The sequence below is a fragment of the Notothenia rossii genome, assembly GCF_949606895.1.
Source record: "Notothenia rossii genome assembly, chromosome: 4".
Lineage (NCBI taxonomy): Eukaryota > Metazoa > Chordata > Actinopteri > Perciformes > Nototheniidae > Notothenia > Notothenia rossii.
Window position 1 is genome coordinate 65,878,042 of NC_136902.1, and position 144,179 is coordinate 66,022,220.

The following is a 144,179-nucleotide window of genomic DNA, read 5'->3' on the forward strand; positions in this document are numbered from 1 at the left end:
ACATATGCTTTTAACAGATTAAACAACAAAAAAAACGTTTCCTATACGATTAATCAAATCCAATCTACAGTATATGCCTAGTAGTGACTAATATATTTTGTATGACTGATTAGATCAGACGGCGTGTATAGAAAATAGAGAAGCTAGTGCCATGAGTGCAATTATTTCAACTTCAAACCAGGTTTTCTCAGTATGGTACCTGTTGTGTAAGGGGAGCTTGTTCTACTATAACCACCCCAACCTGCTCTGGAGTATCACTTACATTATAGAGAAGAGCTGACATTTACACTGAACAAAAATATAAATGCAACACTTTTGTTTTTGCTCCCATTTTTCATGAGATGAACTCAAAGATCTAAAACATTTTGTATATACACAAAATAACCATTTCTCTCAAATATTGTTCACAAATCTGAAAGAATCTGTGATAGTGAGCACTTCTCCTTTGCCGAGATAATCCATCCCACCTCACAGGTGTGGCATATCAAGATGCTGATTAGACAGCATGATTATTGCACAGGTGTGCCTTAGGCTGGCCACAATAAAAGGCCACTCTGAAACGTGCAGTTTTGCTTTATTGGGGGGGTCTGAGGGGGTCCGAAAACCCTAGGGTTAAACCCTAACCCTAACCCTAACATGTCACCCATTGAGCATGTTTGGGATGCTCTGGATCGGCGTATACGACAGCGTGTTCCAGTTCCTGCCAATATCCAGCAACTTCGCACAGCCTCAGGGTCTGGGGGGGTCCGAAAACCAGTCAGTATCTGGTGTGACCACCATTTGCCTCACGCAGTGCAGCACATCTCCTTCGCATAGAGTTGATCAGGTTGTTGATTGTGGCCTGTGGAATGTTGGTCCACTCCTTTTCAATGGCTGTGCGGAGTTGCTGGATATTGGCAGGAACTGGAACACGCTGTCGTATACGCCGATCCAGAGCATCCCAAACATGCTCAATGGGTGACATGTTAGGGTTAAGGTTAGGGTTAGGGTTTAACCCTAGGGTTTTCGGACCCCCCCAGACCCCCCCAATGAAGCAAAACTGCACGTTTTAGAGTGGCCTTTTATTGTGGCCACCCTAAGGCACACATGTGCAATAATCATGCTGTCTAATCAGCATCTTGATATGCCACACCTGTGAGGTGGGATGGATTATCTCGGCAAAGGAGAAGTGCTCACTATCACAGATTTTTTCAGATTTGTGAACAATATGAGAGAAATTGTTATTTTGTGTATATAGAAAATGTTTTAGATCTTTGAGTTCATCTCATGAAAAATGGGAGCAAAAACAAAAGTGTTGCATTTATATTTTTGTTCAGTGTATAATAAGACCTTAGCATGCTGTATCCCAGAAGTGTATTCCATTAGTGCTAATGCTCCTCAACTAAATGGTAGACTACAGTATAATGTGGATCTAAGTGGGAGTGAGGGGAGCAATCCTGTGGTCTATGGGCAACAGAGTTGAATAGCACTTGTCAACACGATCCCATGGGAAGGTGTGTAAATAGATTGCAATTTTAAGGACATCTCATGTGCCAGGTGTAGAAATGTTAAGCTTTTCCTGTGTTATTTAACAATGCTACGGCCCCCTGCACTCCACTAGGGGTCTCTGTGTGTGTACTATGCCTCCTGGCTCTTTTTTGTGTTTCAGGTGATCCAAGTTTGTCATGACCCGACTCATGAGCCATAATAAAGAATGGGAAATAGATGAGATGACGTGTAACAAAAAAACAATTTATTTCAACAAAATACCCTTCTTATTCCAAACTTGTCAAACAGACATTTTAAACTTGTGGTTAACAAAAAAAACGTCTTTCTCTTCATAATACATTTCATGACTTTTAATAGCTAATATATTCGCAGGATGAAATTACACAATACAAATGAAAAGTACAAATAGACAACATAATAAATGACTTAAGATAGGAAATCACCATTAGGCTGCACTCGATGCCGATAGCCTTTACATTACATTGCATTTAGCTGACGCTTTTATCCAAAGCGACTTACAATAGGTAAATTCGACCAGGAAAATACAACCTTGAAGAAAACAGAATCATATAAGTACATCAGGTTTCATAGAGCCAAACATTTCAAGTGCTACTCAACTGGCTTTAGATAAGCCAGTCCTTTGTTAGTATATAAGTGCTTTGTTAGTAATTCTATGGCTCGAAGTGGAGTTGAAAGAGATGAGTTTTCAGTCTGCGCCGGAAGATGTGTAAGCTTTCTGCTGTCCTGATTTCAACTGGGAGCTCATTCCACCATTTTGCAGCCAGGATAGCAAACCCACGTGTTTTTGCTGATGGGAACTTGGGTCCCCCTCGCAGTGAGGGTGCAGCGAGCTGTTTGGCTGATGCAGAGCGGAGTGCATGCGCTTGGATGTACAGTTTAACCATGTCCTGGATGTAGGAAGGGCCAGATCCATTGGCAGCATGGTACGCAAGTACCAGTGTCTTGAAGTGGATTCTAGCAGTTACCGGAAGCCAGTGAAGGGAGCGGAGGAGCGGCGTGGTGTGGGAGAATTTTGGAAGGTTGAAGACCAGACGAGCCGCTGCATTCTGGATGAGCTGCAGAGGTCGGATGGCACATGCAGGCAGACCAGCCAGGAGGGAGTTGCAGTAGTCTAGGCGTGAGATGACGAGAGCCTGGACCAGAACCTGCACTTTTTTCTTGGTCAGCTGGGGACGTATCCTCCTGATGTTGTAAAGCGTGTATCTGCAGCAGCGGGTTGTAGCAGCAATGTTTGCAGTGAAGGACAGTTTGTTATCTAGGGTCACACCCAGATTCCTTGCAGTCTGAGTCGGGGAAACAACAGAGGTGCCGATGTTGATTGTTAGGTCAAGAGTGGGACAATCTTTTCCCGGAAGGAAAAGCAGTTCAGTCTTGTCAAGGTTGAGCTTGACGTGATGAGCAGACATCCACTGAGAGATGTCTGCTAGGCAAGCAGAGATGCGTGCGACGACCTGGGTCTCTGAGCGGGGAAAGGACAGAATTAGTTGGGTGTCGTCAGCGTAGCAGTGGTATGAAAAACCATGCGGCTAATGACAGATCAGAGCGAGTTTGTGTACAAGGAGAAGAGGAGGGGACCAAGAACAGAGCCCTGAGGGACCCCTGTAGTTAATTGACAAGGATCGGACTCTGACCCTCTCCAAGTTACCGTGTAGGTGCGGTCTTTGAGGTATGAGGTGAGGAGGGAAAGTGCAGTGCCTGAAACTCCAAGTTCCTGGAGAGTGCGAAGGAGGATCTGATGATTCACAGTGTCGAATGCAGCAGACAGGTCCAGAAGGATGATGACAGAGGAGAGGGATGCTGCTTTAGCAGTGTGCAGTTCCTCAGAGACACCAAGGAGAGCAGTTTCTGTGGAGTGACCTGCCTTGAAACCAGACTGGTGCGGATCAAGAAGGTTGTTCTGATGGAGATAACAGGAGAGTTGTTTAAAGACAGCGCGTTCAAGTGTTTTTGACAGGAACGGGAGGAGAGGGCCACACAGACGGATGGAAGTTGACCAAGCTAGTGATGAATTTTAAGTCCATTTTCCAAGCCCACAGGTAAATGATACTTTAATATATGACAGACCATAATGTTTCCTGCACATTCTAAATGGTCAAATTTCCACTAATGCTCACATAGGTGGTCTAATGCAGCATAAGTCAGTCTATTGTCAACATGGCTGGAAGAAATATTGAGTCTTCTGCAATTAGGTAACTGTAACTAACTGGTAATGTGCACTTCTTTTAACAGGATATTCCTTCACTGGTTAATTTTCTCAAAAAGCATAAAATATTCCGCCTTACTTTGTCTGTCGCTTAACCACCCACTCACCACACTCACATTACGCAACTCCTATACCAACAACATAGAATAATACAGATGGATTGTTAACCCTTGCCATTTTCACATGGTATCAGGCAGTGGCGGCTGGTGCATCTTTCTCCAGGGGGGGCTCTACCAAAATGTAAGCAAACTTATACACAAACTCAAAACATGCCATATTACAACGCAGGGCTATATCAAAGGCACACAGCACTTGATACAGTCTATTATTTTACTGCCTGCTTTTGTCCACCTCCTTATTATGCTTACAGATCCCTATCCAGTAGCCCTCATTGGCCAGCTGTGTCCAATGTCTGTCTTTCCTAAACATAGCATACAGTGGCGTTTTCTCCTGGAAGCCAAGGGAAGCCAGGCTCCCCCTGTTTTTCGGACTGTAGTTATCATTGTAATAAATTTAAAAAACACTTTGTTTTGTTTCAGTAATTATTCTATGCTGTGTGTTGCTGCCATCTCACCCCACTCTCATTGAGTATTTTACAAAGAGGGTAACAGCGCCACTCTAGATGTCATGGGGAAACAGTATATTGCACTAACTGTTGCGAGAGTAGGCCAGCTAAAATTGGCAACCCTTGGTGAAAAAAAATTGATGTATTGACCAATCAGATGAGGCTACTGTCACGCCCCTGCCAACTTGTAATGATTAGTCAGGGCCGTGCCAAGGGAAGGCATAGGGCGGGTGGCTTCCCTTGGCAAACCCCTGACTAATCACTCCAATCAAATCGCATCAACTTCATACTGTCATCACCGCTGATGGCAAGTAGCAACACTAGCAAGTGCAGTTATGGAGAGTGGAAAACTTGAGTATTTAGTAAAACATAATTTTACGAAACCTTCGCTTCTTTTTTACTTTTAGACTAAGGACTGAGCTAATTACAGAGACGATGTGTTTCATACACGTACTGATACTTTGATGTGAACGTAAAACTTTAAAAGTCTCCTGATTTAGTTTGTGAATGAATGCTTATTTTGTATTCATTACTAAATCTGCACTGCGCATTAAGCGGCTGGTTATGCATTTGGGTGGGGGGTTGGCTGCATCAATTAATAAGAAAATGCATAAATGAATAAGACAAGAGAGTTTTGGCCGGAGAGTGCGTGCGGACCTGTCGGTTAGATCAGTGGTTCCCTAGGGGTACGTTGGAGTACGTGAGATTTATTTTATATTAATGAAAAATACAACATTGTAATGCATTCAAACAAACTACTAATAGTAGATTAATTACTTTATTCAAAAGTTTATAGTAATTCTGGATAATAAAATGGGAAAAATAAACGGGGTGCTCTCTTTTCCTCTCCCTCTCCTGACACCCCGTCAGTCTCGTGCAGCTCGCTGAACCTGTAATAAGTGACCCAACAATAAAGAATAAATATATTTAAAACTAGTTTAGCTAGTTCCAGAGTAGATAAACTAGTTAAGTGTATTAGGTCTAACTCTTACGGTACGTCCACACAGCGGCCATGGAAAAAGCTTGCCGGCGGGCGTGTCTGAAGCTCGACCAACAACCAATCACGTGAATCTCCCGCCCCTGACACACAAGCAGCCGTTTGATTGGCTAGAGCTTGTACTGGCATATGATTTGATCGGCTGACGCTTCCACCGAAAGCTTCAGAAGATTCAAAAGTTGAACATTGCTCAACTTTTGAAGCCTGAGATGCCTGGAAATCTCCGCTTTGCTTCCCACAATGCAGTTCGGTGAAAAGTGAGGCAAAGTGACGTCACCCCATTCAAAGTGAATGGGCAGAAGCGTTAGAAGATTTTTTTAACGCTGCTGTGCGGACGTACCGTTGTGTATTTTGCTCCGCTCACCGGTCCGTCACAGCGGCGGAGCTGTGATCCGGAAGATTTGCGTGTTCTCCGTCAGCAACAGCTGATCTGATCTCTGATCTTTCTCTCGCGTCCGGTTATACTTCACTCGCGTTTCTGTCCAAATCTATCAGATCTAGCTAGTTCTAGTTAATTATATGACTGCCTGCTTATCAAAGGACCTGAACAATAGGCGTTGCTTGCAAAGTGTAGCGCAGCATTATGCATATGTTTATATGAGGGGTCAAAATCCCATGCTAATAAAATGCTCATATCTTTTTTTCTCTTCATTCCCCACGCCCCAAAATAAATATACACATTTTAGGAAAAGTAACGAAGTTTGAGCAGTGTGGGTTTTATAATAACAGTTACACATATTTCAAAATGCGAAGTGTAATAACTGCAGTTTGCCTTCCTCTTAGAATGACAAAGGTCCTCAGTGAAACCCAAGCCCATATTTCTCAACAAATTGTAAGTACAACTTATTAAAAAGATCATTTCAATGCAACTAATGTCGTCTTAGTGTTATTGCATGATGTTAAAATGGGTTTCCCATGAATTTAGTGATGGATTGTAAACATTTGAAATGTAGCATTTAAGTGTTTATCAGTTACAATGTTGTTGTTTTAATAAATCAGACACCAATGGTGCAGCACTTTACTGTACCTCTTTATATAGGCATTTTTTCCCTAACAAATAATGTTTGCGCTGATCAAGGGGTACTTGGCTGAATGTTTTTCTCAAAAGGGGGTACATTATTGAAAAAGGTTTGAGAACCACTGGGTTAGATAACAGGCGTGTGCAAGTCCTGCATCTGTATTGTGGAGGAAGTTCCACTTTAAAAACAGAAACAACCCGGTTGGCAAGAAATGAACAAATAATAGAAGTTTAAAGCAAAGTTGTGTTATTTAATAAAGTCAATAAAAGTCAAAAATCATTTAACAGAGTTAATCTATTTCAGCCGAAAGGACAGAGTCTCGCACCAAGAAGCCATCACCAGACCTCCCTCATCCAAAGAAAACACCAATACTTTATACACTACAGAAGTAGGGAAGGGGAAGGTCTTCAGCAAGCGGATTTACACTACAAGAAGTGTTGACCAGACGGTTGAAACTTACATACATGTTAATTACAAACCAATGGTAGTAGAGACAGACTTTGGTTTGTTCTAAGGAAGATGAAATTAGAGAGATGTGAATTCAATCAGTGGGAAATAAACAGATAATTAAGTTACAGTAATACTTATGATTAAATTAGACTTAATGATAAAAATAAACATGTATGATACAAATGTGTGTAAAACAGGGGCGGATCTAGACAAATATTCATGGGGTGGCAAGAGGGTGGCAGGAGAATTTGAGGGGTGGCATCCCCTGGCAGAAGTATATTCTGATTTAATCGCAGTCATATCAATCAATGTTAACTTGGAAATCCACAATATTGATATTTTAACTAAATAACATTAGGTGAGATTATTGTAGCACATCAGTAAAGCCTTAAATATAAATATATAAGGTGGCACACGTAATTTAATGAATTTTAACTGAATGAGTTGGTTTAAATCTTAGACCAGCAGGGGTACCAAATATGCAGACTGCTGCAATAAGTACATTAATTAACCGTCTCATCGATGTGTGTCTGTATGAATATGATAATATTAACAATCATATTATTCCTATCAGCTGTCAATCACTGTTATGATTCACATATTCAGTGTTATTATTAAATAAACTATATTTTTTTGGAGGAGTTAATGATGAACGTTCCTCAAGATGCTTGCTCACCCTCCTTCAAATTTGAAAGACCAGTAATTACTATCATAATTCAAAAGAATCAAAGGAACAGTTCAGCGCCCCACGACTTCATTGCAAACAGTTACAACCTTGACTTTACATAAGAAAGAACAAACATTAAAGAAATGACTAACTGCATCAATTAGGGTTAAAAAAAACTGTATTCAGCTAAAACATACATCGCTGCAGTTATTATCCAGTGGAAAGTCCTTACCTACTCGCCTAGTTAAATCAAAGTGGTTACTTTTTTTTGGCTGGGCAGTGTAGTTTTACACACCGTCTTAATTGACTTTCTCAGGACTTGAAACTGTTTTTTGGGGGCAGACCCCCACAAAGAAGAAACATATATTTACACATGTAAGGTCATCATATTACATAGTTTATTATTCTCATCCGTGAGCAGAGCATCAAGTTGGCATGCCTATAACAGCTGAATGTGGCGATTACCATCTTGATCAGCAAAAACTTATTAAGATTTAAAGCTATGGTGCGTTTTGATTCAATGCTGAGTACAGCCAAACTTGATAGGCTCTTCTTTGTCATAGTAGACCGCAAACAGTTGCGGCGCCAGAGTATTTGTGTTGGGTAATCTATGGTAGGGCTAACCCATACAGTGGTGGGGCTCAAGTCAGTATTTGCAATGTAATTACATACACGCTTCCCTTGACAGTGAAACGCCACGCATGAGGTTTAGATTATTTCCCTGTCTCAATCCAAATTGAACTGTATGAAATAAAAAGGCACATTTGTCTTGTAGTAAATAAAAAGGGTGACCTGGAGCCAATCCTGCAATTTCCCGACACGTGAAAGAGTTGAAAACCCAACCCCTGCAGGGGGGTCCGGGGGGATTGTCCCCCAGGAGATTTTTTGAAATACTAACATCAAATACACATTCTGGTGCTCTCTTAAGAAGAAAAATAAATAAATATATATTACTACACAACGTATTTAAAAAAATGAATGTCATTTTAGTTTTTTGTTACTTTGTTCTGAAAGCTGAACCTGCTGCTCCTCACAGAGAGGAGAGGGAAGAGGCTGTGTGAATTACTTTACCTTGTGGATAAGGGTGGATAGCCCCCATTGTTCTGTGTGTCAAAATGAAAGACAGCCCACACACCTATCAATCATCAAACCGTGGGGTCTTATAGTTGTACCGATGTATATCGAGATGTACTACAGCAAAAGTATTCTCCGTCGGGACTTCCTGCAACAACACCACGCTGTTATCTTGATTCTGATTGGTCAGAAGACATTATCAAAGATGTTCTATTGAGAAGACGATCACTACTTGACAAAAGTTTTCAAAACCGTTTCTAGTCTTCGGTATTTCCAGACAAGTGGCTACTGAAATCATTGCATTCACTTGTACTCGGACATTAGAGATTTTCTCTCATAAATGTCCGATGAGCCACAACTTGTCTTTCAAAACAAAGCTGCCAAATGGGGTGGCAGCTGGGGTGGCAAGGCATTTTTCTGAGGTGGCAGCTGCCACCCCGTGCCACCCCGTAGAACCGCCGCAGGTGTAAAATAATACCGGACGCTGAAATAACTCATCTGGTTAGTTATACATTGATTTTTAAAATCTTTTCCTTCTAATTTGTTATTCTTTTCTAAATAACACACTGTTATTTACTCAACAATAACACACAATTATCCTTGTTTTTATTTATTTGTTTAATTCTATAATCTTGGGCTTTTTTGCCATCCATCAGGAACTGAATTTCAAAATAAAGTCACCGGAAACAGACGTAGGCGATACACACACACTGAACTGATTACCCAAGATCCTCAGCTAAGGTTGAAGCTCTGTGATTGGATGTTTTAGACGCAATGCACGCTGGGATATGGTGTTAATGCGATATGAAATAACTATCAACAGAATTGCATTGCCAGGCAACAGCTTGGGGTGAAAACAGTATTTCCGGTCTGAACATTTGCATAGTAATCTGCAGTACTCATCAACTAAAAACACCAGATTATCCTTGTTAATTACACAACATTAATCGGTTTAAATTGGGTACAATGCTTTTGTGTTTTTCCCCTTCGATTCGGAGAAACAAATAGTTTTTTCTGAGTTTAGGATGGCCGAAGACACTACACTACCCATAATTCTCAGCTATCGTTTGGGACTACAGTCCCTTTGCTTGACAAACCCTGTGATTAATCTTCAAGCTCCTTTATTGGATGTTGGAGTGGTAGTGGGCTAAGGTTAAACCGAGCGTCAAACAGGACTTTGAAATGGAATGAAACCACGGCAGACTATCCAAAACTGGACAGTCTGGGGGGGGGGGACAGTCCCCCCCAGAACTACACATGCTGGCTATTGTGTTTCGCAACATGTTCTATGGCACGTCTCGACTGGGAATTGTAGGTTTAAAAGACATTTTCGTATTTCCCACAATTAGATGTTGCCAGTGTACATCCCTGGAGGTTTAGGGCATGGATCACCTACTACATTTGTCCAAGGGCCAAAATATATTCAATAGACACTTTCGCGGGCCAGCGATTTTTATATATAGCCTCCAACTCTCTGTTGGTACTGCACATTGCTCACGAGACGTTGTAAAAAATAAAAATAAATGAGTGGGGGGGCGAACGCACTAACCACTCCGCCAATGCCGCAGTCACCCCCGTCGTGCGGGCCCGATGAGAATGCCTGGCGGGCCGGATGTGGCCCGCGGGCCACCAGTTGATGGTCACTGGTTTAGGGGATACCAAACACATTGGTGTTATCAAATGTAAAACATGTAATTAATAAATGGGTGAAAATCGCTTGTATCCATAATGGGCAGCATTAATATATACCCACATGACTGCTCATTGTTACTTTGTAATTCTACTCCTCTACAATTGAGAGGTTAACCTAGTATTTTTACTTCACTACATTTATTTGAGTTACTTTGCAGATTCTGATTAATGATGTAAAATATAAACAATCCTTAAATCAGACTTTAGTTACACCTGAGTACAATTTAGGGAAGGTGATTGTCAAGTGCCAACAATCAGGCGAGATATTTGATAGTTGGTGCCTGAGAAGACTAAACATTTATCTGCAGATCCCTATATAGGATATGCATTAGATATTCTTTAACCTGTTAAGCCCTGAGCCTGATTTTCAGGTCTCAGGCTCGAAAATGATATTCCCAGAACAAATGACCATATCTTCACTTCTAAAAGGGGTAAATTAATAATCTTTTTTCTAAAAGCAAGGTTACACCTGTGAGTTGGATGTAGAAGTGTCAGAATCAATATAGATGTTTTTATTTTAAAGTAAATTCAGATTGAACATAGTAAAAAATTGTAAATGATAGGGTCCGTCCCAATTTTCTTTTACTTATAGTGAAAACCACCCTTGAATGATGGTAGACTAAAAGCTTTAGGAATCCAAACTATAACGTATAATAAGTATCCTGTATCAAGATTGATGCAAAACAAGTGAAATTGCAAAACCCACTTCTGGGGTCATTTGGGTGCATTTTCCATATCTCTTGCCCCCCTCGTTCGATTGTGATGATTGACATCTCGTTCTGACCGTTAGAGCCAATATAATCGTGGGGAAGTTCCTCAAATCCATCTAAACATTACCGATTGGTGAATGAGTGCTGCACAGCCAGAATGCCAAGGAATCGGAAGCTGCGATACACTCTGGTGGCTACCATTAGCAGCTAATTTGATGATATCCTATTGCAAAGACTAGAGCACTTAGTTGGCATACAGGGAACTGCTTAAGGCTGGTTTAGGTCCTATCTATCTGAACGCTCTCAGTTTGTACGTGTCAACGATGAATCTTCCACGCAAACCAAAGTTAGCCATGGAGTGCCACAGGGCTCAGTGCTCTGACCTATTTTGTTCACATTATATATGCTTCCGTTAGGCACTATTATAAGGAATCATTCTGTAAACTTTAATTGTTATGCGGATGATACTCAACTATATTTATCAATCAAGCCTGATGAAATTAATCATCTAAATAAAATTCAAGACTGCCTCAAGGACTTAAAAACGTGGATGACCTTAAATGTTTTGATGTTAAACACGACCAAAACTGAAGTTATTGTACTTGGCCCAAAGAATCTACGAAACAAATTATCTAAAGATATACCAACTATGGATGGCATTATTTTGGCCTCCAGTGAGACTGTAAGGAATCTTGGTGTTATATTTGATGAGGATTTATCCTTTAACGCCCACATAAAATTAATCTCAAGGACCGCCTACTTCCATCTACGTAATATTGCAAAAATCAGGCATATCTTGCCTCAAAACAATGCAGAGAAACTAGTCCATGCATTTGTTACTTCAAGGCTGGATTATTGTAACTCCTTATTATCAGGGTGTACCAAGAAGTCAGTCAAGTCGCTTCAGCTGATTCAAAATGCTGCAGCTCGTGTACTAACCAGAGTTAGGAAAAGGGACCACATTACTCCTGTTCTGGCTGCCTTACACTGGCTCCCTATAGAACACAGGATAGAATTTAAAATTCTTCTTCTCGCCTACAAAGCCCTTAATGGGCAGGCGCCATCTTACCTTAAATAACTCATTATACCCTACTGTCCTACTAGGGCATTGCGTTCCAAGAATGCAGGGTTGTTGGTTGTTCCTAGAGTCTCTAAAAGTACAATGGGAGCCAGAGCCTTTTCTTATCAAGCTCCACTTTTGTGGAATGAGCTTCCAGTTTGTGTTCGGGCGGCACACAGCCTATCCGTTTTTAAGAGTGCGCTTAAGACCTTCCTTTTTGATAAAGCTTATAGTTAGGGCTGATTAGATTCAGCCCCTAGTTTTGCTGATATAGGCTTAGTTTGTCGGGGGACATCTTACTTCTTCCTTCTCTCTGTCTATACCTGTGTACTCTCATGTTCCGATTAACCCAGCTTCCCCAAATTTCTTCTTTCTTTTTGGTGTCTATATACGCCGGGATCCGGAGTCATGGATGATCCTGCGGTCCTGTGTCATGGATCGTGAGTCCTGGATCTTGAGTCGTGGCTGTGGTCCTGGATCATAAGTCCTGGATGGATATCCTCGTGGATTCATCTTCCTATTATACACAGATGCATTTCCAAACATTTGGACTACCTATGTTGCAAATGTATTATCTTTTCAATTCACACACGGCATCTATTGCACGTCTGTCCGTCCTGGGAGAGGGATCCCTCCTCTGTTGCTCTCCCTGAGGTTTCTCCCATTTTTCCCTTTAAACTGTGGGTATTCTCCGGAAGTTTTTCCTTGTACAATGTGAGGGTCTAAGGATAGAGGGTGTCGTATTGTCATACTGATATTCTGTACAAACTGTGAAGTCCACTGAGACAAATGTAACATTTGTGATATTGGGCTATATAAATAAACATTGATTGATTGATCATTTAAAATCTCCGATTTTTACATAAAAATTGAATTATGGATTGTCAATACTTTTTTCAAGGTGACAGACACATTGGATTAACCTATGGATTAACCTCTCAGCAGCGTTTTTATCATTGTACTGCCATTGAACACGACTTTTGATCAGAATAACAGCTAAGGTGAGACGATCTCCCGTGTTTGCTCTGTAATACTACGTGTTGTGATGTCTATGCTTGCTTCCTGTCATGAGTTCTGATCGCTCAGTGATGATACTATACCTATATAATCTGTGGAATCTCATCTTTAATCGGATATCTTGTATGTGCAGATACGATAAGTAATAAGGGTATTTTTACCTTGAGTTCTGTGCCAAGTGCGTTTTTCGCTCAGGGGTCATTTAGACGCTTCTTATGAGACTTGTTTTTAAATATTAAGAAGACCTGAGACACAGTTTAGTGGGGAAAAAAACAGCAACCCCCTCTACCGGGGGCTCTCGGCTAAACAGGTTGGTTGAAATGTACAAATACAAATTAGTAAATCAAATATTGATTTAAGGTCCAATTTGTATGTTTCTTTGAACGTTGGTTTCTGGTAACAGGTTTCTTAGTAAGCCCGGAAATAGGTTGATGGCAGTTATGGCAAACACAGGTATTTCATTTAAGTTTTTAAGACTCAGAAAACCTGAACATGTTTACCATATCCCAAGAAAAAGTTAAGTTTAAAGAAAACACACAAACAATAAAACAGAATTGATTAACAGGATCTATGTTTTGTAATTGTCTTATCTCGTGACCCACTAATCCATCCAATGCAAATAGTTTCCTTAGAAAGTTTGAATGTAAAGGAATCTTTGTCAGATTTTAGGCTACGTAGTACTCCCAAAGCAACCAAAGGAAAAGAAGAGTGTGAAGAGTTTGTGAAAAATCTCTTACTGGAAATGACCTTTTACTAAAGTTCTTCAAAAGCAGTTACAGCTGACTGAGGAACAATAACAGTGAATCATGCGTTACATATTTGTTGTTAATATCTTATGTAGGAAAGAATGCGACAACATTATACATTTTTTGGTTTATAAAAGGCAATGAAAAATTATATTTTGGGGAGCATGAATCACATTTTTTTGCTTGAAAAGATAGTTGCCATTTGTCTACACATGTGAGCATAAATATGTTTTTAGACAAGTCATTGCAAAGCAAAAGAAAAGAAAAGGCAATGACATTAATTTTCTCTTTCTGGAAACTTTTTCCTGAAAACATCATAGTTTTGGAGATACTTAGCATTTGAATAACAGATTAAATTACTATAAGCCGGCCTTGATCATGTTTGCCAGAAGCTGTGCCTCCAGATACTAAATTAAATCAAGGAGCTAAAATAAAAGTCAAATATTAAGGAAATGGAGACTTCAGAGCTGGGATCCTGTTAGAACTGGGCAAGGTCTTTAAGAGGTTTCAGTATGGGTAGCAAATAACATAAGATAAAGAGGAAAATCTTTAGGCAATAGAGAAGTATAAAAGTTTCACTGTTTCACTATTTCAAGTGTGCTGCTCATGTGGAAACATAAACTTAAACTTAAATTCATCTCCATGTTCAGGCTTCTTTCAGTGAATAGAGAGCCTGTTTCAGCAGCCTCACAGAGAGCCTGTTTCAGCAGCCTCACTTCCAAACAAACAATGCACCTAAACACACCTGAATGTGCTCTTTAAGTGGCAATGACTCAGATATTCCTGCTGTGTAACCTGAAGACTCTGTTGAGTTTGTGGAGGGTTACTGATCAACTCCAGTAACTCAATGGTTGCTTGGCAAGGCTTGCTTAGATTTCCAGCTCTGAAAAAAATCATTTTCTTGTCTTGTGTTGTGGAAGAAATGAGTCCTCATCATAATCTACTTAAATAAAGACTTGTATGTCTTATCCAATTAAAAGCTCCTTTGTTTGCTGTATTAAACACCAAGAAAAAAACCCACCAGAGTCCCGCCCTGTGTCAGGCTGGAACTCTGTAGCGGCTAGAGACGTGAGATTGGGCCCCCACGCTACACCAAGCTGGGGTTCCCAGCTGGACCTCACCATGGCCGCGAGGATGGATGATCATCATGTCCTGGAGTCGGAATACGTGGAGAACGAAGAGGATTCCTCTGAGTTCCTACTCTCTGACTCGGATGTGCAGGAAGAGGACATCTTCACGCCATCAGCTCAAGCTGCAATGCCAGGAGCGATGGCTGCTCCCTCGGGCGATAGCACACCAGCTTCGCCCTGTCTGGGTATGGACCTGCAGGCCGTGTGTCAATGTGCCGCATCCAGGCTAGACATTCCATGGCCTGAGATGGCCAAGGAGACCTCTAGGTCCCGCTACGAGGGGAAAACTGTGCCCCAAGCAGCGAGGAGAAAGAGGCAACTCCTTCCATTCTTCCCGGAGATGCTGGATGAGGTGTCGGTCTCCTGGAGAGACCGTCCCTTCAGCAATAAGGCCCCAATCCAGGGTGCCTCCTCCCTGGACTGTGACGGTATGGAGAGGCTCGGCCTGCTCCCTATACCGCCCATGGAACCGCTGGTGGCAGCTCACCTCCAACCGAGGCTGGCTCCGACACCAAGCAGGAACCCCACGCTACCGGTGAAGGCAGACCGATTGCAGTCCGCGTTGGCTGATCGGGCCTACAAGGCCGCAGCGCTGTCCGCCAGGGCACTCAACATTTCCTCACTGCTAACTGCCTACCAGGCAGAGCTCTGCGGGGATCTGTCGAGCGAATCTGGGCCGGCCATATGGGACGAGATCGCAGCGATCACAGACATTTTCCTCCGGGTGCAGCGCTGCGCGGTCCAGGCCACGGGCAAAATAATGGGCATAATGGTGGTGCAGGAGAGAGCCAGGTGGCTCGACCTGACCAACCTCCCAGACTGGGAAAAGGAGGATGTATTGGACATGCCTATTGTTCCCGAGGGTATTTTCGGCTCCGCTCTAGTCTCAATGCAGCGGAGACACGAGTCGAAAAAAAGGGAAGACGAGGCCCTTCACCTTTGTCTCCCTCGAAGGGTCCAGCCGCTACCCGCAACGATTTCACGGCAGTCCTTCGCCCGAGATACCTCACACCCTGCCCGGTTCGAATTACCGAGGCAGCAGAGGCCACAGCCCGCCCCGAGTCCCCAGCCCAGGCAGGAGACGAGGGCGAGCTGGCCGAGCAGATCTCCGGTTATGGCAGCAGCCGTGCAGGCGCAGCCGACCCAGATCCTCAGCCACCTGAAGGGAAGAAAGAAGCGGGCAACCTGACAGCCTCCTCTTCTCCCTTCTGTGACAGAGCTGCTTTCCCCAGCTCCAGATGTGTCCCGCTTCCTCGAATGATGCCTCAACACCATCCTCAAGTGCACGAAAACACATGTCTGTCACATATTGTTGTGTTTTTTTCTGTATAAAGCATTTCCGCTGACGCATCCAGGCTCAGGCCGAGGGCGCAGCAAAAAAACAACAAAAAAAGGAAAGGAAAAAAACAATAAAAACCAATAAACGGTCCGCCTCTTGTTCCCTTTTGAGAGCAGCTACGGCCTCTCTCAAAAGGCGGACATTGGACGGGTCTGTGAAGGCACCTCCGCCACGCGCATGTGCAGTGACGACTGGGGTTGTGAAGCCACCATCGTCACGCGCAGGCGCAGTGGCGACTGGGGCTATGAAGCCACCACCGTCACGTGCAGGCGCAGTGCCAGCTGGGGTTATAATAACACCACCGTCCCGCGCATGCGCAGTGTCGGTGGGGATTGTCGAAATGGGGCACCACCGTGTTCAGACACTAGAGGGCCGCATAACACAATAAATAGAGACTCTGAGGGTAGGAGACGTGACATCTCCGCTGAATCTAAGGAGAAAATAGTGGAAGATGCTCACGATGTCCGCTTGGGTTTTCAAGACAGTAACACGGGGCTACAGTCTCCAACCCACTGTCAGCCCCCCCCCCCCTCGCTTCTTGGGCGTTCTGTATTCACAGGCCCGAGGGGAGTCAGCCCACATTCTAGAAAGAGAGATCCTCTCACTTCTAGAAAAGAAGGCTATATCTATAATACCCGCCGAGCGGAGTCAGAGCAGCTTTTATTCCAAGTATTTCCTCGTTCCCAAACGGGGAGGGAATGGAATTCGGCCAATACCAGATTTGAGAGCTCTGAAGGTGTATCTAAAAGGATACAAATTCCGAATGCTCACTCACACATCTCTGCTGAGTCTCGTACCACAAAACGACTGGTTTACATCAGTCGACCTGAAAGATACGTATTTCCATATCCCAGTATATTACCCACACAGAAAATATCTGAGGTTCGCATTTCAGGGGGTCTGTTACAAATACAGAGTACTTCCCTTCGGGCTGTCTCTCAGTCCAAGAGTGTTTGTACGATGTACAGAAGCTGCGATAGCCCCGTTGAGACAACAGGGTATTCGCCTGGCAACCTACCTAGACAACTGGCTGCTCCTCGCACAGTCGGAGCAGGAGGCTATTACGCAGACAAATGTCCTCGTAAAGCACCTGCTCAACCTGGGTTTTCATGATAAACACAGAGAAGAGCATGCTCTGCCCAGCACAGACTGTACTCTTCCTGGGTTTACGCCTAAACTTGGAGCCCTTTACAGCCCGCCTGTCAGCGGAAAGAGTGAAAGCTTTCAGAGCTTGTCCCGCTCATTTCCAGCTGCGCAAACATGTTCTCTTCAGATCATGCCTGCGGTTACTGGGGCTCATGGCGTCAGCCATTCTGGTCGTATGACTGGGACACTTACACATGAGGGAGTTTCAGCGCTGGCTAGTCGCTCTAAAACTAAACCCCGCGCGTCATGGAGCGCGGAGAGTGATGGTTACTGTGAAATGCGTAATGGCACTGCGCCACTGGCTACACCCGACTTTTCTAGTACAGGGCGTATCGATGGGGACTGTCCTTTCACGGAAGGTGGTCACCACGGACGCATGTCTGACAGGCTGGGGAGGTATTTACGAGGGTCGCCCGGTGAGGGGTCTCTGGAGCAGAGACCTCCAGTGGGCGCACATAAATTACCTGGAGCTTTTAGTGGTGTTTCTCACCCTAAAAAAGCTTTCTGCCTTTTCTCAGAGGACACCATGTCCTCGTGAGGATGGACAATACGACCACGATATCGTATATAAACCGACAAGGGGCTTTGCGCTCTCTCCAGTTACACGTGCTGGCACGCAAACTGATCTTGTGGAGCTGCAGCCGTCTCCTCTCTCTGAGAGCGGCGCACGTACCAGGGGTATTGAACCTCGGGGGAGACTTACTGTCCAGAGGTGTACCACTATATGCAGACTGGACTCTACATCCAATGATTGTGAGCCAGCTGTGGGTGCGTTACGGCCGAGCCGCTGGTGGATCTGTTCGCATCAAAAGAAAATGCTCACTGTCAGATTTTCTTTTCAATGCGCGATCGAAACGCACCGTTAGGCGTGGACGCGCTCGCGCACGATTGTCCTCCGGTCCTCCTGTACGCGTTTCCACCCCTGGCGCTGATACCCCAAACTCTGGACGTCCTGTGGACCTGGCCCGTGAGTGGTACAATCTGAATACAGTGGGTCTCCCGCAGAAGGAGATGAACACTATTCAGAGTGCGAAAGCTTCCTCCACTAGGTCTCTTTATGACTGAAAGTGGAGGGTGTTTGAGGAATGATGTCTTAGGAAGGACACAACTCTTTTTCAATGCCCTGGTGGATTGATTTTATCCTTTCCACAGGACTTAATTGAAAACACAGGGTTTCCAGCTCACTGGTGACCTTATGGGACTTGAAAGTGGTTTTAGATGGGCTCGCTCGTACCCCATTTGAACCTCTGGAAGACGCTGACATGAAGCACCTGTCGCCGCGGTTACTGGCCCTGACATCCGCCAAGCGAGTCAGTAACATTCATGCGCTATCTTTACATCCTTCATGCACTTAGTTCGCCCCAGGGAAAACTAGAGTGTTGCTGAGGCCCAACCCTGCCTTTATCCTAAGGTGGTTGGTTCAGGTACCCCAATTGACATTGAGGCATTTCCTTCGCCGCTGTGTCCCTCCGGGGAACAGCAGCAGAATTTGCTATGTCCAGTCCGTACTTTACGCACTTATATGGATAGATCAAAAGAGTTTCGTCGTAATGACGTAATGACTCGTTGTGTCCTGGGCTAACCCTCAGAAGGGCAAGCCTGTTACAAAGCAACGGCTCTCTCACTGGATTGTGGAGGCAATTGCTTTGGCTTACACGAGTCAGGATCTGCAGGCACCTTCGGGTTTGCGTGCTCATTCGACTCGTGGTCTGGCTACATCCTGGGCTTTGTTCAAGGGTGTCTCCATCCAAGACATTTGTGCAGCGACGAGCTGGTCCTCGCCGCTCACTTTTGTCCGCTTTTACAGGCTAGACGTCTCTGCTCCCAGTGTGGCCCGAGCAGTGCTGGGCACCCTGTTGAGTCAGTGCTCTACCTGTTAAGTTCTGGTTGGTTTGGTGATTTTTGAGATAAGCTCGTCTGGCAATACGGGAGCTACAATATCCCATAGTGAGACATCGAACGGAGTGTTATGAATGAGAACTATAGGTTACTTGCGTAACCCCAGTTCTCAGAGTAACATGAAGTGAGATGTCTCACCAGACGGCCCTCCTTGCTATGGTGAAGCGAGAAGAGGTGCTTATTTTGAATGACGCATGCGGCGTAGCGCAAGCTACTTATAGGGGGTGGATTCCCTGACGCTGACGTCAAGATCACCTGCCAATCAGGATTGGCGTAATGAGATTGATGCTTCTGTTTGCTCCGCGGATGAGGCGCATCCCATAGTGAGACATCTCACTTCATGTTACTCTGAGAACTGGGGTTACGCAAGTAACCTATAGTTTCCCATATAGGCGGAGCACCCCGTTTCTGACGTCAGAGCAATTTCAAATCTGTATCAGTCTGTATCAGATCCGTTGCAGCCCCGTTTTTAGAGATTTGGGTATGGAGGAAAGAGAGAGGGTTGTGTTTTCTGACACTTGGTGAGTTCCCTGACACACCGGGGACACATTCATGTATAAAAGACGTACAAAAGTGCATTTTGCATGATAGGTCCCCTTTAATTCATATCATTTTCCAGATGGTTTTCAAGAATGGGTCGATGGTTGGGTCAAGACAGTAATTTCATCCAAAAGATTGTTGTTTAGGTCCTGTCTAAAATCAAGGTCAATCTTGATTTATTTTAATCCAAGATATTATAAAATACATACTGAGTAGTTTTGTTTCTGTGTTTGGTTTGTCATCATGTCAGAGTCATGACTCTCAGTCTGTTATATACTTGTTTGTTAGGGACCACAAAAACCATCATCATTACTGCTGCTGTGCTATTCGTCATAAACGTTGTCTTTAATAACTTCCCTCTAGACCCAGACAAAGGAATACTAAATGCGACATTACCAGCAAAGGATGCTGAATTTACCCCATTGTCTCAAACATCTGCATTCGACTTTCAACATCTGCTGGCTACTATGGATGTAACGATATATCGAATATCGCGGTAAATAAATGTCTCAATACCGTCGTGAGACTGAGACTTTCTTTTTTTTTTTTATATATATATATATTTTTAAAATAATTTTCTTTTTTTTTTAAACTTTATTTAACCAGATGGTCCCATTGAGATCATCAATCTCTTTTTCAAGGGAGACCTGTCCAACATGGCAGCAAGTAGGTTACAACATGAACATAAAACAACAGATAACACAAAAGGACTTCGTATTTACAGGGCTACATGTACATACCTAGAGACATAGACAAGTACCAACAGTATATTTATATCTCACCCTGTCAATAAGCCCCACCTTCTTGGCAAAAACTGTATTGTTTTTGAAGTGGTGGAGAGACAATGCACAGTTTTACCCACTGCTGTCACCCATGGCCAAAGCATATCTCTCTGTACCAGCAACATCAGTACCAAGCAAGATAGTTGTTTCCACAGCAAGGGATATTGTAAACGCCCAAACATCCCAGCTTCTACCTGGAAATGTGGACATGCTCATATTCCTAAAAGATAACCTTGATGATGCTGAGTGAGTTAAAGTTGAGTCACTTGAAAAACTAAAGTGAAACTTGATTTATTCTATTGAAGGGTCTGATTATTATATTGTTGACACTTTAAAATAATACTATCCTATTAAAATGCTGTACAAATCAGATGTATTATTTAATAAAGAAAAAATAGTTTTTGGTATCGTTACATCCCTACTGGCTACCAATTAAACATATACAGTAGACAATAAGAGGTAAATAATTGGAGATCCAGAGTGATTATACAATATGGTTCTCACCAATATCTAATGTCAAAAAATAGCGTACATATATATATACATGATAATAATAATATATATTATTGTATATACATATATATACATGATATTATTCAGACTGACTTCCTGGTTCAACTTTGACCTAGCATACACATATGCACACAGTTTGCCTGTGTAGTGAAGGATTCTTACCAACATTTATGATTGTGTGTCCATTCTCCTTTCCTTTCAGTACAATCATCCGGCAGACACTTTTCCTGTCTAAAGCAATTTAGGTCGTTTTTTCTGCACACATCAGCACTTTGTGGTGTATTGTTCAAGGATACTTTGGCACGTACACAGGAGGGGTTGAAGAGTGAAACACTAACCCTACAACAAATACGTGGCCAACCCAATCTCAGATACTGGTGCTCAGTTTCAATGGTCTTACGATTTTAGAAGATGTGAACAATTAATTTGGTGAGTGTAATAATTTGAAATGATATGTAAACACAAGTTAACCATGAACCATTCAATATCATTTAATTAAAATGAATTATATATATGCTATATTGCGCAGATATGGGTCTGGCACATTTACTGTTCAGGAGAAGGTCTTCTCTAGAATAACAGAAGGAACATTTGATGGAGTAAGCGTTATTTAAAGTTACTGTAAATGGCATCACAACAAGCTTCCAAAGAAAGACTATAACATCCATAATAATAGCCCATTTCACAGGAGTGGAACCTGTTAGCATTTTTCTCTGATCAGCAAAGGTTTCCAGTGCTTGGGGGGAGTGGGGGTGAAATTAATGACTCACAACTGAGCTATTCATCGTAATTTCCAAGAATGTGTTATTCTTGTAACAATACTGGGATGAAGTCCTTGGCTGTGCTGCTCTCAAAATCGTATTTGTGATCCACTGTTTTCCGCAGTTGCTAAGGACACTATCTCTGCTTGACACATGAATCTGATTTCAACCGATGCTCTCATCTTCCCAAATAATCCTCCCAGAGATCTCAGAGGTAATGCTTTGGTAGATTATCCAGCACAAGCAAATGACTAAGCGATGGCCTGTTATTTCACTCTGTAGCATCATCGTTTCATTCACATTCTGTGACGGGTGTACTTGCAGAAGCTGTGAGTGATTCAACCTACTAACGTATGTGTTGAACAGAGACTCTTAAAATGACAGATTTGTGAAATTAGGAACGTGCTGGAGATATTAAAAGCATGCTTTCACTTTTTCCCTCATTGCCATTGTCTGCGTTTCATTTTGAGACAAGGTTGAAATTTATATCAGACAAATAGGACCAATATTTGGAGCACATGAGGGATTTCTTTAAGTGATGCAGTGATTTCCAACCCACCAACCAACCATCAGAAAAGGGTCTGGAGCACTTTTTTCCATTCTTTCATGGCTAAGTCTTTCCATTGCATTTCTGGAAAGTCATGGAAAAGCTGACCTGACAGCAGGGACAGTAAAAAGCCTGTGACACCTGTGACATTTTCCAGTATTCCTGGTTTCAGCCAGCACATGTGGCCAATTTGTGGAGGCCAGAACCTGCATATGAGTTTTGGGAACATGATGGGATATTTTTCATCATGATATCCTATACGCATAAGGAGTTGCCTTGATACCAAACACATAACGGAGTATAACAAAACTAGAAGTAAATGTGATGATGTTAGACTTTTTACTTGATTTCCTGAATTAAAGAGGTCCTATTTTGGGGTTGTCTCTTTCCTGTATGTTATATAGGTTTTAGTGCATGTAAATAGTCTGCAAAGGCTAAAATCCCAAAGTATCCTCCAGAGAGAGTTTCTTCCACACACTCTCCCCTGCTGACTGAAACGCCTCCATTGGACTCCTTTGTTTACTTCTTTAACATAATGACATCACTAAGTAACACTTGCACTTCTATTGGCTATCGTTCCAACACATTGTACTTGATCGGCTAAGGGGTGGGACATCTCTAAGCGGTTGACCAATCACAACAGAGCTTTCCAGCTAACCAATCAGAGCAGACTGGGCTCTGGTTTCAGACAGAGGGTGAAAAGAGGTGCTCCAGCAGTATGAGCTTTTTGAACATTGAAGTATCTAAAAATGTAATAGTAGAGGCACAAAATACAAATATTAACCGTATACAATTAGCATAATATGTCCTTTTAAAAACTTCATTTTAAAATGCACTTCAACTGATTATTTGAAAATGCAACTTCCAGCATAGGATTTATTTGATAGTTTTCTTCTTAATCCAAATTTTTTTAGCTGATTAGAATTTATAAAATATTATTTCATATTTGTATTTGTAATTTAAAATCAAACAAAAATTGTACCCAAAAACTATCCTAACATTTATCTTGCCCAACATGTGTTTCCCAGCTCACAGATAGTGAAGGTGTGTCGAAAGGGCTTTCTAAAAGTAATTACTAGCAGATTTACAGGGTCGTTAATGAGCACAATTAAAGTTTATGTTCCTAAAAGCAGTGTGGAACATGTTCAAGAGGGATGCTGTTGTGTAGTGCTGGGGAGGTATTTTAATGTAAGCTATTGTGTGTGTTTGAGCAAACAGCGCTGTGGTTTTCCTAGCTGTAAACGCAGCACCTCCCAATGATTTGTGGGAGAAAGGTGGAAGAAGCAGACAACAGTAAGAAATGCTTTAGCTGAAGCCAGGGCATATCAAGAACCAAAAATGTTAGAAAAGGATACAATTGTGAGTTTTCTGTGGAGGAATTGCCTACTCTTGCCAAGACAGCTGTCTTCTGAGTACGCTCAGTGCAAGTGTTTTACACGATATGAGTCATTTTGAAAGTTTTCCAAATAATTTACTTTCCACACTGGTCTGACATTTAAGTTGTTTGTACCTGGATTAGTAGATGTACCGTAAGTACACATGGCAAGTTACGGTCAGTCTGCCTTGGCTGTGGAACAATAAACTATCATGGTTGTGTTGCAGATAATGCACTGCTGTGTCAGTATTTGGCAGTCTGTAGTAAAAAAAGACTTGTAAGTAAGCTCAAATTGATCTATCAATCGGCCTGTCTGAGGAGAGCTCTGCTTGTTGTCCTTGCTGATAAGTGCAGGGGGAATGAGTCTGGGTCTGGATCCCTCCTCATCTCCGGAATCTGTGCAGGTTCCTCTCCAAAAGTGCTGACGTCAGGAGTGGCCTTGGATTCAAAACAGGTTTATAATAATAAAATGACGAGCAGATAGTGTGTGTTATATAGCTGATCCACTTAAAAGATCATCTTAGGTATGCCTTTTTACCGTTTGATAATGTTTACGTTTCTTCATGTAACTTTCACAGAGGGAATATATGATGAGTTAATGTATATGTCAGTTTTTTTTCCAACAGCTTTTTGGATTAGATGCATTTGCATTGTTGTAATTCACTGATGTCCACTTAGATTTGGCAGTTATGTGTCATTACTTCTGTCCTGAAAATGCATACTGCAATTGCTTTCTACTTCCATTTTCCGACTAGTCATCTTTCCTAGAATTCTTCAAAAGCTGAGGGAGCTTAGGCTAAATCAACAGTTTTTATTGAGGACAATATTCTTCTGAAAGGATTAGGTAGATGATATTCTATACTTTAGTTTTTCATTTGGTATCCAATAAAAAGAGCAACATCGACAAAGAAGCATACCAACAAGTGTCCTCTAATATTTATTATTCTTCTGTGCCATGTTGTCCAACAAAACATTAGTCTGCATGTTCCTAAATATGCCTACACACACACTGTAGTATTGTATGTCTTCTCTGGCCTCTTTTCAAATTAAGCAAAATAAGGATTCTGGTAATTTGTGTGATTTTTGTCATTTTGATTTACATCCACATTAGGAGCCAATGTGCCTTGGTCTTAATTTTGATCTCGATGTGCCTTACTCACGCATTTTTAAAGAAGTCTTGCTAGTGAAAGATTTTGAAGACTTTTGTTTATACTCAAATGTCAATTTTTTACATTATTTTGAAGCATTTCAAAAGATAAACAGAACAAATCCTAAAAAAATAAGAATTATAAATTGAAATTCATATTTGACTTCATCATTTTCTTTTTTTCAGTCAAACTCGTGGACTGGGTAGCATGGTGTTGTGACTCGACAGTTATGTTAGGTTAAGTTATGTCTTTTACTTTAGTCTTGTGTTTTGATCTTGTCACTTCCTGTTTTTATTTTGAAAGTAATCCTTCCCTCTCATTCCAGATTTGAAGTTACCTACTGTAACTCCAGCTTCTATGAGTATTGGCTTCGCCCTCTAAGGCTATCGCTATTGGGTAATCGTGCTGAGCGGGTGCGCAGGGGGATTACCCAATAGCGATTGCCTTAGAGGGCGAAGCCATATACGAAATAGAACCCACATTTCCTGTCTTCGTGTGTTTCCCGCCCTTGAGATTGCTTGGCCCTGCCCTGATAGTTTTCACCTTTGCCCATCCTCCCCACCTATAAATAGCCCTTGTGTTTCTTTGTTCTCTTGTCAGTTTGTTATGTTTCATGTTGTGAGAGCTTGGGCCTTTTGACTGCTGAAACTTTACTTTGAGAAATATACCTTTTGTCAAGTGAATTTTGTTTTGAAGTACGACTTAGTTTTTGTTATTTAACTACTTTCTATTTTTGGAAAATACGACTTAGTTTTTGTTATTAAACAACATTCTATTTTTGGACAACTGTCTCCGAGTCCTGCTTTTGGGTCCTGTGTCCTGTGTCTCAGTTCATAACACAGTGCTGTTAGGCGGTGGTGGTGGATGTTTTGGGGGGGCAGGTCTCTTCTACCTGGGGCTCCCAGAGTATCTTGCAGCGCCCCTGCTGGGTTGGGTAGCGGTTTCGGCATACATGCTGCCTGCTCAAACCAAGCCCCCTGTGTGCACCAGCCATTAAAGCAGATTTTTGGAATGTCTGTAGTGCCCAAACGGTGGTACCACAACTTCTGTAACGTCATTCTGGTCCCGAACGATTTTTTCCCATTGACTTACATTGGGAAGGAGGATCTGTAAATCAGGCAGCGTATATATTTTTTGGAAATAAATAAACTACCTAGCATGAACACTTTTATAGCTGTTATTTAAATAATTAGGGTCTAAAATTTGTAAAATGTGCTTAAAGCTGAATCCAGTTATTTTCCCTCTCCATTCATTTGAATCGGCCAAAAGCGGGAGATCGGAAGGGGCCTAAGTAAAACTAAAAAGTGCGCATGCTCTATAGACAAAACCGCAGATGATCTGGGTACTTTCTGAATCTACAGTGGCTCCAATTTCGGGCTTTATGCGTCATTGAGCAACTCTTATAGGAATGAACGGTGCACCACCTCTGACGATGTGTCCTGTTCTTTTTATACATCCATGGCTCTAACTACTGAGCTATCAGGCGACCATTGATGTTTCTGTTCTTATCCATTTTTGTGTAATCATATCTGAAAAAACAGTAACAAATATACGGTATAATTACGCTTTAGGCTAAATACACGTTGAACACATTTGTTCACACAACAGGTTAAGTATTTGAGTGTTGAAGGTTTTTGGTGGCCAAAATATCTGTTCTTTCAGGTTTCAGGAGTTAAAGTGCTAACCTTTCATAAAATGCTTACTTTTCATATATTTCGATAATACTTATATTATTTGGTCAGAATATCGCTAGCTGAGCCTTTAAGGTGGAAGAAAGTTCCCTCCCGCCTGTAAACATCGAGAAGATCTCATATAGAACAATCGGCGCATTCACACCAAGTACTTTTCCTACAAAGGTTCCTGAGAACTACGATTTAGTTGCGTTCACACCAAAAAGTCCCAGGAACTAAATTAGTTCTAGAGAACCTTTATTACCCCCTTTTCAGTCCCTGCTAGAGAGCAGGGACTTTCATGGGAGAAAAAGGTTCCTGTGTCTGATTGGCTGGGCGGAATGCACCATGCCCCGTCAAACTCCCAAAAATGTTTGTGAAGCCGCCATTTTATTATCCTCGCATTGCATTATTAGCATTAGCATTAGCCCAGCGCAGAAACGCAGAGAGGCTAACTTATGACAACATAAAATAAAACATGGGAGCGGTGGAGATGAGGAGGTGTCGGCGTTCTGGCCGTTTACTCGGAAGGCCAGTCCCTAACTCCGGGGACTTCCGGCCGGGGATTTTGGGCGGCAGTATACGCCGTGAAGTTGTTTGCGGCCTGCTAGTAAACCCAAAGCAGAAGAAGAAGAAGTGATGTTCTCGGCTTCATTTGCCTAATCCACCCCCAGGAACTAATTTCCGGTGTGAACGCGATCTGTACTTAGGTCATGAGAACTAAAGAGTTCTCAGGAACCTTTGTGGGAAAAGTACTTGGTGTGAACGCGCCTAATGTAAGTTTCAATCAAACACATTATCAAAATTTACTCTGAGGCATTTCAGACATTTTAGTGCTTACTGAAAATGTTGAAATTAAATTAGCTTCTGGTAAAACAGAATGTCAGCTCTTTCGTTTTGAGAAGCATGTTGGGAGCATTTCAATCAGTGTGCCAATGATGTCATTTCTGAGCAGCCAAGCAGCCCCACCCACACGCACACTGATGTTATTCAAGTAAACAGCTTAAAACACACACTGTACCAACCGCAGCCCTGGACTACAGAAGCACCTGTGGAGCACTTGCAGGTCCATACAGGTGAGTAAACCAAACACACATATCTGGGCCCTGAGGGATGACACTGTACATACAAGAGGGATTCAAGCAAACGTTACATTTTGTTTGCTTTTAATCCTCGGTGTCAGCTCATGCGTAGAGAAAATCTGATTGACAGGCCCACCTTTCTGTGCTTCTGCACGACAAATGAGTTGAAGCTGTCAGGCCGGCTTCTTTCTGCCAGAACGTTATGAAATACAGTCATTATGGGAATATTTGTTTTCATTCATGAGGTCAGTAAGAAAAGCAAACAGGCGGTGAGCAGTGTATTGAATGAATAAGGCGGGGGTTAATGATGCCTGCTTCAGTGAAAAGAGAAATACTTAGTGCATTGAGACTGAACCAACATTTGAGCTTCTTCAATCAAGAGAGCAGACAGCCAATGTCTGCCCTACTGTGCACACTCCTCACATTACATAAGTCACAGCCTGAAGACACATCTGGAAATCAACTCCTCCAACATCAGGCCTCAGAGTGCCCAGGCTTCACAAATGGACAACACGTTGTACATCACTTTGGTTTGGACTTATTCTTTTTCAATCTTGCAGCCGGCCTCACTTCATATGTCATTTCTCTACGCATTTGATTTCTCTGCCGGCCAGATGCTCTGCATTGCCTCAAATTATCAAAACCTCATCTACAGAAGCAGAGCTGCTGGCAAAAGACTATTACCTTTAATATTGCAGGATTCAACATTTAATATTACACAGAGTGAAATTGAAACTCAAGAGCACAATATATGACTCAACACGTGTCTTAATCAAAACAATAACCAAAGACTGAGGTGGTTTGCGTCATAGTGTAGTGCAGGGTTGCAAACTTTGGGTACCTGGCTGGAGTGAGATTTTGATGGGTTTAATTACATGTATGCGCACTAAATGACTGCTATCGTGTCCGTAGCGGAACCTTAGCATATATATATACACAGTGGGGCACAAAAGTATTTAGTCAGCCACCAATTGTGAAAGTTCTCCCACTTAAAAAGATAAGAGAGGCCTGTAATTTTCAACCTAGGTACACTCAGGGGCGCCGTAAGGGGGTGAAAGGTTAGGACGATTCTAAGGGCCCATGACTAGCAGGGGGCCCCAAAATGTTTAGAACATTAAGAAAAAAAATGTAAGTACCCTTTCATAAATAATTAACATTAATATAACGTTATATTGCTTAGTAGGCTACTCACTAAACTTACGATTCATTTAACTTATTTTCTTCCAAAAGTTAATTATCCAAAGCCTCTGTACACCCCCCTCTATTTACATGTAATGGTTTGGTCCTAAGACTCCTGCCTCCAAACGCAGCACTTTTCTAGCAGAGTGAAAGCATGTGACTAAGCTGACATTAAGTAGGCTACTGTTAATATCTTCACAGAAAATTGAGAGGTTTTTCATTTCACTGCTCTTTTAGCTGACATTAAATGCAGGTACATGTTTATCAGCTATTCATACTAAATCAGTTGTCCCTCTCCCTGGTGCCAGGACCAACATATCCATCTTCAGGCTCAGCAGCACTGTCCCCCTATAAGCAGTGGCGGAGCTGGGGGGTGGCTGGGAGTGGCCATGGCCACCCCCAGCTGAATCCTGGCCACCCTATTGGCCACCCCAAACAGCCTCACCAAGGGGTCCAAACAATTTTAGAACATTAAGAAAAAAATGTTTAAGTAACCTTTCATCATTCATCAATAATTAACATTAATATAACGTTATATTGATAATGTACTCACTAAACTTACAATTCATTTAACTTATTTTCTTCTAAAAGTTAATTATCCAAAGCCTCTGTACACCCCCCTCTATTTACATGTAATGGTTTGGTCCCGCCTCCGCCTCCTAACGGCACTTTCTAGCAGAGAGTGAGAGCATGTGAGCAGGGATGCTAATACTTACGTGTGTGCCATTGCGACAGACAAGACTAGTCTATTCTGAGAGATGGATGTATCCTACTGTATTGGCTGATTGTGCGTTAATCTGTTGGTAATGCCTTGGGGTTCCAGTGTAGGGATGTAACGATACCAAAAACTCACGGTACGATAATATCGCGATAACAAGTCCAGGGTACGGTATTTATCGCGATATTGAATAATAAAGGGAAGAAGAAAAAAATCTGAATTTTTTTTTTCAATAAAACATTTTTTTACTCGGAAAATGTTTTTTTTATTACATAATAAATCAGATTTTTACAGCATTTTTGTAGGTTAGCAGTATTTTAAAGTGTCAAAAACAAAGTGACAGTAACAGACTGGAACAAGAAAACCAGTGTTTTTGTACCTACTAGTACTACCAAACAAAGTAAGCATTTTCTTTATGCCACTGCATCTCACAAATAAACAAGGACATTTAATAATCAGACCCTGCAATAAAATAAATCAAGTTTTACTTTAGTTTTTCAAGTAACTCAACTCAAACTCACTAGTCACTCACTCAGCATCATCAGACAGGTTTTTAGGAATATGAGAATGTCCACATTTCCAGGTATTTATAAGCTGGGATGTTTGGGCATTTACAATATCCCCTGCTCTGGAAAAAACTCTCTCGCTTGGTACTGATGTTGCTGGGACAGCAGTGGTCGCGTTAACCGAATATTTTATTTAACAATGACGGAAAAATCTGAAAGCAGTCTGTCATTTTGACAGATTAGAACAAACTCGGAACAGCACCAACGTTTCCCCCGCAGCGAGGCTTTGGTGTTATGCCGTGTTATGCATGCCCTCCAAAAGGAAATGATATAGTTTCCAAACCGTACTTTGCCGTACAGATCAATACATGTCTGGGAGGTCTTGCTTTACGCTGTGCGCGTCCCGCGAGGTGCATGCACACATGGCATAACACCGCCCCCCCCCCCCCCCCCCCCGTTGACAGTTCACGAGCATGCTCTATCGTGAACTTTTCAGACCCGACGGGTAATAAGGGATTATGACGGATATTTTATGATCCTGTCTGTCGAAATGACGGACAGCGAAAAAGTCTAACGCCAGGCTTATTGACAGGGCGAGATATAAATATATGGTTGATACTTGTCAATGTCTCTAGGTGTTTAAATGTAGCCCTGTAAATACGATGTCCTTTTGTGTTATCTGTTGTTTTATTTTCATGTTGTAACCTACTTGCTGCCATGTTAGACAGGTATCTCTTGAAAAAGAGCTCGATGATCTCAATGGGACCACCTGGTTGAATAAAGGTTTAAAAAAAAGAAAAGTGTTTACAAAAATAATATATATATTTTTAATTTTTTTTTTTTGAAAATCGCGGTAGATTTCTTCAGTCTCACGACGGTATTGGGAAGTTTATTTATCGCGATACTGCGATATTCGGTATATCGTTACATCCCTATTCCAGTGGGAGGGATCACTGCGCTCTTCCTCACTCGATTCAGACGAGCGAAGGCGGGAGCTGCGTGATTGTATGTCTTCACTCACTATTTCCCTTTTTAAGGTAATTACAGTATACAAAGCACTATACATCTATCAACCCATGTTATATATGTCATCTGTATTACATCACCGTGGTTCGTTGTGAGAGGAAAGTGTGTATTTTGCACTTTGTTGTATTGTTTGAAGGTTCTTGCTAACTCTGGCTAACTTTGTGGTCATTGAAGCTAGCTGCTGTATACCTTGTGGTACCGCTGAATCTGACCGTTTGTCATGTTATTAGCAGCTAAGCTAGGCACTGTTGCATTCACATGTCCATACATATGTTTTTTACCACTGTTAAAGAGCTAAAGATAAAGGAGAATTTAGTCATAATTATTGGTCCTGAAATTTGAGTGTATTCATTGTAAATGTACAAGCTTCATTTTAAAGATGGCTTGATTCAGACGAGTGAAGGCGGGAGCTGTGTGATTGTATGTCTTCACTTCTCTCACTCACTATTTCCCTTTTTAAGGGTACAACACCATGTCTCAATGACTCACAAAGTCAGGCTTTCAAAAAGAAAAGAAAGGAGAGAAAGAAAAGAGAGAGGGACTAAAGGAAGACAGTATGTCACCCAGTATTTCAAGAGAAAAGGTGAGTGTGGTCCATGAGTGGTGGAAATTAGTCTGTTAGCTAAGCGTAGTCCATTGTAAATAATATTTTTTATGTTTCTTTTTTTACGAAGCTGACATTAAGTAATGTTAATATCTATATAGAAAATGCAGAGGTTTTTAATTTCACTTTGAAGGAGGTGAGCAGCATTTGTTGAATTACATGCCACTTAACATATCTGAAGGGAGACTTGAATACAATATATATATATATATCAAAACAAAAAGCTAACATCTCATTTCAATTATACATTTCAAACAGAGTATTTTATTTATATTTATTTGGATTGATGCATTCGTGTTGAGAATGTTCCATTCAAAAATGTTATTATTAAAAAGGCATTTACACCAGAAAAGATGACTATTGAGATATATTGTCAGGAATTTTAGTCTTATATGTATGCTCCAGAGGGCAGGACCTATAAACACATGTACTACCCAATAGCATTGTGAGGCTGAACAAAAGGACCTTTTGACTATGTAAATGTAGTCTTTTTAAAAAAAAAAATGTACTGACTTTTTTGGATAGCTTAAAGTAATGTTGTAAGATTACAACCGGGGGCCTTACAGGGTTAAGGGCTATAGTTTATTGTTATTTACTTTAATATGTTTATTCTTAACCAATAATTGAATTTAAAAACTCTTATTTAAATGATGTGTGTGTGTCTCTGTATTCCTGATGATACACTGAGAGAATGAGCTCATAGGGCTGCTGATCACCATAAGCTAAACAGTCTGTATATTGCACTACATTTGTATAATGTAAGCTTCGTTGATACTTTGCCTGCGGGAATCTGAAAAAAATTGTTAGATATACTGAATATGATTTGATCTATTCCACCACTAGCTTAATCCCGAATAATGTAGAGGTGTGTTGTAGGTGCCTTAAATAATCCCTTGTTTGTATTTTTATGTTCATATAATAGTGATTGCAATACCACCCCAAAATTATCACTGGTTCCATCCTGGCCACCCCACTGAAAATATCCTGGCTCCGCCACTGCCTATAAGGCTGAACCTGAACCAGCTTTTCTCCCAACTGAAGGAGGTGAGCAGCATTGTGTTGAATGACATGCCACTTAACATATCTGAAGGGAGACTGGAATACAACACATATATATATCAAAACAAAAAGCTAACATCTAATTTAAATTATACATTTCAAACACAGTATTTTCCCACATAGCCACTGATCTATATAAGACAAAAAACTGCTTTTAGTCTATTTAGGATGTTTGAAGCGTTGAGTGATCAGTCTGTATTAGGTAAATAAAATGTTAATCACCAACATTTTGGTTATGATATTAATACTAATATTAAAGAATATATTATCATATGTGTCATGTACACTCTACAGAGCCAGGGCCCTCTTCAGTTTTGTCAGGAAGGTGTGTGGAAGTGGAGGAAGAGGTGAAGGACAGTGACAGTGCCAGTGGCAGTACCAGTGTAGATGAGGAGGATAAAGGCTCCAGTGAAGACAAGAGAAGGTGTACAGAAAGGGACAGACAAAGTGAGGAAAAGGACAGACAAAGTGAGGAAGCTGTACAAAAAAGACTGAGAAAAGGCAATAGGCTCTGATTTGGCACCACCATAAGGCCTTTTCATTTCCATTTCCGTTGTATTCCACTTTAATACCTGCATATTTTGTAGTTGGTATGTATATTTAATTTTAAAATCTGCTGCTTATGTTATTTTTTGTGTTATAGCATTTTATAAATGATTTTGTTGGTGGTAATGTTCACTTTATTTTAATTTAAGAGGTCATGTATATTTAAGTTATATTTATTTGGATTTATGCATTCATGTTGAGAATGTTCCATTCATAAATGTTATTGTTAGGCATGTTCACCATAAAAGATGACTATTGATATTTATTGTCAGGAATGTTAGTGTTATATCAAATAGTGAATTCTACTGCAGCAGAATGTTGCACGTCTGCACAGTGTTATATTTTCACAGCTCAGTGTCAGTAAATATTGTGCGGTTAGTATTGGACTACAAGATAGATGCAAGCCTGTACAGGTGGAGTTATTTAAAGCATACATGAGTGGGTTGGTTTCTGGAGGTGTGGTTAGCAATTGTGCTTGGTTGGCGTGGCCTGGGCCTGGTGATGGGGGGGCCCAATTTGATATCTTTTCACGGGGCCCAAAATCCCTGGCGGCACCCCTGGGTACACTTCAACTATGAGAGACAGAATGGGGGGAAAAAATCCAGGAAATCACATTGTAGGATTTTTATGAATTAATTGGTAAGTTCTTCTGTAAAATAAGTATTTGGTCACCTACAAACAAACAAGATTTCTGGCTCTCACAGACCTGTAACTTCTTTTTTAAGAGACTACTCTGTCCTCCACTTCTTAACTGTATTAATGGCACCTGTTTGAACTCGTTATCAGTATAAAAGACACCTGTCCACAACCTCAAACAGTCACACTCCAAACTCCACTATGGCCAAGACCAAAGAGCTGTCAAAGGACACCAGAAACAAAATTGTAGACCTGCACCAGGCTGGGAAGAATGAATCTGCAATAGGTAAGCAGCTTGGTGTGAAGAAATCAACTGTGGGAGCAATTATTAGAAAATGGAAGACATACAAGACCACTGATAATCTCCCTCGATCTGGGGCTCCACGCAAGATCTCACCCGTGGGGTCAAAATGATCACAAGAACGGTGAGCAAAAATCCCAGAACCACACGGGGGACCTAGTCAATGACCTGCAGAGAGCTAGGACCAAAGTAACAAAGGCTACCATCAGTAACACACTACGCCGCCAGGGACTCAAATCCTGCAGTGCCGGGCGCGTCCCCCTGCTTAAGCAAGTACATGTCCAGGCCCGTCTGAAGTTTGCTAGAGAGCATTTAGATTATCCAGAAGAGGATTGGGAGAATGTCATATGGTCAGATGAAACCAAAATTGAAATTTTTGGTAAAAACTCAACTAGACGTGTTTGGAGGAGAAAGAATACTGAGTTGCATCCAAAGAACACCATACCTACTGTGAAACATGGGGGTGGAAACATCATGTTTTGAGGCTGTTTTTCTGCAAAGGGACCAGGACGACTGATCCGTGTAAAGGAAAGAATGAATGGGGCCATGTATCGTGATATTTTGAGTGACAACCTCCTTCCATCAGCAAGGGCATTGAAGATGAAACGTGGCTGGGTCTTTCAGCATGACAATGATCCCAAACACACCTTCCGGGCAACGAAGGAGTGGCTTCGTAAGAAGCATTTCAAGGTCCTGGAGTGGCCTAGCCAGTCTCCAGATCTCAACCCCATAGAAAATCTTTGGAGGGAGTTGAAAGTCCGTGTTGCCCAGCGACAGCCCCAAAACATCACTGCTCTAGAGGAGATCTGCATGGAGGAATGGGCCAAAATACCAGCAACAGTGTGTGAAAACCTTGTGAAGACTTACAGAAAACGTTTGACCTCTGTCATTGCCAACAAAGGGTATATAACAAAGTATTGAGATGAACTTTTGTTATTGACCAAATACTTATTTTCCACCATAATTTGCAAATAAATTCTTAAAAAATCAGACAATGTGATTTTTTGGATTTTATTTTCTCATTTTGTCTCTCATAGTTGAGGTATACCTAGGATGAAAATTACAGGCCTCTCTCATCTTTTTAAGTGGGAGAACTTGCACAATTGGTGGCTGACTAAATACTTTTTTTGCCCCACTGTATATATATATATATATATAGGATATATATACAATATATACAAATACACAATATTGGACATAGACTATAAAGGGCACAAAGTTTAATTCACTAATGAAAGTCAAACACATGTTTGTTTCCACTGTTTTATTGTGACTCTATTTTGGCCTGGATGAACAATAAGCAGCAGACTTTGACTTGTTTATCATTTCTACTGGTGGTTCGTATTTGAAGCAGCATGGTTCAATCTGACTTTCTTTGATGCACATAATGGATGACAGCGTCCCATCAAGTGCAAGTCTGTTCAACACTCTGTTTTGTTGAGTCCAATTACTGAGAAGACTCGTTCTTCATCAACATTAGAGTGAGGTAGGCATAGGACAAGCTGGGCCACCGACCCAAGTCTGGGGAACTGCTCTTTACCAGTTACTCGGCTCTTCTGCGTAGTCAAGTGTGCCCACACCATGTCCATACAATGGAATTGTTCTTCCTCTCCACCACTCCCCAGGGCACTTTTCCAGACCATGTCAGGGATATCTGTTTCCTCCAGCATTTGGTACTCCAGGAACTCATCCGAAATCCTGTCCTGTTCCCTTGGATCCTCAAAAGGAAGAAGGTGTTTGTATCTGGGCAATGACAATTGCAGTAACATTTTGCCATTAGATTATTGAATTGTGTAAATAAAACATACATAAAACAATAACCAATTCTCTATCCAGATAGAAATAAATAATCATTTACAATAACAGAATCTCCCAATGTAATATCTAAGCAAGCTGTATTTTTTCACCCATCTCAACTGCTTGTAAAGCCTGTCAAAATCACCATTTATCTTTAATTAACTTCTCACGTTGTTTAAATACAGTAATGGTTAAGTGAAAATAAGGGTTCAGTAATTTACCTTTGGACAAAGTAGATCACATCATCCACATGGGAGTTTTGTCTCTGCCTGAAGTCCACAAACTCAGCATGTGGCAGCCGGGGGTCATTGAGAGGTAGCTTCTTCAGTGCATATTCTGTAGACCTTTTTTGATGCACACTTGCCCCTTTTACACCAACGCGTTTTCAGCTCCAGCTCGGTGCTGGAGCCTGAAAAGTACCTTTTTTTCCTGTTCACACCGCAGCGGCGCCGCCTCTTAGCTCCGGAATCCGGTTCACTTCCAGCTCCAAAACATTTTCGGTCTAGAGGCAAGAGCTTCGGAGCTAAGAGGCGGCGTCGCTTACGTCGAGGCGTGCAGGAAACCAAACCCACCTCCCCTGAACATGGGTCGACTGAAGAGTCTCGTCATGCCTGCCTACAAGCAGTAGTTCTGAGCAAAGTGACTCGAAGGCAACCACACACTGTAACATTTTTGGCTGTTAAATTACAGTAAATTATTGGCTAATAGTTGCATGGATTTCACACTAATTTAATGTAAATATTCCACAGTAATTCACTGTAAATATTTCACAATAATTTACTGTAGATATTTTACAGTAAATTAGAATAAAAGTACAACCAAATACTTTGACTTTACAGTTGATATGCCCATGGAATTACTGTGCTATAGCAGTACAGACCTCTGGTATTATGGTACCTTGCTGTACATAAATGACAGTAATTACCTGTATTTTCACACTTTTAATGTAAAAGTAATGCAACACAGTAGCCAGTAATTTAATGTAAATATAAAAATGTAAATAATACGATAATATATTGTACATTTGACTAGTTAACTGGGATTTTACCATAACTACACAATTCAATCAGCTCAATCAACAAAGAAAATGCCCATTTTAACTTTGTATTAATCCATTGAAGTGCAAAGTGCATTTCACTGTAGCCTCATCCCAATACCCCTCCTCGACTCCTCTCTTCCCCTCCTCCGGGACTTGACCCGGAAATCGATCAAGACACGCCATTTTGAAGGACGTCCCGAAGGCCCCGTCTCAGGTCGGTTAAATGAAATCCTTGCTTCCCTCACTTGCGTCGTTTCCCTGTGTTTAGTCCCTCCCTCCAGGGAAGCATGGAGGGACGCAAGGAAACCACGAGAAGCAGGGAAATGAGTTTTCAGAGCAATGGGACGTCCTTTCCTCCGGAGCGTCAAGTGAAGCGACGTCCGTTTGTGATGACGCCGCACAGCTGTTAGTCTGACAGCAGCTCTGTCCCCGTTATTTTCACAAACACCCCTGCCACACATTTACTGACACAAACATTTGTATCATCTGTTGTAGACCCCAATAAATAAAATCAAATAAGAACTCATTCTCAAAAAAGATAAACGCCATTCTTAAAATGTATAAACGAACAATAGTTTGATTAATATTGATTAGAGTGCACAACAGAAATAAAATAATTGAGAGAAGAAAAATATATATATTATCTATCAAAACCCAGTTAGATTAACATTCATTGGATTGCACACTTTGTTTGTTTGTGTGGATATGTAGCACATTAACATTTTAATAGCACTTAATGACTCACTTAATGGAAATGACAGTAAATGAAAATATAAAACGAAAAAAGTGATCTTGAAAATGTTTCCAATAAATGAATAAAATGATTTTTGACCACTTTGTTGTTCAGATATATCACATAGTTGTAACTAAATGATACATGAATTGAAACAAAACACAGTTTAAACTGAGTAGTGACTCTCGTGAGTTTCATTTATTTTCTTCACTCCGCTGGGGTACTGCTCTCATGTCAAGAACAAGAAGCATGAGATCAGTGCATGCACTGCATTGTCCAATCAGTGAGCGATACACAGTAAGAGGGCGGGGGGAGTATCTGAGGATTTCATCGGAGGATGGACTGGTTGTTCCTCCATTATCGCTCCTCCATTATCGCTCCTCGCTCCTCAATCCTCTGTCCTCCGGCAGAAATAAGAGCCATGGGACGGTACTCAAGATGGCGCAGACAAATCCGCTTCCGGTGAGACCGAGGACCGAGGAGCGAGGAAATGAAAATACTCGACCTGAGACAGGGCCAATAGCTGAAATGCACACGGAGGAGTCGAGGAGGGGTGAGGGAGGAGGGGTGAGGGAGGAGTGGTGCGGGAGGAGACGAAAGGGAGGATACACGCGAGCAGACTATGCGGAAGTGTTTTCACTACTCGCGTATAAAAGCCCCGCCCCCACCTTCACAGCTGGTCGATTTCAACAGAGGAAAAACTACAACTGGAAGATGAATGGAAAAGCGTCACATAAATGTATAAGTGCTCACAGCTCCGGTGGAATTATTATGTGCAATTCATATCTAAAAGGCTTTCACATTACTATAATTATATTTTTATTTAAATGTAGGCTATTTACACCAAAACGGAAAACAAAAGCAGGACCAACCATCATACATTAGCCTCATCCCAATACCCCTTCTCGACTCCTCCTTTCCCTCACTTGCGTCCCTTCCTTGCATCTTAGCTCCGCCTCCGTAAGATACGAGCGAGAGACACGAGGAGGTGACGCGAGGACAGAGGAGTCCTCAGGTATTAATTGGGATGTCCTCGTTCACTCAAACGTCATTCTTAGACGACGTCTGTTAATGATGACATGCAAAAAGCTGAACCGGCCCATTTCTGGTTAAATATTTATTTAAATGAATGAATCTTTCTCTTGTTAGTCAAGGAATTCAATGTATGATGGTAGGTCCTGCTTTTGTGTTATACGCGAGCAGTGAAAACACTTCCGCATAGTGTGCTCGTGTGTATCCTCCCTTTCGTCTCCTCCCGCACCCCTCCTCCCTCACCCCTCCTCGACTCCTCCGTGTGCATTTCAGCTATTGAGACGTCCTTCAAAATGGCGTGTCTTGATCGATTTCCGGGTCAAGTCCCGTAGGAGGGGAAGAGAGGAGTCGAGGAGGGGTATTGGGATGAGGCTCCTGAATTCCTTGACTAACAAGAGAATGATTCATTCATTTAAATAAATATTTAACAACAAATGGGCCGGTTCTATAGGGTTATTCAGTTAAGCCCGATGAGAGGGGATACAGCTGTGCACATGTCATCATTAACAGACGTCGTATATCAAACATACCGGTAAACCAGCATCGTTTTCTGTGAAAGGATACAACTCTTTCCACAAAGAAATTAAATCTTATGTGTTCCTCCGGTACTTTTCTTTGATTTATCCATAGTTCGCTCATCGAGCCGGGGGTCAGGTTATTCACCCGCAGGAAAAGGCGCTCGCGCGGGGCTGTAACAGGATGTGACGCATATTTTAGTTGACCTAATTAAAACCGTTTTGTTTTTTATTTATGTGTCACAGTATCACCTCAAAATACAAGATATGAAACATTTTCAACCATGCAACAAAATATAAATAGTCCTACAAATACTTTTATTTTATTTTCTTCCCATTTTTGTCTAAACTCAAGGGAGCCAGAGCAGAGGGCTTAAAGGGCTGCATGCGGCCCGTGGGCCGCGGGTTGCCGACCCCTGCCCTAGTAGGACAGGAGGGTATAATGAGTTATTTAAGGTAAGATGGCGCCTGCCCATTAAGGGCTTTGTAGGCGAGAAGAAGAATTTTAAATTCTATCCTCTGTTCTATAGGGAGCCAGTGTAAGGCAGCCAGAACAGGAGTAATGTGGTCCCTTTTCCTAACTCTGGTTAGTACACGAGCTGCAGCATTTCGAATCAGCTGAAGCGACTTGACTGACTTCTTGGTACACCCTGATAATAAGGAGTTACAATAATCCAGCCTTGAAGTAACAAATGCATGGACTAGTTTCTCTGCATCGTTTTGAGGCAAGATATGCCTGATTTTTGCAATGTTACGTAGATGGAAGTAGGCGATCCTTGAAATTTACAGAATGATTCCTTATGCCTAACGGAAGCGTATATAATGTGAACATAATAGGTCCGAGCACTGAGCCCTGTGGCACTCCATGGCTAAATTTGGTTTGCGTGGAAGATTCATCGTTGACACGTACAAACTGAGAGCGTTCAGATAGATAGGACCTAAACCAAACTAAAGCAGTTCCCTGTATGCCAACTAAGTGCTCTAGTCTTTGCAATAGGATATCATGGTCGATAGTATCAAATGCAGCACTGAGATCGAGCAAGACAAGAATAGAGACAAGTCCCTTGTCTGAGGCTATTATAATGTCATTTGTGACTTTAACCAGAGCCGTCTCTGTGCTATGATGTGTTGTTCTAAAGCCAGACTGAAAATCTTCAAATAAATCATAGTTTTTTAAGTAATCACACAGCTGTTTTGCGACTGCTTTCTCAAGAATCTTTGAGAGGAACGGAAGATTAGAAATAGGTCTATAGTTGGCTAAAACCTCTGGATCGAGGTTGGGCTTTTTAAGAAGCGGTTTTATCACTGCTACTTTGAATGGTTGTGGAACATAGCCTGATAATAAAGACATATTCATAATATTTAATAAAGAAGTGCTAATTAATGGAAAAACTTATTTTAACAGCTTAGTTGGAATCGGGTCCAAGATACACGTTGATGGTTTAGAAGAGAGAATCATTGAATTTAATTGTTCAAGGTTTATGGCTGAAAACCATTCTAGTTTACTATCTAGTGTAATATTAGAACTTACGTTTCCGGGAGCTGTTGATAATACTATACTGGTCAAAGGCAAGAGGTCATTAATTTTGTTTCTAAGAGTGACAATTTTATCGTTAAAAAAGCACATAAAATCATTACTACTGAGTGCTATGGGAATAGAAGGCTCAATCGAGCTGTGGCTCTCTGTCAGCCTGGCTACAGTGCTGAAAAGAAATCTTGCATTATTTTTATTCTCATCTATTAATGAAGAGTAGTAGGCTGCTCTCGCTATATGCAGTGCTTTCTAATATTCATTTAGAGTAATATGCCAAATTAAACGAGATTCTTCAAGTTTAGTGGAACGCGATATCCTTTCAAGTTGTCTCGACTTTTGGTTTATTTTGCGGGCTTCAGCATTATGCCATGGAGCTAATCTATGTTGTTTTATTTTCTTCTTTTTCAAAGGAGCAACAGAGTCTAATTTTATTCGCAGCGCACCTGTAGCACTATCAACAACATGATCAATTTGGGGTGGTGTACATTTTGTATAAGTTTCCTCCCTTACATGCAGACATGCTATTGAGTTAAGTATTGGTGGAATCTCTTCCTTAAATTTGGCTGTAGCACTAACAGATAGGTTTCTGCTGCAGGAGCTTTTGACTAATGTTTTGTAGTTTAGTAACAGTACTTCAAAAGTTACTAAGAAATGGTCGGATGAAGCAGGATTATGCGGTTCGACTAATAGTTGCTCAATTTCAATACCATAAGTCAGAACAAGGTCGAGAGTGTGATTATAGCAGTGGGTTGGTTTATTTACACTCTGACAGAAACCAACAGAATCTAATATAGAGTTAAATGCAACATTAAGGCTATTTTTATAATCGTTAACATGAATATTAAAGTCACCTACGATAATTACTTTATCTGTTTTAAGTACCAAAGCTGATAAAAACTCAGAGAATTCTGATAAGAATTCTGAATAAGGACCTGGTGCACGGTACACTGTAACAAATAAGATTGGTTGCAAAGTTTTCCAGGTCGGATGCGTAAGACTAAAAACGAGGCTTTCAAAGAAGGTATAATTTAATTTTTGTTTAGTATTGATAAGTAAACTTGAGTCAAAGATTGCTGCAACTCGACCTCCTCGGCCCGTGCCTCGGGCAATATGAGTATTGATATGGCTGGGTGGAGTGGCCTCATTTATGCTGACATATTCTTCATGCCTCAACCAAGTTTCAGTGAGACAGCATATATCAATATTATAATCTGATATTAAATAATTTACCAATATTGCTTTAGATGATAGAGATCTTATGTTTGAGAGACCACATTTAATCTTCCTGTTTTGTTGCACTGTAGTAGTTGTTACATTTACTTTTATTAGGTTATTATGTATGACACCTAGTGCTGTGTACCTGGACTCACATTCAGGTTCAGGTCCGGACTCAAGTCCAGAGGTTCAGGTTCAGGTCCGGACTTATAAGTCCGGACTTGTGTCAAGTTGTGTGAGTAACTAAAGTGAACTTATTTTTAGCTAATTATCAATTGAAAATAAACTCATAATCAACTCAAATTCAAACTTGTCAGGTTTATTGTGCCCCCTTCCAACTTGTGTCTACACCATGTCTTTTCTAGAACTCTACATGTGTTACTAACTACACAACACAACTACATACATAGTGATGTACATACAAGACTCAATATGCAAGAGTACAAGTCTATGTGTTCTTGTTCAAGAACAACAGCATATTGACATTGTCTGGGTGAAGTGTTGCTCTTTCGGCAGACACTATATCACCATACATACAAAGGAGTTAGCTTAGCTACACTACCATATTATGGCAACCAGCATCCCACGCTGTCAGTGTCCACTATGTCTAAGCCAGCTTCCCTTGACGTCACACAGATCTCGCGAGCAGTTGCGATATTTTGCGAGACTTCGTGAGTTCTTTAATGGCCGCCATATCAGAAGCCAAAACAATGTTTTTCGTCTTTTCTCAGCGCAAATTTCTCGATCTATGGAAGGTTTTAGATCAGGGGTCTCAGACTCAATTTACCTGGGGGCCGCTGGACGTAGAGTCTGGGCAAGTCTGGGCAAGTCTGGGCCGCTTCAAATATTCCGCAAAAAAATTATTAAAAAATACAACATTAACAACATTTCATTCAACATCTTCTTAACATGAACTGTTCTTCACAACATAACTATGTACAGTTGCTCTTTCTTACCTACTCCTTGCTGGTAGAGACCTGGCAGCGCTTCCTCTCACACAGCTGAGCCACATTTGGTTTGAGGGAGGAAGCAGTTGAAACCCTCAGTATGGCTTGAAGATGTGCATCAGTAAGTCTGGACCTGTACTTTGACTTATTGAAGTTCATGGTGGAGAAGAGCTGTTCACACATATATGTGCTCCCAAAAAGGCACATGGTCCGCTTGAACATCCTGGAAATCTCAGGGAAGGAGGGGGGCAATTCTCTCATGAACTGTCCAAGCTTGTCTGCTTTCCCATTCACTTCCCTGAACTTGGCTTTGAGCTCAGAATTGCACTGCAGGTTGATGAGCTCCATTTGAAGCACACCAGGGGCATTTTCCACATCAAAGGAGAAGGGGTCTGCAAACATTTGGAAAGGGGCTCTGTGTGTCTTGAAGTCTGCAAACCGCTGATCGAATTCCTCCTGTAGCTTCACAATGGCATCAATATACTTCTCACCACTGAATGCTGTGCCCCTGTCCATGAGAGCCTTGCATGCTGGGAAATGGCAGAGGTTTTTCTGAGGGAGCTGGGCTTTCCATAACATCAGTTTTGTAGAGAATGCTCTGACATTGTCATATGCTGCACTAACAAGCTGGCCCTGGCCCTGCAACTTCTTATTCAGAGCATTCAGCTCCTGCGTGATGTCAACAAGAAAAGCTAAGTCCATGAGCCATTCGGGATCACTCAGCTCGGGAACAGCCATCCCACCCTTCTCCAGCATGAATACTTTAAGTTCTGTTCTCAACTCAAAAAACCTCTTCAGGACGTTTCCCCTGCTGAGCCAACGTACCTCTGTGAAGTAGAGCACATCCTCATATTCTGACTCAATTTCCTCCAAAAAAGCACGGAACTGGCGGTGCTTTAAGCCCCTGGATCTGATATGGTTGATTAATTTCACAACGACAGACATCACATTGTCAAACTTCAAGCATTTGCTGCAAAGGGCCTGCTGATGGATAATGCAGTGCAGAGCAATAGCCTCCTCCACACCCTCCTCCTCCAGTTTTCTTTGAACAAGTGCCACCAGCCCGTTTTTTCTCCCTGTCATTGATGGCGCTCCGTCCGTCGTAATTCCAACAAACCTCTTCCATGGCAGACCGATATCCGCAATGGCATCACGCAGTTGCTGAAATATCTCCTGAGCGGTGGTCTGGCCATGCATTGGTTTCACTGTAAGCAACTCCTCTGTCACTTCAAAATTGTCATCAACACCACGGACATACATTGCGAGCTGAGCGGTGTCAGTGATGTCTGTGCTCTCATCAAGAGCCACAGAGTATGCACGGAAAAGTTTGGCTTTGTCGCACAGCTGTTCATATATGTCACTTGATAAGTCAGAAATGCGCTCTGCCACTGTGTTAGCTGACAGGCTGATGTTGTTGAACTGACCCTTCTTTTCCGGACAGACTATACTTGCAGCGTGCAACATGCATTTTTTTACAAACTCGCCTTCCGTAAACGGCTTTCCCGCTCTAGCAATCATCTCACTCACCACATAGCTAGCTTCGACTGCTAAATCACCCTCATTGCTTCCTTTCTTGAAGAGATTTTGTTGCTTCCATAGAATTTTTTGTAGCTCTGTGACTTTTTTCTCTCTCTCATCTCCCAGGTATTTTGCATACTCTGCATGTTTAGTTGACTGGTGACGTTTGACGTTATACTCCTTGTATACAACGATTTTCTCTGTGCATATAAGGCACGTTGCGTTTCCCCTGTACTCAAAAAAAAAATATTCAGTCTCCCACTTCTCCTGAAATGCTCTGTGGTCATCATCGATTTTTCTTTTCCCTGAAAGTTTTGATGAAGACATGGCGATATATTTTGCTTCCACTCTGTGTCACTTGTGGATCACTCTGTCTGGATTGATTCCGCTGCGCGCATTTGATTGACGTGTGGCGGAGTTCCCTCGGAGGGGGGAGGGGCGAAGGAACTCCGCGCAGCAGTTCCCTTCCAGCAGCAGCAGCAGCAGCGGGAAAAATAAAATTGAAATATAAAGCGCAAACGTAAACGCGCGGGCCAGATTAACACTATTACATGATATCAACAAAGGGGCCATGAGAAACTGGCCCGCGGGCCTGGAGTCTGAGACACCTGTTTTAGATGGTTTAGAACAAAAAGGAGAATATACGTAAGTACCGGTTCCCGACGTTCCGGTTTTAACCGGACTTGAACCGAAACTTTTTACAAGTCCAGTACCGGTTCGGCGTACCGGTACGCAGCACTAATGACATCTCTATTAGGTTTTACCTTAAATTGTCCTTGGGCAGACACACACACCGTTAATATTGGGTATTTTATTGGGTTCGGGATTCCTATGGATGACTGCCTAGGAGAGAGCGCAGGGAAGCGTATAAGACTGCGACTCTGCCTCCTGGTCTCAACTCCAGTTTGTCATGGATTAGGTCCACAAAGCCCTGAAATGTTTGCCGAAATGAGATTTGCACCTTCCAAAGTAGGATGAATGCCGTCTCTCTTAATCAGACCAGGTTTCCCCCAGAAGGCTGTCCAATTATTTACAGACTGATCCAGATTTGAACACTGTCCTGACGTCAGGACGGTGGCGCTACAGCTATTGGTCAATTCTCCACCTACCAGGGGAATGAGATGTTGGGCCACGGCCAGCCATTGCTGCTCGAAAGCGCTGGAGACACTGTAGTACATATGACAGGCCTGTAAGTGGCGCTGTAGTCTGCCAAAAAAGCAGCGAAGAAGACTTCCCTTGCATGGTTGCCATGGTTGCCCTTCTGTTTATTCTCCGCTGTGGCTCTTTTCCCCCCTCCCCGAGGCAAGCGTTTGCGCCTCCAGCTTTAAAACAAATGAATGACGACTCTATATAATCATATGTAAGGGATAATTTGCAGAGACACGGTCATTATGGGGAAAAGAACACCGACAGGCTGATCAGGAGCCCGACGCGAAGCGGAGGGATCTAGATCGGCATGAAGGTGTTATTCGCTGCACATTATCCCGCTTATTACATGCCCACATTCTCAACAAAGTAACGACATGACTCCCAATATTAATTGAAATGCTTTTATGGATTTAGAAAATTATTTTATTGATTTAAAAAATAGTTGTATGTGTTGATTTAAATTGACATGCATCCGCTAAGAAAAATAGTCCGTTGTTACTGTTTGAACTAACGTAGCAACGGCAGGAACTGCATCAATAGTGTTTTTGAGGAGCTTTTTGATTACAGATTTGAAAACATCGTTACTTGCTTTAAAAGTAGCACAATTCATTATGTCAAACCTTGGAAAGTATCTAGATATCCCTGCCCAAAGTAACTGCCAACTCCCCTCTCCTGCAGGGGGGCGTGGTCAGTTGCAGCTCACAGAATATTTAGTAAATGTGTGGTATTAAATCATTTGCTTACATAAAGATAAATGGTATGTGCCAGCCAATGAAGATCTGAGTCCTCCTATAAAAAGTAGTCAGTGTTGTTGAGAATGGTGTTGTATACTGTGTGGATGGTGGAGGGCAGCCATGTGATCACAGTGGATGCAAATATAAATCAGTTTATGGAAAAACCCCAACCTGCCTGCTTCTCCTATTTTTCCTCCATGGCCGCTCGGGCATTCTAACAGTCAGGAAGTGAATTTCAAAATAAAGTAACAGGAAACAGACGTAGGCCTATAAGGGACATTTTGAGCATCATTGCGATACACACCCACTGAACTGATTAACCAAGATCCTCAGCTATGGTTTAAGCTCGGTGATGGAATGTTTTAGCCGCAATGCACTTTGGGATATGGTATTAATGCGATTTCCGAATTTCTTTTGGAGTTTAGGATGGCCGAAGACACTACACTACCCATAATCCTCAGCTATCGTTTGGGACTACAGTCCCTTTTGATGTTGGAGTGGCAGTGCGCCAAGTTTACGCCGAGCCTCAAACAGCACTTTGAAATGGAACAAAACCACAGCAAACTATCCAAAACTGGACTTGAACGCGCCCCCCCTAGAACTACACATGCTGACTATTGTGTTTCGCAACATTTTCTATGGGACATCTCTAATGGGAACGTTTTAGTTTTTCCCACAATTAGAAGTTGCCTGTATTAAACACATTGGCGTTGTCAAATTTGAGACATATCATTAATAAATGGGTGAACATTGCTTGTGTCCATAATGGGAAACATTAATATATACCCACATGACAGCTCATTGTTACTTTGTAATTCTACTCCACTACAATTCAGAGGTTAACATGGTATTTTTACTCCACTACATTTATTTTAGTTACTTTGCAGATTCTGATTAATGATGTGAAATATAAACGACCCTTAAATCAGACTTTAGTTACACCTGAGTAAAATTCAGGGAAGGTGATTGTCAAGTGCCAACAATCAGGCGAGATATTTGATAGTTGGTGCTTGAGAAGACTAAACATTTATCTGTAGATCCCTATAAAGCATATTACTCGTTATTCTCTGCTAATAGTTAATTAAAGACAGTATATAATTGCTATTTTGCACATCCCTTTCAAGATTTCAAGATTTTCAAAGGTTTCATATATATATATATATATACTCAACAGTGCATTACAAGACATCTATCAATATGTGTGTATACCTCCACCATTAAACTGTCATATTCTGCACATCTCTTATACTATCTACATAAAAGCATAATTAATATGTATAATATCAGTTAAAAAAAGTGCTTCAACATAGTTAACATTGCAGGAAAGCAATATATTAGACGTTAAGTAATTTGTCAGGCTTTATATTTATCTGTAGATACCTCCAAAGCTTTTTTCTTATTTAAAAGAAGACCGTAACCTAAAGTATTCTTTAATGTTTAAATAAAGGTTAATTAGTTTTTCTGTTTTACACATTCTCCTATTAATATATGTGTACATCCGCCACTAAACTGTTGTACTGTAGAGATCACTTACAGTATCTTCTTGATTTTTTATATTCTATATTTCTATAATTGACCTTCTACTGTCCCCCTATTTTGTATGTAGGCCTACTTTTAATATTTTTTTCATCAAATATAACATAAAAAAGTATTCAATTACGTGCTTTAACCACTAGGCGGTGCACACAAGGTACAAACAGCATACAATGCCATAATAACTTTTTATTATTAGTTTAGGTCGGACATGTATAACATCTGAAGATGTGTAGTTGTATTCATGTTTTCACATAATTGTACAGGATATTGCAATATTATTTCACATGTTTTACTTCTACACATTAATATCTGATTAAAACATCGCAGACAGAAAGGTAGATCCGTCATTTAATGGTAAGCTATTGAAATTCTGAATCTATAGATGTGTCTCCCATCACCCAAAATCGCTGACTATTCTTTCTATCTATCCTGACTAGTCTCTAATCATAACAAAAATATAATAAAATAAATGTATTGCAATGCTCAAAACAGCAGCATCCAACAGTCTCTAATCCTTGGATATTACATGTCACTGCATGCATGCACGGAGCAACTGTAGCACGGAGATCATCATATCATTCTGTCTTGTATTACTTAACAAAAAAAAAACTAAAACCAGCTCGTTTGCGGGCGCGAGCCGGCTCTCGTCGTTCGCGACCCACACATCACTAGGAGCTTCAACCATAGCTGAGGATCTTGAGGAATCAGTTCAGTAGGTGTGTATCTGTGTCCGGTTATTTTATTTTGAGTTTCAGTTCCTGACGCATGGCAAAAAAGCCAGGGATTATAGAATTAAACAAATAAATAAAAACAAGGATAATTGTGTGTTATTGTTGGGTAAATAACAGTGTGTTATTTAGAAAATAATAACAAATTAGAAGGAAAAAAATATTTAAAAAATACAGATTTCAGTATTCTGAGGCCCCATTTATTTTCCTCACGGACAGCAAAAAAAGTCAATAAACAATCATTGTGGCTTGATATTGAGTAAGAACATGTTTTTATGAACCACACAGCTTCCGGTCTTCCAAGACCCAACCGGACAAAAAGACGTGGTGCAGGCACGAAACATACTACCAATAGAAATACATTGCTTCTAAAATCGTTCTGTGTGACACGAAAAAAAGGGGAAAATCGTGTTGGTAAACACGAATCAATAGATTAAATGTCGTGACTATAACACGAAATGCCGTGAGACTGGGTTGGGTGTAGTGTGGGTTCATTGGAGTCGTTTTCTTCACAACCATTACTGCTATCTTAAGTCCTGGTAAGCATTCCTCCACGGCTCAGGATATTTTTGAATGGAGAAAAAATATCTACAGGTATCCCTGCTAAACAAATGAAACTGCTGACTGGTAAGAACTCAGAATAAATCAGTTTCACGTAAAAAATCTGTGTTTCACCAGCGGAACTAATGCTAATGCTAACGCTAATGCTAAAGCTAATCCTAACGCATGCTTGTTTTTTCTCTGATCCGGATTAATGTGTAAAGGAGCTACGTGAGCATTACAGGTGATCAAATTAAATGGATGTAGGGACACAACTCAACAACTTGGGTTTTTTGTGCTAAACAAATTATAACATACCTTTGAACACCTTCACATGCTGTAGAGCAGGGGTGTCCAAACTACGGCCCGGGGGCCAAATGCGGCCCGCGGACCATTTTGAATCGGCCCTCAGCAAATTCAAAAAGTATAATGAAATACGGCCCACAAAGGAAACTTCTTAAATATATATGTTCAAATATATTACACAGTATTCATGTGTTAAGAAGCCCAATTTTCAAATAAATGCAGTCAATTAAAGTTGGAAACATGTTCTAACAACTCTAAGTTGATAAGAAAAAAGCCAAATAACTTATTTCCATAACACGCTTGAAATAAACTTTTCATATTTCCTCTTATGATAACCAATCTGAGGCTTCTGTTTTAAGGAATGAGCTGCTAACAAAATAAATGAAACCCCATGGAGAGCTGTGCGCGTTTTTTTCTTACAGCATTTCGAAGTATCAATAATAAATTACCTACATTGGATTGACTTTTCCAACTTATAACGTATGAGGCAATAAATCGCACTTCGCCTGAGTGGCCCAGCCCTTCGTATATTTGTCTGTATGTGGCCCTCGGTGAAAAAGGTTTGGACACCCCTGCTGTAGAGGTTACAATTGTTTATTGATACTGGTGTTGATAAAAAACATTTAGGAAATTATGAATAAGAGGTTGTAGGCCAATTATAACACCAATAAATCCATGAAAACTTGAAGTGGTACACTGCATTTCTCCTGTAACATCCGGAATTTGAGGGAAAAACATAGTATGCAATATTCAAACAAGCGCATAGAAGTATAGCAGTTAAAGTTAGTTAAGTGTAACTTAAAGTGTGGGCTATTTTTATAGCTTAGTATTGCATGCACCATAAACATGTTTATACATGCCATTTTAGGCTATCCTACATGTTATTGTAGGAAAAAACTTTAAAGATCCCTGTTCTACTTAGAAATCAAAATACCAGTATGAAAATGAGAATAATGTTACCTTAAACCCACAATAGAACCTCTTGTGGCCTGGATTGCTAAATTGCTTCTTCTACAGGGTCATTTGAAAGAAGATTGAACATTATTTCCAGGGGATCTGGTCAGATTTAAGCAAAAAAACAACTTCTCTGCTACTACAGTCTGACAAAAAAAAACTCATGATCAGCTCATTAGTAGGCTACTGTAAGGCTCCTTCAGTGCTGCTTCAATTGGTTTCCAATGTCTGAGTGGAAATTTACCCTGGTTAACAGATCAGGGTTGGCTTTGTTTTCAAGGTCCACTAAAACTTTGGACACTGGGTGGCCCGGCGGATTAATGCACCCATTATTCATGCTACCACAGCACTGTGTGTGTCAGAAACTCAAAGGCCTTTGCCAAGGGTGTGCAATTCAATTCAAGGGTATGAAGCTGGGTGAAAGAGGCACATATTCACACATCCAGTGAAAGGCAATATTTATGGTGTGTGAGCACAAAGCTTACTCCCCTCCCGCCCCTGTCCTCTTACACACACACACACACACACACACACACACACACACACACACACACACACACACACACACACACACACACACACACACACACACACACACACACACACACACACACACACACACACACACACACACACACACACACACACACACACACACACACACACACACACACACACACACACACACACACACACACACCCCCCCTCTCGCCCTTTAACACATTCCTACAGTTCTTATATTAATTCTGCGAGTGTCTTTCTGCTAAACCTGCACCGTCTGCTGACGTCTATCCGCGCCACATGACGACCTCTGGGGCCGGCAGCAAATTGCCCTGTCTGTGAACTGACGGAAGCTTCTGTCTCTGAGGTGGGACCGGCTGGTACTTTACAGACTGATCCAGACTCAGAGTCATGTGGTGAATGTAAATGTTTGCTTCTGCCCTTAATCCCTAAATTAGGCCAAATTGGCTGTATGAGAATCTGATGATCTTGCGTTTGCACAGGCATTTTCACAAGATGAGCAAAGTATTTTGACGTATATGCAAGAACTGTAGAGGGTGGAGATAATAACATGAAGACAAGGGATCAGTTAATTATTTCTTTTTCAGAACAGATTATATCATTGTTCATCTACTCAAAATTGTACAGTACTTAAATGAGTACATCTACTAGCTATTTTCCTATGTCCTTCTGAATACACCTATTAACCCTCTGTCTAAAATGCTTTATATAAGCACCTGTCTCTAAGCCCCCCTCCCAAAAAGTGCCTGTCATGCTCTGATTGTCTTGGAAGGAAAATTCTAACATTATTTCTCAAGCCGTTAGTGAAAATGCTCAGATGGGGTCGATATATTCTAATGAGCCCGAATGTGAATTTGCAAGGTGAGCCAAATGTAATTAGCTTTGTTGAATCCCATGTTTTCTGCTCTAGCTTTCCCAGATTGTCTACATTGTGAGCTGTTAGGCATTCAGATACCCACATGTATGTGCACAAGCATTAAAAGGACCCTATTATGCTTTAAGGAGTTTTCCCTTTCTTGTAGATTGTTAAATAGGTTTCTGTGCATGTAAATGGTCTGCAAAGGCTAAAATCCCATAGTTCCCTCCTGCAGAGGGAGTTTCTCTGACACACACTCCCCCTACCTGAAACGCCTCCATTGGAGTCCTTAGAGGGGAGAAAAACACCTAAACCATAACAGTACTCCCCCCCTAACGGACACCTCCTGGTGGCCTTTCTGGCTTGCCAGGGAATTCCCTATAGAAATCTTCCAGGAGGGTGTGGTCCAGGATAAGGGCCTTTGAGATCCAGGACCGTTCTTCAGGACCATATCCCTCCCAGTCCACAAGGTATTGGAAACCCCGACCACGCCGGCGAATGTCCAGCAGCCGTCGTACTGTAAATGCAGGGTGATCATCAATGATCCGGGGAGGTGTGGGGGGGGGGTCAGCTGGAGGAGAGAGTGGACTAGAGACAACGGGCTTGAGCAGAGACACGTGGAATGAGGGATGTACCTTGAGAGCAGGAGGAAAACTAAGGTGGATAACACTGGGATTTATGACACGTTCGATTGTATATGGACCAATATACCTTGGGGCCAACTTGCGCGGCTCAGTCTGGAGCGGCAGGTCGCGAGCAGATAACCAGACCCTTTGGCCGACCTGGTAGTCTGGAGTGTGGGTTCGGTGGCAATTTGCCAGCCTCTGGTTACGGGCAGCAGTCCAGGTGAGGGCTGCTCGGGATTCCCGCCAGACTCGGTGGGCACGACGGAGATGGGCCTGGACTGAGGGAACGGTCACTTTCGTCTCCTGGCTGGGGAACAATGGGGGCTGGCAGCCGTTAGAGACCATGAAATGGGACATACCCGTGGCGGAACTGACCAGGGAGTTATGGGCGTATTCCACCCATGCCAAGTGCGAAGACCAGGAGGCGGGGAGACGGGCAGCAACACAACGTAGGGCTGCCTCCAGGTTCTGGTTGGCCCGCTCTGCCTGGCCGTTAGTCTGTGGATGGTCAACATAACTAACACTGCACTCTCCTGGCTGAAATCCTACCTCACCGACAGACATCAGTTTATCAACATCAACAACTGCACCTCCTCTGTCCCAAGGCGTCCCCCAGGGTTCGGTTTTTGGCCCCCTCCTCTTCATCCTTTACATGCTCCGCCTTGGCAAAATAATTTTTTGCCACAACCTTCAATTTCACTGCTACGCCGATGACATCCAACTTTATATCTAAACAAAAACCATCACCCCCACAACACACTCCACTCTCACCAACTGTCTCTCAGAAATAAAAGCATGGATGCAAACAAACTATCTCCAACTGAACAGTGCCAAATCAGACATCATCATCGGCCCCCCATCCCGTATCAAAGACCTCCAGAATTTCAACTTCACCATTGACAGCCACACTCTATCTCCCACATCCGCAACCTCGGAGTCATTTTCGACAGTCAGCTCAAATTTAACCACCACATAAATCACATCACCAGGACCGCCTTTTTCCACCTCAAAAACATTGCCCGTCTCCGCCCATCACTCTCCTCCTCTGCTGCTGAAACCCTGATTAATGCATTCATCACTTCACGACTCGACTACTGCAATAGCATCCTCTATGGCAGGGGTGGGGAACCTTTTTCCTCTCAAGGGCCATTTCTATTTTTTCAACATCCTCCGAGGGCCGTACAAATGATTGACCTCTGCTTAAAAATACTAAAATCACAGGCCATTCATTTGGCCTTTCTTTCATGCCGTGCAAAAAAAATGCAACCTCTTAATCCAGATATCTTACCATGACTCGCGCATGCATGCCCGTGCACGGTTGTGGCATTAGCACCAAAACAGAAAGTATATTGGACACAAGATTTGTGTGCAAATGTATTTAGTTTCCTATCCATGTGGACATGATTTAAGTGGGGAGGGGGGGGGGGGGGGGGGAACTAACCTCCTCCAGGGGGGTCCGGGGTGCATGCGGGAAGATTGTTTTTTAAATGTTGAAGTTAAAAGCATCAATCTGTTGCACTTTGAGAGCAACATTAGGAGATCTATGGATACATCTCTCAACACCCATATGAAACAGAACTGTAAGCAGGTTTATTTTTCTTTATGGATATTTTACAAATCACTCCCCTTTCAAACTGTATTCTTGTTTATTAATAACAATTTTTTTATTTACTGTCATATAGTATTTCATACCCGTTTACTTTATTCTCTTGTTTTTTTTATAACTATAATGATCATATAAAGATGTGCCTTTAACTCACTGGTTGTAGAAAAAGCTTCTTATATTCGTTGGCAAAGCTAGCTAACCAGATGCTAATAACAACAAAGTTATTGACTGTATGATCCGTATGACAGATGAACAGATCGCCACTGGGCTTACAACTAAAGACACAGCCACGCAAAAACTGCGGCATGCGTACGGCTCCTTATGGGTACTGCAATTTTTCCGTCAGAACTGCACCCCTGTCAGACGAGACATATACCACGTGATGGCACGTAAGGCTCGTGTTGTGTTCAAGGACCCTGACCAGGAAAAATTGGCACTCGCTTGTTTAATTTTTTTGTGTTCTAGATTTCTTTAATTTTTTTCTTTTTTGCGTGTATTTATAAATGACCTTGAGGGCCGTACCAAATGGTCTCGCGGGCCGTATACGGCCCGGGGGCCGGAGGTTCCCCACCCCTGCTCTATGGCATACCATCCAACCTCCTCAATAAACTCCAACATATCCAGAACTCTGCTGCCCGCCTCCTCACCCACACCCGCTCCCGAGACCACATCACTCCCATCCTCCAGAACCTCCACTGGCTCCCCGTCCGTCAAAGAACCCACTTCAAACTCCTCCTCATTACTCACAAAGCCCTCAACAATCAGCCCCCCCCCTACCTCACAGACCTGCTGCACCACCACACCCCTTCATTTCACTGTAATGTGACAACATGTGTCATTGATTGAGAAGTGGGACTTAAGCTGATGACTGTTCTCTAGCGGAGTGGCTTAATATGTCTAGATAACACTTAATGGAAAAGTAGGGTTGAGAGGGTAACTTTAAAAATGTACACATACAAAAAAGTAATCCCAACATAATCTGAGTATTAAAAAATAAAAGTAATGCAACCTGATTACTTTTTGTTACTTTTGGATTAATTAAATATCAAATACAATGCAAATAAATACAAGGAAATAGAAATATCAATACTTTGTAAAACAGGAGAACAATGTAAACATAAAGAAGAAGGGACAAAGCTCCCCCCTCCTTAAAAGCCTCCATTGGACTCCTTTGTTTAATCTGTTACATAGTGACATCACTGTAATAATAATAATAATAATACATTTTATTTTCAATCCCAAAGTGCTAGCAGTCCCACTATGTAACACTCCTATTGGTAAGCGCTCTGACACATTCTAAATGATAGGCTTAGGGGCGGGAGATGGTTGACCAACCACAACAGATACGGCCAGCGGACCAATCAGAGCAGACTGGGCTCTGGTTTCAGACATAGGGTGAAAATAGGTGCTGCAGCACAGGCAGTATGAGAAAAACAAAGAGCTTGTTGAACATTAAAGCATGTAAACATGTCACAGTAGAGGCACAAAATACAAATAATATGAATCTGAAAATGAGCGTAATATATGCTCTTAAATGTTTCCGCCTTGAGTGAATGTGAACATACTAACATGCACTTCGATTGAGTTTTACTGTGTGAGAGAGATTTGTGTGTTGTCCACCTTGAGCCAAAAAGATGTGAATATCTGTGCAGGCAGGCCTTGAATAAACATTTATCCTACCCCACTCAGCAAAACACATCTTCCAGACTGTCTGAACAATTTAAAGTATTTCTCTCGAGTGTGACGAAGCACTATAATTTCCAAGAAAGAGCAAGTGGCCAGGACTCAGAGACATACCAAAACTTTACAAGCTGGAATTTTGTTTTATGAGAATAATCCCTATATGTGCATGTTATGCACAGGAACCCACAAAGAATCCTCTCCAATACAGCTTCCTCCTGCGACCAAGACTCAGTACTCCATCCTCTGGAAAATTCCACTCTGCAGTCCAAGACTGTCCTGTGATAAGAAACATGTTATTCCTCATGGTGACAGAGAAAATAACAATTTGGGATTTTTTTTTAACGGGCTGAAAATCCAAAATGAGTTATAAAGTTTACAACCTTCTGCTATAAAACCTAATTGCCCAGCTTTAAATTGCAATTATTTCTAATCTGGCCAAAGACATTCTTTTAAACTGGTTGATTGCAAAATAGAAAAATAATATTCTCAGAGTAAGCCTTTTGGAGACAGAAGGCAGTACTGCTGTTCCTCAACATCACCTCATTGTGAAGTAACTGATAGAAGGACCACAGTGGCCAATCTGTGCCAACATTTATGGGCGAAGCCTGCAAGCTATAGTTCAGGCAGTCAACTCGAGCACCAATGATACATTAACACATGACGCACCTCGTCCCTCTTACAACCAACCAAACACATTCTCCTAAACATGCCGCTCTATTTAAGCTGCAAGATCTGCCTTCCTCTGCCTCGCTAATGCTGCTGCTGCCACTGCTGAGTTCATCATTCAATCATCACTCAATGTTCTATTTAAATCTGTGGAGTGATGAGGCCCAAGCCTATAGACGCCAAACTCAAACTATATGCTGCTTCTAATAAACACAAAGAAACACGTGAGTTGTCTAACTGAAATATAGTTTATGGTGCAAACGCGCTACAACAGCCCAAAACACTTCCATTAGGAGAAACAGAAATTTGCCAAAAAAACATGCATATTAAGAAACACTAACTTGACAAAACATCGGCAATGTTATTGGTTTATTTTAACAATGTGATGGCATGATTACTTCCCATATTATTGCAGTTCTGCTGTAAGCTAGCCAGCTATCATGGCTTACCTTGTCGTTTGAAATATACTGACAAAAAACGTACAATTATGAAACAGACTCAGTGAGAGTGACAGTTGGTAAACAAGGGCTCTGGTCCCAGCTGTGTGCATCACTTTTTAGTGTCCCCATTTTGTTTATGCAGCGCTTTTAGTAAATGTGTTCATGTTTAGTCAAGTCAGTGATTGCTTTCTTAATGCTGCACACATGTTGTTAGGTGGTAAAGATTGTTGTTACATAACAGATAAGGATGACATTGTTAGAGCGTCTCTTTCTAACAATGGACTAAAGAATGTTAGAATTGGAATTTTACTTCCACTGTTAATTTCTATAATTGTTGCGGATGTATTTTCTTAGATCTTACGAAATCATCATGTGTGGACCACCATTAGAAATGAACATGATTATTGTTGGTATTCTTGGTAGCAGAAGCAGACGGAACCTCATTACAGTGACAGCAGCAGTAGTCGTATCAGTAGACAGTGACTGGCTCATATCCAGTTTCCAATTAAAAAGCTTGGCCTGATATATCAGCCTGACCTGAGCACAGTGTGTTCTTTGTTGACAGTGGAGCCTAACAGCAGCAGAGGAGATGTGTGATCAGACCCAGCCTGTGATAAATCATGACTCAGTAGTGTAGCATGATAAGCGAAAGCTGTCCGAACATGTCCCGATGACATAAAGATGAGGGGAGCTGTATTTGTGCTCCTCCTATCTGTCTGCATGACTCTCTCAATTGACTGTCTGTTTACTGTCTATACCCATGGATTCCATGTGTCTGACCATTTTATTATTGATTTGATCTTTCTGCCCTGTGTTTGCTTGTATTTGCAGTCTGTCCCTTCACCTGACTGTCACTGCTGAGTGATGAATTGTCTCTTACTGTCCTCTAGTGGTTTAACTGTAGAGTTTCAGCTGTTGTGACCAAAGGCTTCCACTAGAGGTCAGTGTAAAAACATTTGATACACAAGTTTTTTTTTTTATCTTGACTTAAAAACGTTTAAGGCACAATTGTACAGATACCTTCAGAGTGCTGATACAATACACAATAATAATAATATAATATAATAAGAAATAAGATGATAAGCTTTCTATGGGCTCAGAACAGTCTCATAATACACACATAAGGATTCACGCTTGTATTTCATGATCCGCAAAAGGATTCACACTTGTATTTCCGGACCCACACTTGTGTTTTTCAATGCAAACACAAATGTGTTCCGTGAGGGGATTCCTGCAAGATGGCGGAGTGAGAAGCAGCAACTTTGCAGGTAGGGCTGCAACAAACGACTAATTTGATAATCGATTAATGTATCGATTAATAAAACGATTAATCGACTATTCGGACTATTACTGTATGCCTTGCACAATTTCTCAAATGCTCTTATTTAGCCATCAACTTTTAGATTTAGCTTGAGGTTGTTTTAGGCATGTGGAAACTAACAATGAAGACAATAAAGATGAATACTTGATTCAAAAATACATATATTATTAAATTAACTAAACACATTTTGAACAAAATTAACATTGCTTTTGATTTAAATAAAATAAATAATGTTTCACATCTAAATAAACAACAGTGTTTTAACAAATCGTATTAAATAATGTGATAACAGAACTGTAAACAGAATAGCTGAAACTTTAACAAAATAAATAACTCAGTTACCTCTAATCATTAACCCATGTTTGTATCATTGAGTTAACTCCGTGTGTTGCTGCTAGCATACATAACACCTGACGTGGAAACGTTACTCGTGGTTGGGGCTACAGAGCTACTAGAAAGACAGTCGAACCCGGTGCATTCCTCCGTCTTAATGTGGTGCACTTTTGCTAAATGTTTAGACAAATTGCTCGTGTTACCGCCCTTACATGCTAAACTCTTATTGCACTTTTGGCAACGAGCATTGTCCACATCGAGACGGGTAAATATCGAAAGCCTAAAGTGCCACTATTCGCCCGTTTAAAACGTGCGTTTTACGCGCATTCTTGACGCGTAAAAAACGAGCGTTTTTTAATATGATGAGCCCCACCTTCTGTTTTGCATAGCCAGTACATTTAAAGTGTGTGCAACCAATCAGTGAAGAGTTAAGCCAGACTAAAGCAATCTGTTGATGAAAAGTTCCTGTAACCTACCCCATTGTGAGATTTAGATAGATAGATAGAATAAAGAATAATCCCAATAATTAAATCTAAATTAAACATGTACAGTAAATAATATAAAGTATAAACATATCTACAGTCACAATTTCATTATTGTTATTCATACTTTGTTATGTAGTTTATTAATGTTCCCGTGCTTTCAGTTTCCATCCAGTAATATAATCACAATGCTATTTTGAGGGTGTGTTCAAAACAATCTATGTAATGCAACTTGCTGTACGTACTGCTACACCTACTATTGGGGAATCTGATGAATGTTGTAATGTTTGTGCCGGAGCAGCTTCATCCAAAACAGTACTCCGGTTAGAGATGACACCTGACGGGAAATATAGTCAATTGGTAAACACTGTGAATGAGTGGGAAAAATGTGTAATAAATGCTTTTTAGACAATAAGAAATATAAAGTTAACTCAACTAAAGTTGCTCAGTATTTTTGTATTGTCAATACTATTACTGCATAACTAATATCTCACACCTCAAGGTTTAAAGAAAAGGCACCTTAAAATAAAGATTGGTCTTCCAATACATTAGCTGGTTGATTTTGTGTTTTCAATTGTTTATCTAAAATCAAGTAGCTATAACTGGTACTTATCGTTCGAAGATACAGTCTGGTTATAATGCTGTTTGAAGGAGGCACACAGGTAAGAGCACTAACTAGCTAATGTATCTTAGCTTGAATTAAATGTATTTAACGTATAATAAAGTGACTGCAAATATATGTATCACAAACTTTATAAAAACTTATATTTCAGTCCACAAATACACAGAATAAAGAATACATTCAGGTCAATGTAGAAAAATAAGAAATACTTTAGTCCCCTCTGTCTTCCTCTCATCAGTAGAGGAAAAGTGTGTGTACAAGATAGATATTAATTTTACTCCACAATTTCCTACCGTATTATTAAATAAGTCTGCACAGCTGAGGGGACACCTGTAACTCAATTCATGTGATTTATTCATTTAAAACTGTATTTTCAGAGTTAATCAAATGACAGCCACATTGTTACCTAAAGTGTCTCAAACACATTTAAGGAGTGCAATGCAACTGAAAGGTACACTAATAAAAGTAACAGTCAATTTCTTCAGATCAATCTGTATATTTTAACTTTAAAAACAAGTTGTTCACACAACCAGCTTTGGCCTCTGAGGCAGCCATTACCTGATCTTAGACATGTTAATAAGTACCACAGTTATTAGTTGCAGTAATATGTGCCGCTTCCAAACATCAAACTCTTAGAAAAAAGACTTGTCCTTATTATCTACTGCACACTTTTTTTAAAGCAACACTGACAACTTGCGCCTGTGAGACATGTAATCTCTGAAAATGATGAGACATGCATAACTTCTACAGTGAAAATCGGTCATACTGTAAGTGCAACTTCTGAACACAACACTTTTTCGCAAATGTTTTACAATGCATAATTATTATAAAACCTTGGTTTTAGAAACCTTACCATGTAACAATGGTAACTGTGAGTGAGTGCAACAAAGTGTCTACGCTGGGATGAACAGCTGGGTTCTCAGTCTATTCACTTTTGGGCTCATCTTTTTTCCCCTCAAGTTCCATCAGGACTTTTTCCACAACTTCAAAAGTGGATTGCAGTTATTTCGTATATCTGAAGTTCAGTGCGTATATGAGCCCGAAGAGCATGGCAAAAGCTGTTTCAACCGAGGGCAAGCCGCTAAGGACCTCTGTTCCTTTGATGAGAACCTTGACGTCTTTGGGTCGATGAAACTGATCCTCTTTCCCAATGACAAAGATTGCCATTGTTGCCTGCTCCAGTTCTCCAGCCTCAGCGTCCTGCATATCATGCAAACTAAAGGGAAATGGATGAGGACCACATAGTGTAGTTCAACAGGCATGAGGCGCAAAGGTTTCCCCAAGTTTGCAGCTACCTTTTAAAAATACAAGATTATAGTGGATAAATGAAAAGGAAAGTTCTCAGTTCAGTCGGCCCAAGAGGAAAGCTCAGGAGCTCATCACAAATGACTAGCTTTCTAACCAAGCAGTTATTTGCGTGCAGTACAAATATGTTATTTTTCTTTTATGAACAAACTTCTTGTGAGTGAGTGGGAGGTCTTACCTGGAATTCTTTGATGAGATGGTCAACAGGTTCACCCAGGTAGATCATTCGAGATTTGAGGATGCATTCTCTTCTGATGGCGATGTCCAGTCTGAGTAAGAACAGTTTTATTTATTTATTTATATATATATATATATTAGGGCCGGGACTTTAACGCGTTAATTAAGATTAATTAATTACACAAAAATTAACGCATTTTAATCGCACTTATTTTTGCACCGCGGAACGTTTCTCACTGGATGAGTTTCAGGGGTACCGATTATACTGGAGCACCAACTAACGTTAATGACTTCAAACAACAAACCACAGTGAACAATAGTCAAACATGAACGAACAAGCTGATGAGACCGCTTTGGTTGGCCCCGTGGATGGGACATTTTGTTTTAAAAAACGGACGGATGGAAGCATCGATAAGAGCACGGTTGTTTGCAAATTATGCAAAAAGGAATTTGCATATCACCGCAGCACATCAAGCCTCAAGTATCACCTCAATGCAAAACCTATAGCAGCTAGCGTGGAAGCTCGCGTGGACGTTAGCCCGACTCGGAGTACAAGGACCCACACCCAATTCGCGTTGATCAAACAGTGGCCTATGCAACAGAGAGATTTTATTTTTCATCAGGATATTGGAAGAATAGGAGGGATTGAGGTCAATCACTGGCACTTTTTTATTTTATTTTAAATGGTACAGTACACTTTATGTTGAACAATTTATTATGTTGTTGGTGCAACTTGCACTTTATGTTGAACTGTTTATTGTTTTGGCCAAGGTTATTGAGAGAGTTGGACTGAAATGTATTAGATTTTTTAAATCAACTGTTGGTAAATCAACAAAGTCTGTTATGGCCTCTGAAGCAACAGAGAGATGTTTTCTAATAGTCAGGGTTTCCAATGTTCTGAATGTACTTGAAAGTATTGTGTTATACTTAAAAAACAAAGTGTTATAGTTTACAGAAGGTCTACCTACCTATAGGCTACCTGAATCTCTGAAATGTAGTATATTCCTAAATATGCTATTGCTACACTTTATGGCAAAAATTGCACTTTTCTGTTGGTCTTGGTTAAGTACCACCTTGAAAAAAATAAACAATGTTTTGTTGCTTAAGCTTATGTATTCAGTCATTATTCAATGGTATACTAAAATCCATGTGAAAAAAATTGCTTCTCACTGTTCTCAGGTCAAATATATATATGTGATTAAAAATGCGATTAATGAATTACAAAGCCTGTAATTAATTAGATTAATTTTTTTTAATCGAGTCCCGGCCCTAATATATATATATATATATATATATATATATATTATAAATCAAATGCAAAAAAAAGGACGATTCAGCCACTGATCCCACAGATAAAGTCTTTCATAGATACCTCATCCAAAACCTGCAAGATCCCGGTGGTCTTGTTTCACAACTCCTCCCCTGCTCCTGATGACCTGCAGCAGTTTGGTGGAGTGTTTGTCCAACTGCGCCAAGAACTTTGTCTCCAATGGAGTTGTTGTTATGAACTCAGCATTTACCTAGAAAATATAAGCAGCATAGGAAACAAAAAACACTGAAAATTTATAATACACATATTTTTTATAAAGAGCCAATGGTTTGATTAAAAGTACTCCAAGTCAGCTTGTATGAATGTAACATTTAAATTAATCCACATATTTATTGAAAACCACCACCAAATAAAGACACTAAGAGTAATAGATGTAAAGCTTATATTGTGATATTGATATTGTAAAAATAAAACAACATATTTGCCTTGGCTGTCTATAGTTGTTAGTTAGTTGGGTCCTCATTTCTTCTCCACTACAGGCTTACATCAAAATAATCACCTCTTCCATGTGAAAAAGTGCAGGCCACCGTTCCAAGAGGCCTTCAATGCTTGACCTCTGATGCACTATTTCTTGTCTTCGGTATCCAAACGCCTTCGCCATCTTTTATTTTATTTTATTGATTGCCGGTTGTTTCTTTTCTGTTGCTCTGCCAAAAGGGAAATTGTCTCTTGCTCCATGCTTTGTGGAGTCTCACCAATCGGCAAGGATGGAAAATGGTTGGCCTCAGCTCGCCTGGCTCTCTTTAAATTCTTCGCAGGGTAGGACTCTTCTTGAGACTTGGTTTTCAACGAGTTCACAGCAAGCTCTGCAGATGATTTGAGCTTGGTGTCAAGTCTAGATTGGTTCTTTGTGTACTCTGCATTTCCTCTCTGTAATTGACATTCTGTCTCATAGGAGAAGACCGGGATTGGAAACACTATAGGCCACCGCTGTGTTCTTAATGATTCAGAGGAAGAGCCGCTAAGTAGTACTGTGTCATCTGTATTCACAGATCCAGAGGAGGAGTCTTCACTGTACAGTCCACTTGTAGGGGTACTATTTAATCGTATCTCAACTGGGTACAAGACCACAGTTGTAGAATCCGGGTCTAATTTGACAACTTTGATCACTGTTAAATCTTTAATCGCATGTGTAGATGTAAGATTAACAAATGTGTTCCCAAAATCAGTGTCTTTGTACTGTAGCCTTATGTAACCTTCTAATCCACATGAATTCTTGACCTCCTCAATGAGCTCTTCCATTGAGTTGGGAAACCCATTTCGAAGCTCCAGTCTGACGCTGTTGTGGTCGTTCAAGATGATCAGCAATCGAACAGGTGGTCCAATATCAGCCATGGCGCTCCAAGAGAAAGAGAGATGTGAAGAGGGAATTAATTAAATGCAGGTGTACACTCAATACATTCTTTCTTTTCAAATTGCATTGTGTTGTACTTTACAAAGTATTACATACAAAGTTCATATATATATATATATATATATATATATATATATATATATATATATATATATATATATATATATATATATATATACAGTGTTTCCCCTAGGTTTACTGCCTTGGCAGGGTGCTGGCCCCAACGGGGGGGTACCCACATTTTTTTTGGGAAACATCTATTAATGTAATTTACGCACATGAAGCCGTCGTAATATCGTATTATTTTTATTAACACAACATCAGTACAAACTCTTTGCAACATCCTGGCACACTGTGTTTATCCACACAGTGAGCACTTATTTTTGCTACAGTGGATCTTCCTGGGTTTTCTGAAGAAGGTTTCCAGTGCCTCCTGGTATGGGAAGTCCGACACCTCTGGCCCATTTATTGAGATCCGCATGCAGGCTGCAAGATGGTCCCCCTGCAGCCTGTTGCGGATGTTTGTCTTGACCTGCAAATAAATTCAATGTTAAGCTTTAAAAGTGATAAAAAATACTGATAACTTAAAACGACAAATGCCATTGTGAGAGGTATTTCTTACCCTATTCAGGGTGGAGAAGTCCCTTTCGCAATTTACACTGCTGACAGGGACAGTGAGGGCAATGGCAGCCAGCTGACTAATGGTTGGGTACAGGACCCCAAACTCCTCATATTTTGAGGACAGGTCTGACAATATGTCCAGCTGTGTCTTGTTCTGAAAAGGTTCATCTGATTAACACACTGCATTGCTCATGATAATGTCATGTGAGAATGTTACATTTTAAAGTTACCTTGAGAGGACCAGAGACGACTTGTTCCTTGAAAGAAGCCCATTCCTCAAGGACTGTGTCGAAATCGACATCGGAAAAAAACTTCCCCACCAGTGTCCTCAGGTGTGTGTGTGTAATGTCATTGGGGAGTGTAGTTGATTGTGGACCCAGTATTCCAAAAGCAGCCAAGACTCCAACCTCACTGAACCGCCTCTCAAGATGGGCAATCAGGCCATCAAAATACGGATCCATCACCTCATCAAACAGTGGGGGAAAAATGTCAGTAAACTCTTCAGTCTAAATTTAAGTTACATCAATGATGTCAGCCAAAAGCTACATAATCATACCTGTGATTGAAATCTTTGCCAATACTGCTGTCTGCCCCCTGTATTATCCTGGCCTCTTCTTCCTCTCTCCTGTTCGGCAGAGATGCTGAATGCACCCAGTCCCAAAGGGTCATCAAGACTTTGATGTAGTCTGGCCAAGTGTGAACCCGGTTGATGACCCCCAGAATCTTTTATGCCCTTTATCAATGCCAGTGTGACAGGGACCTAGGAAATTAACCAAATTGACTCAGATGAAAAGATAAATTGGGGTAACCTATGTTTTGCAAAATCAAAATGAATTTAAAATATAGCAGATGATTTGGGTTAGTAAAAACACCTGCTCTTTGATTGCCAGGAACATGACGTCCTCCCTTTGAAAAAGCTTAGAGAGACGTGCCAGGTGCGGAAGCACATCGGCTTGCAGGTGAAGGGCGGCAATGAAGCAATAGGTGGCAAGGAATGAGTAGAGTCCCTTAGCAGTAGGACATTTACGGATCTCCACTTCCTCTGCCAAGGCTCCCAGTACAGCAGAGATATTCTTACTGAGGTTTTTTACAGCCTCATGTTGAGAGAGCCACCGTGTGTCCTTTACTTGCTAATAATGACAGATAAAACAGTTGTTAGTATAAATATTAAAATCTCAATTTATTTGAGGTTTAAAATATTTACCTTCACTTTCAGCTCACACACACCGAGAACCTCTGCAGCTGCCTTCAGAGAAGCAGAGCGGTTTGCACTATTCCTGAAGTACAGGTGGAGCTGTTCTAAATGGTCTCTGAATGTTGCCATGTAAGGCACATCTTCTGATGCGTCCTTACAGGCTAAAGCCAGCCTATGTGCAGCACAATGGACACTGAGGAGCCATGGCCATTCGTTGGACAGCTGTTTTGCAACCCCATTGTGTTTTCCTATTGAATACATTTGTTAATGAATTTAACAAGAAAGAAATATTCAAAATCCAGTTTAATTGAATACAAAAAACCTGTTTGACCTACCTGTCATAACTGCAGCGCCGTCAGTTCCTAGTCCAAAGATTAGATGTACAGGGATGCCCTTCATCTGAATAATGTTTTTTAAAGCCAACACTATAGAATCTGCTTTACCGTCAGTCAGGCAGATCAGATCAGATCCAGGAATTGGCTCCAGAGCTTCCCCTCTTGGTCCAAGTATCTATGTCCATATGACAACATTTCATATATACATTTAAATTATCCCCTCAAACTATGTATTGAAATGTTATTAGTCGATGAAATGTTACACTTTGATTACGCTTACCTGACATGGATGTCCATTTGTCTGCACACAGAAACATCTGTGGTCTCATCTATTTCCAGTCCAATCACTTTTGACTGAGCAATGGCCCTTAATATGGGCTGCTCAACCACTGTTGCAAGAATTTCTAGCATCTCAGATTATTCGATGAGATCTGTAGTTGGTTTTTTGGCCAATCTGAAAAATAGTTGGAAAATGTTACATTTCAAGATGCTGGACATTTAAATGCATATTAATTATTAAACTAATGTACTATTATGCCATAAAAACATACAAATAATTGTCAATATAACGATCTGTTAAAACTAACAAAAAAATACAAAACATATTTTTAACTTAATAAAAAATAAGCATACATGAAGCTTGTCGAAATAGGTGCAGCCCAAAAGATTAGCCAGTTCCAGCAAGGCTGGATAGTTTGTGTGGTGGGCTATTTCATGCTTGATGAGCCAATGTAAGCACTTGAATGCCCCCACCACAGCCTCGTGCTCCAGGATAACTGTTGGCTCAAATGACGCAAGGACGGTGTTGCCTGAAATGAAATGTATCATCATTATCAAGAAGCACAATTCTGTCTGTCTGTTATTGAGACAATTATAATCTAAATAGCATATATATATATAATTTGTACCTGATGTCAAACCCGACTGGCGCTGACAGGCTATTTTGTGATGCTCAGATGCCATATGAACATCAAGTTTGTCCTTTCTGTAGGACTGGCAGGGTGACTCTATAAAGACCCGGGTCTGGCTCCCTCTCACAACCCCCTGTTTGTGTTGCCTACATATCCGGCAGAACATTCCTAAAACCAAAACAGAAATTTGTTATAATTCCGATTCATTCTTTATGTACTCTGCGTTTCATTTATTGGTATATTTGTTTACCTAATTCTGTCTTGTAGAGCCAGGAGGAGTATTTACTCTTTGACAGCCAAGTTTGGTCGAATCCTGTCATCCTGTGACCGGACTTGTGCTGCTTGTCACGATATTTGAAAATTATACTTAAGTACAGTAACAAAGTATTCTTACATTAAAAAGTAAAAAAGTACAGTGTTTTATTCAAACTGTTTTCCCTTCTTATCATGTAGCCTACACTTCTTCCTTTCATTGATACATTTAAATCACCTGACTACAGCATATAACATACCTGCTGCAACCCTGTGCTGCTGCTGCTTCTCTCTGCCTCATCCTCTATTGCTGGAGGCAGCTCCACCTCATCTGATCTCTGATATGAAAGCAATCGTGTTGTGATCATATTGAGCTATTGGTGTGAGTCTAACATTAAACAAGCAGTCTGCTTGTCATACATTGCTGACGATACATTTTAAGAGGAAATTTGTTGAGTCACTGCCGCTAAATTCCGGTAGCATCAAGCTAGCAAATCCTGCATTAGCCTCACATCAACAGGTGTAGACAGAACATCCAATTATCCGGAGCTAATTTACTGAATAAACCAACTCATATCTCCTGTCTTTTTTTTCACCCAACTCATTAAACTATTCTTCTGCTGGCGTTTCATTGTTGTTTTCTGTCAAATTCAATACTGTAGTTCAAAACCGCGGTACCTGCTCACCATCTGTGAGCTATTTTTAGAATGCGCACCCTACGTTCGTTGTTGCGTTCCTGTGTGTGTGGGGGGGGGGGGGGGGGAGCGGAGCGGAGCCCCGCCCTTCAGAAACAGCGGAGGGAGAATGTGAATACGCAAAGCAGTGGACACTGAAACATGCACATACATTGGATAAATAACATAGGCGTTTAGTTTATTTAATAAAAGAGCACATGTTCAATGTGAAAAGTGACCGTAGATAGATTACTTCAGTTGCAATTTGGTGCTTTTTTTATTTTATTTTTTTCTAAATAAAAAAAAAAAAAAACACCTTGAATTTCAGGCAGGGCGCGGGGCTCCGTTGGCAGGGCGCAGCGCCCGGCCAAGACAATGGTAGGGAAACACTGATATATATATCTATATATAGATATATATAGATATATATATAAGGGCTGTCAAACGATTACAATTTTTAATCAGATTAATCACAGCTTAAAAATTAATTAATCATGATTAATCACCATTCGAACTATGTCCAAAATATGACATTTCTTTATGTATATTGTTGTGGGAATGGAAGGATAAATGAAAGAAGGCGGGTATATCCATTTAACATACAGTATGTATGTTTATTATAACATTGTTCTGTGTGTCAAAATGAAAGACAGCCCACACACCTATCAATCATCAAACCGTGGGGTCTTATTTCATTACGTGTTGATTTCTATCAACACGTAATGTTGTCGATGTATATAGAGATGTACTACAGCAAAAGTATTCTCCGTCGGGACTTCCTGCAACAACACCACGCCGTTATCTTGATTCTGATTGGCCAGAAGACATTATCAAAGATTTTCTATTGAGAAGACGATCACTACGTGACAAAAGTTTTCAAAACCGTTTCTGGTTTTCGGTATTTCCAGACAAGTGGCTACTGAAATCAATCTTACTAACTGTTGTCTGTACAATTTACTCGGCGGACTTTATTTTGCTTACTCTAACATCATTTTTCATGGTGTGGCTAAGCCATTTCTTGTTATGGCTGTAGCCTACCCCAGCGCTGCCACTGGTGGGATGTATGGGGCGGGCCATTCTGCACATGCGTTAAATATTTTAACGCAGTTAATTCATCAAATTAATTACCGCCGTTAACGCGATAATTTTGACAGCATTAATATATATATATATATATATATACTCATTCTGACCTTATACATGAATGTATCTTTTAAGAGTTAATAGCCGCATTCTCCCAACTGTATAGTCAGCCAATAGGTATGGATCAGTCAGTTCATTTGAGTCAAGAAGTTCCACCTTCTTTGTAGGACACAGTTTCAGTTCATAGGCTTTGTAATGTTCCCTATACCATGCACTCAGCTTTCTGACGATGAAAAGCAGCTTATTCTTGATAACAATCATCTGGATTTTTTCCGTGAATTCCACGGTTTCCTATTGCAGCTTGAATGGGATTTGAAGTGCAAAGTTCAGTGGCCAACTCTTTCACAACTGATTCATCAACTTGGCAATTGCGATCTTGTAAGAAGTGGATTATAGTCTTTTGGGTAACTGGCACAGAGGTAGTACCAATTAAATATTGCAGCTCTTCTAGAAGCTCATTCACAGCTGCACTTGATACAAGAAAATCATTTTCTAATTTAAGTAGGACTGAGGCAAGTTTTAATTCAAAATCTGTTGAAACTGTTGATTCTTCATCAGGAAGTTCTTCAGATGGCAAATCATCATTCAACTGATCAGTAGTACCCGTTTCAAATTATTCTAAAACATCATACCCATCAAAAATTCCAGGCTTTAAACCATTAAGTGTATGTGGGGTATGCTTCCTCCATTTGTGAGTATTGAAAGCTCCGTAATGATTTGTTTTGTATGAGCAACCAGAAAACATACAATTTACAAATTCATACCCTCATGATATATATATATATATTTTTTTTTTTAAAACTTACCACAAGCAATGCCCATTCACAGGATCATCCACATGGGTAGAACAGTTGGAATAGATGGCTGCTTCCCTGAAGTTTAAAAGAGAAAACCTTTCATTAGTATTTAATTAGCCATCAAAGTGTCTAAGCTACAAGAAGATCATTGACATATTCAAAATATATCAAACATTAAACTTAAATTCGTTACTCAAAGCCTATACTTTATTTTAGGACAGTGGTCAACATTTTGGTGATGTAAAAATATAAAGACACAATGTTGTAAACTAAAGTTACATTTACAATATCTTTATCAATTGAACTCGAAAATTAAAATATAAGTCGCTCGTCAATATGAAAGAAGCCCACTTACTCGGTCCTTAAATTGACGTTTAACACCATAATTTCTACTCTGGTAATAAATACAAATTCATAGTCTTATCTATTTATTTACAATAGAAAACACGCAGCCCGCCTGTTCATACTGTTTACAGGCCACCAAGCCTCAGTTAAGAAAAGGTAAAGTTGATACTTAATGTTTGTCTGAGTATATCTACCTTTGAATCTGGCCATGACTCATGCTGGTAGGCCGCTAACGCTAACGCTAGAATGCCTTATTCAGACATTGACTTTAGCCTTTAGTCGAATTGGAGTCATGGGTGGGTAGTGTTTTTACAGTCCACTAGCTCAGTTAAGAACATTTAACGTTACAGTTAATGTTGTGTTGAGAAATATATGCTCTGCTGAGTGTTCTTCACTGGATAATGCGTGGTCTGAATAAAGCATGCTAAACGTTAGCGCATGCTAAACATTAGCGCAAGCTTTTACGGCCTACTCAGTCAGAGTCACGGCCAGACACACGTAGGCTAACGTTTCCCATAAATAACGTTACATTTTCTTAACTGAGCTACCGGACTGTAGTAACGTTAGCCACCCATAACTCCAAGCGGGCTAAAGGCTAAGCTAATGTCTGGATAAAGCATGCTAGCGTTAGCTTATAAGGGCTATCAACAGCCGGTAAGAGTCACAGCCAGAGTCAACGGAAGATATACTCAGACAAGCGCTAACGTTTCGGTATGTGAAATTAAATTATATTATATATATATATATATATATATATATATATATATATATATATATTAACATTAGTTTATCCTTACCAGTATCACATGTGCTCGTTTTCCAAATGTCAAAGGCTGGATAGAAGCGGATGAAGTCTGCTGGTTACGACGGTTACCTCTGTCACTAACCGATCTGCCCCCCTGCCCGATCTGTACTGCGCATGTGCGAGATGGACAACTACATACGGCAACCCAAATGGGACACTTGACACAATGGCCTTTGGCCAAGCAGAAAAAGAACACCCGACAATATTAATCTGAACGAGAGAGGTTAGTTAGTTAGTTAGTTAGTTAGTTAGTTAGTTAGTTAGTTAGTTAGTTAGTTAGATTAGTTATTGTTATTACAACGTGACTTCATATTACAACGTGACTTCTCTATTATTTAACAACTCTTTTTATTGGGGTCTTTTATTTTGGGTTAAGTAGATTGTCAGAATAAGTGAGAAATGGATTTAACTTCTGTTAGACAGCTATCATGCTGAATCAGTTGTCCCTCCCCCTGGTGCCAGGACAAACAGATCCATCTCTAGGCTCAGCAGCCCTGTCCCCCCATAAGTGTTATATTTTCACAGCTCAGTGTCAGTAAATATTGTGCAGTTAGTTTTGGACTACAAGATAGATGCAAGCCTGTACAGGCAGAGGCGTCAATTGGGTATGGCAAGGTATGGCAGCTGCCACACCTTGGCTCCAGGGGAAAATGTAAATGTTCGTTTTTAAAAAATAAATTTATGGAATTACTCTGTGTCAATTTGTATTGATTATTCTATTATTTAATACATATAAATTAAATACAAATGAAAATCAGAACAACACAATCGATTTCTCTAGTCTAGATATTATCTTTCCCAATACTTATCGTAACGTATCCCCCCTCCCTATCTTGAAATGTGGTATCTCCTGACGAGAAGCCGCCGGAGGTCAGAGCGGGTCATGTTATCGCGGTTTTTTTTATTTTTCGGCTAAGCTAATTAACTAAAATGAAAAGAAAGCAAAGAACTTTAGAATCTTTTTTTATCAAAAAAAAGGCAGGTGAAGGTGATGGCTCCAATGTTGCCCCAGCAGCAGAGGGAGAAGGACCAGGTAGTGAAGGTGGGATTCAAGCTGTTAACTGTTAGCCACCCAGCACCTGCGCCGGGGATGCAGATGCTAACAGGGAGACGGAGACTACATGCATGGAGGCTGAGAACTCGTCCACACCGACTTCTCGAATTGAATCCGAGTCTGAGTCCCCACCAATTTCTCAGATTGAAAGAGCTGGATCAGACGTGGACAGCGATAAGGAAGGTCAAGGCCCGGGTGCAGCAGCAGTAGCAGCCTCTGGGTCAACTGGAGCAGAGAAGAAGGATATTAGTGGATGTAAAACAGACGGACTCAGGCGTCCTCGTTTGACCCACTTCCCAACTAGAAATGGAAGACGCTTTAATGTCAGTGTGTATCAGGAATATGACTGGGTTGAATATTCTGCGCAAGAAGATGCAGTTTATTGCTTTGCATGCCGTCATTTTGGAGGAGCCTCAACTTTAACAGGTGACAGGCATGGACTGCGTGTGTTCATAGACACTGGATACACATGTTGGAAGAACATGAAAAAAAATCTCCGGGATCATCAAGGGAGCAGTAGACACAATTGTGCTGCATTAGCGTGGTCTAACTTTAAGGCTGTGATCAGCGGACATAAGGAATCCATCGCAAGTCGGATTGACGCAAACAGGACAGATGAGGTGCAGGAGAACCGGGCTCACGTCAAATCCTTGTTCAAAATCACGTCATTTCTGGGAAGACAGGCCCTCCCTCTCCGTGGCCACAACGAGAGAGATGAGGATGAAAATAAAGGAAATTTCCTTGAACTTTTGGACGTTATTGCAACAGATGACAGGAACGTGAAAAGCAAACAGGAACGCAGGTATGCGCACTATTCTTCCCCAGAAGCCCAGAATGATATGGTGAGAGTTATTGGGGGAAATATCAGAAGTATAATCATAAATGAAGTAGGAGAAGCACGGTACTTTTCAGTGTTAGTGGATGAAACGAAAGACCTGTCTAAGAAGGAGCAGCTGGCCATTTTGATCCGTTATGTACATGACGGGATTATAAAGGAAAGAGCCATTGGAACCTATCACATGAAGGACCTGACAGCTGAATCCCTGGCCCAGAAAATAATAAAGGAATTATCGAGTTTAGATATTCAGCTGTGTGTTGCACAATGCTACGATGGTGCAAGTGTTATGCGGGGTAATGTGCGTAATGTGCGTAATGTGGTAATGTACTGAATTGATTGATTGACGTGCGTAGTTAAGTGTTTGTGTCCATAGTTACTTGCGCTAGCGGGATGTGAGTGAGGCTGCATTTGAAAAAGTTCAAATTTTCCTAACCACACAGAAAAGCTACATAGCAGACTTGTCACTTTTGTTATGATTATTTGCTGGGCATGTATATTGATTGATACTGTAGTTAAGTCATGTGACTAGTAACCTTGCCATACCTTAGCTTTGGCTGAATTGACGCCACTGTGTACAGGTAGTTATTTAAAGCATAAATGAGTCGATTGGGTTCTGGAGGTGTGGTTAAAGCAATTGTGCTTGGTTGGCGTGGCCTGGGCCTGGTGATGGGGCCCAATGTGATATATTTTCATGGGGCCCAAAATCCCTGGTGTGTATGGCCAGAGGGCAGGACCTATAAACACATGTACTAACCATTAGCATATTTCCATCCCCTGAAGACAAGGAATGTGTCATAGTAGAAATTTGCAGCCCAATGAAAGAAGGAAGCATAAAGCTTGTATATTTATATAACCCGTGTAAAAATCTTCACATTGAAACTTTACAGACAATAGCAGGGACAAGTCATAGAAGGGAAGTGTGGTGTGGTGATTTTAATGCTCACAACAGCCTACAGGGGAAGCATTCAAACAGACAGTAATGGGGATGTTGGATGATGGACAAAAAACAAGAATAGACTTGAATAGGGGGACACAATCATGTTTGGACCTCACACTTGTGACGGATAGTTTAGTTAAATCGTGTGAATGTAATGTAAAAGTGACTGTACCATAGGAAGTGATCATTACCCAGTTTTCACTATCATCAACACAAACGTATGTAGACAGGAAGGGAGTGTATTTACCAGGTGATGCTTTGGTAAAGCAGACAGAAATGTAGACTTTGCTGTAAGGAATCAGCACAATTGTAAAATAAAATAAAAAATAAAATATTACAGTAATAATGTACTTGCATTGTGTGGGTGTAAGGGTGTAACTTTGGTTTGAGAAGTGGGGGGGACACAAAACAGGGGGTCCTCTGCAATGAAACATTTTCTCAATTTAATTCCATTTCCTGCCTTTCTACAAATATATTAGGGATTATAGTGTTAACAAATCCAAGAAAAATGTGTAGTGTGTATATAATGAGTGTGCACACTTATCTAGTATCCTATCCATGTATACCTGTTTTATTTGTGATGACCTCACATCCTCTAGGCTACTAGTATATATTTCAATCATCAAAAATCCATTAGAATATGCTCACAAGCAATAACACATATTTGATCAACTCCTCTCTCCTATCTTTATCTTACCTAGTCTGCCTTCTTTCTTTTTATTTATGCATATTTTACTAATCACTCCCCTTTCAAACTGTGTTTTTTATTTTTGTACTGACCTATTGCACACAGTGGAATGATTTATTAACTCATTTTATATACAACTAATATTACATAGATGGAAATATTTGTTTACAAAGATGACCAAACCGTTTGAGACCCACTGAGATAACGTAGACTAAAGATTACAATCTAATAGTCCTTTACCTCCCTGAGCTGACCTTATCTCTCTCAGTCCCACAGGAGAGAGCTCTCCCTCTCCTTATTGTTGAAACAGCTTCTAATCTCCGTTAGCTCCGAGCTAGCACCAAATACTAACAACGTCTCTCTTTCTATCTCTCACACGCTCCTCCTCCTCCTCCTCCTCCTCCTCCTCCAGAGAGAGAGAGAATTTTATTTTTAGTTGTGCATTGTTATTTGTGCTTGAGAAACATTCCACTTGAACTTTATTTTAATAAACTTAGTAGTAATTATTGTCCTATATATTTTTTCAGATTTCACAGCTGCCTGGGCCTAGCAGCAACAAGAACCTCCATTTGTCCCTGCCCCCAGGTCAAGATCTACCGTGGCTCAAGGGCCTTCACCAGAGCCATCACTACCAAGGACCAGATGACCATCATCACTACAGTGGCCTCCATCTCCATCTGCCACAATATTAAGATACACCTCGGTACAAAGGCCTCCATCACAGCCATCACGATCAACCCAGCCAGCAAAGAAGTCTTGCCTAGCAGACGTACCTCCCACACGGCCACCAGCATCAACCTGGGACAATCACACCTACCTCCCTCCGACACAGCCACCAGCAGCCCATGCACCATCACCTACACAGCAGCCAGACCCCCTGTCCTGTAAGACAGACAAAGACCATGACACTGCTCCCCCTGTCTTTACATTTATAATGAATAGTTGGTTGAAAAAGTTCTGATATTGTAAATATTGAGATTTTACAGTTTCTTATGTTAACATAAATTGTTTGTTGAAAAAAAAAGTTCTAATGCTTAATTTGTATTTGTACACATCACATGAACCTTGGTATGGAATATGAAGTCATGAATCAGTCCTGATGTAACTTTTCTGTGGTGAAAGCAGAGGGATGGAACTATTTTACACATGAATAACATTTCATTTCACCTATATAGGCCTATAGTGTAATTCATATAATTATTTCACTACTTTTGTAAACCAAATCTAAAACGCCCCAAAAAATAGACGAGATGAGTAAATGTGTTTTCACAAGAGTTTTTAGGTTTTCCAAAAATCGGATTTCTCATTTTCAGCTAAGTGTCTCATAAGACAGTGCTCTAAGGTGAGTGACTTGCATCTCTAGCAAGACCAGAGAGTGTCCTGAATATTTCGATAACTAACATAATGGTGCCATGTTATAAGAAGTACATTTAAAAGGTGATTTAAGGAGACGTCTACATATCGAGAAAATATCCTTATACTCCAGAGGGTTAAGGAAAAGCGTAAGGCAATTGTATTTTTTATATATATATATATATTTTATATTGTTTGATTTATTGATTATATTCAAAGGAAAATTAATACTTGGTCCCCTGAATCTGGAATAATATACAATTTACAGCAAAGCCTAAACATTTCAGGAACTTTTCATCTACAGATTGCTTTGGTCTGGCTTTACTCTTCACTGATTGGTTACAGACACTTTAAACTTAGTGGCTATGGAAATCAGAAGGAGGGGCTCATTATCATATTAAAAAACTCCCGTTTTACGCGCGTATATTCGCGCGTATATTCGCGCGTTTTACGCGCGTAATACGGGCGTTTTTCGCGCGAATATACGCGCGTTTCTAGACGCGTAAAACGGGCGAATGGTCGCACTTTAGGCTTTCCATAGCTAAAGTTTAAGCACACGTCGGAGCGCGTTCTCTCCACCATCTCAGCAGCAGTGTGTTGCTGCATGTAGCAGCTGCGTGTGTGTAAACTGCCCCGCCCCCTCGCACACAGACGGGGTAGAGAGATCTCGTCTGATCGAAAATACATCATAGACGCATTTGTTTGTCTTTTTGCATATTAGAAACGAGTTGGCGACACTAAGACTGCGATATAATGTTTTTGTAGCAATAATACATAACATATATTTGTTAAATGTCTCAGGTACCGATAAAAAGACCAATAACGTTGGAGCTTAAAGAGCCTGTGACACGAGTTTCCCCCATCATCCAAACCCATCAATTTGAGTAAATATTGTCCCCTTGAAAACCGTTACTGAACTGATTTTGGATATTTGTACTTTGATAACCATTAATCTGCCCTTCAATGTTGACAATTTTCTAGATCTTCTCGGGGATTCTTCAAGTCCCGCCAAATTATGTGTGACGTCATTGCGGGCACAGCGCTCCTGCTGCACCGTTCAGGATCCCAGCATCTGCATGTAAACGCACGATGGGGCACACAGCAGCAAGCTCAGACAGCGATGACAGTTTAATTTTGAACCTGTCTGAGAGCTCATATGAAGCTGAAGGATCGGTTTGTGTTGTATCTGTTAGAAGTTTAGGAATTAGGTGCGTCAATATGGGCGATCATACGGTGATGTAGCCAATGGTGGACTGGGACTAAAAATCAGCCCGGGACTCTCGACCGGCCCACTTCGGTACCACTAGTAAATTGTCAACGGGAGGAGTGGGGGATGTGCTAGTGACTTATCCGACCGGCCCACTTCGGTACCGGCCCATCGGGATTCGTCCCGATGGCCAGTCCGCCACTGCACCCAGCCCAGCCCACGTAAACTGTCAACGTGGGGAGCCTCGCTGCGGGGAAACGGTGGACCTAGTGTCCCGATCGGAGTGGGAATAATAATAATAATAATAATAATAATAATCCGTGCATTTTATCCATTAATTTACCCAACATTGTGGTAAAAAAAAAACACACGTTTAATCCATGTTGGTGTACTACTACAACCAGTGGTGTAGTGGGGATGTTTTTACTGGGTGGACGGGAGACACTATGGACGCGCTCGTGAACTGTCAACGGGGGGGGGGCTTGGGGACCTCTGTGTCGCCTGTCAGTGCAACTTACATGATGCCGTTTAGACAATATAATAATAAAGGGCGGTGCCGGCTGTCAGCGAACCGATCCGGCCTTTCTGCGCGACTATCACTCAAATGCGGGACATAGTCTCAATGTGTGGGACGCGGGACAAATAATAAAAATGCTGTGTGTGCAGTCCCGCACAGTGCGGGACACCTGGTCACCCTACACACACAGTTCTGCCCCTCACACACACACGCTTCAAATCAAGTTGCATAAATGCTTGAGCTACGTTTTTATTATAATTACTGTGAAATCTGCCTATTAAGTTTTCGTCATTATTACAACAAACACACACTTGCAACTGATAACACTGGCAATGATTTTAGATGTATTAGACTATTAAAAAAAGAAATCATGCTTCAAATAAGTGGGGGTACGGCGTACCCCCGCGTCCAACGCCCACTACACCACTGACTGCAACTACAAAAAGCTAAGGTTTGTTTTCTCATCAGGAAATGCAGACCGGCTCAAACAAAAGATTTTTAAATCATCCTCCTCACGATCATTTAATGTATCATATGTTCGCCGAATTGACATGAAAGCACTAATAAATGTAGTTTCATCCACTTGAGTTTACAACTTGTTGGAGATTTGGAGGATGTTTAAAACCAACCTCGTCTCCGCGTGTCGTTTGATAAGCTGGGTAAATTCGTAAAAAGGAAGGGATTAAGAAACACCAGAATACAAGTGAAACAATAATCCTGCTTTAATGATACAAGGTAACAATACAAATACAAAGAAATCACGAAGCACTCTGCAGAGTACTCCGGGCTCAGGTTCTACCACGTGTGAGACAGGTCTCAGGAACGGCCGGTCAAAAACAAGAGCGCGAACCAAAGGAAAACACAGGCTTTCATACTAAAACACAGGAGGAGGTGTGTACGTGCTTTCCCCCAGAGGTCATCTTATTGGCAGAGACCAACACATGGCCTGTCGCACCCAATCAGTGCGACACAGCAGCTTGTAGCCAGCACACACACATCCCGTTTATGGCCCTTTGTCCCTGAGTCCATCTTCCCCCCTTCAGGTTACCACACACAAGTTAAAAGTATGTTTTAATATATAGTTTTTACAGTTGGCTAAATATGTACGTAATACATGTTAATTACTTTCATATCAATATTAACGAGGAACACATTACCTATGCTCTTAAGCAGTATTAGAGATGCTTTTCAAATAGTCAAACTTCACACAGGCCTAATATAGAGAACACACTCATTAGTCCTACCGCCTTTCCATTTGTTTGAGCCATCGTTCACATCTTTACTTCAAATAAAAGGTTTCACATTGTATATTTCCAGCTTCCTTTACACATACTGTTATTATTAATACAAAGTAACCAACCACACATATCTATTGAAAACAAGTCGATTTCCCTGATAATTGACATGCTGAAACTCTTCGGAATGTGTCCCCTCCCCCAGCTCTCTCGTCCCTGTCATAAAAGCTGCTTCCATTTCATATAGAATAAGAAAACATGTTTAAGCTAATTTCTCCACAATGTTTGTAGCCATTTAGTACCCGCACATGAAAGAATAAGAACAGAGGTATAGTTGACCAGTAATCATGTAGCACATATATTTACTGCAATGAAAACACACACACATTTGCTCCAAGCATGTGTAACGCACACCCTTCTTTTACGAGGGAAACATTCCAGCGTCTTGGCACTATCCCCAAATAAGGGTGTCCCCTGCTCACATCTCTCTCTAAACACAAGGACTTCACCTCAATATATTGGGGGAGGGAAAAGATACTTTGTCCCTTCTAATTTAACACACATGAATATATACAAGGTGACATTAAAAGGAATACACCAGATTGAACTTTCCTGCCATACCACGTTACTTTAATACTTCAAATAATTCAAATAATCCTTCAAACTACAAAAATAATCGATTTGTTTTTATATCACATCCGACGGGAGGAAATTCAGCAGCTCTCACTACCGATTTTTTATCCTAATTTAATCATCATCTTCACCACGATCATTTATGTTTATGTTCGCCGAATTGACATGAAAGCACTGAGAAATATGAATATACTGTAGTCAACTTCATTAAAACGTTATTAACGTGCCTAAACTCAGTAATTCACCATTTCTACGCATGGCAACACACTTTGTCCGTGTTTGGCTCTCTCACCGCACAGTGAAGCGTTCCCGTATTGACGTCACTTCCGGCTTCCCCCAAAACCTCAAAATGAGTCGAAGGAATTTTCCCGCGATGTTTGAAATTATTGATATTTATCGGAACGGTATCGCTTTTTCTTTTTTAAACTGACGGTTTGAGATTACTAGTAGCCCACTATTTCATTGCACAACAGTTGTTGGGTTCGTGTCACAGGCTCTTTAACGGCGCGTAAAACATACGTGAGGACGTCACCAACGAATCGACAACTGAATTAGTTGGCAACTAATTTGGTAATCGATTTTAATCGATTAAGTTGATTAGTTGTTGCACCCCTAGTTGCAGGCTCGTAGAAAAAGTTTAGATTTGAGTCCTTGACTGCAAAACCGACAGGCAATAGCTTATTCATGATACACTTTAAGTTATTACAGAAGCTTAAATAGTCACATTTTTACTTTAATTCTCCAGTTACCAACACTTTTGACATAAAGTGCCTGCTAGCATGACCGACCACGATTACAACTTAAAAGTTCTCTGTGAGGCGTGTGACGACTCAGATATTGAGGACATGGAAGCGGACAACTCTAAGGGACACAAAATAAATTGGGATCACACACCAACTAAAGAACCGAGTCCAAAGAAATCAAAGGTTCATGGCGAAACACAAATGGCAGAGGATAGCAGCAGCACCATTCTCCAGGCAATATAAGTCTTATCCGGAAAAATGGATGAACAGACAGAGCTGTTAAAAAACGCATTGAAGCAAACACTGAAGCAGCTATAGAAAATAAGAAAGACATTTCTGCTCTTCAGAAAAAGTTTGATGATCTTCTGAAAGATAACACTTTACTAAGTAATTCTGGCGAGGAGCAAGCCCGCTACAAACGGAGGTGGAATCTGAGGATGAATGGTCTGCCTGAAAAAGAAGGAGAAAACACAAGAGAAGCTGTGATCGGGATACTCACAAGAGTTGTTCCGCTGTCTGTTGAAAAGCTGCGTGACTCAGTAGACACTGTCCATCGGCTGGGTGTGAAGGGTAATGCAGCTACTTCCAACAACACACCGCGGTCAATCATCATTCAGTTCGGGATGAGGACTGTTCGTGACGAGATCTGGAAAAAGTCCAAAGATGCGAGAGTCTGCAGCGAGAAAAATGCGCATTCCTTTGCGCATTTTCTTAAGGATTCTATCTTTGCTCTTTCAATGTTATCGTTCATATCCTTAAATGCTAGGGGGCTAAAAAACAATGTGAAACGTAAGGCAATTTTTATTTTTTGTAAGGAACAAAAGGCAAATTGTGTTTTTCTGTAAGAAACTCATTCTGCAGGGGCAGACACTAAGTTCTGGAAAGTACAATGGACAACCTTTTTTTCAGCCATGGAACATCACATTCGGCTGGAGTGATGATTTTATTTAACAGGTTACCTGGAAATATAATTGACCACAGGAGTGATACAAACGGTCATTGGCTAATGGTTGTGACTGATGTTAATGGGACTAATTACATACTGGTGTGTGTTTATGGATATAACAGAAAGATTAAAAACAATAATTTTCTTTCAATCTTGTGCCAAAAATTAGAGTAATGGAAAGTACTTTATATGACTGATAAGATTATAATCGGAGGGGATTTTAATGTAGTTCCTGATGAGTGGTTAGATCGTCTTCCTTTAAGGGGACATTGTCATACAGTAATTGTAATGATTCTATTATTTACTTGGCCTCTAAACTTAATTTAACTGATGCTCTCCCTCTCCTTGTTTTGGAAACAGCTTTTAATATCCGTTAAGCTAACCCGATGCTAACAACAACAATGCAAATAGTGAGTTTGGTAGAAATATACTGTAGGCCTATAGGCTAATAGTAAAGTTATTCAGCCATATTTATTGAAGATTTTACATTATAAATATTCCCCAAAAGTATTCAAAAGCATATTCTTCCAAACTCCTTGCTGTAGTGTGATACTATTGATGTGTGTAGTGAGTTTGGTAATAATAAGCTGTATAAAAGTGATTGAATATGTATTCTCTTTTTTCGGAGTTGCACTTTGCAGACGGTCCCTGAGCACTCGTTTCTTCTCCGGCTGCGGATATAGACCAATGTAATGTGTCCAGCTCGGAGGACGGCGTGTATTTGCTTTTTTTGGATCAAAATGTGATTGTAGTTCGTTGTCAGCCTTACCACGGTACTTAGGAGACGTCATTTGTGTCTGAATAACGCTTTGCTCATGAGTTATTGATCCGTGAAATCAGAATCTCCCAATATCGTTCCAACTTTACTGAACTAAGCCAGAAGACCGTCTCATTTCGTAGACCCCTCGGTTTGCTGTTCCTTCACTTTATTTTTATATACATTTATTTTTGGACGAAAACTTAGCGTGAGGAAAGGCAAGTGTGGCGTGAGTGCGTGAGATATGGGTTAATTGCGTGACTCTCACGCTCAATGCGTGAGTGTTGGCAGCCCTGTGCTTTATTTATGTCTGTATGAAGTTGTTGTGAGTGTGGAGGGAGCAGCTACAGGTTAGCTTAGCCTAATCGATCAGTGCACTACGAAGCCAGTGCTAGACAGTGAACTGTCAACGGGGGGAGCCCCGCCGGTCATTATAGGCCGATATTCACTCTTAATAGTTTGATCAGTGCTCCCTATAAAGGCCGACCAGGAGAGCTGGATCTGATCGATATGGACATAGACGCGAGTGAAGTATAACCGGACGCGAGAGAGAGATCAGTTCAGCTGCTGAGTCTGAAGGACACTCATACCCATTCATTTACTATGGCGGTCAATTCTGACCGAAAACATCATGGGTGTTTCACTGTTGAATAAATCACTAAAAAGTCACTCGGTCACTTTTGACCCGAAATGCAAGAGAAGGGGTAATTACTTAAGTATGATTTAGAACGGGTGCAAAGTTTCACGATCTGTAGCATGTTAATAGCTTATTAGAAGACATATCTTCATATCTTTAATGTGATGAAAAATCATTGTAGTACATTAAGGCACATTAAGAATAATGAATACAATGGTAAAAGGTACATTTACTCAAGTACTGTACCATCTTTTGGCCTACTTTTGTTGAGTATTTCCATTTAACTTTATACTACTCCACATGAGAAATATATTACTTTTTGATCCACTTCATTTAGTGACACCTTTAGTGGCGTTTCAGATACAGATTTGAGCAAATGGATCATATAAAAAGCTTTAACACATTATTGAAGATTTAATCTGTGGTTTCCATAACTTCTGGCATCTTATCTACAAGAAGAACCATTTGGTCTCTTTTCATTTCATATGTTCAAATGAATAAATTCCTCACCTGAAATCAAAGATTAGATCAGTGGTACAGTAACATGTAGTGAAGTACATTTACTCAACTATTGTACCCAAGACAATTTGGAGAGAATTGTACTTTGTACTTTACTTGAGTATTTTCATTATATGCTACTTTATACTTTTACTCCACTACATTTTAGAAGCCAATAGTGTACTTTCATGCTTCCCTGCATTTATCTGATAGCTTTAGTAACTTTAAAGATACAGATGATTAACTATTACAATATATAAATCAACTAATAAATACAAACAATTCTAAGTTAAAATAGTACTCAACAGCACCACCTTTACCAGCTGGGATAAACACATTCAATAAATAGCCCAAAACTAATACTGTATATATGATTCTGAAATGGGTCATTGCACACAACACAATCTTTTATTTTTAGTACTTCAAGTACATTTTGAAGCCAATACTTTTGTACTTTTTATTACTAGGAGAGCTTCAATAAAGCACCTTTTCTTGAGTGTCTTTACATTATAGCTACTTTTACTTAAGTGTAACATCAGAGTACTTCTTTCACCACTAGATCAGATTAAAGGTTAAGGGGGACCAGCTATTTTTTCTCAGCAACATAGTGGTCCGATAATGTTGGTGAAATTGGTGGCACAGCAATGCCCGTACTGCATTTTCATTTGCTGCAAAAATATTAGTGACATACTGTGTATTTAAAAAAAACTTGGGAGCAGTCTTCCACCAGGGAGCGCTGCAGATCTGCTTTGGAGCAGTCATCCTGCCTTACTGTCATTTACCCTGTGGATGTGCTGATTTTTATCTGCTGAAGATAAGCAATGATATCAGTAGGTACACTTTCAACAGCTGCCAGCAGTCTCAGTGCATTCCCTTTAGGAAATGCAATTTTTTTATTTACATTCATAATATTCTTTTTATTTGTATAGTTTTAAAACCGCTACAAAATAACACATCTACATTTGCAATACATCAAACGCATGTTTTCAGTACTCTCATGCTCAGAATCAGATACTGGGGTATCAACAAATATTAGAGAGAAACACTGTTGATACACAGATCTAAAAGTAAAATTGAAATATTTGAAGAAATCTGTTTACGGCTTTTCTGTGATATACTTCATGTTATAGACTCTTCTCCAAATCACACCGTTTATTCACACAATCGTACATCACAGCTGTTATTCCTACCCTCTCTTTAACAAACAGAAGCTAACTTACTCTTTACACACACAAAAAAAACTCGTAAAAAAATGGTCAAAGTACTGGCAGCAGCGGATGCCAAACAAAAACCCTTAAATTAAAGTAAAATACTTTAACTGAAATAAAGTGAATAAGCCATTAATTTACGGGAATTGTCCTTAAAGATTTTACAGGAAAACACTGTAATTTTACAGATGTATCTGCTCTTTTTACAGTCAATAACCTTTAATAAAAGTACAGCACTAAAATTTCCCGTAAAAAAACGGTCAAATGACTGGCAGCAGCGGCTGCCAAACAAAAACCATAAAATTAAAGTAAAAATACTTTAACTGAAATAAAGTGCAAAAGCAATTAGTATACAGAAATTATCCTTAAAGATTTTAGAGGAAACTTTCCTCTCTTTTCAAAATCCATTGTCTTAAAATGTTACATTAAAATACCTTAAATAAAGTTCTGATGAGAAAAACAGTTTTTTACATTTTTTTTATTAGATTTGTATGATCAAACACTAAAATAAATACAGAACCTAAAGTTCTACAGCTAGAATACTGTTATTTTACAGCTTTTTTCGAACATTTTCCAATCAAACAGGTTCAACAAAATGACATCACAAAATTTTCTGTAGAAAACAATTACTCTGAAAACTTAAAATATAAAAATATTTTTAGAATTATAGTATAACTAATGAATACAGCATTTCATATTTAAACATCATACTTATAAACAGTAGAAACAAAAAGTAAGTTGAATTACTTTGTACTTTGAAACATTCTCAACAGAAAATAACAGAAATTACAAAATGGCGACATATGTTCACATTGTCAATTTGAAGGAGCAGTGTGCATGATTTAGTACGTCTAACAATGGGGATGTAGGTTCCAACCAATGGATAACTTGTTCACTCACCCTCCTATCCCAAGTTTGTAGGATAATGTATATTGGCTGCAAAAAACTTGAGGCCCAATCATGTTTCCTCTGTCCATTCTGCGCTACTATAGATGTGGCAGTGCAACCTAGAGCACAAAAAGATCAGAATCAGAAACGGGTTTATTGTTCACAGAGGTTTTGGTCCTGATGGAGCGCAGCCTCCTGCCAGAGGGGAGGGGGGTGAACAGTTTGTGTACAGGGTGGGAGGGGTCGGCCACTATCTTCCCTGCCCGCCTCAGGATCCTGGAGGCATGCAGGTCGTGGAGGGATGGCAGATTGCAGCCGATCACCTTCTCTGCAGAGCGGATGACACGCTGAAGCCTGCCCTTTATCCTTGGCTGTGGCTGCAGCGTACCAGATGGTGATGGAGGAGGTGAAGATGGACTCCATGATGGAGGTGTAGAAGTTCACCATTATCGTCTTTGGCATGTTGAATGTCTTCAGCTGCCTCAGAAAGAACATCCTCTGCTGTGCTTTTTTTATGAGGGAGCCGATGTTCTGCTCCCATTTGAGGTCCTGGGCGATGATGGTGCCCAGGAAGTAGAAAGACTCCACAGCAGTGACTGGGGAGTCACACAGAGTGATGGGGGTGGGTGGGGCTGCGTTCTTCATAAAGTCCACAACCATCTCCACTGTCTTGAGAGCGTTGAGCTCCAGGTGGTTTTCCGCACACCAGGTCACCGGATGGTCCATCTCCCACCTGTAGGCAGACTCGACCCCACCAGAGATGAGTACGATGAGGGTGGTGTCGTCTGAACTTCAGGAGCTTGACAGACTGGTGACTGGAGGTGCAGCTGTTGGTGTACAGGGAGAAGAGCAGAGGAGAAAGAACGCAGCCTTGATGGGAACCGGTGCTGATGGTCCGGGGGTCAGAGACGTGTTTCCCCAGCCTCACGTGCTGCTTCCTGTCAGACAGGAAGTCTGTGATCCACCTGCAGGTGGAGTCGGGCACATGCAGCTGGAAGAGCTTGTCCTGCAGCAGAGCCGGGATAATGGTGTTGAAGGCAGAGCTGAAGTCCACAAACAGGATCCTGGCGTAGGTTCCTGCTGTGTCCAGGTGCTGGAGGAGGAAGTGAAGTGATAACTATTAGTAAACCATAATGATGGATGTTATTATTTGTATGACATGAAACGAGGGGTTACTTATGGTAACCCTTGTTATATAAGCACAGGTGGAGCCCTCTACTGGACTCTATGGGTACTACCCCTTGATCATATCAGGCAAGCATTCCTCCACTGAGACTTCTATAACCGCAGCCGGCCCTGGGACAGGCTTACCTGAATGTGCGCGCATCCCACCGTATAAAAGGAGGCCTCGCCTCCTGACTGTCACCCTACACTTCTCTTCAGCAAGCACCATAGGACAGACAGGGCCCCCGAGTAGAGGGCTCCGCCTGTGCTCATATAACAAGGGTTACCATACGTAACCCCTCGAAATATCTCTCACAGGCCCCCGATGTATACACGCGCTGTCGTCCAACAACAACACTGTGCCATCTCACTGTCTCTGACCGGCTTTCTGGTTAGCAACCGCTGCGCTTCACTCACCTCTCCCTCGGTCGTAACCGTGGAGAAGTCGGGGCTGCGGCTGACAGAGCACACTCTGACGCGCTTACCTCGCGAAAGTGTGCTCGTATGGGCTCACTATGCACCACCTCTCCCGAGTCCCTAAGGAGCACGGGGAGAGCGCAAGTGCCCCATGTCCCACACTCAGACACGCTTACCTTGTGAAGAACGTGTATGGACTATGATGTGGAGGACTCCCCCCTCCCAGCTGGACATTTTTGGTTCTAAAAACATTCTGAGAATGTTAACATTCACTGTTCTAGGAATGTTTACAGCGGCAAGTTATCTTTTGGTTCCCAGAATGTTCTTCTGAAAGGTAGGATAACTTTCTCTAAAAACATTCTTAAAATGCTTGGTAATAACCTTTTTTAAATGTTTTTGATAACATTGTTAGAACATTATGCCCTACTATTCTTAAAACGTTTTTAGCAGCAAGTTAGATTTTTTTATTTTGCCAGAATGTTATTATTTTAGAGTAGGATAACATGCTTTATCGTTCCGATTTATCAAAAGTCTTTTTTTTTTTTTTTTTTATGCGACCAGCAGCTAGTACAAGTCACTGTCTGTGTCACATGTACTGGAGGGGACCCAGAATCAAACTCAGAATCAGCCGGTGAAAGTAACATTTGTTTAGTAAAAAAGGGGAGCTGGGAGTGGAGGTTGGTTATGGCGGCAGTGGGAAACAGTTGTTCCAGGGTGGAGAGGCCTGACTCGTCTTGGGAGTGTGGAAGGCCTTGGATTCCTCCTGGGAGAGACATACAAACGAGTGTGAGGCAAAAGCAGGCAAAGTTGTCAAAGAATATGCTGGTAAAAAGCTAGAGTGGCACGCAACAAACCGTTCACGGCAACAATACGACAGGGAATGAGTGCAGGCTGCTGGTTTTCATAGTGTGGCTGATGAGCAGGTTGCAGTTGTGGTTGATTGGAGATTGCTCCCAGCCATGTAGAGCAGACCAGCAGGCAGAGGGGGGGGGGGGGGGGAGAGAGAGAGACACCCTGGCCCTTTCTCATTTCACTAATTCCCCTCCTCGACTCCCCTCCTCGATTCCTATCCTCGAGACTTAGTCCCGCCCACAGGAGATGCGAGCGGAGGAGCCGAGGAGGGGAACCGAGGAGAGAGGAGGGGAAGCAGCAGGCGGTTAGAGAAATGAGAACTCCTCTCCTCTAAGCGGTCATTTTAAAGAGACGTCCATCAATGATGACAGGAGGCAAAGCAGCCCTCTGTCTGATGGACAGATGTGTTCATGATGACTTATATATTTACTTTGATTAATTCACAGTGCGGTATAATGAGACAATAATAGGCTACAGATGCGGGGACACACACACACACACACACACACACACACACACAAACACGTGTATATATTTATATAAATATACACTATTTCAGAATCAAACAGAGCACTTTCATAATAACGTAACACTATCAGAGACTGGATATATCCCCCCCACCCCTCTCCCCTCTCCCCTCTCTGGTCGCTACAATGAGGAAAATAAATTACGGGCCAAACGTTTTATATACAAGTATGAAAAGTAAGCAGAGGATACCAAACCAACTGAGACCTGTCTGTCCGCTGCATCTACGCACACACTGTACCACACACACCTACACCACACACTCGCACCTACAGCTCCTAAAGCATATATAATCAGGCTACAGCAGCCGTTGTGTATTTTATTATGTGAAGCACTAAATGGTCTTAGAAAAATATCGACTCTTTGTTTGTTGATATCTACTAAACTACAGCAAATACAGAGAGTAGGCCTGTTATACTGAGGGATATATATTTTACACAATGCTCTGCTTTCTGCACGGACCTCACAGCTGTTCTCACTGTAAACATTGCGTCGCGATGAAAGCAGTTCTATATCGTATAAGGCTTCGCCCTCTAAGGCTATCGCTATTGGGTAATCCAACTGCACGTGTGCAGCACTGACAAACTTAATCCACGCCCACCTATGACGTGGGCCCCACCTACGGACTCACTTCCGTATAAATAGGAAGTAGTCCCTACAATCTGCTCCCACTTTTCTTCAGCACTCCGTTGCAGAAGCACTGTCAGGCACACGCTCTTTTCAGAGCTGTTTACTAGAAAGCAAACATTCCTAGTGGTTCCCTTGGCCCCATCCTCCCTCTCCTCCGGACGGGGGAAACAGAGCGGCGGCCCGGTGTCAACCCGACATATGAGTTACGACCGGAGCTCACAGTGTGAGTCCTGCCAGGGATTGGAGCACGCAAACGCCCCAGGTGTCGTGCACTCATTGTGTCCGTCTCCCTCTGGCCCACAGACAGTGGAGAGCGGACGCTCTCGCTGCTGCGGCCGAGGATGATTGGCTGGTCCAGGAGTCTTACTCTGTGGACCAAGACCTTTATTTATTGGATCCGAGTGCCGGGCAGCAGTCAGGCGACTCCTTCCCCTCCATTCACGAATCACCATGGGGTGCTCTGTCTCCCTCTCCTCCGGACGGGGGAGACGGGGCGGGGGCCGAACCTAGGCTCGGCTACCGGGCTGACGCCGGGTCCCGGGTCACCGGTTCCCTCTATCCGCCATCACGGCTCTGCCGTCGATAGGCGGTATTCCCCAGGAACTGCCTGGTGAGATCTCCCCGTTCCCCCGGTTCAGGAGAGCTCTCCTCCGGATGACATAAAAAAAGCGCTGCATAAGCGGCTGCCTCACAGCCTGTCGGTTGTGAGGCAGCAGGGCTCGCGGCTTAAAGAGCATCTTGCAGGGGTTTTTTTTCTCTACATTTATGCTTAAACTTGCTTGAAAATTACAATTAAAAAAGTGAATGTAGGATTTTATATGTTTTACGAGACATAAGGGCAGGAAATTCAGAGGTAAAGGAGCAATTTTGAGCTCTGCTCTTAAAAACGGCTTTTTTTAAAGGTCATACGTCAAACGCGTCATATTACATAACAAAGGGGAAACATCTCCGCTCTCTGACCGCGGGTATAGTTAGTACTTGCGTTGAGTTGAGCGGTTGTGTTTTAGTGAGCTGGTATTTTTCGGTAGTTTTACATTGTATTTCACGGTGTAATCATGGTGCAGTATTGTGTTTGTACAGGTTGAACAAATACCAGCCTGTCAGGACATCGAGTCCACAGTAAAAAGGACCGGAGCTAGCGTTCGTTCCTGGGTGCGTTGTGCATCCACCTCCCTGCAGCACATATTCTCCACAGCTTTATCAGGAAACCGTATTACTTCTCTCTCCCCCCCTTCGCTGCTCTCTCTCTCTCCCCTCCGGTACACGGCACCGTAAGACATAGTGTGGCGTTGCATTAGGTAGCGCTGTGGTGGCTGTACTGCTCCAGCCGTCTCCTTTGTGTTTGTTTGTTTCCCCCTGTTGTAAATTCCCCTTGTTTTCTTTGGTCTGCGTTGTATCGTTTGTGTTTTTGGGTCAGGCACATTTGGGGACAGCTAAGTAGCGCAGCTACGGGTCCTCGAGCTGTTTACCCATGTGCGTTTGATGACAGGACATTATTGCGGTCGCATCGTCACCTACATAATTACCGTCAAAGAAAGAATGCGTTCGTGAAGAATGTGAGCATATATGCAGATCTTTAGTGTTGGTAATGTTATGAGATTGTATGCATAGTGTCCTGCTGAGTCAGTGTGTTAATTAGTCTATTGATGTCCCGGTTTTATCTGTTATGCTGTTCAGAAATGGAGCTAATGCTACCGCTAGCTAGTTAGCTAAGTTAAGCTATTCAGTGATAGTGTGTGGATGAGATGCTAACTTAGCCTTGATTAGCCATGTGTGTGTTTGCAACGTGGCTAATGTGTTTTAGCCTCAATTAGAATTGCTGTTGCTTATTATTAATAACCAGAGTCTAGTTAGTTATTGTAATGTGAACATTATTTCTATTTCTGTGTATTTTGCAGAAACCATTCAAATCATTCTACATTCATTCATCATTCAATACTGCTACAGCTGTTGTAAGAAGCATTCAAGCTGAAATAAAGTCCAAAGACTGTATTTCCTGTCTCTGAGTCTACTCTCTAACCGGAGTGCTATTTTTGGATGAAGCGGCTCCGGCACAAACATCACACAACATAAGATTCCCCAATATTGGTCCTTCGAGCCAGGATAGCTTCACCCACGACAGCGCCATGGATGCACAGGAAACAGCTACAGCTACGATTGGAGCTCATGGAGGAAGACAGCGACAGCTTCCAACACACCTGCAAGGCTATAAGGTCAGCTTACCACAGTCTCTCTTGCCTAATCCTACCCCCCTCCAATATGACAGTGCGCGTTAGCTGCGGTCACTTAGCCTGCGAAACCGGGTTAGCAGCTGAGAGTGACCAGCTACACACTGCAATTGGAAGCCCTCCCTCTTACTCCTTGCCAGGAGCAGCAAATAAGGCAAATGTGTGGGACATGGCACCTTATGCTAGCAGCATGCCTGACCTGCAGAATATGTGTGTGAGGCCTCGACTGCCATCTCCCTCAGAGCACAGCTGCTACAGTCACCAATCGTCAGAATACAGCCTCAGTGAGAGCGGATCTGGCCCCCTCTCGTCACATCCACCTCCAACCCACTCTCACTGGTTGGACTCACAAGCAGATAACCGCACCTTACAGCAGCAGCCGTTATCCATCCAGCTGGTACAAGCCACCAAGCATCAGGATAAGCTGCCACCGACAACACGGCTGTGCACGACTACAGCGACATTCCAGTCTCAAGCCCTCCCAGCCTTCATGCCGAGTCAGAATCAGGAGAGAAGCATATTGACTCAATCTCTACCACCAACAGTCACATCTGCACGGTTGTTGGGAGCTGTTCCTAAGCCAACAGCACTTCTGGCTAGAAGCACGGTCATGTCCTCACTTATCGTCCAAGGGATGCGGGCAGCCGGTCATGTTGGCCAACAACTGCTGACAACTACAGGGTACCAGCCTGCTCACCAGCCATACCAGCCTGTACCTCCTCCTGTGGCAACCATGTATTGCAGCATGCAGGCGGCAACACAAATCCCATATCAGTTTATGACGACGACATCCGCAGCAAACCAATATGTTCCGGCTGCACCTGTCCAACCACCATATCAACCACAGTACGCACCAGCGCTGTACCCGGCTCACCAGCTACCAGCTACACAACAGCCAGTGGCCCAACATCCAGTTGTTATGCCTCAGCAATCTTCCTACGTGCCACACAACTGGTCTGTAGCGCCCTCACCTTATACACAGTCTGATGTCCCCCAGCAGACAGCATATCAGTCTCTGCCTGTCTTTCCGGCACAGTATGCGTACCAACAGCCGCAGTACCCGCCGCAGTACCAGCAGCCGCAGTACCCGCCGTAGTACCAGCAACCGCAGTACCCGCCGCAGCACCAGCAGTACCAGCAGCCGCAGTACCAGCAACCGCAGTACCCGCCGCAGCACCAGCAGTACCAGCAGCCGCAGTACCAGCAGCCGCAGTACCAGCAGCCGCAGTACCCGCCGCAGCACCAGCAACCGCAGTACCAGCAGCCGCAGTACCAGCAGCCGCAGTACCAGCAGCCGCAGTACCGGCCGCCGCAGTACCAGCAGGGCCATCTAAAACCGGCGTACCAACTGCAGCCTGGCCCATCGGCTCAGCCAGCCTATCAACTAGTGCCTTCCACCCCTGGTCCATTAATGCAGCAGCCTGTACCAGCCCTGCCAGTCCAGTATTCCGTTCAACCACAGCAGTTACTGTACAGGTCAAGACAGCCAGTCCCAGTACCTAAACTGCCTAAATTGGTGCGTGACAGCGAGAGAGAATTTACTGACCTAAAGATGGCGCTGGACCACTTACTCAGTGACTACATTGAACTGTCTGAGCATTACAAGTACCGTGTTCTCATGGAACAACTAGTTCTGGATGAGGCCCAGTTAGTAGCCCAGTCCTGCAGGCACTACGCCCAGCCTTACACGGCCGCCATGCAGGCCTTACAGCGGCAATATGGACAGCCACACCAGCTCGTACAAAGCGAGATCGCAACTATACTGAACTCTCCGGACCTCAAAGCTGGAGATACAAAAGCATTCCAGAGCTTCGCGCTAAGCGTTGACCTATTAGTAGGTATGCTGACGTCGCTGGAGGGACCCAACGGGATGGAAGTGATGTCGACAGGCCATGTCGATCGGCTCCTTAGCAAGCTCCCTAACCATTCAAGGGACGGCTTTGTGGAGCATCTACAGGTTCAAGGTCGCCTTAACACAAATAGCCTAAACCCGTACAACCTCCGCGACCTCTCCAACTGGCTAAGGGGGAAGGCCGAAGCTCAACGACTGTCCGAAAGGATGGCACAGCGCCATCGGAGTGAAGGTATACATCCCCTTAAAAGAGACAATCAATTTCCTGCACCAAGGCCTCACAACCATCAGGCCTCAGTTTACCATGGCTCTGACAAGTCTGAAGCTGAAAACCGTCATCCTTCAGAGACGACTCGGCCAGAGGCTAAGCAGCAGAAATTCAAGAGGATGTGTCTCTTCTGTAAGAGTGATGAGCATTACCTGTCACAGTGTTCAAAAATCATCCAGTGCTCTCAGGAGAAGGTTGAAAAATGGATAGTAGACGGCAAACGTTGTCGTAACGGCGGTCGCACCAACCACCGGCAAGAAGCTTGTAACTTAAAGAAAGCCTGCAGTGAGTGCCAGGAAATACACCTCAGAGTTCTCCATTGTGTTGCTAAGCCAAGTCCACGTGTCTACCTCATCACGTCAAAGAATCGTGCTGTGCTCTCCATCTCCAAGCAAGGAGGGAAGGTCTACCTCAAGGTGGTGCCAGTCATCATCAGCCATGGGCACAAGTCCCTTGACACCTACGCGATCCTGGACGATGGAGCTGAATGAATAATGATACTGCCAGCTGCAGTTCAACACCTGGGACTCAAAGGGGAAGCTGAGTCTCTCTTTCTGCAGACCATCCGCCAAGATGTGGCCAGCCTCACTGGTGAGTCTGTTGACTTCCATGTCGCCTCTCTGACACAGCCTCATAAGCAGCATCTCATTACGAGTGCCTTTACAGCGGGTCAGATAGCCTTATCAGAGCAGTCCTACCCTGTGACCGCAATTCAGAAGCGTTATCGCCACCTGAAGGGGCTTCCGCTGAAGAACTTTAGTAAGGTTCAGCCGTTACTGCTAATTGGCTCGGATTGCACCCACCTGATCACAGCCACGGAGCCAGTCAGGGTCGGCCCCAAAGGTGGACCCACAGCCATAAATACAGCACTCGGCTGGGCACTTCAGGGTCCAGATGGGCTAACATCTCAGTCGACTTCATGCTACTTCGCATCTGTCAAGCCAGCAGCAGATGACCTCACCCGTGGCAAGACAGTAGCTGAGCTGGCGGCACCAAATCGGTGGATTTAAGGTCCAATATTCCTACGTGGCCTGTCTGACCAATGGCCGTCGCTTCCTGCCCCCAAAGAGCCCGGAGATACTGATGAGCACAAACCAGCTACCTTCTGCGGCCTAACGCGAACCAGTTCAGTACCTCCAACACCAGATGTCACACAGTTTGACACATGGACAGACTTGGTCGAGGCTACCAAGCAGTTACTTCACGGGGCGGCAACTTACCTTTCCTTGCCTCAGTCTGACCTGCGTGCCGCTGAAAGCCTCCTGTTGCAGCGCAGCCAAGCAGAATGCTTCCAAGAGGAGATTGAGTGTCTTAGGGCTGGAAAACCAGTCAAACCTGGCAGTAAGCTCAGTATGCTTTCACAGGAGATTGATCCTGCAATGGGTCTGATCCGCGTCGGGGGAAGATTTCGCCACATGGAGACTTCCTGTGATATGGAAATTCACCCCATTGTTCTCGATCCCAGCCATGCAGTCACAAAACTCCTCATTAAGGACATGGACGAGCGCTTGCTCCATCCAGGGCCCGACAGGGTCTTTGCTGAGACTAGGCGCCAGTCCTGGGTCCTGCATGGAAGACAGGCCGTCAAGCATCATCAGAGGACTTGCACTGGATGCAGGAAGTGGAAAGGGAAGCCAGTGATACCGATTATGGCCGACTTGCCTTCTGCCCGTCTGCGGCTCCTCAAGCCTCCATTCTTCTCTACTGGGGTCAACTGTTTTGGGCCGTATACCGTCAAGGTAGGGCGGCGCGGTGAAAAACGGTGGGGAGTCATCTTTAAATGTCTCACCACTCGCTGTGTCCACCTAGATCTGCTTAATAGCATCGATGCAGATGCTTTCCTCTTGGCCTTGAGGCGATTCATCGCTCGGCGCGGCACCCCCTTCGAGATTCTCTCAGATCAGGGGACAAACTTCCGGGGAGCAGCTAGGGAGCTTGAGGAGGCGTTTGCTGGAATGATGCCCCAACTGCAAGAAACGGATCAAGTTTCGCTTTAACCCTCCAGCATCTCCCCACTTTGGTGGTGCGTGGGAGCGCGAGATACAATCAGTCAAGAAGGCTCTACAAGTGGTGATCGGCACTCAGTCTCTCCAGGTAGAAGTCCTCCTCACCTTGTTATTTGAGGTGGAAGGTATCTTAAATGCCAAACCCTTAGGCTATGTGTCATCAGACCTCGCAGATCCAGATCCTGTGACACCAAGCATGTTGCTGATGGGGCGGCGGGATGCCTCCCTTCAACAAGTATCATACGCTACAGACACCCTCAGCAAGAGGCGGTAGCATCATTGTCAAATGATGGTTGACCACTTCTGGGTGCAGTTCATCAGAAGCTACTTGCCATCCCTTCAAGTCCACCAGAAGTGGCGGCAGCATACTGATGGTCTTTTTCAAGGTACTGTCATGATGATAGTTGATCCTCAGCTTCCACGTGCCCACTGGTCAGTGGGGAAGGTCGTCAAGCTGAAGGCCAGTGCTGATCCGGTCGACTGAGGTTCAAGTCGGGGACAAGACGTACCTGCGACCCGTGGCACGCCTTGTGCAGCTACCCGCTCTATCGGACGACGATGCTGATCCAGGGACTTCCGCAGCACCTTAGGGAATGTATTCTATTTTACATAATAGCTATGCTATTCCGGGGGCGGCTGTTGTAAATTCCCCTTGTTTTCTTTGGTCTGCGTTGTATCGTTTGTGTTTTTTGGTCAGGCACATTTGGGGACAGCTAAGTAGCGCAGCTACGGGTCCTCGAGCTGTTTACCCATGTGCTTTTGATGACAGGACATTATTGCGGTCGCATCGTCACCTACATAATTACCGTCAAAGAGAGAATGCGTTCGTGAAGAATGTGAGCATATATGCAGATCTTTGGTGTTGGTAATGTTATGAGATTGTATGCATAGTGTCCTGCTGAGTCAGTGTGTTAATTAGTCTATTGATGTCCCGTTTTTATCTGTTATGCTGTTCAGAAATGGAGCTAATGCTACCGCTAGCTAGTTAGCTAAGTTAAGCTATTCAGTGATAGTGTGTGGATGAGATGCTAACTTAGCCTTGATTAGCCATGTGTGTGTTTGCAACGTGTTTAATGTGTTTTAGCCTCAATTAGAATTGCTGTTGCTTATTATTAATAACCAGAGTCTAGTTAGTTATTGTAATGTGAACATTATTTCTATTTCTGTGTATTTTGCAGAAACCATTCAAATCATTCTACATTCATTCATCATTCAATACTGCTACAGCTGTTTTAAGAAGCATTCAAGCTGAAATAAAGTCCAAAGACTGTATTTCCTGTCTCCGCGTCTACTCTCTAACTGGAGTGCTGTTTTTGGATGAAGCGGCTCTGGCACAAACATCACACAACATAAGATTCCCCAATACCCCCTGTCTGTGTTGTTTGTGTGTGCGTGGTGGCTGTCACTCATGGCTCCCGGCTCAACCTCCACTCACCTGCTGCAATCAGCTGTGCACCCTCCCCGACTCTACACACCTGCTTTCCATCAAGCCATTTACAACGGCATATCAACGGAGGCTCCACAACCTTTCTCCGCCAGATCGTCAAGTATCAGCCGTATCTTGCGTCTCTCCTCCGGTATACAGCACCGTAGTGTGGAGTTGCATGAGGTAACGCGAGATTCGGCTGATACTTGCACATTAGTTTCTGTTATGGATCAGTATCAACAGTCCTGCCAGTAACTTTACTATATTATCAATGCTACATTAGTTATAGCCTGATATATGATAGCTAACTTCACAATGTTGTGATGTGACGTTAGCTAACATTCTGTAGCTAACGCCGGTCACTCACCAAGATAGCTGCCCAATTCTCCACTGGTTCTCCTCACACCACAGCTCAATTTCTCTCCGATGGCCGTTATTTCTTCTAATCCTTGGCTGCTCCTGGTCTCTTGGACGCCTAGCAGGCTCATAATTATAAAGTTGTGGTCCGTCATACTGTATGCATTCGATTATTCATATTCAACTTCTTCTGTGTCTTCTTTGTCGAAACTAGCATTGGGATCCATGTTTATTAATACGTTACACCGTCCGCTATCCCCCTTGTTTCCCCCATGTTACGTCACACGCGGGAGGTCACGTGCCGAGGCTTTTTTATGCGGAAGTGAACATTTCCTACAAAAACGACGCCAGATGTCACTACTGTATATTTCTGTATATATTTTTTGAAAATCTAGTGTATTCATCATTTTCCTACACATTTATTCACAGGTGTCTTTAACCTGGAAGTTGCTCTTTAAACCGGCTGTCTTTAAAACATGTCGGTTAATTAGACAGCCCGGGTTTGTTTCCTATGTCACAGATGTGCCTCCTACACACACCTCCGCTCATTCCTCAAGCAGGTTTGAGCGTGAACCTCAATGTCCGGTTTACGAGTCTTCTCCGAAACGGCGACATGATGAGAGCCGCTGTGCAATACAGCGTGTGGAGGTGCATAAGCCAGCTGTTTGTTACCTGTCGGTTAACAGACAGCGGAGCTCGCCGTTTGAGCCGGCTGTAACCTGTAACGGTTAGCGCGGCAGCAGGGCTCGCGGCACAAACCAGCTGTAATTAACCAGTCGGTTATTAGACAGCAGGGCTTGGCGTTTAAACCTGAGGCTCCTAACCTGTCGGTTATAGGCAGCACGGTTTTTCCTCTGTCCCAGATGTGCCTACTACACACGGTCGTAATGAGCCCAGGGCTGTTATTACGCACTGTGTGCAGGGCTCGAGCTTAAGGACGTCCCGTCGTCCCGGGGCCGAAGAAAATAGTGTCAGGGAGGATAAAAAATTATTTTGGGACGAATTTGGGACGAGAGTTAAAATAAAAATACCCTGCTAACTCTACTACAAACGGCGATGAAAATGAAATCGACTGCACGTTGTGTGTAGCACACAATTATTAAACCTCCTTGTCAACATAAACACACAAAACATTTAGCAACCTGCGAAACACACACACACACACTCACACACACACACACACACACACAGACAGACACACACACACATATACGTAAGCTGTGCTCATGTGCTGTCAGCCAGCCGCACAGCTGGCTGTGCCCGCGAATTCCTGGCCCGCAAATTCGCGGGTCTATCTACAGTAGGCTATGTACTGAGTGTGTGTATTTCGCGGGTTGAGTGATGTAAAATGACAATGGTATCCCGTGGAGGAATTCTGAAATGTTTTACCGTTACATCACAAAAACGCACAGCAGAACCAGACCCTGGAGCGCCGGTGTTAGAATATGACATAGATATATGTATATTGTATATGACTTATATTATTACTGTGCACCACATTGTCTATGTAAGTAGCTGCGACTACTAACTGTGTTCATTGGTTAGCTGCTGGACCACATGATTGATGATGTCACTACCTAGGGTATAAGACCGTTGGAAGTCACGCCCCTTCTCTGTCTGTCCTCAAGCCTCTTGAGATGTGTGCCTAAAATAAATAACGCCGTGATGAATGGCTAAACTTGAACGACTGAGATTATTCACCTTTCTGCTGCAGGAGACAAAAGGTTTAAGTCTAAATCTGCTAACAGGTTATGGGCCCAGATAACGACGAATGATTCTCAAGTTCAGGAGTACGCGCTAAGAGTGCTAGTTAGCAGCCGCGTGTTAAAGCTAAGTTTAGCAGGGAAGCTAAAGCTAAGCTAACAGGGCGCTAAGCTGAGCTACCGGGAGCGACAACACAGAAAGACATGGCAAACTCCCACAGAAGTAAATGGCCCTCGTTCAACGGGAACGCAGAGGAATACGAGCTCTGGGAGGAAAGGATGCTGTGCTGTATGCATGGAGTAGGATTGAAAGAAACGATCCTACGGGAGACCGGACCGCGGAGGAGCGGATCGCGGACGAGAAGCTGAACGAGGACGCATATTGTGCGTTGACTCCACTTCTCGATAATACTAGTCTTGGACTTATATTCAGAGACACTAAGGACCAAGGCCGAGAAAGTCTCAAAGTTTTGAGAGAACACTTTATCGGTAGAGGCAGACCACGGATTGTAACTCTGTACACGACGTTAACCGCGCTGAAGAAGACGGTCAACGAGACGATGACGAAGTATATTATCCGAGCGGAACAGATCATCACGGCACTCAGGAACGCTGGCGAAGCACCGAGTGAAGGATTGATGATGGCGATGGTAATGCGTGGTTTACCAGAGAAATACAAGCCGTTCACATTACTTGTGAAACACGGAGATACGGAGCTGACGTTGGGACAGTTCAAGGCGAAGCTAAGGAACTTTGAGGCCGCAGAAGACACAGATTCAGCCTCGGACGTGATGGACGAACGAGTGCTGAAGGCCCAGGCGACGCCGGGGAAAAAGCTTGCCAAACGTTTCCCCCGAGCCGAGGAAGGTGAGCGCAACGGGCTGGTGTGTTGGCGATGCGGAGAGACGGGCCACCGGAAAGACGAATGCACCAAGAGAGCGTGGTGCAGTCATTGCAAGAGCAATGGGCACACGGACAACGCGTGCACAAAGAAGAATCGTCAACAAGATGGCGCCCGGAGGGCACACGCACAAGATGGCGGCGGACATCGGACCGGTGGTGGACATGCTGCGGGACGAGACGACTGCACCTTCAAGGTGCAAACAGGAGGTGCCAGCCTACTGGGACAGCAGATGCGGACCCACCAGAAGGGATTGCTTGTCGACACGGGAGCGTCGTCGCACATAATCAACGACGAGAGAAAGTTCCGGCGTTTCGACACCAACTTCAAGCCGGAGACCCACTCCATGGAGTTAGCTGACGGGAGGCGTACTTTCGGAGTGGCACGAGCCAGAGGAGAAGCACAGGTGTGTTTGGTTGACAGCGAGGGACGACGGCGTAATGTGACCTTAAAGAACGCATTATACATCCCATCGTACCCCCAGGAACTTTTCTCCGTGAAGTCTGCAACCACCAACGGTGCTAAGGTATTCTTTAAAGAGGGTAATGATGTACTAGTATCACCTAATGGTTTGAGGTTTAATATTTATGTCCATAAGAGGATGTACTATTTACCAACCGAGTGTGATGATGATATGTGTCATGTCAGCCATGATATTCAAACATGGCATGAGATCATGGGGCACTGCAATTACGAAGACGTTTTAAAGTTGCAGGAGGTTACCGAAGGCATGCATATCAAGGGTACTAAGTGTAAACCTGCTAAAGAATGTACAGTATGTATTGAGGGGAAGTTTACACAAACAAGGAACAGGGATCCGACAGACGAGGTTAAATCACCACTTGAGCTGGTGAATACGGATCTAGTTGGTCCAATGAACAATGTGTCCATTGATGGCTTTAAGTATTTACAGTCATTCACTGATGTGTACACAGGGGCAGTGTTCGTTTACTTCCTGAAAGCAAAGAGCGATACACCTCAAGCCACTGAGAATTATCTGGCTGATGTGACTCCCTATGGGACGGTAAAATGCATCAGGTCGGATAATGGAACTGAGTTCACCAGTAAGCAGTTCAAAACGCTACTGAGGAAGAACAAGATAAGGCACGAGACGTCTTGTCCCTATTCACCTCACCAGAACGGTACTGCTGAAAGGGAAGGGCGCACTCTCTTTGAGATGGCCAGGTGTATGCTCATTGACAGTGAGCTACCTAAGAGTCTCTGGCATTATGCTATCCAAGAAGCAGCGCTTACGAGGAACCGGTGTTTTAATAAGCACACGGGCACTACACCATACTCAGCACTGTCCGGGAAAAAGTGCAATTTGGCTAGCATGCAAAAGTTTGGTGCAGTGTGCTATGCGTACCAGCAGGACAGGGGGAAGCTAGATTCTAGGTGTGAAAAGGGGCGTTTTGTCGGGCATGACAAGGGCAGTCCCGCCTACCTAATCTACTACCCCGACAGGGAGAGAGTGCAGAAACACAGGTTGGTGAAGTTTGTCACTAAGACAACTTGTGAGAGCGAGACTCAGACACAGCTGTTAGAGCTGGACCTGGAGAGAGACTCTGAGGGAGAGGTAGAGACCACACAGCCTGGTGTTGTACTGACTGACGGTCCACAGTCTGCACGAGAGGATGATGGCGAGGAGCACTCTAGGGTGACGCCACATGCCTCAGACAGTGTGAGATATCCCAGGAGGGAGCGTAAAGCCCCGGGGTACCTTAAAGACTATGCTCAGGGAGAGACTGAGGAGGACGACAGTAAACTCATCAGTGTAGACTATTGCTACAAAGCAATTTGTGGTGTACCTCTGACTTTTAAAGAGGCCATGACATCCACTGAATCTGGAAAATGGGGTAAAGCGATGGACGAGGAAATCAAGTCCCTTGAGGACAACCATACGTTTACCCTGACTGAATTGCCAGAAGGCAGGAAAGCAGTGGGAGGTAGATGGGTCTACTCAATTAAAGGGGACATTGACGGAAACGACAAACACAAGGCTAGGTTTGTAGCAAAAGGCTATAGTCAGCGGGCAGGAATAGATTATGGTGAAACGTTTTCACCAACAGCTAACCTGACTAGCATACGGGTGCTAATGCAGAAGGCAGCCCAAGAGGATTTGATCTTGCATCAAATGGATGTAAAAACCGCTTATCTCCATGCTCCCATCGATCGGGATATTTACATGGAACAACCTGAGGGGTATGTAAAAGAGGGAGAAAAGCTTGTCTGTAAGCTGGAGAAGTCGATTTATGGCTTAAAGCAATCTGGGCGTAACTGGAACGAGATGTTGCACAAATGCTTAACGGATGACTATTTCACCCAGAACCAGGCAGACCATTGCATTTATGCAAAAGAATCTAAAGAAGCAAAAGTAATTATTACTATCTGGGTTGATGACCTTATCATCGCAGCAAGCAACATCGAGTGTCTAGAGAAAGTAAAAAGCATGCTTTCTAACAAATTCAAGATGAAGGATTTGGGGAGGGTAAAGCACTTTTTGGGGATGGATTTCAACCAGTCGAATGACTGCGTTACAGTATCGCAAAGTAAATATGTTTCAAAGATACTGGAACGTTTTGATATGAGCGAGTGTAGGGTGAGAGAGACACCTTGTGATCAAAAGTTGGACTACACCGAAGACGCGCCCAAGATGGCAGATGTGACGATGTACAGAGAGGCTGTCGGCAGCCTTATCTACCTGACGACCTGTACACGTCCAGACTTGTGTTTTGTGGTAGGAAAACTATCACAGAGTTTTGCGGAACCTTCAGATGAACATTGGGTTACCGTGAAACATGTGTTGCGTTATCTCAGGGGGACCTCAGATAAACAGCTCTGTTTCAAAAAGAGCAGCGAGCAACTGGGTCTAGTGGCATATAGTGACGCTGACTGGGCTGCAGATACAGGCGACAGACGCAGTACGACAGGGTATTGTGTGGGCTTGACCAAAGACAGTTCACTTGTCTCTTGGAGAAGCAAGAAACAACCCACAGTAGCATTGTCGACATGCGAGGCTGAGTACATGGCGCTTGCTTTAACAATACAAGAGTGTATCTACTTGGAGCAGCTGCTGGCAGGTATGGATACCTATGTGTACAGGAAGACAGTCATCAATGAGGACAATCAGGGGACGATGGCATTAGTCAGGAATCCGGTGTGTAGGCAAAGGTGTAAACACGTGGACATCAAGTACCACTTCATCAGGTCTACCATAAGGGAAGAAAAGATGTCTTTGATTTATTGCCCTACGGACGACATGGTAGCAGATGTCATGACTAAACCTGTGTCCAAAATAAAACTGAAAAAGTTTGCAGTTGCTATGTTTGGTGCATAAAAAAAAAAAAAAATGTGTTGAAGAAATCCACATTGGAGTGTACCATGTATTCCATTTGTTTTGTTATAAATATGAACAGATGTACAGAAGCACATAAGTAATAAGTGGGAGTGTTAGAATATGACATAGATATATGTATATTGTATATGACTTATATTATTACTGTGCACCACATTGTCTATGTAAGTAGCTGCGACTACTAACTGTGTTCATTGGTTAGCTGCTGTACCACATGATTGATGATGTCACTACCTAGGGTATAAGACCGTTGGAAGTCACGCCCCTTCTCTGTCTGTCCTCAAGCCTCTTGAGATGTGTGCCTAAAATAAATAACGCCGTGATGAATGGCTAAACTTGAACGACTGAGATTATTCACCTTTCTGCTGCAGGAGACAAAAGGTTTAAGTCTAAATCTGCTAACAGCCGGCCTCTTTATTTACTTACTCCACTTCATCCCCTATGGGTAATAAGGCTGAGATGAGAACCCTCCATCGTATTTAGTCCTTAGCAATATGCTGCGCCTCTCCCCATGTATGGATGGGTACCGAGCCCCGGTATTAAACGGGCTCCGCCCGGCCCGGAATTATTAAAGACAGTGGTAACGTTAATCTCCGACGTTATCTGACTTTTTATCGGTACTGGAGACATTTAAAAAATATATGTCATATGTAGTATTGCTACATAAACATTATATCGCAGTTTTAGTTTATCCAACTCCGTTTCTAATATGCAATAAGACTACAACATGCGTCTATGATGTATTTTCGAGCTTTCCAATCCAGACGAGATCTCTCTCTCCCGTCTGTGTGCGAGGGGGCGAGGCAGTTTGTAAAGGTCTCCTGACTGTGTTACAGACTGTCCTCCTGGTTAGTGGTTACTCTGGGTTCTGTCTTCAGGACAGAGTGTTGGATTTGTTTTGATAATTGGATGGGACTTGATTTGATTCAATATTAGTAATTTTCTCGTTTGTGTGTTTGTTTAAATATATTTGGCCTTTGTCATGTGATTGACTGATTTACTCAAATAAAAAGGTTGATGAATTATCATCTAATGATTTGTATGATGTTTTATTTATGTTAAAGGTCACTTTGAATGATTTTAACTAATGATAAGTAGTAGAAAAACTCATATTTTAAATTCGGGACGGTCCACATTAATTTCGGGACGGCTTAGATTGTATTTCGGGACGGTTCCGGGAGGATGGTGAAAAAAGTTAGTCGAGAGCCCTGCTGTGTGAATAGCACTGCACACACCTCCGCTCATTCCTCAGCAGGTTTGAGCGTGAACGCGCCTCAATGTCCAGTTTACGAGCCTTCTCCTAAACAGACACAGGATGAGAGCCGGTGTGAGATGCAGCGTGTGGAGGCCCCCTCGCAGTCTTTTCGGACCGGGCCCCTCTTGTGTTGCTTCACGGGCAACGGCGGCGAGAGTTCTGACATGGCTCTTCACCATGACAACCACAGCACATCCAGAGCATGACGCGCACTCTTAGAGTATTACTCAGAGTGGCGACGCGTGTGTTCGATGGACAGATGGATAATAATAAGCAGTAAGGCTCACCGGTTAAGCCGGCTGCCCATAACCTGTCGATTATAGGAAGCGTGGCTCGCTGCATAAACCGGCTGTCTTTAAAACCTATTGTTTTTTAGGCAGCTCGGACAGCTCTCCTCCGGCGCGTCACACCCCGTGGGGCGGTGACAGCCCTCTCCGTGATGCAGCTGTTAGGCATGATACAGCTGGTCACGTGGTGATCCCCCCCGGGTCTCCTTCACAGTGAGGAGACTTCCAGAGGTGGTTTATTCGCCTGTGAATCGACCCCGTGCGTCAGAGGAGACGCATGGTGTACATTCCTCCTTCCGTGGGTTTGGATTTAACCTACTGGAAAAATCTCCACGTCAGTGGGGGTGCCCCTGAGCAGAGTGACGTCACACACCGCAGTGTTCACAGACGCATCTCTCGCAGGCTGAGGAACGTGCATGTTGCAGGCAGTGGGGGGACAGTGGCCGGGTCACATGTCTCTCCATATAAACATGCTGGAATTAGGCCTACTCTCCGTATGGAAAGTAATCCAGCACTTCGCCCCGTTGCTGTACAATCAACATTCGATTCGAACAGTCAACAAAGCAGCGGCGGCCTACATAAATCGCCAGGGAGGTGTACGATCAGCGCAGTTGCTGATCACACATCTTACACAGCCAAATGGAAAATGTTCCCTTTTGGTGCAGGGAAAAGCTTGGACCCCGTTACGGGCCCCCTGCCTCGTGCTGCCGTTCCTCCAGCTGTTGCTGGACAGGAATTGGCTTATAGCACGGTCAAAACACATGCTGCTGCCATTTCATCTTGCCACGTAGGTTTTGGTGTCAGCACAGTGTTTAGTCACCCTCTGACAAAACGTTTTCTATGGGGAGCACAGAGACTCAGACCTGTGTCACGTACTTTGGCGCCTCAATGGGTTTTGGCTTTAGTGTTACGCGCACTGAGTAAAGCTCCATTTGAACCTTTAGATCAGGTTCCCCTGAAGTTTGTGTCAGCCAAAGTAGCTCTGCTCTTGGCTCTGACATCAGTAAAAAGGGTGAGTGATTTGTCTGCTCTCTCTGTGGCTCCGTCATGTCTCCAGATGCAAGGAGATGGCAGCTCAGCTGTTTTGCCCCCTAAACCGGCTTTTATGCCAAAGGTGATCACAAGCTCTTTTAGATCAAGAGTGATAACTTTGGATGGCTTATTTCCTGCTCCTCACACATCAGAGGAAGAAGCCACATCTCATCTCCTGATCTCCTGGAGGGCGCGCTGTCATGCTATATTGCACGCACGGCTGCTTTATGCAGCTCCCACTTTGTGCATTACAGAGAGCGCTCAATAGGGCAGCCTCTGTCGGTACAACGCCTGTCACACTGGCTGTGTGAGGCTGTGTCACAGGCGTATGTCTCCTCTGAGGTGGATCCCCCGGAGAACATCAAAGCGCACAGCACCATAGGATTTTCCTCCTCTACGACGTTGCACGGAGGAATGACAGTGGAATACATTTGCACTGCTACATCTTGGTCTTCCCCCTGTTCTGGTATTCGTTTTTATTTGAGGGATGTCTCCCATTCCTCTCTGACACACTCAGTACTGAGTGTCCTCTCAGAGTGAGTAATGTCGGGGACTCAACTGCGTGCCCTCTCTCCTGCCTGTCGGCACTTAGAGAGCTGCCCTTTTCCTCCTCTTTGATCGTTTTAACAAGTGGGACTTTGGTCTCTACTTTTTATAACGACAGGTAGCCTATTTAGCCAACCTTCTTTCCCTTATGGAGAATATTCATTTTTTAATGCTATATTCCCTGGGAAGGTGATGCTCCAATACGCATGGCGAAATGGACATGGGTTATTAATTAAGTAGGTGTGTTTGTGTGCTTCTGGTAACAGACGGACCAGTGGGGCGTAGACTACATCCTGCTTCGCCCTTAACATAGCCTCAGAGGGCGAAGCCTTATACCAGTGATTCTTAACCATAGGGCCGCGGCCCACACTTGGGCCGCCAGCGCCCCCCAGAGGGCCACAAAAAACTTTCAGTTTTGCACCTGTGGGCCGCAAGGGCCGCGAGACTGCGTGCAGCTTTCGAACACGTGGTGGCGTTTTTTTTTTTGTCAATGTATCTTTATTACCACTCAGTTGTTAACAAGCGCCAATACACATAGATGAAGCGGCAAAAATGGAGAAGTTTTTAAAAAGAAAAAATGAAGACGAATGTCCTGCCAACCCCCCCACCCAAAAGACAAAGTTTTTACGGAAATACAATCTCGACTTCATTAAATACGGTTTCGTAAATGGAGGAACAGAGGCAGTGCCAAAAGCCCAGTGTGTGGAGTGTGGGCTAATGCTGTCCAACGAAGCCCTCAAGCCCTCAAAACTACAGCGGCATCTAGAGACCAAGCACCCGAATCTCGTGGGAAAGCCGGTGGAATATTTTAAGAGGAAGGAAAGTGGGCTGCAGATGCAGAAAAGGTCTGTCGTGTCACTGACAAGCAACTCTAAATGTGCATTGAAAGCGAGCTACCTCGTAGCCAGACGTGTGGCACAGAGTAAGAAAGCATTCACCATAGCGGAGGAGTTGGTTCTGCCTGCCGCTGTTGATATGTGCCGTGAGATGGTCGGAGAGGCCGCTGCAAAAAAGCTGCTGACCATCCCACTCTCAAACGACACTGTGAGTCACCGTATCGCGGACATGGCATCAGACATACAGCATCAACTTATAGAAAGAATAAAAAGCAGCCCTTTTTTTTCTTTGCAATTAGACGAGTCCACGGATGTCACGAATGCTGCACTGCTGCTTGTTTTTGTTCGCTATCGCTGGGACAGTAGTTTGCACGAAGACATACTGTTTTGTGGAGAGCTACCAACACGAACTACGGCTCAGGAATGTTTCCGCTGCATGGATAACTACTTCACTGAGAACGGCCTGGACTGGCAGAACTGTGTCGGGGTGTGCAGTGACGGTGCAGCATCAATGACTGGCAGGCATCATGGTGTCATTAGACAGATCCTTGATTGTGCACCAGAAGCTAAATGGACACACTGTTTTCTCCACCGTGAAAGCCTTGCAGCAAAAAAGATGTCACCAGACCTCCACCAGGTGATGGATGTAAGTGTGAAAACCATAAACTTTATTAAAAACAATGCTGTGAACTCCAGATGTTTTGCTAAGCTTTGTGAGGACATAGAAGCAGATCATGTCCAACTGCTATATCACAGTGAAGTGAGATGGCTTTCCAGAGGACTGGTCCTCAATCGTTTGTTTGAACTGAGGAATGAGGTCTTCTCTTTTCTCAGTGAGAAAAAATCTAATCTTGTAGATTACTATGCTGACACAATGTTCACAGCAAAACTTGCCTACCTCTGTGACATTTTTTCACTACTGAACCAACTGAACACCTCACTTCAAGGAAGAAACAGCAACATATTTTGTGTTGCAGACAAAGTTGAAGCTTTCAAGAGGAAACTTGCTTTGTGGACCAAGAGGGCCCAGGAAAATAGGATGGACATGTTTCCACTTTTGTCTGACATTTTGGAAAACTCCCCTCAGGTGAAGATCAGCGACTCAGTCTCCCAGCACCTCTCACAACTGGCAGAGAAATTTGGTGACTACTTTCCTGAGGATCCCAGAGAGGGAAACATGTGGATTTTGGACCCATTTTCAGTGGATCCCACTGCAAATGATGTTGCTTTGCCCTCACACCTGGAATCCCAGCTTCTAGACGTTTCCACTGACAGCACTTTAAAGCTGCAGTGGGGCAAACTGGACCTGGGCTCATTCTGGGTTGCTGTCTCAAAGGAGTACCCATGTCTTGCACTGAGGGCTGTGAAACTCCTTCTCCCATTCACAACTACGTACCTGTGTGAATCAGGATTCTCCATTGTGGCCACAACTAAGACCAAAGCCCGAAACAGACTCAGAGCAACACTGGAGTCTACTCTGAGAGTGAGCCTTTCTCCCATTCCACCCAGACTGGATCTGATTATGTCTCAGAAGCAGGCCCAAGTGTCTCATTAAGAGGTCAAGATAAAAAGGGAGTTGTATTATTGTTGTTATTGTTGTTCATTGTTGTTATTATTTGTGTCATTGTTCATTTGTCACAGATATAAAGATTATTCTGGTTCTGCCATGCAAAAATGGAGACTGCTGAAGCAATTTTCAAATAGCTTTGCAGATTATAAGGCTATAGTTTCATTTGCACTTTATTTCAATTTCATTTAGTTTATTTATTTAATTTAAAAATAGATTTATATTATTTGAATGCATTTATTTTATCACCCCCTTTTATTGATTGATTGATTATTTATATATATATATATATATATTTTTTTTTTTTATTAATTTAAAGTAAAATCCTAATATTGGTCTTTTTTATTATTATTTAAAAGCCTGACTTGATCCTTGACATTTTTTCTTGTCACAGCTTGATTTGGTCCAGGAATTATCAGCCTGTTCGGTGTCTTGATACAGTATGTGTAGGTTTACATACACATGTTTAATAAAAGTATTAAGGTGATGATCCCATTTTATCATGTCATTTTATTTGATAAGGTTTTTGCTTGTTAAACAGTTAGTGGATTTGGTTTATTATTGAATACAAATCAAACCGAGAATGAGGTCAATTAAACCTATACAGTGTTAATATTTAATGGGCCCCGGGCCACTTTGTACTATAAAGATTGGGCCTCAAGGTCAAAAAGGTTAAGAACCCCTGCCTTATACGATATAGAACTGGGGTTACGTACTGTAACCCAGTTTCTATGAGTATAGGCGGGACATATGGGCGGGACGTATAGGTGGGTTCGGCCAGCCTGTCCCCGCGAGTGCCGGCACCGAGCCGGGTTCTCCGGGACGAACCGCAGAGGCAGAGGGGGCAACGGGAGCCACGGGGGCTCTGTACAGTCACCTCTCTCTCCGCCTTACCACCGCTGGGCGCTCTCTCCCCTGAGAAGGCGCCTGAGGACGAGCCAGCGGCAGCATGCGGCTGCGGAGGCGCTGCGCTGGTAGTTCTGGGAGGGAAAAAATTTGTTGACCGTTGGTGCTCATCCTAATTTTTGGCCTTGATGTAACAATATTCATAATTAAGTAAATGTAACCCCCTTTTCACCCCGGTTACACGTTTCATTTGCCCTGTACGATGGGCGCTGTAAGTGATGAAAATGGGGGATGTTGGCTTATCTGGCGCCCGCAGCTCACAGCCAAAGTGCGAGGGAGAGAGAGAGGGTCAGGGTGCACCGGTACCGGCGCTGTTGTTATTATAATCTGGTGCTAGCAGCGCTAACGGATATAAGAAGAAGATGTGTCTACAATAATGTGGAGGGAGAGTCCTCTCCAGTCAGACTGAGAGGCTGATAACTACAGCTCAGTGAGGTAAGGACTCTGACTGTTTAAATAGTTAACTTTAGTCTAAGTTCAAACGGTTTGGTCACAATTTATGTAAACACCAGTGGCGAGCCGCCAGGGCCCTCTAGTAAGGGCCTAAGACAGAGGTGCCCAGTACGTCGACCGCGGTCGACCGGTCGACCGCGGGGGCAATGCTGGTAGATCGCGAGTCATTCATAAATTAAAAAAAATCCAGCTCCGTTAAAATAGACAAAACAGGTTTTGATCCCTCCTCCTTTGGCCTCCCTGCCACTTAATTCAGGAGTTGACTTGATTGACAGAAAAAGCGACCTATTGCTTTCCAGTCTGTTAACACAGAATGCAAAGCGATACAAAATCAGTCAAGTGCCGGGAGAGACAAACAACAAAATGAGTGCGGGAACGAGCAAAAAGCTAAAGACATACCACTTCCACACAGAATGGGAGGGAGAATCTTTGTTTGTGATGTCACATTCAAAGGTTATTTGCCTTATTTGTAAAGCAAGCGTCGCTCTGCCAAAGAAAGGTAACGTGGAGAGGCATTATCGGAGTGTTCACAAGGCATATGACAGCGACTTCCCTCCGAGTAGCGAGTTGAGAAAGAGAAAGGTCATGTATTATTGCTACACAAACATTATCTCTTAGTCTTAGTGTCGCCAACTCGTTTCTAACATGCAAAAAGACAAACAAATGCGTCTATGGTCGGTGTATTTTCGACCTTTCCAATCCAGAAGAGATCTCTCTCTCCCCCGTCTGTTTGCAAGGGGGCGGGGCAGTTTACACACACGCAGCTGCTACATGCAGCAACACACGGAGGAGATGGTGGAGAGAAGCGCTCCAAGGTGTGGTTACATGTTACCCGTCTTGAGGTGGACAATGCTCGTCACCAAAAGAGTTTAGCATGTAAGGGCGGTAACACGAGCAATTTGTCTAAACATTTAGCAAAAGTGCACCACATTCAGACGGAGGAATGCACCGGGTTCGACTGTCTTTCGAGTAGCTCTGTAGCCCCATCCACGAGTAACGTTTCCACGTCAGGTGTTATGTATGCTAGCAGCAACACACGGAGTTAACTACATTATACAAACATGGGTTAATGATTAGAGGTAACTGAGTTATTTATTTTGTTAAAGTTTCAGCTATTCTGTTTCCAGTTCTGTCATCACATTATTTAATAAGATTTGTTAAAACATTGTTGTTTCTTTTGATGTGAAATATTATTTATTTAATTCAAATAAAAAGCAATGTTAATTTTGTTCACAATTTGTTAAGTTAATTTAATAATATATGTATTTTTGAATCAAGTATTCATCTTTATTGTCTTCATTGTTAGTTTCCACATGCCTAAAACAACCTCAAACTAAATCTAAAAGTTGATGGCTAAATAAGAGCGTTTGAGAAATTGTGCAAGGCACACAGTAGTAGTCCGAATAGTCGATTAATCGTTTCATTAATTTATAGATTAATCGATAATCAAATTAGTCGTTTGTTGCAGCCCTATTGTAGTTATCCCATGTAAAAATAAAACGTGTTATTCAGCAACCCTTGCAATTTGGGTTTTTATTTTTGGTTGGTAGACCTCGGTTAGCTGGTCATTTCAAAAGTAGCTCACCAGCCAAAAAAGTGTGGGCACCCCTGGCCTAAGATATTCTTTTTTTAAAGAAAATGTTTAATATATTTTTTGGTTATATTTTTCATTAGTTTTACCAAAATAACTTGATTTAATTGTATTTAAAATAACATTTATAAATAATAAATAAATAAAAATAAATAAACTTGTCGATGCTTTTATCTTCAGTAGACTCGACTACTGTAATGGTGTCTTCACAGGTCTCACGCTGCTGCTCGAGTCCTCTCTGACACTAAGAAAGTGGATCACATCACTCCTGTTCTGAAGTCTTTACACTGGCTTGCTGTGTGTCAAAGAATAGATTTCAAAATACTGCTGCTGTTTATAAAGCACTGAATGGTTTAGGCCCAAAATACATTTCTGACCTCCTGCTAAATTATGAACCATCCAGATCTCTCAGGTCTTCAGGGACTGGTCAGCTTTCTGTCCCCAGAGTCAGAACTAAACATGGTAAAGCAGCGTTCAGTTATTATGCTCCAAATATCTCGAACAAACTACCAGAAACCTGCAGGTCCGCTGCAACTCTTACTACTTTTAAATCCAGGCTGAAGACTTTTATTTTTGTCGCTGCTTTTAATTGAACTATTCATATCTTAGACTGCACTGTAACTTTTATCCATGTATTTTTTCTTTTAATGTTTCTTTTATTAGCTTTTCTTTTTAATGAGTGATTTTAAATGCCAGTTTCTTAATGTCTTTCATTTTTTGTAAAGCACTTTGAATTGCCTTGTGTTGAAAAGTGCTTTATAAGTAAACTTGCCTTGCCTAATAAAGATTTCATGTGACACATAAAATGGATTTGTTGATGGGAATTAATGAGAATAAACTAACTCTAGGTTAACGGTACTCTTCCTATCACTACTCACCGACACTATAAACCTTGTCGCTCATGCTAGCCCTGACAACACCGGTAAGCACACCTTCATCTAGGCTGCACTGTTACGTGTCCTGACTTGTAGTGGTTCTCTCCTATCTACACTCTTCTTGTCATCTTTGTAAAACGATATCAGACTGGTAATTGACACAGCCATGACTTCTAGTTAAATTCAGTGTGGCTAAAATGAAAAGCTTTGTTAAAATATGCAAGCGCGCGAAAGTCAAAGTCAGCTTTATTGTCAAAAATTCTACATGTGTTATACATCCAGAAATATCGAAATATCGTTTCCCACAGTGTGACATGTATACATAAAACAAAACAAAAAGGGCCTAGATAAACGTGGTATACATTAAACAAAACAAAAAGGGCCTAGATAACCGGGATATACAGTTTAAAATGTTAATATATTTAAAGTGTTCAAAGTGCAGTTTCAGTGCAAGACAGTTGAAACGATCTTAAGTTGGCGTGACGTTGAAGTCGTGCGACCCTGCTGCTGTACTTGCTTGTAGTTCGTCTATGGCATAACGTTAGCATTTTGCTTCTGGCGACTAGATTTATGATTCAAAAATTATAAAAGTAGGGTTGACATGTGGAGATTATCCGGCTGAACAAAACGTGATCCCTCTCTTAAATGTCTGTCAACCACAGACCTTATTTCGAGCTATTTTCCAAATTCCTATGGAGAAATTGCATTGGTTTTTGACGAAGGAACCGGAAGAAGTTTACTTCCGGGTTTTATAACGCGTCACTGTGGTTCTCTATTATCGCGGACTTTATGACAAGTTCCGCCCGCTGTGAAACTTTTCTTGTTTCCATAGCAACAACAACCTCCTGTCAACAGCGTTAGCTCGCCTTCAAAATAAAAGCATGCCAAATTACACTTAAGACATACAACTGCAACGAAAGTAACAAACACAATGCAATATCCTTTTAAATTTCAAAGAACACAAATAGGGTTATTTACATGTGTTGTTTTGTGTGGTAAAGGGTCGCTTTCATTGATGCGTTTTGCACCCCGGGCCGTTGTTTTGATATTCCGCTGAAGTATACGCTGTGACGTAATAACTCGAGGGAAGGGGTGGGGGTCAGAGGGCCTAGGTATAAAAGTCACGGCTCGCCAATGGTAGACACATATTTCCAAGGCACTCCTTTATAATTATTGGGATCAACAGGTTTGAAATCATTTCAATGTACATACTATAGGACAGTAACCAAACATATCCTTTAAAACTGGAGAGATAAAAAAAAAAGCATAAATAAATAAATGTTAAGGTAAAATAAGATATGAATGAACAACACAAATAAAATAAGTTACACTCATTCGTTATTGGCTATGGTAGGTTATTGGTTATGTTCACATACACTTATGTGATTACATCCACTTGTCTAAGATGACAACAGAGACTTTGGACCCAAAACCAGCTGTTGACTTGTGGAAGCAAGCAGCTAATCGCAGACTCAACCAGAGAGAAAGTAGTAGGCCTACATCATCAGCTACCATGTCTGGCAGAGAGGAAGACAGTGAGGAGAACAGTCAGGAGGATAGTGATGACAGCTTGTAGGATTACTGGTCGTGCTAATGTTGTCTTGTGTTCACCTCTGCATGTGTGTTCTGTGTTCACCTCTTAATGTGTATTCAGTGCCGTGTGTCTGGCAAATAAAGTCAAGACCCCCTCAAAATGTACGGTTTATTTCATTTTAAGGACAAAACATCTCCAGGTGCTCCTTTGAGAACCAGGGCAAAAAAGTTATGTGCACCCCTGATGATAAGCATTCCATTCAGCCTTAAGAGAATATCTTTACTACCCCTTTATCTTTTTCTTCCACGCTTAAGAAACTCTTAAGCCTCTCAAAAGTCCTCCTAACACTTTTCCCATCGGGAGCTTTCTTATTGGCTAAGATGCTTTTTGAATAACTTCTTTGTCACGATCAAGTCTCAACTGTAGGGGGTATTCTTAGAAAACGTCATAGTTCTTTCCAATAATTTCCGTCACTAGGAGCAACTTCTTTGTGCTACTGTAGGAAGCTTTATGAAAGTGTTTGAACCCAACTGGTATTATTTACAGTATGTAAATGTAAACTCAATGATGTTTTTTATTTCACAAAGTAAAACCTACTATGCTAGTGTAGCACACTATTTTTTGCATTTCAACTGGCAATATATATTTTCAACATAGGGTACTGCCAAACACAGTCTGATATTGTGCATGTGCAATAAAGTGTAAACAGGAGATAAATCACTTACTGTGCGGAGGAGGAATTTCCCAGCAGGAAATTTCAAGAAGAGTAAATGTAACTTTTTTTACCAGTTCAAATGGGAGCGTTTTGATTGTAGAATCATTGTTGTGTTGCATTAAGTGGAGTTTATTTGACATGTAGAGGGATAGTGTAAGAACTGGACAGTCAGAGGTATGCAGTGTGCATTACAGTTGGATCTTTTCCTGCCTCGTTTGTCCGTTGCAGAGGAGTGCTGTGCATTCCTCTTATCTCTGAGTCATTAACTGATAACAACTCCACACAGCAGGCAGCACACATAACAAAAGTACAATACTGCTATTGACACGGAAGCATAGCACGGAAGGCAGGTCTCAAAAATGATCTGCGGCCTGACTGAGAGGCTAACACTGCTGCTGAGTCTATTCCTGTGAAAAACCTGTGTATTTCCCTACTGTAAAATGTAGTTCCAATTAATTTACTTCATAAAAAGCCCGGAATGTCTCTTATTTAAAAAAAAACTGAAATGTTGTGTTGTGACCACAGTAAAACAAATCCTAAACGTTTGGGTGGGGGGTGGAGCAGGAGTTGTTGGCAGTGGTGTCGGAGAGGAGAATGTTGAGGAAACTTCTCAACATTCTGGACAACGAGTCTCACCCCCTGCATGCCACACTGGTTTCCTACCGGAGCACTTTCAGCCACAGACTGAGTACACCGAAGACCACCGAAGACCACCACGGAGAGCCACAGGAGGTCTTTCCTCCCAGTGGCCATCAAGCTCTATAACTCTTCTTCCTTCAGTAAAGGGAACTGAGAACTTCCACACCAACACTATGTGCAATATAAATACCATTACCATCAATAAAAAACACTCACTGCTATATAACATGTGCAATATTAGTATTATTATTAACAATGTTCGATAAATAACGTGAAATTATGTAACTATCACTACGGTTTTTGCACTACTAAATACTAAATACTGTTAATATTTATATTAATTATGTGACCGTCTATGTTTCCTGTGTTTTGAATTGCTCTTTTTACTGCACTGTTAGTATACAGTTTTATTATTATTGTGCTGCTGTGTTTATTGTATTTTTGTCTCTGGCACAACAATTTCCTTCGGGAGGAATAAAGTCCTATCTTATCTTATCTTAAGCCAGAAAAAGGTGCATCACTGTTTTTCATCCAATGTCAGGCCAGTTCACACACAGTCACTCAGCTTTGGGGCAATTTGAAATCAGTATCTTCTACAAGCACAAATTAACATGTATATTGGTGCTAGGTAATATTGATTCACGACAACCAGATGCATGTAAATGGGGCTTAGTTGTTGTCTGCGACTGAGCCTACTCAAATCACACCAAAAGCTTTGTCAAACTCTGGCGCAATAGTAGCAAGATTACTTGCGCAAGTAGCAAGATGGACTTCCCAACTGAAAGGGGTTTCATGTTCTGTGGGAAACAATCTTCTGGATAGCTTCTTAGGAATTAAGACACAATCTATTGGTGATCTCCATTGGGTGCATGGATTGCTGGCCCCTGCTCTTGAATGCTAACAAAGAGTGAAGGCAATGATTCTGAGGTCAGCCAAGTGTTTCCTCACAGTGATGCAGGTCTATCAGAGGAATCGACATGTCTTCAGGAGCCCTGATTAGTGAACTCATGCTCCTTTGATACCACACAAACTTTGGCAAGATTCAAACTAACCATCATGATGTTGGTTGAGTCAATCTAGGTAGTAGTAGTCTGATGTGTAGAACAAACTATTTGTAGAGGAAATGGGCAAGCTGAGCTCATGTCATTGCTGTACATAGTTCTAGCCTGGAATCAACAGTTGACCACGGAAAGACAAACGCTTTGTGGCTGATCAATGTGCTTCCACAAAGGTAGGACATACATCCGTCAGAAAATGTGATGCTGCTGATGTTAGAGGTCACGCTGTCAAGGCTTGCAGAAGATCAGCAGGGAGGTTTGAATAATCCCTATTGATATGCTTGATCTTCTGCACAATCATAGAGCTTCTTCGTAATCCCTTTGCAGAAGATCATACTGGTTGAGGAGGACGATATATTAAATGTTGTTAGGATGTGTTGCTATTCAGTTTAGAGCTTGTAGCACAGTATGTCTGTCGGACAGTGCAACTTTAGACCTAGATCCGGCTCCTGTTGGTTGGTTTAATTGGTGTAAACTTGTTGATGCCAGGGGATGATTCACGACTGAGGGCCAATTGGGCCTATTGCTGAATCTGCTGCAGAATCAGAATCAGAAATCCAGTGTTATAACAGCAAAGTACACATCTTCTTTATGAGATGTTGGGCAGACAATGCTCTGTGGACTGCAGTACTTCCTCATTATGTGCTAGGTGATCCAACACATGCTTTTCGACAACAAAGGTTGCAAATCATAGGCCAAATGGTAAGAATTGCCATTCGTAGATGTTGTATAAATTGCAGTGACGTCATTTCCCCCATCAACTGCCACTCAAAACCATCCAATGGTCATCCTGAACTTGGTTTAGAGAGGTACACTGGTTTGGGAAAAAACACCAGATCATTTTTGTCAATATGATCTCACATTTCAATTCTGAAGGAGGCTATGAACCATGCAAAAATAATGCATAGTTTCCTTTCTTTGTCAACATTTTTTTATTAAACTGAGTAAATAGCCCCTTTCTGACCGCTTTACTAGTCTTCCAACCGAAAAAGCGTTTTTTCATTACATACCACCATTTCCAATGAATTTACCCATTTACTGCCCTAAAAAAAGAATACAGCAATTTGTTTTTAATTTCACATATTTGAATCTTCACATATTTGCATTGTGATTTAACTGTGTCACAATGCATCGTAACTAGACATTCTAGATGCAAGAGTTTAAAAAAAAAAATTACACTAAATGCCTCTAGTACTTCCTGTACAGTAAAGCTTCAACTGACCAAATAGAGGGTCTATATTCATGATCATTTGTACAGTTGCTGAAGTTCTACAAAAGTGCTTTACTCTTTTATCTTCAGGAGAAAAAAAAATGTCTTTAATTGCTCTGCCTCTTGAAGATACACATAACTTATATAAGCTGGGTTTTATTAATGTTAGCTCATTGTTATGTACCACTGAATGTGCCGGCTACCACTAAACTATGTTTTTATAGTTCAATCATACAATTATTTTAGCCTTATATTTCCTATATGCTCTTATTGTATTGTACGCGATCACAGATAATCATATCTTACTGATTGCTGAACTCTCATCTCATGCCAAAATACTGTGTTTATAGTGAGCTGCTGTATACACTGTTTCTGAATTTGGTGGATAAGTTATGATTCAGATCATAAAAACAACATGTGAAAGGCTATTTATTAAGAATATGTTAAGCATGTATCGCCATCATAATAAATGTGCAATTAGTGTTTGGATCTGCCTTTTAATGTATCACAACTAACTGATTGCAAATCCAAGTAGGCATTAATTATGTTATTTTAATATGTTGATAATTTGTTATGAATGTTTATGTGAAACAAATCTTTTTCATATCTGCATCACAAAAACAATTTGACTAAACACTAGACTCCAAATCAGAGGAAAAAAAGGTCAGATTGAAGCCTTGTTATAAACCAGTAGTGTTGGAAGAAGTACTCTTTTATAGTTACGAGGTCCTCTTATGCTCATTTTCTGGGTCATATGTATATTGTGTGCCTCTACTTTGACATGTTTCTATGCTTTAATGTTAAAACAAGCTCTTTATTGTTCTCATACTGCCTGTGCTGCAGCACCTCTTTTCACCCTCTGTCTGAAACCAGAGCCCAGTCTGCTCTGATTGGTTAGCTGGCCAGCTCTGTTGTGATTGGTAAATGCTCAGAGATGTCCCACCCCATAGCCTATAACAGAGTACTAGCAAATAGAGGTGTGAGTGTTACATAGTGATGTCATTATTTTACGGAAGTAAAAAAAGGAGTCCAATGGAGGCGTTTCAGGCAGGTGGGGAGTGAGTTGGAGAGAAACTCTCCCTGGAGGGAGCACAGGGATTTTAGACTTTGTAGACCATTTACATGCACATAAACCTAATGCACATCAGGGAAGGTTAACCCCCAAAAAACATTATAGGGCCCCTTTAACTAAAAAGTAGTAATATTTGATTTTAATTTAAAGTACTGGCATCAAAAGTACTTATTAAGCGTAAAAAACATTTCAGAATAAAATATATTAAAATACTGCATTATGATTATTGACAGAATAATGTTTCTATCACAGCTGGTAAAAGTAAAGATCATTTTACTTACTTTGTTTATTGCTGCTCCTTAGAATCATATGTCAATGTTTATACATTAGTTGGTGTATGTTTTGTATTAGCTAATCGTCTGAATTTGTAAAGTAACTAAAGCTGTCAGATAAATGTAAAAAGTTAAAATATTGGCTTCTGAAGTGTAGTGTAGCAGAAAGAAAAAGCAGCATAAAATGAAAATAATAAGTACTTTACAAAGTTGTTCCTAACTAGAATACCTGAGTAAAATTACTTCTCTACATTATGTTAAGCAGAACCTGCCTTGAGCGATTCACCCCTCTTCTACAAACAAAAGGTTGAGGTGATTTATTTGTTTTCAGTTTACATTTTATACAAATTTCAGCATATCAATTTGAGCCAAAGATTGCACATTAATGTCCTTTTATGCAAAAAGAAAAGATTAAAAAGTTACTTATTTGTGGCAGGAGGCAGTGTGCTATCAACTGTCTGACCTGAGATGCAAACCTACAAAAAAAAAAAATGCTTTGGTACATTTTAAGCTTCTTTGTAAAGGTTTATATTTATTCCAGAGATGCCAACTCTCAAACTGAAACAAAAACAGAATCCGTCTCACAGCAGCATCAACAAAATCACAATGTGGAAACAATATATCCTTTAGAATTTGGATGATGAGTAAGGGCTCAGGGAGGAGTGACACGCAGCTTCCCCGTCTCTTCCATTCCCCTGATGCTTCCAACCCCTAATCTTGACTGCAGATGCAAATAGTCTAAAAAACGTCCCTACCAAACATTTGCATTTAAACAAATAGATAAAGGTCATTTTGAAAAGCTGCCTCCTCATGACTGCAGTGTGAGGTGGCATGTTCCATGTGTCCCTGCCCTCCTGACAGCGTAGTTAAAGCTCCACCGCGGCACGCCACTCAGTATGGTGCTGCTGCACACTGGGATTCATCTACTGTAGGCAAATACAGAACAGAGGCACCTGTGTGTGTGTGTGACAGTGTGTTTGTGTGTGAGCTCAACAGCATCATGGATACAGGTAAGATACTCATTGATATACAGGCTGACAGCTGATGTTATTATTTTTGTGATAAATGTTTATGTCTTTGGTAAAAATATGTTTTCCTTTTAAACAGTATTACTTTTTTAAATTTTAAAGTAAAAAAAAAAATTATCCTATTTAAATGTGATAATGTTATTTGTGATTGGGCTCATGTTTGATTATGTTCGCTTATTAAATTAAAGTTGGTAAATAAGTCAATTCAGAAGCAGTTATATATTAATTTTGTATAAACAATACCGTAAGATATTAATTTCTCCATATAACTCACTTATATCACCGTCAGATATTTGAAAGATGCTTTTAAAATCAAGCACGTGTAGAATTTAATGTGCTAATTGATTTGATATCATAATTAAGATTCACATAATAAGATATATTTGCATATCGAATAACAGATATACAGATATGCTGTATTTTGACTTAATCCCAATGAAATGTTATATTTTCTGGAATGTCATTGAGCAATGTGGGGTCTTATCTAAAATATCCATTCAAAAAGCAGGGATCTTTTACATAACGTTTTTTGCATGCAATAACCGTTTGCATAATAAAGTTTGCATTTTCATTGAGTTAAAGCTTGTGCTCTCCAGGAAATCACTCCTGCTAACATTAAATATTTAAAGAACAATGTTTCTATGAAACATGCAGAAAAATATTCTGATGAAATATCTTTATTTGTTTTAAAACGTCTAACCCCCTCCAGTCTTCCTTCACTGTGAAGCATCAGCCAGTGTTTGTAGTAAATTGCCTCTTTTTGGTAGACCATTTGCATTGACCAAACCAAAGGCAATTTCCATGACATTTACAATCCAATCCCAAAGAGTCATTCGCCTACATGAATAAAACTGTGAAACATTCAAATGAACACACATTTGTGGGGATGGATGAAAATGTGTATAAATCTGTTACCACCTCCAGGTCAAACTGTCTCTGGATTTGTTTCAAAAGTGGATTTTCGTACTAATTGTATGCTTTTTGTCTAGAATACTCAAAGAGAGTGTACCAAGGCGTTCGAGTCAAGCACACAGTCAAGGACCTGCTGGCAGAGAAGCGATCCCGACAAACACCCGGGCCCAGATACAACGTAAGCACAATCTCCTAAAGCGCTCAGCCTTTGTCCCGTCTGTCTCTCCCCACTTCATTTTTCTCCCAAACCAAACAGCCACAGTTGACATTCTGTGTGTAGCACAATTAAGTGGTCGCCTTTTAAAAAATCTATTCTCCTTGTTTACATTTTGGCTTGCATTTGTGGACTAACGATCCATGGTGGATCCATTGACCACCTGTACCTCCTCCCTCTGTCTCGGCTCCCCTCGAGCGCATGCAAAGCCATTCTGTAAATAGCTGAGCACTAGACACAAAGCCCAGAGTGCCATCCTGACCTCACAAAAGAACGCTGACACAATGCTCGCACTGGCGATGGCCACAAACTCCCGAAAACTTCCCGAGCTGGAGGTGGGGGCAGGGTGGGAAGCTTGAGGTGGACAGGTAGCATAGAGAAAGGGCAGTGAAGGATTCTGCCCATGCAAAGCTTGATCCATGCACACCTGCCAGCTGACATTGTCCTCTGCCGTGTACAGGCCGCAGACAAGCCTCCTATTGTTGCCTCAGAAACACACGCCGATAGACACAGCCAGCGAAATCAGGCTGGGCTTTAGACCTCTGCATGCACGAGCAAGATGGTCTTTTCACCACCTGTCAAAAGGCTTTACAGGACAGTATGCAATGTTTTTTTTCTGTTTAGCATCGGCTTGTCCACTCTATATATGCAGCCTGCTAACAACTCACGCATTGAAGGGATTGGAAGAAAGACACAGAAGAAGATACCATTAGATGCAACAAAGGGCTCCAAAAATCACCCTCCTCCAATGTAACCCTTTGCATGAAAGGCCCAGAGTTTTCTAACATAAATGCATTTGGCATAGATGGCACAACCAGGTGGCTTACTGCCAACTTTAAGCTAGCAGGTCAGCAAGCCTTATTACCATAGTTGTTGATTTTCAGAATCAATAATATCAAGCAACCCAGTCTCACGGCATTTCGTGTTAGAGTCACGACATTTAATCTATTGATTCGTGTTCACCAACACGATTTCCCCCCTTTTTCTCGTGTCACACAGAACGATTTTAAAAGCAATGTATTTCCATTGGTAGTATGTTTCGTGCCACGTCTTTTTGTCTAGTCGGGTCTTGGAAGACCGGAAGCTGTATGGTTCATAAAAACATATTTTTACTCAATATCAAGCCACGATTATTGTTTTTATTTTAAATCGCATAACGTTTGACTTTTTTTTGCCGTCTGTGAGGAAACAAAATGGGGCTCAGAGCCTCAGAATACTGAAATCTGTATTTTTCAAATCTTTTTTTCCTTCTAATTTGTTATTTTTTTCTAAATAACACACTTTTATTTACTTTATTTATTTGTTTAATTCTATAATCTCGGGCTTTTTTTGGCGTCCGTCAGGAACTGAATTTCAAAATAAAAATAACCGGAAACAGATACACACCCACTGAACTGATTACCCAAGATCCTCAGCTATGGTTGAAGCTCGGGAATTGGATTGTTTAGCCGCAATGCACGTTGGGATATGGTGTTTGCGATATGAAATCCGAAAAACATTTTGAAAAAAAAAATAATAACACTTTAGTCCGAGTGTACTTGCTTTTCTCTCTGGAAGTCATCACATAACGGCATTGTAATACACGGTTCGGCTGCATTAAATATTACACATCTGCCGTAGTTATTTATTTATAGAGCCCTGATTAGAAAACTCCTAGACAAAATGGAAGAAATGCCGCCAAAACTGAATATGTGACGTCGATCATAAATATATCAGCAATTAAACAACATCTTCAATTTCTCTTCACACAATACGTCTCCTTGGAGTATCAACATTAATTTGGCTGACTTTTATATTTGATCCAATTGGTAGATAGGTAGCGGTGCACAGCTGATAGAAAAGGACTTGTAGTTTTTAAAGATATTACTGATTTTACTGTAATACTGAATTGAGAGAAGGGGTTTTGGGTGATGGGAGACACATCTATGGAATCAGAATTTCAATAGCTTACCATTAAATGATGGATATACCTTTCTGTCTGTGATGTTTTACAAATCAGATATTAATGTGTAGAAGTAAAACATGTGAAATAATATAGCAATATCCTGTAAAGTTATGTGAAAACATGAATAAAACTACACATCTTCAGATGTTATACATACATAAGTGTCCTACACTAATAGTACAAAGTTATTATGGCATTGTAGGCTGTGTGTACCTTGTGTGCACCGCCCAGTGGTTAAAGCAAGTTATTGAATTATTTTTTCAATATGTTATATTTGATAAAATATTCGAGTCCAGTTTTGGATAGTCTGCCCTGGTTTCTTTCCATTTCAAAGTGCTGTTTGACGCTCGGCATAACCTTGGCGCACTGCCACTCCAACATCCAATCCCAGAGCTTGAAGATTAATCACGGGGTTTGTAAAGAAAAGGGACTGTAGTCCCAAACGATAGCTGAGGATTATGGGTAGTGTCGTGTCTTCGGCCATCCTAAACTCCGAAATGTTTTTCGGATTTCATATCGCATTAACACCATATCCCAACGCGCATTGCGGCTAAAACATCCAACCACCAAGCTTAAACCATAGCTGAGGATCTTGGGTAATCAGTTCAGTGGGTGTGTATCGCAATGATGCTCGAAATGTCCCTTATAGGCCTACGTCTGTTTCCGGTTATTTCATTTTGAAATTCAGTTCCTGACTGACGCCAAAAAAGCCCGAGATTATATAATCTAAAAAATAAATAAAAACAAGGATAATTGTGTGTTATTGTTGAGTAAATAACAGTGTGTTTTAGAAAAGAATAACAAATTAGGAGGACATTTTACTTTTTTAAATAAAGATTTCAGTATTCTGAGGCTCTGAGCCCCATTTATTTTTCTCACGGATGGCAAAAAAAAATCAGACATTATACCATTTTAATTAAAAACAATAATCGTGGCTTGATATTGAGTAAAAACATGTTTTTATGAACCCTACAGCTTCCGGTCTTCCAAGACCTGACCGGTCAAAAATATGTGCTGCAGGCACGAAGCATACTACCAATGGAAATACATTGCTTTTAAAATCGTTCTGTGTGACAGGGAAAAAAGGCGAAAATCGTGTTGGTGAGCACGAATCAATAGATTAAATGTCGTGACTATAACACAAAATGCCGTGAGACTGGGTTGTATCAAGTCACCCTTTATATTGTATTTGGAGTTGAGACCTTTTAACATATATCTAAATGACCATCACCAATGTTTAATGTATGAGTCATGACACAGTAAGAAGCTGAAGAGGGACATTGGTTTTCAGGGTTTTCAAACTCATCATCAAGAAACAATGTTTCTTCTTTTTCCTGAACACATTAGCTGTAGTTCAATTGACTCAATTCTATTTTTTGTATTGTTTCAGAGTGCAAATCAATATTACACCACTGTCGTTAATAGGTCATTCCTAGCATTTGGTGCCATTTCAGCTAGGGTATTCAAAAATAAAAAACATAATTTTCCATGTTTTTTTTTTATTTAATCTGAATGATGGCTTGTTAAAGTATAAGAAAAATATTTTTGGTCAAGCTCAGGATATTATGCTTACATTTGTTTTTCTTTACCATCCCCAGTTACTGTGTGTGCACCCTGTTACTGTGAAAAATAGTAATAGGGTGGACGGTAACAGGGTGGACATTTTATGCTAAACTTGGCTATTGCTACATGTGTGATGATAATCAAGCTAGCACTTGGTGACAACAGAACCATATATTTGATAGATATATTCACCATATTTTCTAAATGTAAAACAAATGATCAGTTCCACTAAAAATGAGCATAACAGGGTGGACATTTTATGCTTTACCGCAACAGTTAAGTTCTTTAAAACATTATAAAAACGTTGAAGGAAGAACGCATTCACTCTGCTTCTTGAAGATTATTTCCCACTCAAAATGTATCCTTCTTCTTCTTGAGTCATACAAATAGTAGAATAGTAAAGGGGCGTGTCCAGAGGGATTCAAATCAGAGTAACAGGGGGGACATTCAAACAGGGGACACACACTTTATTTTCAATACAAATGAATTAATAACAACAATTTCAATTTGGTGAGGAATATTAGCAAAAGGGTCATACAACACTCACAAAAATGTAGAATTTGTTTGTATTTCTTTGAATTTCTTTTTGTATATCTGCTACAGAAGTTGAGCAAACATGATTAGGGACACAGCAATTTGGCCTACTTGTGCTAAAATCAGAGTAATTATTTAGAATGTTTAATATCCTGGCTAAATAACATTGTTGTTTTATGGTAGAGGGTATAAACATTTAAAACCAAGCTTTTAAAAAAAAAGCATTAGACCTTTTAAATACAAAATATATGATATACATTATATCATATATTTTGTGGTGGGGACCTAAATGGCACTGAATGCTAGGAATGACCCGAATAACATTACATTTGTTTTGATTATATAACATTATGAACAATGACAAACTAGCAAGTCGAAATCTTTGCTAGCATAGCCAAACATCCAACAAGGGCAACAACACAAGAAGTAGCAAGCTAAATATTATAACTAATCTGGATCCAAAGTTATCAACTTTGTTATCAACAGTTAGGCTTAGCAGTTAGCCTAATGTTGGCAAGATGTAGCCCTAAGCTGAATTCACTTGATATGTAATTTCTATCTTTGCTCACTTGCTTTGCTCCATGAGAATACGACATCAATGTTAGCGCATAGCCACTTTACATGTTATCATGTGAATGCAGCTTTAAGCCTTCTGTCCACCAGCATACGTTCTCTTAATCACAGAGATTTGAGGAACAAGAAAACCTTTTCTTCATAAATGATGGAAACAAGTTTCACTATACAGTGCATTTACGCCGTATGTACTTCTCCATACTGTACAACCTGCTGACCAAAGGACAGATGTTGAGAGGGCAGACTGGGATTGGTAGATGCCCTGTTCTCCCTATAACAAGTTGTAACAAATCAACTTTGGTTGTAACACAGTGACATTTGCATTCAAACCATTTATTAGTTGTTGGGGTCTAGTTTCTTTGCCTAAGAGCACCTTAGCCAAGAAGTCCCATGAGCTATCACCGACCACTGTAGCTACAAGTAATACGATCAGTATCATCTCAGTATTACATGTTATTTATTGAAACATAAAAGCTGACATAGATGTTTGAGTGGTACAGACAGGAACAGCTTAAATGTTTGCAACAGCATATGGTAATTATTGAAATGGTCAAAGCTGATGTTATTTCTTTTTATTTAGTAGTAAATGTAATATTCTACAGCACTTCTGACCTAAAAAAACGAAAAAGCTTTATTCATACAACAAGTTGCATTCATTTATTTGAATCATTTGTAGAGCTCTGTTCAATAAGAAGATTAACCTTTATGTATAGCCCTGGGGGAAATTTTGTTTCCACTCAATTGTATATACAGACTGTGTCGTCCTACGTGCACGTATGACTTGTATGACTGTCAGCTAAACACCTTCCACCATCAAGGACTAGAGACCGTAGATGTCGTTTAATCGCTTTTAATCATGAAGAAAGGGAGAAACTAGGAAATAAACACAATACAAGAAGTACATAAATATGCGGAAGAATATTTACACACATTATACATTGAATCAACACCAAAGAACATACACACACGTGGCTGTAGCACAAAATGATGGCTGTAGCTAACGGTAGTTCTACAGAGGAGTTTACAACACACATTAACTATCATCTCAAAACTAGTCTCTATAAACATATTAATTGGAAATGATTGAACACTACGTATCAATTGTACATACCAATAGTGCGACCAAAGGCACGGAACGTCAAGGATTAGAGCAGATTGTGGTCACCAAAAAAACATGTGACTGTCCTGTTCACTTGCAGCTTCCTTTTGCACTAGGTCACATGGTACATATTTTACACATTATGACTACCGCCAGACAAATCCAACAAATGAACAACAATGTCCTGATGAGGACAGAACGCTCCCTGCCTGGTATCTATAGATAACACCTATTAACTGAGCTTCTAAATATCCATGTTCGAATACAGACTAAGTCTGTAATAGGTCTGAGGAAAAGCTTAACACCATCTTCTCTGGTGATCTTGACCTCTACGATGCAAACCTTTTTCATCTTTGCTCGGCAATGCCTTGGTGACCAATGCCAATGGCATTGCCTCTTTGCTTGAGAGTCTTTCACAAGAAAAACAGTTCCAACATCAATGTTTAGCTTGCTCCTGTGCCACTTACTCCTTGTCTGCGAAGTTGAGAGGTGCTGCTTCCTCCATTTGCTCCAAAAGGCATCTGCAAGGAATTGAACCTGAGACCAGTGACGCTTGTACAGGACTTTGGAGCTGAGAAGGTCACTTTCTTCTGTGTGAGTAGGGTAACAGGGGTCAACACCAATGGATCTGGATGATCAGTGGATATCGTTCATGATGGCCGCTACTTCTGCCAAAAGAGTTGTGATGGCCTCATGTCTCTCCACAAGGACGCTGTCAATGTTTAAAGGAACCTGGAGCTCCTTGCAAGCTCTGTGGAAATTGGTGCCTCTATCCGAGCGGATATGCTTCGCTGGACCACGTATGGAAATGAACCATCTGAGGGGAGAGAGACGTTTAAGGTTATGTGATCGGTTGTCTGGACGATGTCGCCTCTGCCTCTTGAAGGGTGAAGGGGCAACCTAGTTGTTGGTATCATCCTTTCGGAACCCTTGTTCCATGGTCTTTATGAAGACCTTGTCTTCAATCGAGGGAGCTATTTTGTCATCTTCCTTAGTTCTTTGGAACACTGTACACCCAAGATGGTCTTCTCCTTTTTCACAGGTGGTGTCATCACTGAAGTAGCTCTTTGTGGGGTCAGTCAACATAAAGCCGCTTTATCTTTCTTTGATGAGGAGGTGATTCGGACAAGGTTGAAAGAGAGATGGACGACCGTTCTCTAGCGTGCTTGTGAAGAGAGTGTTCACCATGGATGGCTTATGAACATTTCCCAAACAGACGTCTCCCACGATGACCCATCCTATGTCGAGCCTCTGAGCATAGGGTGCATCGTGAGGACCATTGATCTGTTGCCGCACCTTGTGTACTCTTATTATGCCCCTTCCAAGGAGAAGCAGTATTGGGGCTTGGTTGTCCATCTTAGGAATCTGAAGAGCTACAGATTTCAGGTATGCGTGGTGGAGCGCAGCTTCTGGAGTGGGGATTTCTGATCTGTTGTTAGGAATCTGGTTACACTCAATTAGCGTAGGGAGAGATAGACAAACCTGCCCATCGAGAGGTTCGATTTGGAAATAATTAGCTCTTCTTCCAGCTGTCTCTACCACTCCTGCGCATGTCTTCAGTGAGTAAGGTGACTTGGGGCCTTGTATCTTGAAAAGATCAAAGAACTCTGGGCGAGAAAGTGATCTGTTACTTTGATCGTCGAGGATGGCATAAAGCTTTACTTCTTTCTCTGGGTAACTTGAGTGGCTCTAACAAGACATATCTTTGAACACGACCTGCCGCTCAGGTCTCCACCGCAGACGCTTGTACACAGGGCTGCAATATCAGCAGGTGTACTTCCATCCTCCCCGCCATACCCTATGGCAGGGTCAATGGCCTTTGCCTTCCAGGTTGGGGGTCCTGGATGTAGAGCTGTATGTGATGTTGAGGCGCAACATCTGTAACAGATCCGATATTCCTTAAGAAAGGCCTTACGATCTTCAAGGGATTTCTCTCTAAACCCGCAACATTTTTGTAGAGGATGAGGCTTCCTATGGATAGGACACTGTCTGCCAGGCTCCTCAGTCATCTTTTGAGTCATCTCTGCATCGGAGGGGGAAGACACGTCGGTATTATGGACTGAAATAGTTGTTCTATTATTGCTTTGCTTGAAGGCAGGCGTTTCTGAGTAATACAGGGTATTGTTGAACATGGTAAGATCAAAACTGGGGACATTTCTTGTCATTGCTTGTTTGCAGACAAAGTCCACAAAGAAGGGAAATGGTGGAAATGGTACACCGTTTTGACGTTTGTATCGGGTGCCCTCACTTATCCATCTCTCTTGTAGGTTGTATGGTAATTTTTGTGCAATGGGGTTGACGCCACGTGAGGTATCTATAAAGGCGAGGCCCAATAGATCTCCCTCAGCCTTGGCAGAAAGAACCTCCATCAACAGATCGCCCAGCTCTCTCAACTTCTGAAATTCCTTGTTCGTCAACTTGGTGAACCCATAAAGTCTCTCGAAGAGTGAGCTCTCAATAGCTTCTGGTGATCCGTAACAGTGTTCCAGTCTCTCCCACACCATTGCTAACCCTCTTTCAGATTGGTTCACATTCACTGCTCTGATACGCCTTGCATGACCAGCAGACTCATTTCCTAGCCATTTGACTAGCAGGTCCATCTCTTCGCTAACCAATAACTCTAGGCCTCTGACTGTGTTAAAAAACAAAGCTCGCCAGGCTCTAAAGCTTTCTGGATGATCGTCAAACTGTAACAATCCTGTGCTGACAAGTTTGCGGCGAGCAAATCATCTCAAAAAGTCTGTCATGCTCTGACTCTCCTTTGCGTTACCAGCTAATGGAGTGCTGTGGTGTTGAGCTGGTGGACGGTTACGATCATTGAGTCCTCCTGTCCTCATCCATCCATGATTCTGTCCAACTTCAACTGAATATCTTCGTTCTGATCTATGTTCCAACTTGACTGACTGTTGAATGGGAGCATTAGTCAGTAGAGGAGAGTTATTGGCATTATCTTGGTTATACAGTGCAGAGAAAATCCTATCCTGCTGTGGCAGAGCGCTTCCATATCCATTAATGGTTTCCATTTCTGGCATTGACCGAAGGCTATTGTGTGATTTGGGATGTTGAAGTACGTATTTGGATGTATGCTCTTCGGCGTCTTCGGGTTTGAGTGGGGGCTCTAATTTGAAGCTATGTTTATCCCCATCACTGTCTGCTGCTGCCTCGAGGAATTCTGCCTCAGCAATAGCAGCGGCTGCTTCTCTTTCCATGTTCAGGACATACAGAGATGCATCTACACGTGCTCTTTCTATTTTCATTTGCATTTCTTGTTTAGCAAAATAAACTTGTGCTCTTGCTGCTTCTGCTTTTGCACGTGCAATAGCTGCTGCTTTGTTTGTGGAAGCACTGCTTTTCACGGAGCTTGATGCGACAGACCTGACTTTGAACGAGTTGCTTGTTTTTCTTCCATTGTGAAGCCGAGGATGAGGTGTTTTCGTTAGCGCTGTTGTTGTAGTCTTCTCTCTTAGCTGTAATGTAGCAGCAGTAACTTGTATCTACTCAAACCTGTTGTCCGGCCCGCTAGAAAGCTATTGTTTCACTGTGTCGTCCTACGTGCACGTATCTCTTGTGCACTTTGACTGTCAGCTAAACACCTTCCACCATCAAGGACTAGAGACTGTAGATATCATTTAATCGCTTTTAATCGTGAAGAAAGGGTGAAACTAGGAAATAAACACAATACAAGAAGTACATAAATATGCGGAAGAATATTTACACACTTTATACATTGAATCAACACCAAAGAACATACACACACGTGGCTGTAGCACAAAATGATGGCTGTAGCTAACGGTAGTTCTACAGAGGAGTTTACAACACACATGAACTCTCATCTGAAAATTAGTCTCTATAAACATATTCATTGGAAATGAAAGAACACTAAGTTTATATCAATTGTACATACCAATAATGCGACCAAATGCACGGAACGTCAAGGATTAGGGCAGATTGTGGTCGCCAAAAAAACATGTGGCTGTCCTGTTCACATGCAGCTTCCTTATGCACTAGGTCACATGGTACATATTTTACACATTATGACTACCACCAGCAGGGGGAGACAAATCCAACAAATGAACAACAATGTCCTGATGAGGACAGAACACAGACACACAGTACACGTCAGGGTTTCCGTTAGCCGGTAATTACCAGTTTTTAGCTGGTAAAATGTAATAAAAACCGGTAAATTAAAAACCCGCCGATGTCCCATGTTCCGATCGATTGGCCGCCGATCATTATCGGCCGATATTCACTCTTAATAGTTTGATCTGTGCTCTCTATAAAGGCCGATCAGGAGAGCTGGATCTGATTGATATGGACATAAACGCGAGTGAAGTGTAACTGGACGCGAGAGAGAGATCAGATCAGCTGCTCCATAATCACCTGAAGCCCCCCCCCAACTGTTTTTCTGCATGAGAAACTGACGGGCTGTCAGGAGAGAGAGGAAAAGAGAGGATCTGTTTCTCCCGTGTTATTATTCAAAGTTAATGTAAACTTTTGAATAATGTACTTCATCCACTACAAGTAGTTTCTTTGAATGTAATAATTATGTTGTTTGTTGTTTGTGGAATCATTTATTAAAAAATGAATCTGAATGTTTCGATCTGTTACGATTATAAACTGAAGCAATATACAAATGACTCCCATTCACTGAGTTTTAAACATCAGCATATCCGGTCATAGTCCGGTAATTACCTGCTAACGGAAACTCTGCTACACAATTCATATTAGTATTATTGAAACATGACCGGTAAGTTTCAAATTTGTCCGGTAAAATGAATTCTGTCCAGACATTTGACCGGCGAGAAAAGATCCTAGCAGAAACCCTGGTACACGTATATGCAGTAGGTGCACAGGCACATGCATTTTTTGTTATACAGACACAGTACAAATACACACAGGCACATGCAGGAGAGGTCCGGAACGGAGAGACAGCCAGTCGGTCCGACACCAGGCAGTAGTTGGGGGGTCGTGAACCGACGACCCTTCAATTCCAAGGCCAAGTCCCTACAGACTGAGCGACTGCTGCCCCAAAATATGACTGTACTTCTAGAGTATTTTTTAAAGACAAAACCTGGTGATATTTCTGGTGTTTTTCTTAAAAACTCATTTTAAATTCACAATTCTGAAGTCAAGCCAATTAATAACCAAACAAGAAAGGATAGAAGGCAGAAGTTTAAAGTCAATAGATAAAAAGAGACATAAAAAAGAAAACTAGATAATATATTACAATATACGGGCATACATACAGTATGGCATGGATTTCTCACAATCAAATTAGTTCATAGCTTCACTTTTGCAATGTCTCTTCAATGTTACATTTTTTAATAAATTGAGACAAACTAAGTAGGTTTCCTGACTTTTTCAAGAGCCAAACTCGCATTCTCCCAACTGATTACATTTAGGAGCTATTAAAAATGATACATGCAGACCTTACAAAGAGACACAAACTGACTAAAGCCATCCTTGTGTTAGCTTATGCTGCCTTTTTATCTCTGGGAATAAAGGGCCATTGAGAGTGAAGAGCAAACTGTGACCGCAGCAGAGCAGCCTCCTCATGTAGGAACACGGAGAGCCACAGTGACAACATAAAGATCTTACATAATTTCACCTCAGCTGCCCCTCTTTGCTGAGCACTGTTTGCATTCATATTGAGGTGATGTGCCCAAACACGCTGCCATTACATAAATGACCTGCACTGTGAGAAATGTAAGTCAGTGAAATTGTATAAAGCTAAAGGAGAGACTTTGTGTATTACCGTTTATAAGAAAAGATTCCAGATAAACTCCAGATAAAACAGTGGTGCAAGTTGTTGTCAGAAAAATAGAACTGACAAAGAAAAATGATAAACTGTGTATTCTTACTAAGAATGTGCGTGCATGTTCTTTTATTATTGCACGGAATAGGTGCAACTTTATTTTAACTACCAGTATCAGTATATCGTGCAGCAGATGGGAGTATACGTCTGTGAAAGGAGTTTTGCATAGGAAGGAAGACCTTTCCTGCAAAATAATGTTTAAGTACAACATCATTACCGTGTCCTTCTCCTGCACACACACACACACACACACACACACACACACACACACACACACACACACACACACACACACACACACACACACACACACACACACACACACACCACACACGCACGCACGCACGCACGCACGCACACACACACACACACACACACACACACACACACACACAAAGTGCCTGTCTCTGGACACTGGAGCCAGCTGATTTCCATACGCAGCCTTCAGAGATGCACTGAGCCATACCTGGGCCAGATGAGGAAGTCTTGGCACTGGCAAATCACATTCAAATTCAACCCTCAAAATTTGCTTGCCTCCCAGCCAACGCGGCTTAATATCAACTCTTTCATGTTAGCAATATGCAAAGAAGAACCTGTCGAACTCTGTTGTTGTGTCCCTGCACTCTGCATCAATATCTGTCTGCTTTAGAATATAAAATGAAGAAGCTTTTATAATTTTAACATTAATCAGATATTTTTTGCTGAAATAAATATTATATTATTGGTAACATAAAACATTCCTCAAATGTGTTTGAGTATGAAGCAGCACAGGTTAATAACTGGTTGGAGCACTGACCAAAAACAGACCACAAGTAGTTTTTATTGTTATGTATGAACACACATGTTCCTGTGGGTCCCCATTCAAAATAAGTATTGTCGTACATTTTTATTATCAGAAAAATCATGCTTATTCTAAGTGACCAAAAACGTGAAACAAACGGAGAATAATAAAGGATTTTTTATGTAAGTATTAACAGACTTTCACAATGTTGCGATTGAATTGGTCTATCCTTTATTTATGAATGGGGACCGTATGATTCATGATTATATTATCTAAGATGGTTTTTCTCTAAAAAGGAAATCCACTAAAAACCTATGCAGTTTATAAAAATGTTATCTTCCCGAAATGTAAAGTACAGTGGGTCAAATGTGCTTTTTTGTGCAACTTTTGATATGATTATCCCAAAGGTTGTATACATTTTTATTTTTTCAGGCTAATTGATCAGTACCTAATAGTCTAGGGTGAAAGGGAAGTAACCAAATGTAAAACAACCCAGGGAAAAAAGAAAGAGGAAACTGATTTACCAAAATGAAAAGATACTCTTTAATGACTCAAAGTTAATGAAGGACTTGGACCACCTGAGGGAGAGGGAGAAAGAGACACGCACAAACAAAACACGTAACAATAATCATGACAAATGTAATATTGTGGCATACCTAGCAGGAACCGTCTTCCAATTCCCTTTTGTCGAATCCTTGTTCTGCACATTCTGCTGTGCACAGATTGCTCGTGCAACAGGATGCTTTGTAATGAGGACATTTGATATTCTTGAAACAAAAAGCCCTTTGGCTTTTGGCTCTACCTGCTCCTCTTTTTTGCATGTATAAATATTTTCTTTCAGCTGTTTTCATTTGATCTTAAACGTGATACAAGAGTGAACAAATCAGATGTCAGGCTGAACTTAAAATATTTATATTTGATGAAAATGTACTAAAACTAAATTAATTTCTGCTGCAGATTTTCCTTTCACCCTGACTCTATAATAATGTAACTTGTATCTTATGACCCTTGGGAGTGGACCGACTCCTAGGTTAGGAACGATAACATAGAAAAGAGTTTAAACCATGTCTATTTAACTACGTGGTTAGGACAGGATATACTTTATTGATCCCAATTTGGGAAATGTTTGTGTTGCAGCAGCATAAAAAGAGATGGCATTGTACAATACAAATTAAAAGACTAGAAATAAACAAGAAAGTACAAAAAATATACATGTTGGATTCACAAATGAACAATAACAAGATATAAAGCAAGTTACATGTGTTGTTTGAAACAAGGGAGAGACACACTGGACTACCATTACTCTGAGCAGCATTGGGATTGGTTGCAAATTTCTTTAAGAATTCATTTCAACATGTTACTTGTATTTATAGCTTGGTGCCATATCAGTAAACGTATCACTTTAGTTTTATTTTAATCTTTATTATAGCAGTAGGATGGACGGATGAACTTTGGAAGTAAATAGTGGATTTTCATATAAACATAATGTTTAATTAGCATGCGTCAGCCACATATACATGCTGTGTTAACAGGAAGCATGTGACTAAGCAGTCATTGTGATTCATTTACATTTATGAGGGAGACACTTCAGGTAATTCAGGTGGATAACATGCTATGAAGGACTCATCACGTTTATACGCCTAATTTCATGTCTTATGTCTGTGTCACAGGCAGGATCACCCTCTCCGCCGTCTTTCGTCCAGATGCCAGGTGAGACTGCAAATGAATACAACTTTAAAGATCTTCACCACTCACACTTTACTGCATTCCAGACACAGCTGTCAACAGGCTTTAATAAACACTGTCATTAAAACCTGAAAGGATCATTTGTACTTTGATTGAGTTCTTAGTTGTCTGACTATTTCAAGAGTTTGAAGGTAAACACTGTGGTCACAGCCAAGCCCGCCTTAACCTGCCATCAGGCCCTGGGGCTGTTTTGTAGGCCCCCTATTTAAACAACAAATCCAAGTCATTTATAGCCTTGGCAGGCTGTGTGATCACACACACACACACACACACACACACACACACACACACACACACACACACACACACACACACACACACACACCACTAATTGCGCACCATGAACAGCAATGGCCTCAATGCCAGGTATCAGTAGATGAGAATGATCATTACCTCCGGTGGATTACAGTAACACAAACCTAGTTATGTAAAACGATGCACAACACATTTAAACTGGCAGGCTACTGGGAATCAAAGAATAGTGCAGCATTGAATTACCTCTTTAGCAGTGCTTCCGAAAAAGCCTTTATGATGTTCTTAAAATCCATCTCACGAAGAATGTCATGCTCAATTGACATCAGTGTTAGGTTTCCTTTTCTGAGCACCACTCTCAAACTTTGTCTTCTCCGAAATTGTCTACTAAACAACCTTCATCTGTCACTCAATCACTCGCAATTTGAATAATTCACATGTGAAACATATTCTCATTCTGATTGGCTGTGCCCACTGACTGTTACGGAGTCATCATTTTTGAGAACAATCTCTGGAATCCATCGATCTGATTGATTAACTTATTTGATTAGCGGAGCAAATGATCAAAATAGTATGGAGGGAAGATATTTTTGTTTGGATTACTGGTCTGGGGGAAGCTTGCGTGTGTGTGTGTGTGTGTGTGTGTGTGTGTGTGTGTGTGTGTGTGTGTGTGTGTGTGTGTGTGTGTGTGTGTGTGTGTGTGTGTGTGTGTGTGTGTGTGTGTGTGTGTGTGTGTGTGTGTGTGTATACGTGTGTGTGTTTGTGTATTTTTGCGTTTGTGTGTATTGTGTTTGTTTCCCGGGGAAAACACTCACGAGAAACACCGGCTGTTGTTTTGCTTGCTGTGACGTTAAAGAGCCTGTGACACGAACCCAACAACTGTTGTGCAATGAAATAGTGGGCTACTAGTAATCTCGAACCGTCAGTTTAAAAAAGAAAAAGCGATACCGTTCCGATAAATATCAATAATTTCGAACATCGCGGGAAAATTCCTTCGACTCATTTTGAGGTTTTGGGGGAAGCCGGAAGTGACGTCAATGCGGGAACGCTTCACTGTGCGGCGAGAGAGCCAAACACGGACAAAGTGTGTTGTCATGCGTAGAAATTGTGAATTACTGAGTTTAGGCACGTTAATAACGTTTAAATGAAGTTGACTACAGTAGGCTATATTCATATTTGTCAGTGCTTTCATGTCAATTCGGCGAACATAAACATAAATGATCGTGGTGAAGATGATGATTAAATTAGGATTAAAAATCGGTAGTGAGAGCTGCTGAATTTCCTCCCGTGGGATGTGATATAAAAACAAATCGATTATTTTTGTAAACTCAAGTGGATGAAACTACATTTATTAGTGCTTTCATGTCAATTCGGCGAACATATGATACATTAAATGATCGTGAGGATGATGATTTAAAAATCTTTTGTTTGAGCCGGTCTGCATTTCCTGATGAGAAAACAAACCTTAGCTTTTTGTAGTTGCAGTCAGTGGTGTAGTGGGCGTTGGACGCGGGGATACGCCGTACCCCCACTTATTTGAAACATGATTTCTTTTTGTAATAGTCTAAAATCATTGCCAGTGTTATCAGTTGCAAGAGTGTGTTTGTTGTAATAATGACGAAAACATAATAGGCAGATTTCACAGTAATTATAATAAAAACGTAGCTCAAGCATTTATGCAACTTGATTTGAAGCGTGTGTGTGTGTGAGGGGCAGAACTGTGTGTGTAGGGTGACCAGGTGTCCCGCACTGTGCGGGACTGCACACACAGCATTTTTATTATTTGTCCCGCGTCTCACACATTGAGACTATGTCCCGCATTTGAGTGATAGTCGGGCAGAAAGGCCGGATCGGTTCGCTGACAGCCGGCACCGCCCTTTATTATTATATTGTCTAAACGGCATCATGTAGGCCTAAATTGCGCTGACAGGCGACACAGAGGTCCCCAAGCCCCAAGATAACAGATACTAATAATTATAATAATAATATTAACACCATTTTAATTACATTACAATTAAAATAAAGGCATAATACATATACATAAATAAATATGTATTGATGAATTGTAGTGCACTTGCAATTCGTCTATAACTGTTTTTGTTTTAGTGTTGGTTCGGTGTTTGACGTTATCCTGCGTTGGGATGCCTCTGGTGTAAAAGCTATTTTTCTTGACCATTCTGTTCTCCACAGGGTCTCACATGCTGCCCAGTTATTACGGCATGAGGCGCTCCTTCATCTCGGACTCAGACTTCTGCCCGTCCACTAAGCAGTTCTCCCCTGATGTGTACTCCCCCTCGCTGGGGGGTAAGCCCCTGGGCTGCGAGCCCTCCTCCATGAGCAGCTACTCCTCCTTCATCGACAGCTACTACCCGGAGACCTTCGGGGATTACCGCAGCGCCGCCGCCTTCTCAAGCTCCGGAGGCTCTTTCCTTCCCTCCTCCGCCCTCTCATCCCTGCTGCCGCCCTTCACTGGAGAGTCCTCACACTTATTTCTGGTAGGACAGGGTCTCTCTCTGTGTGTGTGTGTGTGTGTGTGTGTGTGTGTGTGTGTGTGTGTGTGTGTGTGTGTGTGTGTGTGTGTGTGTATGTGTGTGTGTGTGTGTGTGTGTGTGTGTGTGTGTGTGTGTGTGTGTGTGTGTGTGTGTGTGTGTGTGCGTGTGTGTGTGTGTGTGTGTGTGTAAATGTCCAACCTTGCAATGTTAAAGAGGCCTGATTATGCTTTTGGGGTCCTCCCTTTCCTGTAGTGTGTTATACAGGTTTGTGTGCATGTAAATGGTCTGCAAAGGCTAAAATCCCAATGTTCCCTCCAGAGGGAGTTTCTCTCTCTCTCTTGTGTGTTGTTTATGTTTTTGTTTTAGAAATGTCTGCCTTTCTTTTCAGAGTGTGTTTTCAGTGTGCTTGATGACCTAAAAAAAAAAATTGTAATTCACCCTGTAGTGTCACTTCTGGTTAAAGAAAACAAGACTTTAAGGGCTAAAAGGCTAATGAGGTGTGTATTAGCAATGTATATAACAGTTTAGCTTAAGTGGCTGCCTGTTTTAAATCACATTCTAATTGGAGCATATTTGCCATGAGGTAGGCCTATATATCATATTTTGAGTTTGTTGAGTTGCTGCACTGTTTTAGCCCGAGACCCTGAGACCAACAAATCAGTAACTCAGAAATATCTCTAAATACTTTTACATTTCCGATTCATTGAGAATATAGAAACAGTGTTGAAAGGAGATTTTTTACGAATGCCTTTAATGATTTAGTTACAAAAATCAAAGAGGTGACATCACATTGAATACATCCAATTAATTTGCACAGCTTAACCATCGCTTTTACATCCTGGATGTCTTTTTCATTCTGGGAAACAGGACAACAGTGTATAAAGTTAAAGGAAAATATGAATGAGTCAAAGAACATATATTCCAATATCATGAACAGACAGTGTTCACTTCCTGTAGTCAGCAGAGGAAATGATTGAGTGATCTCTTTACTTCCTGCCTCAGAGGGACTCATGGGAGCAGTCTGTTCCTGAGCCGGTCTCCCAGGTGGAGGCTCTGTGTCCGGACAGCCTGGCCTCCGTCAGCGTGCCACCCTCCATGCCCAGCCCGGACCCCCCGGGGAGCCCGTCCCAGTACCGCTCCCCCAGCCGAGGCTCCTCCATGGGCCAAGTCTCCAGCAGCCAGCCCTACACCCTGCACTCCCTGGAGGAAGCCCACTACCACCCACTGAGCACCAGCAGCACCTACACGGTCCCCAACAGCTCCTTCCCCTGCCCCTCTTACATGGGCGTCCCCATCAGCGACCTAGTGTCAAAAATGGTGACAGACGAGGCCTCCAGCCTCCCGCCCAACGGAGAGGCGCACTCCTCCTGGGCCAAAGAGGACGGAGTGAGCTCCTGGTCGCCATACGAGATCAGGAGGGCCTACTGACCGCAGGAGGGTCTCCATCTCTAACAAGATGGAGGTCTCACAGACTATTGAACACTGAACAAGCACTTGACAGAACAGAGAAGACTCAAACATCTGTAAAAGTGTGATTTGAAGACAATTTCCGCCATGTACAAAGAGAGGATTCAAGTTTTGTTAGTGAAGTAGCATAGTTTGACCAAAGTGAAATGTATACTTATTTGTAAAAAACTAAATCCAAAGCATGTGTGTCCTTTTTGCTTGATTTGTAACACACCTATAAGCCTTAAAATAAAAATTAAATAAACAATGTATATGAAGTTAACCAATTTGTGCCAAAAAAAGAGCAATAATTAGACCCTCCAGAAAAACGCGATTCTGCGATCGCAGAATTTACCGCATAATCAGCAAAATGGCGCAGATTTCTAAAAGGCCGCATATTTATCAAAAGGCCGCATAATCCCCGCATTTTTCCACACAAAGTAGAGAAAAAAAAAAGTTAACTCGTCTTGACATGACGTCATCAGCTCGCGCATCACAGAATGTAAACAACACTGTATAGAGTCAACGTGTGGAGCTCACACGATAGAGAAAACACCACGATGAAAATATCTAATCCATCTCATTTACCGACGAACATTTCTACTAAAGACCGGGCAAAAAGTGGGGGGAAACTATTCTGCACCCCGTGCAACTGTGTGTTGGAGCATAAGAGAAAATCGACGGTGACGACCCACTGTGATTCATTCAAACATTCGAAAATGCATTCTGCTGCTGCGGACAAGAAAGCCAAACAACTCACGTTCACGAGGCATCAACCTCCAAAACCCTTTCGAGGGCTACAAGAAACGAGGTGAGTAGCCTACAAGATTGAAGCTGCAGATAACGAACGAGTAAATGAAAACAGAATGAGGCGGAGAAGTGTGTGTGTGTGTGTGTGTGTGTGTGTGTGTGTGTGTGTGTGTGTGTGTGTGTGTGTGTGTGTGTGTGCGTGTGTGTGTGCGTGAGATTAAAATAGCCCAATTGCTTTTACAATAAATAAACATTGAATGTGTTTAATTGAATAGTAAAGGGGTTTAACGTTAGTGGCAGGTTGTGTGTGAGAGAGAATAAATAAGACAGCCCAATATTTAAAAAAAAATCGATAATTTTTTCCCGCATATTTAGCATATTTCGCAACTTTCCGCATATTTCGAAACTTCCCGCAGTTTCACCGCATAAAATCACATAAAACCCCGCATGTTTAATCGCATAATCAAGGATTTTAGCCCGCATAATCAAGGAATTTAGCCCGCATAATCAAGGATTTTGCCCGCGTTTTTCTGGAGGGTCTAAATAAGAATGATAAGAAGAGAAAATAGTGGCTAGTGGTGGTCTAATGGATAGTGAGGTGGGCTGAAGATTGGAAGGTTGTGAGTTCAAATCCCGCCAGGAACACCAGTACTAGTGTGCCCTTGAGCAAGGCACCTAATCCGTAGTTACTCCAGGGAAAATGTTCCTGTAATCGGTAATTGTAAGTCGCTTTGGATAAAAGCGTCAGCTAAATGAAATGTAAAAAATGCCACACATATTTTTCTGATCAAGTGAAAAATGTAATTTGTATCAAGGAATGAAGAAAAGCGCTAACATTGTGTTTGTTAAATCTTTTCATATACATTTGTTTACACTGAACATGTGTGTATATCTTTGATTTTTAACTTATGGGTTTTCAGATACCAAAAACATGACTTACTTTATTGCAGTTTCTAAGATATGGACATTTTCTTTGCACATTTTAGTCTTTGGGCACATCAGACTTCTGTCCCTAAAATATAATGAAGGTTGTAACGTCCAGCTTCTGGTCATCTCAGATGTGCAATAGCATTCAAAATCACCATACAAACACACTATAACTATTCTGAAGTTGTAATTACATGTGAGGAAATGTGTTGGTGTTTCATTTTGTTTTGGTTGACACCTATGATTGAAAAAGGACAGAGTATCCTGCCATAAAATATCATTGATGTTGAAAAGATAACAGAAATTAAAACACCTTTAATGCTAACATTCTTTCACACATTGTATTACAATGTACAACACAAATCTTTAATGTAAAAACGATTTGTTCTTCTAAAGATTGTTTGATGAATACAGTCAGCACTGTTTGATGTATAAAATATACTTTTCACTTATGTGAGCTCCATATTTTTTACCCCATTGTGTTGGAAATCATTTTAGATTTGAATATCTCATTTACTTTACAGTTAATCAGGAATACAATAAGATTTATAATGGTGTGATATCCGCTCCGATGACAAGTGATTATCGATGATTAAATATGTTATTAACTGTCTACTATACACCAGTTATGAATGATTCTTGAGAGCAGTAATCAAAAAAAATAATAAACACATTCAAATATCATTATATATGCCTACACCAACACTTGTGTGTGTTATAAACCATTTAAAAAGTGTGTGTGAGTAGTTTTAATAAATGTTAAATATGGGAGATAATATTAAATATTATCGAATAAACATAGCACTTATTTTTCATCAAGCTTTTCAACCAAGCAGTGGTGGAAGGAGCACTCTGAATGTTTTATTAGGTAAAGTAAGACTCTGTTACAAGTAGTACAAGGAAAAGTCTGGCATTCAAAATCTTACGTGAGTAAAACTACAAGTACAAGTATCAATATACTTCTATCAACAAAACTGAAAGTACTCATTATACAAATGGGCCATTTCCAGAAAGAAAAAAACGTTTTATATCCCAGGATTATAATTAGTGTTACATTAATGTGTACATCATTTTTGGGAGGAGGGCTAACTTTAATCACTTTTTGTACAATCCTTGTAATTCATTTGTTTAATTCTTTTTTGCAATAATAATATGAACCTGCAGAAACCAATCCTTGTGTATATATATATATATATATATATATATTAGAGATTGTATTTCATCAGAGATGATAAAAGGGTGTTAACGTGAAAAAAACTTGAATATTGGTCAATTAATTTTCAGTCGTTTAACCCTCCTGTTGTCTTCGGGTCAAATCTCACCGACTTACTACTTTCATCGATCATAACTTTTTTGTTTTACATTCGATTGCATTAAAGCTTTATGATATCCTTCACAAAAGACATTTGAACATGGAAAATTGCTGATCACCACTTTCATTGAATTTTGTATGATTTAGTCAACTTTGTAACACCCATGGTGTTCCTGGTCAAAAATTACCGTTTGGAGTCTATTTGTATATAACATTACAAGACTGATTCTTATTATTAAATTATATGCTTATTGTCCTCATGAGATTGCTATGACTATAGAATAAATAGACACAATCACTAATCCCAGGTTCTGATGGGTTAGATACCAACGAGGGGAATAGTCAGAAGAAAGTTTTAGCTTGCAATAGAAAGTAGCAGAAACCAGATGCAGGCACTGTAGAAACAATTGAGTTATTGAGGCTAGCCTTGGCTGCCTGGGTTAGCTCCGCGCCCATGCATAGCTAGGAATCAGTATAACCAAAATTACACTTTTCTGTAGAAGCTTCATCAAAACAAATTGCGTATGATGGTGACAGAGTAGTGAGGGACTTCCACAGGCCGGCCGAATGCTGATTGGAGGATCGTGTTGCCAAGAGATTCTATCTGAGTCTGCGCACCAACCAAAGAGAACCAAGTCTTTACCGTATCTCTTCAGCTAGTCTTGACCAATCAAAAAATTTACGGGCAACGCCCTGTGTAATAAAATGTATTGTTGCACGAGGTTCGAGGCTCTTGACGGATTTGGTGGTTACAGATTACAGCTTTGCTGCCTGTGATTCCCAAAGACGTGATGAGTCCTTGGCCAAGTAATATATATATTTTGCTCTCTTTACAATACATAGTTCAACTTAGAAGTTGTCTGTCTTTTCTGGAATTCTGAACCCAACAACCGCCATAAAGAAAAGGAATTAGTAACCATCCGGACCAGATCAGATCACACACACACACACACACACACACACACACACACACACACACACACACACACACACACACACACACACACACACACACACACACACACACACACACACACACACACACACACACACACACACACACACACACACTCGTTCGGATCAGTCATTAGCCCGCATGGTTTTTCATACCACTGCTACGCTGACGACACCCAACTAATTCTGTCCTTTCCCCGCTCAGAGACCCAGGTCGTCGCACGCATCTCTGTTTGCCTAGCAGACATCTCTCGGTGGATGTCTGCTCATCACCTCAAGCTCAACCTTGACAAGACTGAACTGCTTTTCCTTCCGGGAAAAGAATGTCCCACTCTTGACCTAACAATCAACATCGGCACCTCTGTTGTTTCCCCGACTCAGACTGCAAGGAATCTGGGTGTGATCCTAGATAACAAACTGTCCTTCACTGCAAACATCGCTGCTACAACCCGCTGCTGCAGATACACGCTTTACAACATCAGGAGAATACGTCCCCAGCTGACCCAGAAATCAGCGCAGGTTCTGGTCCAGGCTCTCTTTATCTCACGCCTAGACTACTGCAACTCCCTCCTGGCTGGTCTACCTGCATGTGCCATCCGACCTCTGCAGATCATCCAGAATGCAGCGGCTCGTCTGGTCTTCAACCTTCCAAAATTCTCCCACACCACGCCGCTCCTCCGCTCCCTTCACTGGCTTCCGGTAACTGCTAGAATCCACTTCAAGACACTGGTACTTGCGTACCATGCTGCGAATGGATCTGGCCCTTCCTACATCCAGGACATGGTTAAACCGTACACCCCAGCACATGCACTCCGCTCTGCAGCAGCCAAACAGCTCGCTGCACCCGCACTGCGAGGGGGACCCAAGTTCCCATCAGCAAAAACTCGTGGGTTTGCTATCCTGGCTCCAAAATGGTGGAATTAGCTCCCCATTGACATCAGGACAGCAGAAAGCTTACACATCTTCCGGCGCAGACTGAAAACTCATCTCTTTAGACTCCACTTCGAGCGATTGAATTACTAACAAAGCACTTATATACTAATAAAGGGCTGGCTTATCTAAAGCCAGTTGAGTAGAACTTGAAATGTTTGGCTCTATGAAACCTGATGTACTTATATGATTCTGTTTTCTTCAAGGTTGTATCTTCCTGGTCGAATGCACTTTTTGTAAGTCGCTTTGGATAAAAGCGTCAGCTAAATGCAATGTAATGTAATGTTTGTCAGGACTTTTTACTCGTACCAGTTCAAACACTGACTTATGGGGACCCACCT

The 144,179-nt window shown here is 41.8% G+C and overlaps 6 protein-coding genes and 1 long non-coding RNA gene across 15 annotated transcripts; 4 read left to right on the plus strand and 3 right to left on the minus strand.

Annotated features, from left to right (window-relative positions):
• The first annotated feature begins 31,098 nt into the window (after nt 1–31,098).
• LOC307038127 lies at nt 31,099–33,702 on the plus strand. The gene is made up of 3 exons (XR_013807903.1): nt 31,099–31,653; nt 32,597–32,718; nt 33,028–33,702. It is a non-coding gene; the product is annotated as an uncharacterized lncRNA (long non-coding RNA).
• Nucleotides 33,703–42,899: 9,197 nt separating this feature from the next.
• On the minus strand, nt 42,900–43,940 carry LOC307037257 (general transcription factor II-I repeat domain-containing protein 2-like). Its single transcript, XM_079678036.1, has 2 exons — nt 43,038–43,940; nt 42,900–42,919 (listed from the first exon to the last, which is right to left on the minus strand). Exon 1 carries the CDS (start codon nt 43,782–43,784, stop codon nt 43,038–43,040), a length of 747 nt encoding a protein of 248 aa, XP_079534162.1. The 5' UTR covers nt 43,785–43,940; the 3' UTR covers nt 42,900–42,919.
• A 15,836-nt stretch (nt 43,941–59,776) lies between these two features.
• LOC307035817 (zinc finger protein 862-like) lies at nt 59,777–71,024 on the minus strand. 9 transcript variants are annotated; one of them, XM_079675553.1, is made up of 12 exons: nt 70,887–71,024; nt 69,754–69,819; nt 66,876–67,046; nt 66,601–66,776; nt 66,248–66,421; nt 65,968–66,142; nt 65,642–65,880; nt 65,310–65,567; nt 64,994–65,197; nt 64,668–64,901; nt 64,439–64,591; nt 64,107–64,348 (listed from the first exon to the last, which is right to left on the minus strand). In XM_079675553.1, the coding sequence occupies exons 6-12, from the start codon at nt 66,029–66,031 to the stop codon at nt 64,175–64,177; spliced, it is 1,326 nt and encodes a 441-aa protein (XP_079531679.1). In that variant the 5' UTR covers nt 66,032–66,142; nt 66,248–66,421; nt 66,601–66,776; nt 66,876–67,046; nt 69,754–69,819; nt 70,887–71,024; the 3' UTR covers nt 64,107–64,174. The 9 variants fall into 9 exon arrangements, 5 of the variants coding, with proteins under 5 accessions (XP_079531679.1, XP_079531682.1, XP_079531681.1 ...); XM_079675556.1 differs by lacking the exons at nt 69,754–69,819; nt 70,887–71,024 and adding exons at nt 67,129–67,216; nt 67,391–68,091; XM_079675555.1 differs by lacking the exons at nt 69,754–69,819; nt 70,887–71,024 and adding an exon at nt 67,391–68,091 and having other exon boundaries at nt 66,876–67,216.
• A 995-nt stretch (nt 71,025–72,019) lies between these two features.
• LOC307034880 (uncharacterized protein) lies at nt 72,020–75,321 on the plus strand (the record flags this gene model as incomplete). Its single annotated transcript, XM_079673807.1, has 3 exons — nt 72,020–72,154; nt 72,506–72,750; nt 74,939–75,321. 3 exons carry the CDS (start codon nt 72,020–72,022, stop codon nt 75,297–75,299), a joined length of 741 nt encoding a protein of 246 aa, XP_079529933.1. The 3' UTR covers nt 75,300–75,321.
• Nucleotides 75,322–89,890: 14,569 nt separating this feature from the next.
• LOC307037251 (uncharacterized protein) lies at nt 89,891–96,522 on the plus strand. The gene is made up of 2 exons (XM_079678032.1): nt 89,891–90,177; nt 90,520–96,522. The coding sequence occupies exon 2, from the start codon at nt 92,261–92,263 to the stop codon at nt 93,458–93,460; it is 1,200 nt and encodes a 399-aa protein (XP_079534158.1). The 5' UTR covers nt 89,891–90,177; nt 90,520–92,260; the 3' UTR covers nt 93,461–96,522.
• A 22,881-nt stretch (nt 96,523–119,403) lies between these two features.
• pou2af2 (POU class 2 homeobox associating factor 2) lies at nt 119,404–141,329 on the plus strand (the record flags this gene model as incomplete). Its single annotated transcript, XM_079679595.1, is given in 7 exon segments — nt 119,404–119,440; nt 119,443–119,521; nt 119,523–119,575; nt 120,583–120,683; nt 134,700–134,739; nt 137,218–137,522; nt 138,522–141,329. Coding segments are annotated over 7 exon segments (1,041 nt in total). The 3' UTR covers nt 138,948–141,329.
• Nucleotides 126,169–130,410, minus strand: LOC307038238 (uncharacterized protein). The gene is made up of 2 exons (XM_079679596.1): nt 130,338–130,410; nt 126,169–130,095 (listed from the first exon to the last, which is right to left on the minus strand). Exon 2 carries the CDS (start codon nt 129,031–129,033, stop codon nt 128,092–128,094), a length of 942 nt encoding a protein of 313 aa, XP_079535722.1. The 5' UTR covers nt 129,034–130,095; nt 130,338–130,410; the 3' UTR covers nt 126,169–128,091.
• Nucleotides 141,330–144,179: the final 2,850 nt, after the last annotated feature.

What these genes read in the sequence shown, in the direction of transcription:
- LOC307038238 (XM_079679596.1), bottom strand. Translation starts at nt 129,033, where the DNA reads ATGGACCTGCTAGTCAAATGGCTAGGAAATGAGTCTGCTGGTCATGCA.
- LOC307037257 (XM_079678036.1), bottom strand. Translation starts at nt 43,784, where the DNA reads ATGCTGGAGAAGGGTGGGATGGCTGTTCCCGAGCTGAGTGATCCCGAA.
- LOC307035817 (XM_079675553.1), bottom strand. Translation starts at nt 66,031, where the DNA reads ATGAAGGGCATCCCTGTACATCTAATCTTTGGACTAGGAACTGACGGC. An exon ending in TGTGTGAGCTGAAAGTGAAG is followed by an intron (nt 65,568 to 65,641) that starts GTAAATATTTTA and finishes TGTCATTATTAG; the next exon opens with CAAGTAAAGGACACACGGTG. An exon ending in ACTTCTCCACCCTGAATAGG is followed by an intron (nt 64,349 to 64,438) that starts GTAAGAAATACC and finishes ATTTATTTGCAG; the next exon opens with GTCAAGACAAACATCCGCAA.
- LOC307037251 (XM_079678032.1), top strand. Translation starts at nt 92,261, where the DNA reads ATGCAGCAGCCTGTACCAGCCCTGCCAGTCCAGTATTCCGTTCAACCA.